General features: G+C 45.0%; 1 protein-coding gene across 1 annotated transcript; it reads right to left on the reverse strand.

Annotated features, from left to right (window-relative positions):
- Positions 1–8,810: 8,810 nt before the first annotated feature.
- Positions 8,811–117,012, reverse strand: Col6a5 (collagen type VI alpha 5 chain). The gene is made up of 41 exons (XM_050139365.1): positions 116,880–117,012; positions 103,118–103,214; positions 100,337–101,014; positions 95,983–96,615; positions 92,283–92,843; positions 89,554–90,108; positions 86,500–87,075; positions 83,715–84,290; positions 81,425–81,765; positions 81,236–81,317; positions 79,028–79,170; positions 76,126–76,218; positions 73,779–73,832; positions 73,552–73,623; positions 73,329–73,355; positions 73,151–73,195; positions 73,008–73,061; positions 69,548–69,610; positions 68,435–68,500; positions 67,976–68,029; positions 64,028–64,063; positions 62,983–63,045; positions 61,474–61,536; positions 60,471–60,533; positions 58,667–58,729; positions 54,948–54,998; positions 54,796–54,831; positions 52,302–52,364; positions 50,462–50,524; positions 46,903–46,938; positions 46,749–46,785; positions 42,711–42,722; positions 41,644–42,131; positions 35,137–35,230; positions 33,983–34,630; positions 32,783–32,873; positions 30,126–30,331; positions 16,625–17,311; positions 15,091–15,187; positions 13,643–13,875; positions 8,811–10,122 (listed from the first exon to the last, which is right to left on the reverse strand). Exons 2-41 carry the CDS (start codon positions 103,182–103,184, stop codon positions 10,103–10,105), a joined length of 7,890 nt encoding a protein of 2,629 aa, XP_049995322.1. The 5' UTR covers positions 103,185–103,214; positions 116,880–117,012; the 3' UTR covers positions 8,811–10,102.
- Between the last annotated feature and the right edge of the window lie 20,189 nt (positions 117,013–137,201).

Consider the following 137,201-nt stretch of genomic DNA (forward strand, 5'->3'; position numbering starts at 1 on the left):
CAGGGAAGCACACATCTTAATTAAGGGAGCCATCTTAGGGTTGGCAAGAGATTTGGTGCTCCCAGGTGCCCAGGGCGATGTCCCCAGTTAGTTCCTGGGGCAGCTGAGGACAGAGAACCTGAAATGACCCTATCCTATAGCCATACTGATTAATATCTTGCATATCACCATAGAACCTTCATCTGGAGATGGATGGAGATAGAGACAGAGACCCACACTGGAGCACTGGACTGAGCTCCCAATGTCCCAAGGAGGGGATTTTCTTGATTAAGTTTACCTGAGATAAGAAGATCCAACCACCATGGGTGGCGCCATTCCCTGGGCTAGCATTTCAGACTGTATAGGGAGGAGAAAGTGAGCTGAGACAAGCATTCACCACTCTTTGTGACCGACCGTGGGTCCAGTATGGCCAGCTGTGTCGAGGTCTTGCTGCCTTGACTTTCCTGCCACGCTGATGGTCTGGACCTTGAGCTGTGAGCCGCCATGAACCCTTTGTTTCTTAAGCTGCTTTTGCCACAGCAAAGGGAACCTAAGCATGAGGGGGTCTGACTAAAGAAAATGTTATAACAATTCTGTTGTAAGTTGTAGGTTTAGTAACGCAGGAAATGCCCGCTTCCACAGGATGGATAATCCCACACAGCTAGCTCTTCTTGAAGTACTTTTAAATGACAGAAAGCATTCATTCACCCAGAGACCATACATCCAGGAATAAGAACTGACGATGGAGAAATCTCTCAGAATGGTGATCTTCTTAGCAGAATGGAGAAAGCTGCAAAGTGTGTGTGTGTGTGTGTGCGCGCGCGCACGCGTGCGTGTGTGTATGTGTGTTTGTGTGTAAAACAAAAATCATTCTTTCTCCAAAACCTTTGGAAATCCTGGTTGTAATGGAAAAATTAAAAACACTGCAGATCTCTGGTGGTGGCAGGCAGCAGAAACGCTGCAGGTCCCCAAGCGGTTGCAGCAGGCTATGTAGCAGCAGGCAGCAGGCCCTGAGAGCAGCCAGTCCCGGGCAGGAACAGCTGCAGGTCCTTGGGGCAGTGGCTGATCCAGAGCAGGGAGACATGTGGTGGAGGGCAAGAGACAGAAACATGGATAGGACACGCCATGCAGAGTGAGGTTGGATTTTTATTCAGTGGGAAGAGGCGGGGAGAAACAGAGGGGGGAAGCGGAGAAGTAGGGAGAGGCAGAAGCTGCCTCTTGGAGAAGGAGATGGAAAAGGGGAGCAACTCAGGCTGGAAGCTAAAGATCAGCCTGCCTCTGCGGACAGAGGAGGGAGTGGGCGTGGCTTGGCTCCTAAAGAGATAGAACAGATCATTATACTGGCATTTAAAGCAACAGGCACCATGAAAGATACGGCATGAAGTGTGGAGCCATTGGGGGGGGGGTGAAAACATTCCTGAAGACTGGTTAAACTCTTAAATTCCCCTCTTTCCTTGAAGCTCCTCCTCCTCCACTCAGTTTCCCATCATCCATTTTCCTCCCTCCTCCTCCTCCTCCACTCATTTCCTGTCAGCCATTTCCCTCCCTGTCAGAGAAATCTCTAGAAGGGAGAACAAAAAGAACAGAAGGTAAGAAACAGAGGACAGAAACTTAGGAAGGTCAATTTGGTAGATAACATCTTCCTCGACAGAGAAGGAAAAAAATCAAAGAAATAGCTCCATCATCCTTTCTTTTCCTAGCGAGTCCATCCAGACCAGGTGGAGAAGGAAACAATAAAGTAGTGGCTCATCCAAGTGCAACAACGAGTTTTGGAAGGGTGGTTTGCAGGACTATGGTGACCCAAAGCCAGCTAGAACACTAAAAAGTCTCACCCTAGCTCGGGAGCAGACTCACAAAACCGGCCTTTCTGGAGCCCAGCTTGCAGGCAGGTACACACGGCAGGGCCTCCTGCCCCTTGGTGACTATCTACTACTTACAGATCCCCCCCTCGGATATGAGACTGTCTGTGACAGGGAGAGAGAGGGCTTGGTTCTGTTCTAGTGTGCTTAAGAAGGCTAGGGTCCTGCAAAGTCAGCAGCCACCAATGCCAGCGGCTGTCAGGCTCTGTGTCATGAGTTCTAAGAATGAAATTCATGGACCACAGAAAGAAATATTTTATAGGGAGCTGGAGCAGAAGGGTCCCTGAGAGTGGAATACCACTGAGCCTCACCGCCTTGGAGACAACAAGCCTTAGGGACTGGAGGCAGAGTAAGCAGATCTGTTCAGTTTCCATTCCGGGGTGCTTGGCAAGTTCCAGTCATGTCCTTGGTGGACTTTCCTGGAAAGGGAAAGATAAGAACAATCCAGACTCCTGGTATCTCCCGCCTCCAACCATGGTGGAACAGGGGACATTTTAGCTTAGATGCTTCTGGCATCTCTTGCCTTCAGCTGCAGAGATGCTGCTAGCAAGCCCAAGGACATTCCTGTCTTTTAGCCAAAAAAAGAAACTGGTCACTCAGGGGTCTTTTTACTCTAAACCATCTCCCCAGTTTCTACCTCCTGTTCTCATCACCTGGGACTGGGAAGTTTCTGAGTCTCCTAAATCTTACGTATATATAAAAAAATGTTTCCTATCTCCCAACCCCACCCCACCAGGAGGGAATATTGAAATCTGCAGGAAACATCTGCACAATTAAATGAAATTTTCTCCAAACCAAAGGACATAGGTTGCCAAATTGGACAAAAATGAAAGAATGTACTAGTTATTTCTCTCTTTGCTGTGACAAGATACTTGATAAGAAGCAATTTAAGAGAGGAAGAGTTGGTTTTGGCTTACAGCTGGGACATGCAGTCCTTCGTGGGAGGGAGGGAGGGGGAAGAGTTGGTCACTTTGTGTCACCAGGCAGGAAGCATGGAGTGATGAATGACAACAGTCAGGCCCCTTTCCCTACATCACCAACCTTCAGGCTGAGTTTTTCCACCTGTTAACCTAAGGCAGAGAGTGCTGAGACCTTGGTTCCCTTTGTGAACCACATTTGTTGAGTGTTTTAGGGCATCACAGAAAAGAAATGACTAATGAGCATATACAATTGTAAACACATATGTTGATACACATACACACATGAACGTGGGTCATATATCCATATACCTACCCAAAGAAGAAGAAAGAGAGAAAGGGAGGGGTGGGGAGAGAGGGGAGAAAGGGAAAGACTGGGAATGTACGAAGCTTCAAGTGTCTGGAAACACCTTCCACACAGGTTCACAGGCACACAGTGAATGCAACCCCTGTGTTTGGCAGAGGCCGAGCCATTTGCTGGGTCCTGAGAGGCACCTTCAAAAAGGAATACCATGGACAGATCACAACCAACATCTTCATGTGCCCCTGATCAGTCAGCCAATCCCAAGAGGCTGACACTGAACACATACCCATAGGAGCAGCACTGAATGGACCCAGCAGGCTGTACACATGCATTGTATACACATGTAATAATAATCAGAGAAGAGGTCAGTAAGCGAAAGGGCGTGGGGCACTGTGATAAGAGCTGGAGGGGGAGAAGGTGGGTGAAATGATGTAAACACAGTACTCCTATAAGAAACTCTCAAAAAATACTAAGACATAAAAAGCAATGATCAAGTGAAATGTGCCTCCGCAATCTGCTAAGGACAGTATGATGATGACGAAACCTACTGTAAAAGTCTGAAGAGCCATGGCCGACCCTCCCCGAAGTTCCTTGACCTGCTGTGAAGCTTATCTGTCATAGCATCACAGAGAGTCGTCTAGGCTGGTTCCCAGCTGCTGCAGACACACGCTGTCCTGAGCCAGATGCCGTAGAAAGCACTGTGGACAAGATGAGTCTCATAAAGTCAATTTCACAGGTGAGAAAAGTGGAGGCTCCAGTAAGTTAAGCTGCAAGTCCGGTATCAGATAACGAACTCAGAGAACAAGTCCCACTCCTTTGGCGGTTCCAAGCTACACCTAGGACGCATCATTAAAGCGTTATAGGGTGTCAACTAACAGAAAAAGATCGCTAGTGCTGAGAACAGAGAGTGATCCATTTATCCCAGTAAATGTGCTCACCAGACAGACACCCTGCTGGCCAGGCAGAGGGACTCTTCCGTGCAGACAGCACAGGATGGAGCATACATAGCTCAGCAGCAGTGGACGGCTGGGGAGCAACTGCTGCTGTTGGGGCAGGGTGGGGGTGTGTAGAAAAGAGAGAGGCCCTTCTTAAGTGAGGACCAAAATAAGATGAAACCACCGGCTGGAGAGTTTCAAAAAGTCGTTAATTTGCCGGGCGGTGGTGGCGCACGCCTTTAATCCCAGCACTTGGGAGGCAGAGGCAGGCGGATCTCTGTGAGTTCGAGACCAGCCTGGTCTACAAAAGCTAGTTCCAGGACAGGCTCCAAAACCACAGAGAAACCCTGTCTCGAAAAACCAAAAAAAAAAAAAAAAAAAAAAAAAAAAGTCGTTAATTCCTAATAGCAGTGTGTGTACATAAGAGGAATTTAGGGGGATTAGTGCAAACCCAACAGTTTACTGATGACGATGAGAAAGAGGTCGCTCCTAAGAGCTCGTATTGTTTGAGAGTCACACTAATTTTATCATTTAAACATGTCCCTTATGTATATTCAACCATTCCTATCCTAAGCATCATTACACGTTCCTGTCTGAATAAATGATAACCCCATGACTAATTCTCATCCTGTACAATTCCCCATCCCTGAAGCAGGCAATGCCAACCTCAAAACAAGTCTAAGCATGCCCCCTCCTATCCTCAGGGGAGCCTCAGTGCTTCCAGAGCAGAATCTGCACAGCCCACAAGGTTCTCACTGACTGACTGCCCTGTGCTTATATCCACGTCTTCCTCTCCCATCCTCCTCCTCACCCCTCCCCTTCAAAACATTATGTTTGTAGTTCAGACAAAATCATTTTGGAGGACAAAGAGCTAGGGGAAAAAAAAACTATTCTCCTTGGATTCCTTTCCAATTTCTGGTTTTCCTGACTCTATCTAGTCATTTTCATTCAGCCTAAAGGATCCCTTCCTGGGTATTCAGGTTGCAGATGACGTTTCCTGCTCTATGGTCCCACAGATGCCACATTCATCATAGCATCACTACGCTAACAGGTAGCCATCCCTTCCCGATTCAATATTCCTGGTTAGCTCATGAATCCTCTGTCCCCGCAGGCTCCATGGTAGATGTGCACACCCCACGCTATGCTGAACTAGAGAGCTGCAGGGTGCCTCTGCTCCTCCACAGAACTTCAACAAATGATGTCTAAGCCGGTGCATCTCAGTCTCACATGGTCACACCAGTTCCTTGGGGACCTGGTTATGTGCAGAGCCTAGTGGAACAGATATGCGGTAGAGTCCACAAGTTTTGGTTTTCTGACAGGCTCCCAAATATGCCGACATGCTGGTCCACTCTGGGTAGTTAGGACCCTGACGGGACATTTGTATGTAAATTCATCTTGTTTTACAGGAATGCTGGTAACTGGTAAGAGTTGAGTTGTGCTGTTTATTAATCTTTTCTCCTACCATCCATCATCCTGGAGCTGAATCTCTTTTTTTGCTCGTTTGTTTAAAAGAGATCATAATCAGTCCACTTGTGAGCCAGTCCCCTGCACAGCTGTGGTCCCATCTGTGCTAATAATAAGCTTGCTGTTCCTGGAATAAATAGCCAAGATAAAGCAACTTAGAATGGTTGGAGGTTTCGGTTTGCCAGCAGTTGGCTGTGTTGCTTTTGACCCCGTGACAAAGCAGGACATCACAACAGGTGCCATGTCAGAGGAAACTGCTTACCCCTTGGCAGCTGGGAGGAAGAGAGGAAGAGGTCAGCACCCCCACATCCCCTCGAGAGGCACCCTAATGTTCCCTTCAAGGACTGGGCTAGCGTTCTCTCAGTAGGCCTCCACTTCCCAAAGCTTCTCTCACTTTTCTGTGGTAACAACTGGGGACTAAGCCTAAAATACATGCCCAAACTACAGCATCATCGAAAACGATGAGAACTTCCTTATCTGCAGCCTGGTGTGAAGGGTTAGGTGTTTAAAAGCAAAACAAAGCAAAAACTTTTCTCAGTGCAGAATCCATATTTCCCATATTCAGTTTGGAACTAGAGTCTTGGAAGAAGAAGAGAGGCCAACGAGACATAATCCGTGAGACAGGGCTCCCCCATTTTGTGCTTTTTGCCTAAAGACGGATTGTTATTAGGTTTCTACTAAGTTTCCAGAAAAGGCAGAGGTTCCTGATGATTAGTGTGGCGTTCTCACAGAGCAACGGAGAGCTACAGAAGAAACGCAGACAACGCCAATGCCAGAGTTCTGGGGTCACATCCCCAGGGTTCCAGCAGCAGGAGAGGGGTGCTGGGGCAGACGGGTTACTCTACAGAGGTGGGAAGGGGCTTCCACTTGGAAAGACTTAGCGGGGCCTGGACAAACCTCCCACTACACCAGCTAGCATTTTGCCCCCGCTGTTCACACTCAGATCAAAGAACTAGGAATTACATTCACCCTGTCGAATGAGGTTTTCCAGAGATATCACAGGACTCTTAGTCATCTGTAATTCTGACCAGCTGTTCTAAGTGCATCATCTCATGTCATGCAAGGTTGTAGGGGCTTCACGGGTCATTTCTGCAAAAGCTTTCTGGTAAAATGGGTGCTTGATACACACACCGTGGTTCCTTTTGAGGGAATTCAAATTGGCCATATATTGTGGAATGTTCAAGATTTTTAAGAATAGTTTGCCCTTGTTAAATATCTAAACAACAAACTGTTTTTCAGCAACTCACCCTACTCTGTGGAGCATCAAAATTCCCAGGCCAGCCGCACTGGCTGACCAGCAAGCCCTGCTCACACGCGCCAGCTTCCCGTCCCTCTGGTACACAGATGCACAGCGCTAACTCCTGGGGCTTTGTCGCCACTCCTGCCAGCTCTCCTCATTGCCACTAAATCATGTTCATCTTTTATGGCGAATCTGTCCTGCCATCCCTTGCCTGGGTTTCTTCTAAGTGCCAGGCGCTGTCCTGAGAATTTAATGAGCCAGTCAGAGATGCCCCGGCAACATCCACAAATGCGTGGACCTTTGTAATACTGGTGAGAACCCGGAGGGAGTGGCCCAGGGACCAAGAACTGAACAGTAGGCAGGGGTTGCTCTGCTGTGATGGCTAATCTTCATCGTCAGCTTCACTGGGTTTAGAGTCACCATGGAAACCCACCGTCAGGTGTGCCTGTATCCATGGAGACCCACTGCCAGGTGTGCCTGTATGTCTCCAGAGAGGCTTAACTGAGGTGGGAAACCCACCCCAAAGGCAGATGGAACCATCACATGGGCTGGGGTCCCAGGCTGAATAAAAAGAGGAATGAGCAACAGTATTGACCTCTCTCTGCTCCATGACTACAGCTTTGGTGTGACAGCTTCAGCTCTTACCAACATGTGTTCCCTCTTGACTTTTTTTTTTTTTTTTTTTTTGGAGACAGGGTTTCTCTGTGTATCTTTACTGCCTTACTGCCTGTCCTGGAACTTGCTCTGTAGACCAGGATGGCATCAAACTCACAGAGATTCACCTGCCTCTACCTCCCAATGCTGGGATTAAATATGAGCACCTCCACCATGCAGCTCTCTCTTGACTCTTAATATGTGTCAAACTGCACTCTGCCCAACCTCAAGAGACTACTCGCTCCTAAAACTTACATAAACGCTAATTTTATATATTGTTTCAAGTTGCTTGTGCCCAGGATTCAGGAAAACTGCCTCTTGAATATTACACACTCCATGACTTTGACTTACTGACAACTCAAGGGGAAGGGAGATGTGGTAGCAAATTTTAATCCCTTCCCAATTCCTGACATGATCTTAGATGTAGAAAAGGCTTTACCCGAGTTTTGCACTTTTTTCATGACTTCATTTATTCTGTTCTAAATTATGTAGTCAGGCATCTAAACATGTATAAAGAATATTTCTCTAATAACCCCTTAAGACATCACAGTGCCAATTTTAGATGCCCCACTTCACCCTTTCCTACTAAACAACCTCTGCTTTCGAGTCTGGCATTTGGCTTAGGGGAAATGAAACAGATTCCTTTCCAAACACCCAGGTCCTGTGCAGATTTCAGGATCTCGTTTATTTAAGTGCCAGGCTGCCGGGGCTGGAAAACTCACTTTCAGTACCTGCGCTGATCCACTTTCCTGGATTCCCAATTTTACCCCTGCAGAGGGAAGACTCCACCCCAGGCCGTGGAGCAAGGAGAGGAATGATGGGATATTCCATTTTCCTAGCACTGACCTCCAGCGTTCTCCATTGTTGTCCCTGCTTTTATTAGCATCCTCGATCACCATAAGGAACACACGGCTTTGTTTCTCTGGCTTTAAAATGTGTAAGTGATGTACAGTGTATCCGTCTGCCACTTGTTCTGGCCCGGTGTTATCTTTGTCACTTACAGATGTTGATGACCGCAGCTCTAGGCTATTGGTCTCACGGCCCTGCCATATTCTGTTACAGGCACCGACACATCAGCAAATATAGGCTGCAGTAACTCTGCTCGACACACACTGCTGTATCTGGTTCCTGTTGCTGAACCAAAGGACACGGTTAGACACATAACAGATATAACAGATACTGCTTCTGTGTTGTCCAGAGTTGTGACGATGCTTCCACCAACGGTGTGAGTGTCTGTGGGCTCACATTCTTGATGTCATTGTCCCTTTCAGTTTTGGGATCTGATGCATATTTCATATTGAGACACACAAAGTTCTTAGAGAAAAACAAAACAATTCAATAAATAGTTTGCTTTAGAACTTTCCAGAGCAACAAATGCCCACTTAAAATTAATTGACTGTATTATTTTTAAATTACGTAAACAACAACAGGCATAGTAAGGAAAATTATGCGGAACAAACACAAAATTATCCACGGTGTTATCCGATCATCACACTCATCTCATTTTTCATGCGATGCACGCTCATTAATTTGGCAATTGCTTAATGCCTTAACCAAATTGAGTGATTTTATTAGTATATATTAACTGTACAAGATAATGGGTTTCATTATTGGCATTTCCACACAGGCGTTCAAAACACTTAGATAAAATTTGCCTCCTCTGTTACTCATTTTTTCCTCTTTTCCCTTAAATCCCCTTGACTTTTGTTTCCTTTCCAACCTCCCAGCCCCCAAATTCCACACGTGAGAGAAAACATACGATCCTTGTCTTTGTGTCCACCTAGCACAAGGGCCTCCAGTCCCATCTGGCTTCCAGCAAATCACAAGACTTTGCTCTTGTTTTCATCTAAGTAGCACCGCACTGCCTGTGTATGCCGCGTTAAACTGAAAGATTTAGTAACTAACTCACTACCGCTTTATCTCAGCCTGTATGTGTATTTCCCAAGTACATTTCTACGTGCTTTCCTGGACGTGTGATCTAAAGGGTGTGAGTTAGACGACAGCTAACAAGAATGCACAGAACAAGTTTCTGGGTCAGACCTGGTTTCTCTTTTAGAAACTGTTTTTGCTGCGTTGTAATTCTTAAGAACAGATCGGTTACCATGTTTGCATGTTGACAGGTTTTCTTTCATAGCAAACCCCAAGTGCACACAAAGCGAAGCACCCTAAAATCGGAAACAAGTGTTCCCAATGTGAGCAAGCCACCCTTCCCTCCCCCTTTCTTCCTATGAATGTGTTACTTTGTAAACGTCCAGGTAAAGAAAACCCACAGAGGACAGGTAATCAACACTGGGTGTAATCTCAGGGTCCTACTAGAACCAAAGCCACTGAGTTTACCACTGTACAAATGGGTAAAAGACAATTGGAGGGCACTCCAATTACAAATTGCTCTTACTCAAGGGTCTAGTTTAAGATGTAGATGTAATGACAACTATGAAAAAAAAAAACTCATCTTTTGGAGGATCATCTTCCAAGCTGATCACAGTGAACAGAGCCGTCACAGCATAGACTGCTACTTCTTCTTGCTCCACGTCCCCAGGCCCCCTGAGAGATGAAGCCCCATTCCTGCTTCCGCACGTCTGCTCCTTGATGTCTTTATTCTGAAGAGTCCTCTCTCTCTCAGGTTTGGGACTGGGAACAAAGTTTAGTTCTAGTTCCTGCCCCTACCCTTCTAATAAATGATTGCCACTTCCAGCTGGAGCCGCGCAGGGACTCCTGTATGCCAGGGGGCACTCTTCTCTCCCGTGTGCTTAGCTTGCATCCTCGCCATCTGCAAAGCATTCAACATGCACTGCTCTTAGTGTCACGACATTGGCTAGTGGTGTTCCCTCCCGAGCCTGTTCCCACAGGTGCCACGCATAAAACAAACGCAATGAGCCTTTGCTAGTTTCAACCCTCAAACCGAACGTCCAACCTAGAGTGATGTGCCCATGCAGAATGAGGTGACCATTGCTAAAACTGAGTAATGCATACGGACTGTGGACACAATTCTCTCTGCTCTACCCATGATCTGAAATTCCCTGCTTAGTGGCTTTAGGAGCTAGGATAATTACCTAGGCATATGAAGGGGGCGATGATTGTCTAGAATATCATCAGGCTCAGCTCAGAATTCCTGTGGCCTTTTTACTACGTTCATTTCCAGGACAACCTTTTTCCTCCCACCCCGCCCTCCTGGCTCCTGACTTCCCCAAGTGAGCTTCTGATGGCTAACACCGGCACCTGCTACCCCTCAGGGGCTGCTGTTGAGCAACGGGGCAGCTTTAACCGCACACTCCGCGAGGATCTGGGGAGTATAGCCTTCCCCTACAGCAGCTCTTGGTCCATCCATCAGGGATGTGGGAGGGAGGAAGACCCAGCTTCTAGCCTTGGATCAGGACAGCTCTGCCTCCTAACTCAGAAGCCCAATTCCCAGGCAGGCCCAGGCTTTGGCTGCTCTCTACGGGACTGTGCTGACACAGCGCCTCCTTCCCTAGGTAATAAATACTTCCCCCATTGCTTGATGGATTTTCCCACTGTTTCATGAACAGATCCCATGAACACTGCTGTCAACTCAGGGAGAGCTTCCGCTGAAGATGGCATGAGGATTTTCGCTGAGCGCCTATCTCCAGGGAGAAATCATGCCCTTTTCAGCTTGCACCTTGGAAAATTAATATCTACTTTTTTTTCTTAAAAATTTGAAAGTATGTAATTGCAATATGCTGTAAAAGCTGACATTTAAAAAACTAAAGCTTCCATGGGGGCTGGAGAGATGACTCAGAAGGGAAAAAGCCAAGTCCCATGACTTGAGGTCAATCCCTGGAATCCACATTTAAAAGCCTGATATGGTAGATATGGTGGCGTGCATTTGGAATCCTAGCATTCCAAAGGTGAAGTGGGAGGCAGAGACAGGAGGATGGCCCAGATGATTGAAGGCAAAGCCAACCTGGAATATGTGCTCCTCCTCAACGCAGGGTGGAAAGAGAGAAGAGGCTAGGTTCTCTGACCTCTACACACTCATATACATCATACAGAGGCAGACATACAACAACAGCACTGTTTAAAATGTTTTAAAGTGACACTTCTTTCTTTTTTCTTTTTCAGACAGGGTTGCATGTACCCTAGGCTGCCCTCGAGCTCCCTACTCCTCCTGCCTAGGCCTCTCGAGTGCTTGGATCACAAACATATGCCACCACTCCTGGCCATGTTTTTCTTCTAGCTTTTCCAACAAAACCCAAATATCATAGTAGTTTGATATCAATTATCCATTATACAAAATATGTTCAAGTCAGATAATTTATAGTGTTCATTTTTCTCCTTAAAGTTCAAGGATTGGGGGGGGGGGAGCTTCTAGTCCAGTTCCAGCACAGAATTTCATACCCAACTGTAAGAGATTTATAAGCTTTAAACTCTAACGACTTGCCTGATTATACTTTCCTGTTGGAAAAAGTGTGTGTGTGTGTGTGTGTGTGTATTTCCTATACAATATGTCTATGCTTTTAGGTATTAATTTTTTTGTCCAGATGGGATAGTATTAAAATTTGTTACAAAATCTTATATATGTAAACTTTGATCATTTTAATGGGAAAAAATAAACATTTTATTGGAAGTGTATTTATTAATTATATGGGTAATTTTATATTATTTTTACTTCTGTCTTGACCATTTCCACCCAATCTGCAAAGCTTCTTAGGAAGATTTTATATCTGGACCAAAGCACCATAATCAGGTGCAGGATGGCTGAGAGACACACCGCTAGCGCATGCACTCGTGTGTGTGTGTGTGTGTGTGTGTGTGTGGTGAGGGTGGGGTCAGAGAATTTATAAGACATGAAAGAGAGAAGGCCTCTATTATCTCTCACACACAAATAGATGCTCTTTATGACCAGCTCTTTAGAGAACCACAGTATGGCAAGTCCCTGCATGTGCCCAGCAGAGAAGCTGGCATCTGCACCCCAGAAGGAAACGCTGGGCTTGCCCAAGCTCCTCATTAGCAGTGGTGGAGGGCCACGGCAGCCACGTGAATTTTAAATCAGAAGTTAGGTCGGCAGCCGAATCCAAGCCGACACCCAGGGCCCCTCATTCCCAGTCTTGTGTGCTGCCCACCACAGCTGTCTGAGTCACTCAGCAGGACTGCAAAGAGCTGGTGCTCATTGGCTTTTCAAGCCAGGTCACATGCTGCTGGAAACCTGTCACATTAGCCTGTGAAGCAAGCTCTGTCACTGTCTTCATTTTGCAGCTGAGGAAATGGTGGCTCAGAGAGGCAAAGAGACAACATTCAGCATCAGATGCTCAGTGACAAGTTAGAGAGAAAAGGATTTTTTTTTACCTTACACTTCCAGGTAATAGGCCATGACTAAGGGGAAACAGAGCAGGGACCTGGGGGCAGGAACTAAATCAGAGGCCATGGGGAAGTACTGCTTACTCGGCCTGTTTTTCTCAGAGCACCAGGTCCACCTGCCCAGGATTGACACTGCCTACAATGGGCTGGGCTCTCCCATATCAATCACTAATTTAAAAAATGCCCACATAGACCTACCTACATGCCAGTCTGGTGGGGGCATTTTCTTAATTGAGGTTCTCTCTTTCCAAGTGAATCTAGCCTATATCAAGTTGAAATTAAAAACTATCCAGTAAAACAATGTAGAAAAAAATTATAGAGTTGTATTACCAGCTTCAGCGTGACTCATTAATATTTAATATAAGATAATTTCTCATGAGGTATTGGAGCAGAGCTAGACTCTGGGTTGCTGTGCTGGAGTCCTCTACAGATCCCTGTTCTCCGTTCCTCATTTCCTGTTAGCCACAGATCCATAACTGCCTCCCACCCCCACCCTGTAAAGAAGCTACCCTTGGCCTTCATGTAGATCTCAGACCCACAACAGCCTGTCCTCTCTAGACATCACTGAGATCATGGCTCAGCAAGGAGGCAACGTCTGAAAGCAGGGGAGCCTGGGCTGCAAAGGCAGACCTGGAGTGTTCAGACTCAGGAGGCTCCTCGCCTACCCGGGGTACAGCTCCTTGTGGTTCTTGCTTGTCCTCCACCCCCTATCCTTAGCTCCCTGTCTCCACACCCAGCCCTCAGGACTACTTCCTTCTCTTGTTGTTCTATACACAATCAACTCCCTTCCTACTTTACTGAGATTTTCTCTCCCTTGCCCTCTTATCTTAGGGGTTCCCTGTATTTCTGCATAAGTAGCACATTTTATCCCTCTATGATCATTTCTCCTTACCCCCATGCTTTTTAACCCCCAGTGAAAAGACCAGCCAGACCAAAATACTTCAAGGTCTTCAACAACGACACACGTAGGTTACCTTGCTTGTTGTTCACAGGAGCAGCAGTTTCTTCCCAGTGTGGTTCTTCCTTGTCATTCACCATCACTTCTTCAGAGGAGAAGAGCATGTACAACTTCTGGATCAAATCAGCAGTGGTCCCCGAATGGTTACCGTGATTGTCCCCTAGTACAAAGAAATGTTGTTCCTGGGAACTGGAGTCTCCAAACTGCTCGCTATCTCTTGTTTCAATTTTGTACACCTCTGGGAAGAGACTAGAGTGAAGGACAAGAAGGATTAAGGTAGTTAGACAAGCCCCTTGTTAGACTGAATGCACATACGGTCATATAAGAGGACGGAAATCCACCTTATGCATGTGATAAGAATATTCCTAATGTGTAGCTAGAATATTTTCTATCCCGCTGGTCGCCCTGGACCTGTTTTTCTCTGCCTTCCTGTTTTCAAAGCTGCTTATTGAAATAATCACTGTGAGGCTTATTATCAGTTACAATTGTCTGGCCAGTATCTTAGGTTTCTTATTGGCTAGCTCTAGCTATTAAATTGACCTATTTCTATTAATCTGTGTAGAGTCACAAGGCTGTGGTTTACCCGTGTGAAATGTTACTCCTTCGGCGGCTACATGACGTCTCCTTTGACTCCGCTTATTCTCTCTATCTCTGTTCAGATTTCCTGCCTGGCTTTACTCTGCTAAGCCATTGGCCAAAAAGGCCTTATTCACTAGCCAATAAAAGCAATACATATACAGAAGGATATCCCACATCATTGTGCGTGAAATTTGATACAGGACAATTTTCTAATATTCTGAAGGAAAATTAAACACACGTTTGTCTCAGAGATTTAGGATTCCAAACTAATGCTGTTCTCAGTACTAAAATTTTATTAGCGATTCATGGTTTTGCTTTGCAAAGTCAGAACTCTCCCTGCAATTCTGACATGTGCTGTCTGAAGGCTGATGCTTTCTTTGTTGTGTTTTTTCTTCCAATCTTTGATATTGTAGGCTTTGCTTCAGTACTAGCCAATGTGAGTTGCATTGTTTAGTTCTTGTTTTTGTTTTGTTTTGTTTTGTTTTGTTTTTTTCAAGATAGGGTTTCTCTGTAGCTTTGGAGACTGTCCTGGAACTAGCTCTTGTAGACCAGGCTGGCCTGGAACTCACAAAGATACGCCTGCCTCTGCCTCCCAAGTGTTGGGATTAAAGGTGTATACCACCAGTGCCCGGTGCATTGTTTAATTCTTAATATCAGATAGCTTTGATAAAAAACAATAGATATGGTTGCCTATAACATAAAATGTGGTTTTATCAGCAACACAACATTCAACCCCCCCCCCCCCCCCCCCCCCCCCCCCCCCCCNCCCGCCACACTTGCACAGCCCAAATTTTGCATCCTGAAAACGAAGATGGTCATTCACTTCACATTCTTGAGGGCTGTTTTCTGGGCTGTCCTCCCCACACCTGAGGTTTCTTAACTCACAAGAAACTGTCTTCTGCGCCAACATTCTCTGGACTGGGGAAGGTGATGTTCGCACACTTGGCTTGCAGCTCTTTGGCGGGGTATTTGTTGATAGCACCTGGAGACAGAGTGGAATTCTTAGTGCGGTCTTTACCTTCCCACATAATGACTACCAGCCAACGCCAGGTCATCTTTTCCTGGAGATGGGAGTCTTTTCATAAACAAATTCATCTTCTCAAGGACTTAGCAAAGTCCGAATGCTGGCATTAAAAGACCTTCTTCTTGCCAAGTCAATGAGATACAGCAGTAATTGAATTAAAGGTTCTCACGCTCTGTGATACAATTCAAGGACATCTCTGAACTCCTTCTGTTATCTATTTCTCCCTCGCCCCCGCACCCTAGAAATGGAGGCTCTTCCTAGCAGGCTTTGTTGGCTGTTTCTCCCTCGCCCCCACACCCCAGAAATGGAGGCTCTTCCTAGCAGGCTTTGTTGGCTCTTTTTTCCTCGCCCCCGCACCCCAGAAATGGAGGCTCTTCCTAGCAGGCTCTGTTGGCTATTGAACTTGTTTTCCATATTTCTATCCTGGGGTTGAGAGAAGACATTGCTTTTGATTCATCAGTATATATCGCCTAATTTCCAGGATTCCTGGCTCTAAGGTGAGTCCTGGGATTGTGTGTGTCCCAGAACCCCTAAAATTCTGGTAAACAATAGCAAGCTCCCAGCCACTGCGGACAACCACGCAGCATGGTTTTTGCTCTCTCCCTGACTCCCAGCACAGTCAAGGACATGTTCAGTGCTCTAAGAATTTGGGCTATTTCATACCTCTGCCTAAAATTACAGTGCTGAGGGTAGAAGCTGAGGCATCTACTCCCAGAGTGCCACAGTGGGGAACACCTTTCAAGTCTCTGTGGAGCTCCACTTAAGCTAGATATCTTGAACAGAGGTTCTAGAAAAACCTGCACCTATGAATCGTAAGAATTCAAGTCAGAACCAAGGATGGGTAATAATGACAAGGTAGACCAGATGTCCTTGGAAAAGGTGGCAGGGTGATGGCAGTGGGGGGGGGGTAGTTTATTGCAGTAGAACACTTAGTTAAAGGTTTAGTGTAGTTTAATAGGAAAGAGCATAGTCCTGGGGCCAGGATGTGTGTGGTGGAGTCTAGAATCTACCAGGCATTAATGCAGAACTTTTGAGCACTTTATTTAATGTATTTGAACCTTAGGTTTTCCTTTATAAAAAAGGAGTCTAAATTCTTCCCTTTGAAGGCTATGCTGAAGGTTAACTGATGTAGTCATTCAGAGAGCTGAACACTTAGTAAATGTTCAGAAGACAGGCTTAGAGGAAACCTTTCACCTATTTGAGGAGCTCCTGTCTGGAACTTTGACCGTAGCAATGCCCAGGATCAACAAGAGTGTTCTCTGAGATTCTTCCACAGACTCCTGCTCATACCCCAGCACTCTCTACTAAAATGAGATGCATTTGACTACACAGGCTGATGACCTGCATGCAGAAACATCAATGAGGCAATAAGGGAGAAAGGCTTGAGGGACTTACGTCTGATCGAATGGACAAATGGCTTCACGAACTTGATGATATAGTCCATATCTGGCTTGTGTATCCGGCCAAGTTGGACTAAGTGATGATCCAGGGGGTGGCTCGCCAATCCTTCTAACTCCATGTCATTGTGTACAGGACCAAAGGAAAATACAAATATGGAGTAGCCTTGGCACTTGGCTCTCAGAGATGCCTTCTGTAAGACCTCTTTGTCTAGAGGGCTGGTTTCACCAGCAGATATTATAAAGATAACTTTGTTTTTCCTCAGATTGGGGGTTCCTACAAAGACATTGTCAATTGTCCACTGGAGAGCATGACCAATGAAAACATCTCCATTGAGCTGCTTAAGAGACTCTTGGAGATGATGTTTCATTTGCTGTACCCTGTTGTAAGTGAGCAAATCAAACTCCAGGTAGACCGGGCACTCTTCAGTGTTTGGCAGATAGCCTGGAGGAGAGTAGGTGAGGACAGCCACTCTGTCTCCTAAGACAGAGGTCAGTGGATCTGGGGCGATGTGAAAGTAATCCAGTACTGAAGTTGTAAGAGCTTTCACATCCCGAAACACATCGTTTCCTACTCTTTGAGAAGCATCGATGAGGAAGGCCACATCCATATAATAGTCTTGAAGAGAAACATCTCCAGGCTCATCAGCAAAACCCAGTTCTTCTCGGCCATGATTTTCATGTTCTGCAACAGAATGGCCTGAGTCACTCAGAGTGAAAGGGTTAACGTGAAACTCTTAGGACATGAATATAAGTACATGGTATGGGGTGTCACTGTTCTTCATTCCCGTACCGTGGCAGACATCACTAATCAGTGCCATAGTAGATCCCACAAATCAACCTCAGCACTTGTTCCCAGATGTCTTCTTCAAATCTGTCTTTACTCAGCACAGAGAATTCTTTCCATTGGATACATGTTTTTGTCAAATGGCTGATTTGATCCCAGATATCTTCATTAGAGCCGTGCGTGCCTATTTTAGTGCTTTGGCATGGTCACTGAGCCTACAGCACACCTTCACATCTACTGAATATTTAATTACAAGGAGCAAGCACAAGAGAAAGTACAGATGGCAAAGTTACAACTTGTATACTTGCATAAATGTGTAGATAAAAGATGTCATAAAGCAACATCATAAGAACAGGTATAAGTCAGTACTGACATTAGAAACTCGCTGCAATGTAAGATATGACATACTCCGAGGCTTGGGTTCTCTGAGTGGCTGTCTGCAATTATCAGCCCATGACAAGATAAGGAGCTTATACCATGATGGAGGGCAAACAGTATCAGTGAATGCTGACTAGTTCAGTTAACATTAATTTCTTTCTAGCAAAACTTTCTCAATGAAGAAAGTAATATCCCAATTTATGCTCTCTCTCTCTCTCTCTCTCTCTCTCTCTCTCTCTCTCTCTCTCTCTCTCTGTGTGTGTGTGTGTGTGTGTGTATGTGTGTGTGTGTGTGTGTGTGTGTGTGTGTGTGTGCGCGCGCGCATGGAAGTGTACTTACTATGTACATGCATGTGTTGAGTCCAGAGAACAGAATCGGGTGTCTTCCTTCCTTACTCTCCACATTGCCTTTTGGAGACAAAGATTCTCATTGAACCTGACTGGCTGGCTGGCTCAAGAGCTCTGGGATCTACCTGTCTCCACCCCCTGCTCCCCCGACCCCTACACCAGCCCTTGTGTTCCATCTGTGTCCTTTCATAGGCTGCTTTTACATGAGTTCTGGGATCGGGATTAGGTCCCAGTGCTTGCACGGCAGGCGTTGTCCACCGCTCCATCTCTCCCTCCCGTCCAGCTTGCATTCTGAGGCAAGCTGTTTTGCTGCAGATTGTCCCTTCCAATGACACTGCTTTAAATTTATGGGATTATGAAAGCTTTCTACACTCCTGGAAAGGAAGGCTGGCTGGGGAGATAATGAGAACCATCAGCTCAAAAGATGGGAAGTAGATGGCCAAGTCCTTTTCCTCTCTGGGAGAAGTGTGTTTGTAAGCATACTCAACCAATAAGTAACTTTCTAACTGGCAAAAGATGTTTTAATCACTATTTCTGCTCAATCTTTCACTAGACGCTTGTACATTTATTGTTTTATTTAATCCTCAATGCAATAAAATTAGATAAATGCTATAAAATTCAATATGAAAACAGAATGAAACAAACACATGTTCACCATGTGTTTATTAATATCAAAAGTGCCTTATTAAACAGTTTTTGAATATTCAATGAACCCTGCATTCCTGGAGAAAATCTGCTACCTTTTTGTCTATTCCTGGGTTTGAACTGATAAATCACTTTTTACAGTATTTTTGTAATCTATATTATAAAAAAAATGGTGGTCTAGAATGGGTGTGGTGGTGTACCCCTTTAATCCCAGCACTCAGGAGGCAACCAGATCTCTGTGAGTTCAAAGGCAGCCTGGTCTACACAGTGAGTCCCAGACCAAGCTACTTAAGGAGACCTTGTCTCAAAGTAAGTAAGTAAGTAAGTAAATAAAAGAACAGAGGTCTGGAGGCCAGAGAAATGGCTCACTATTTAAGAGCACTTGTTCTTACAGAGGACCCAGGTTTAGTCCCAAACATTCACATGATGGCCCACAGCCATCTCTCGAACTCCAATTTCAGGGAATCTGACAACCTCTTCTGACCTCCACAGGTACCAGGCACACACACTGTGCATACACATACATGCAGACAGAAGACCCATACACACAAATAAGTGAGTCCATTTTTTTACATGGTTATATATAGTTTTTCTTTCATTTAATTTCTTTGTCTGGGCTTTAGTATCAAAGTGATCTGATTTCAAAGAATGAGTTGGTAAATAGTATTTCCTCTTTAATTCCCTAGAAAAGTTTGTAAAGAATTTGTCAGTTCATGGCTGGATGATGGTCCCATGCCTTTAATCCCAGCACTGGTGAGGCAGAGGCAGGCAGATCTCTGAGTTCAAGGCCAGCCTGGCCTACAGAGGGAGTTGCAGGACAGCCAGAGCTACAGAGAAACCTTGTCTCAAAAAACAATTATGAGTGAGTACATCCCATGTTCATCTTTTTGGGTCTGGGTTACCTCACTCAGGATAGTGTTTTCTATTTCCACCCATTTGCATGCAAAATTCGAGAAGTCATTGTTTTCAATAAAAAAAAAGATGAAAGAGCTAGCTAAAAATATGTCTGATTCATCAGCCAAACAGTGTTGTGATTAGTATAGTTTCTGTGTTATTATTTGGGTCTAGGTGGCTGGGAAACAAATGAGCAGTTTCTGCCTACATGGATTTCTCTCCTACGCACCAGTTCCCAAATAATCACTCAGAGGCTTACTATTACTTATAAATACTCAGTCAAAAGCTCAGGTTTATTACTAACTAGCTTTTACATTTTAAGTTAATCCATGTTTCTTGTTTACACTCTGCCATGTGGCGGTACCTTTATTAGCATGGCACATTAATCTCTGGATCCCTCTGCATCTGGCTGGTGACTCCAGAGTCCACCCACCCTTCTTTCCATCATTCTCAGTTTGGCTTTGCTACATAACTTCCTGCCAAGCTACTGGCCTTATCAGCCTTTTATTAATCATTGAGAGTAACTCATATTCATAGTGTAGAAAAGGATTGTTCCACAGCAATCCTAAACATTTTCAGCATTCTAAAATGAAGCACTGTACCCACTAAGAAACTAGTCTCCATTCCACCTCCCCCAAGTCCCTAGCAACCACCATTCTCTTTTTAGTTTCTGGATTTAATGTGCAATTTACCAAAAATAAAAAGGACTGTTTTTAGAGCCATTTTAGGTCCACAGAAAAAGAATGGAAAGTACAGAGTGGTCTGCTATCCCATGTCCTCCCCCAACATGCAAACCTCCTACACTATCAACATTCACCATCAGAGTAATACATTTGTTACAAGCCTTTGTTGGCTTTTTAATGAGACATTTTAAAGGTTCTTCAAAGCTGTGTTTTCATAACTGAGGAAGTTTATGTAGGCAGAGTAGCATGGCAAATGTCTACAAAATTGTTCTATAATTCAACTTTTTTAAGGCCATTGTCCATGGCCTCCCAAATGATGTCAATGAACTTTTCCCCTCTAGCTCTCTACTTCATAGCATCCTTCTTCATGACTTTAATACATGACTGTTTGGACATAGTCCAGGTCTGAGCCCTTTATATTCTATCTTTTATGTGGAATATAAAACTTCAGATAGTTGTTTTAATTTTGTTAGTCATTAATATTAAATATGTGTTAATTAATTGATTAATCATTAGTTCATCCACGATTAGTATGAGAGATAATGTTAGTAAAATACATTATATACTATGTACACAGTAGGTGAAATTACTTGAACAGAAACTATGCAATTTACATTGATTTTCTACTATATTTTCCAATTATAAACAAAACTAAACAAAACAAAACAAAAGAACAACAAGGAATTGGTATTCATCATTCCTCAAGTTTTGTTGAATGTCTGGTGAAATCATGGGAAGGTTTCAAGCACAAATTCAATCACTTTGACAAGCTAGTTAGGTTATTTCTTTTTGAATAAACTGTAGTGATTTTTGTATTGTAACAAATTTGTATCTACTTTATATGCAAAATGCCTTATTACATTCCCTTGTTACCGTTTTGATGGCTGGAGAACTTGGAAAATGCCTCCTCTCTCTTTGCTAACACTGGCTACTTGTGTCCACTTTTCCTGGGGAGTCTGATTATAACTTTATCATTTTTATTGATTTCGGAGAGCTGACTCTTGGCTTTATTGATTTTTTTTTCATTTCTTGTTCATTGAGCTCTTAAATGTTATCACTTTCTTCTGCTTACTCTGAGATTGCTTGTCTCTCTGTTTCTGGCTTCTGAAAATGGAAATGGAGGTCACTGATTTGAAGCCATTTTATTTCTTTCTCTCTCTCTCTCTCTCTCTCTCTCTCTCTCTCTCTCTCTTTGTCTTTTTCCCAGCATAAGCATTTGATGTTAGAATTCTCTCATAATCATGCTCTAGGAGAGTCTCGACCATTCTGGGGTATTGATTTCATCTTCATTCCTTCCAAATTGCTTTCTAATCTCTTTATTGATTTCCTCTTTGGCTATAGATTATTTCAAAGAGTATTATTTATTTTACAAAAAAAGTTTAGGAATTTTTTTCAGAGATCTTTCAGCTAATTATTTTTACTTTAGTCTATTTGGGTCAGAAAATACACTTGTTATGACTTGAATCCTTTCAAATTCTTGAGCATTGTTTTATAGCCCACAATATGGTCTGTTTTGGCAAGTATTTCATGAGCACTTAAAAAATAATGTGCATTCCACTCTGGGGTGGAGATGCCAAGTAGGTTACATTAGCTGAGAATGTTGCTAAAAGTGTGCCTGTTTTCTATTTTTTTCCACCAGATATTGGGAGAGAATGTAGGAACTCACTGATTTTTTTCATTATAATTATCTGAGCTCTTTTTCATTTTGAGTAATTTTTATTGCTATATTTCAAGTGAACTGCAATTTTTCTTTCTTCTGTCAAATCCAAACTGCCTACCCTTAATCTCCTATCTGGTACACCGTTCTTCCTAACACCAAGCTGCGGGCCTTTAATCTCCTATCTGGTACACTGTTCTCCTAACACCATGGTTTTCGTCTCCATGGATTCCATTGAGCGCTGGAGAAAAGGTTCCGCGGGTGAGAGCTCCTGGTGTGCTGGCACGGGGATCTGAGTTTGGACCCCAGCACCCAGGTAAAAATTTGGGTGTGGCTGCACCTATAATGCCGGCACTGTGGTGTGCAGAGACAGAAAGATCTCTGGGGCTCACTGGATGCTAAGCCTGGCTCCATCAGTGAGAGACCCTGAAAGGAGTAAGGCAAAGAGTGGTTGTGTAGAACACCAAATGTCCTCCTCTGTGAGCATGGATGTAACCACGCATTGTGGGACAGTGGTTTTACCCTGAAAAGATTTGTTTCTTGTACTTGTTTAATAAAATGCTGATTGGACAGTAGCCAGGAAGGAAGTAGAGGCAGGCCAATGAGAACAGGAGAATTCTGGGAGAGGAAAGCTCAGTCTGCAGTGGTGACCCAGCTGCAGAGGAAGCAAGATGTGACTGCCTTACTGAAAAAGATACCAAGCCACGTGGCTAACACAGACAAGAATTATGAGTTAATATAAGTTATAAGAGTTAATAAGAAGCCTGAGTTACTAGGCCAACCAGTTTATAAATAATGCAGACCTCTGTGTGTTTCTTTGGGACTGAATGACTGCAGGACCAGGTGGGACAGAAACCTCTGTCAACAGAATGGTGCTCAGTCAACACACACACATACCACACATACATGTATATCACACATATATGCATACCACACACACACACACACACACACCACATATATACACACTACACACCACACACACACACACACACACCATCCCATACTCTGGTGAAGAGCACAGGAGAGCATTTAGAGATCTCTGGAGTTCTCTCTGTACAGCTCTCTCCTCTGGCCTGTGAACCTTGGATCTTGGTTTTCCAAGACTCTCAGATCTGTCTCCTCATCTCTGAGAGCTCGCTAGGCTCACATGAAATTCCTTCTACTTCACCATAGCCTAGAAGCTCCCAAGCCAGGAGGCTGGAGTAACTGGGCTGTTCACGTCATATGTTTTTAATCTCCCAGTATCAACGATGTTCACTTCCTAACGTCCATTGTTTAACTATCACTTCGTCTGTGTGGGCATTTTATCCCCCAAGTTGGTTGTTCTGGATTTGGTCCCAGAGAAGGTTCTGATATGAAAAACTGGCGCACATGTACCAGGTTCTTAGAACATTTATACTAACATACTAGCCAGCAGGATTTTGTACTTTGCAAGTTTGTTGGAAATATACCGGCTTCCCATTCCCCACCAAGATCTCAGTTTGAAGATCTCACTGAACTTCTAGTCCAGATAGAAGTCCTGATTAAATTGCTAATTAGCAAAGAAGAAGTGAAGACAATGGCATGTGTTTTGTAATACCCTTCACCGTCTGTGCGCCACAGTGCACATCACTGACAAGTCGCCTCTGAAGTTGTTAGCCACGGCATGATGGACTGTACAGATGTGGGCACCGGTGTTTCTGCCCTTGGGAGTTTACAGTGCTGGACCTGGGTTGTCAGCAGAGGCTCTCTCTGTTTTCCAACCACAGTTTTTCAGTTTTGTAAAAGGGTCAACCAGCACTTTCTTCTAAGCAGAGGACATGATTTCATAGATGCTGTGGTAGAAGGGGAAAGATTGACTGGCTAGGTTTGTAATAAAATGGTTTTCATGCATGCCTAGAAATATTTTGGTTTTAGAGAGTTTTTTTTTAATAAATAAACTAAAATCTCATTTCCCCTCAAATACCTAGCAAAAAATAATTTTCTCAAAGGGCACACACCACCTACCAAAAAAAATCTCTAAAAATAGGTTCCCTCTGTGCTTAAAAGATTTTCATGAATATCAAAGAAACCAAATATAGATGGCTGTGCCTTGAAAATTCTAAAATTTAGTCCAACGCAAAGTATGATTATTCTATTTTTAGTCTAAATTCATGTTATTTGGGGAGACGTGGGCTTCAGAAATATTTCTCCTTTAAGAAAGTCTGGCAGAAGCTTAAGTATAACATGCACACCGCTCTCAGCAATGCTCTATATTCTCGCGAAATGTCAGCAGAACTAAACTCTCGCCTTCGGTTCTGTGGTTAGTTAGTTCTGTGGTTCAGTTAGTTGAAAGGGCAGAGCTGGGAGAGCTGGCTCACCGTCATGCACAAGACTTGGATGAAATGAATAACATAGTCAGATTTCCAAGGAAGAACACCCTGGGGAAATTAGCCTAACTTTACCCAAAGACGTGCACCTAGAGCCAAGTGTCAGGGGGAGTGGGTGTGGAAGGGAAATTTAGGGAGACTCTTGGGTGCATGAGTCCTTTGGACTAAATTGAGTGCACTGTGAGTCAGCACGGCTCTGTCACCATACTTGTAGGGAATCGCAAGACATTTGTGAGTTACTTAGTGGGCTGGCTTGGAATTTAACCAGTGCCAAAATTAGCCATGAGTATATTTATTTGTCTGTTTGCTTGCTTGGACATGGTTCCTCTGTGTAGCCCTGGCTGTCCTGGAACCCACTCTGTAGACCAGGCTGGCCTCACACTCACAGAGATCCGCCTGCCTCTGCCTCCTGAGTGCTGGAATTAAAGGTGTATACCACTGCCCCTCAGCTTTATCATGGGTATTTCATAGGCTATGTATAAAGCTGAGGCTAAGTTACATATGGAGTTCTATTCATGTGAACAATATCTGATATTTCTCTTTTTTAAAAATTCTCTCTCTCTCTCTCTCTCTCTCTGTGTGTGTGTGTGTGTGTGTGTGTGTGTGTGTGTGTGTGTGTGCGTGTGTGTACCATGTGCATACCTGGTGCTCACAGAGGCCAGAAGAGGGTAGAAGAAGGCCTGGAACTGGATGATTGTGAACTGCCACGTGAGTGTTGGTTTGCAAACCCAGGTCCTCTGAAAGAGCAGCAAGTCCCTTTAACCACCTCGCCTGTATAGCTGGAATTTTTCAAGTTCAACATATTCTCAACATTCAACCCATAAGATTAACAATGCTTTCTTTTCTGTTTCAACTTTCTGGTGCTAAAGCAAGTGTTGTAGCCACTTCAGGCCTGGTGTTCAGTTCTACACACGTGTCTTCTCTCATCAAATCTTCCTTTTGACACAAGGATGGGGTTTCCATTACTCCCATTTCACATCTGAGCACACTGAAGCTTGGACATGGCCAATGATTCAGTCAAGAAAGAAAAGCCTATAAGAAGTAGGGCAGGAGCTAATCCAAGATCTGTCTCCATGTCTGACTCCCTCAGAGGAACAAGCCATCCAACAGCAGAATAGGCAGAAAGAATAAGGCATACACTAGCCAAGTCAAGAAAGGCCCAGGGGTCTGATGTGAGGGACGCTGTCTCCCGGCCATTAGTATTCCTTCTTATAGAAGCCACGAGAGAATATTTTCTTCTAAAACTAAGTCATGATATAAATTAAATGAAATTCCCCGTTCTCCTCCCTCAACAGTGGTCATTGTAAAACAGTGGTTATAGAGAACTTCTGAGAATTTGAGTCTTAGCCTGATGGTGGTGGCGCACGCCTTTAACCCCAGCACTTGGGAGGCAGAGGTAAGCAGATCTCTGTGAGTTCAAGGCCAGCCTGGTCTACAGAACAAGTTCCAGGACAGCCAGGGCTACACAGAAAAACGCTGTTTCACAAAAAGAATCTGCGTCTTATTTTTGCCTGCTGTTAACTCAGTGATCCCAGTTCTCCAGGCCTTGGTTTCTCTCTATAAAACACCACGCTAACGACAGTACAATCTCACAAGGTTTCAGACAGAAGGGATGGAATCCTTCCCACAGTTCACAATACACCCACGGCACTACACGGATTTAATCTTTATAGGCAAACAAGAAGAAGAATCCTAGGCTACAAAAATCCTTCTTGTAACAGAAAATTCTGCAGAATTTTGATAAGGAAAAAAAATGCAGCCTGGTGGAACAACTTCCACACAGATGCGCTCCCAGGGGCCCCCAGAAATAACAGCTCGGCTGTGTTTGTGTGTGCTTATCTGCAGAGGGCTTGGCAGCACTTCCTGAACCTCTTCACTTCACGGGCTGGGGCAGCAGCCCAGGCCTGTCCTCCCTTCTGTCTGGTGAGGTCACCGGTGAGGGTTCCAGGGCCGGGAAGGCAGAGGGAACAGCACAGTTCCCCTTGTTTTCCCTGTGAGAACTTCTTGGCTTTTTTTTTTTTTTTTTTTTTTTGCCTAAGTAGAAATAATAGTTTTAAACAGATTTCATCCTTTTCCCCAATGATAGGACAAATGTTTCTTTTGGATTCAAATTTTCTAGGTAGCTCTTAGATGGATGAACACAAAATGGCTCTTCGCTTCTGAGCCATTTTGTGCTCCGGAGCAGGAGTCAGCAGAAAGGACCGGAACACTGAGGAAAAGCACTAGTAGCTCTGGAAATCGCTACCCAAACCGCCTACCATTTTGCCCTTTGGTTTTAATGATGTTACTCTGTGTTTTGTGTTCCTGAGTAGGTTTATTATAAACCATTTTTTAATTAAGTTAAAAAATTTAAATACTAGAATCGTACCACCAAAATTATTTGAAAATATCTCTCCAAAATAATGATGAGGTTTAGTTTATTTTCAAGTTTGGTGAATGATCATAGCTCATCATTTGTAAATGAAGAGATGCCATCAGCACCCACAAGGCACACACTGGTAAAAGTCAGCTCTTTGGTGCAGATAATGAGAGGGTGATACGACAACAGAATGCCAATGAATTAACATTCAAGGAATGGCGCTGAAGCCAACTCTGCAATCAAATGCAGATTTAAGTGTAAGCTCATGTATATTCAAGCTGAAAATGAGACAGCAAAAAATTAAAATCAAACTACATGTTCAAGAAGAGGTCAATAGCTAAATATATTCATTCATTGAAGGGGACATTATGAGAGTGTTTAGGAAAAAAATCAGTATATAGTTTATAGCAATATGGACAATATTAGACGTAACATTACTTGAAAAATAGGATCCGGGATTGAATAAAGCTCTGAAAACAAATATGCCTATGGGAAAGGCAAAGAATGCATCGGCACTGGAGAGAGCTCAGTTTGATAAATTGTTTGAAGTTTTATGTTCAAATTTTATTGTCACTCTATGGTGCCTTTGAGGACTTTTAAAAACTAATATACTGGAGTAATGGTGGGGACAGCTGTAGATGCTGTAGGCCTCTATTCATGCCAGAATCACCCTTCGGCTGCGACAATAAAGATGGGCTCCAGGCACTGCAGTTAAATCCCTAGAACCCACATAGTATAAGAAAACCAACTCCTGCAAGTTGTCCTCTGACTTCCACTTGCACGATGGTTATTGCAACACACACACACACACATGCGCACGCACACACACACACACGCACGCATGCATGCATGCAAACTAAATAATAAACAAACCAAGAATGTACAAAAATTTTAAATCCATTGTTTTGGGGGCTCCACTCAAACTAATGATCAACTAGGTCTAGGTGGAACATTTGCAGGATGCATTTCTAGAGAGTTCCCAGGTGCTGCTGCCATGGGCAGGAAACCTCACTGTGAGAGTCCCTTGGACAGGTGATCTCAAACTCGAAGTCGTGAGGAAATCCATAGAGCCCCATAGAGTGGGATTGAGGATGAACCTGGGGCAAGCCTGGGCAGGTAAAAGCTGCAGAGGGAGAGGTGGCAGGCTAGGCAGTGGTTGGGTGTCTTGTGGAAGAGGGTGCTGGGTGCTATCCAACAGGCAACAGTCCACAGGGAACTCTAGAATTTTTAAATGGCCAAGATCACTGACTCTCCCTCAAGCCTCTCCATTCAAGGACAGAAAGGTCAGCCATCAGCTGCAGGAATTTAATTATAATTGAGTAATAAACATGGCATATGGAGATACTCATCAAAGTTATTAACTAATTTGTGCCATGCATCTGGAACTTATCAAGACTCATCTCTCAGTGACTAAAGGTTTGGAATCACAACTGACTCCGGAAGGACAGCGCATCATACAGAAAGTTCTTAGATTTTTTTTTTTTTTTGCAGCTACACAAGATTTGAGAGGGAGAGAGAGAGAGAGAGAGAGAGAGAGAGAGAGAGAGAGAGAGAGAGAGAGAGAGAGAGAGAGAGAGAGAGAGAGAATGCAAGAGGAGGGGAGAAGAGGGGAGAAGACAGAGATGACGACACAGAGGCAGAGAGACATAGAGAGAGAATATGATTTGAGATTCAAGACTTATTTATGGGATAAAGATGTAAACATATCATCCCCAGGTCTGAGACACTTTCCCCAGGCTACCACAACCTTCACAGTCCTCCACGGGAATTCCCCACATCCCCCACATGCTTCAGAACTTTGGTGGGGTACTATTTCCTTCTGATCCTCCTGCTAGACATGTGAACAGGTATTTCTTCAACCAGACTGAACCTCACAATGGCTGCAAGCGAATGGATTTTTCAGACATCTGGAAAGGCAAATGAAAAAACCTTCCCTCCCTTCTTGAATCGCTGTCATTATGTCAGCAATGATGGCGCAATGAAGCCTCCCTCTCCCTCTCTCGTCTGCGTTCCCTGATCCATTTCCAAGACTAGGAAATGTTCACCTCTAACGAAGCCATCAGGAACAACTCTAACACTCGGCCAAAATGCATTTTATTCTGGTTTATAAGCCAGATGAGAATGGATTCCTATGCCTCGAGAACGACTGTAATCCCCTCACCATTAAATGAACAAACAAAATCAACAATATCCATTAAAAAAGAGCAGGGATCTAATTCTCTTGATCAGGCTATGCCTACATAAGGCTTTAAAACCGCTTTAATGAAATCACAAGCAGGCTTAATGCACAGACAACACAGGATGACACACGCCCACGTTTACTCTGTCTCTTTAAAGCTAACACATCTATGGTTCAACTAATGACTGATTGGCTTTTAAATTCTTCACTGTAAATTTAAAAAAAAAACTAGTTTGGCTATTTTTTTAAAAAAAAAGTTCAAACACTTATATTAAGAGATGCTTACGAGGACATGAGTGTTAAACCCAAGGAAGGGTAGAGCTATCCAAGAAGCCGCTAAGAATCCACATTATAGTGTGAAATTCACCCCTTTTTCTTTTGTGTTTGCATATTCTAGCAACACATATGATGCCCTGTATAAAATACTTCAGTGCCAACATTCTGGCCAAATGATGATTTTGTAAGATTCTAGATGCATAGTATGAGTGGCTGAGTAATCTGTTTGAAATTTCACTTGTTTTTATTTTTAAATATGTCTTGTCTTTTATGTGTATGGGTATTTTGCTTGCTTATGCCCGTACATTACACATGTATGGTGCATGCAGATGCCGGAGAGGGCATCCAGCCCTTTGAAAATGGAATTACAGGTGTTTGTGAGCTGCCGTGCAGGTACTGGGAATCAAGATCAGGTCCTCTGCAAGAGCAACACATGCTCCCTGCCACTGAGTCACCTCTCCAGCCCCTCCCATTTTCAAATGAAACTACAGATATCTGTATATAGTTCATGTGGTTATTATCTTACAAGTCAGTTTTAAACTGTTAAATCTTAACACTAAAATATTAAAAGCCAGCGATGGTGCAGTTGTAAGCGCCTGTCATTTCTAGGTGTCTCAAAAATCAAGCTTAAACCCCTTCACAGAAGCACAAATTCTGGAGCAATAGTCAGGCTGTGTTTACAGGTGTTTTCGCCTATTCGTTGCTCTGATATTCCCTATACTTTCTTGTAATACATCACACAAACTTTCTAAATTGTATATGCTGACGACTTCTTAAATTCCTTTCAGTGCATCATGGATACTTTTGAGAGTTTATGCCCGTTATTCCTTGAGCAGCGCCTGGGCCCAGAATTGCTTCAGATACCAGCCTTCATGTATTTAGTTCCCTACTAGGCAAGCCTCCAGATGACTTCAAATGTTCCATTACCGGTCCATGTTCTTACCAGACGTGAGACTTGCCATTGCTGCCGATCCCTGGTCGTTTTCATAGTGACTCACTAGCGTTTCTGGCTTTAGCTTTTGGTTTGCCATGTAAACCAAACGGTCGCCTCCATGGTCCTCCAACATAAAAGAGTCTTTCCCAGCGCTCAGCTCTTGACCAAGAAGGCTGCTCTTGCTTGCGGAGACCTCATGCAGATTGGCGGCCAATCTGGATGAAGAAAAAGAAAGTTTTAGGCTGAGTCCAGGTAATTTGGAAAGATGCAAATAAATTATCCAAACATTGTACTTTCTTGAATTACTTATTAAAGAAATGGGGGGGGGGTGATATCTCAGTTGGGAAAGTGCTTGGTTTGCAAGCATTAAGACCTGAGTTTGAGCCCCAAGAATACACACAATAAAGCTGACCATAGTGGTGTTTGCTTGGAATCCAAGCACGAGGAGGAAAAGACGAGAGGATCCTGTGGGCTCTCAGCCAGCACAGTGAGCCCTAGGCCAGTGAGAGAGCCTGGCTCAAAACCAAAACCAAAACCAAGGCAGATGACACCTGAGAAACAACACCTAAGGTTGTCTTCTGGCCCTCCACACACACACGTGCATATACATGTGCACCCACAAGTAAACACACATATGCACACACATACATACACAGAAAAATATTGAGTTCTGAAATTTTTCTACTGTAATTTTAATCAAATAATTCATCTCCATTTAGCCTTCCTTTCCTCACGTTCACCTATAAACTATGAAATATTCCTTTGGAATAAGGATTTGCACAGAGCTGTCAATAAATGACAGGGAAGTCATTCATCAATCGGCCACTGGAACAACCTTATTACCCCTCAGACCGATACCAATTACTACAGAAAATGGACATTAAGGACAAAGCCCTGTTCTGAGACGAATAAGGTTACAAGGAGAATCTTGAAATGGGGCCAGCACTTATATTGACAGTTGGAGTTCTTTGTGATATTTTAGAATTATATTTTTATTCAGATGATAACAGAAAACATATATAAGCATATTCTTGATAACGTCATTTTGATTCAGCATTTGTACTTATGTTTAATATTGGTGTTTGGTATCCAGAAGCATTATTTAGCTGTGGGGCAGAATAAATAGATGTAACATATGAAATAATACTGTCACAACCCACAAAGGCCAGATGACATCATGACACACTGCACAGATGATGGTCTGGTGTGTGTGTGTGTGTGTGTGTGTGAAAGCAGGCTTCCATGCAACAACAGAGGCCAGCTGGGCCCAGGTGCATCTGCAGCATCTGCCAAATGACACACCTTTGGTCTTCAAACATTTAGCTTTAGAAAAACAAAATCACGTGCCGCATGAAGTTAGCATGGGACTGTTTATGTCTGATTTTAGACTTGAAGTGTAAAGTTGTTTAGACTCAACGATTGGGTAAGTATCATAAGTGTCATGGTATTTACAGCGAGGCTTGTGTTTGTATATGCCACTTGTCTGCAGCCTATTTAAAAGTCTGCGGCTTGTTCAAGGGGAACCACCCTACTTGACATTCATGTTGTCTTTCATGAAGCGGTTGGCTGTTAGACACAGCCTTGCTAAACTACCAAATAAATGGAATCTGACTTTAAAAGAGCATGCACGTGCATGAGTTCTGGTCATTTCTGGATACCTAGAAGCCATATTGTCTCAAGGAAGCTGCCTTGCTGAAGGTAATCTGAGATAGGGAGTAAGCAACTATGGGCCAAGACCAGCGATAGCGAGGGATCCAAGCTCAGTGGAGCTCCAGCTAAAATCAATCCCTAATTCTCAGTTTTTGAGGGGCTGGATTCAGCCAACGAATTGTTGTATTTTTACTTAAGATACAATATTAAGGAAAATTGTTGGCAGGTGCAAGCATATTGAAGGTCATCTGTGGAATGCTTTGAGGTTGACCATGACTCTGATGCAGATCTAGATATAGTGAGAGGAGGCTCTGGGGCTGGCTATCACAGTGGCATCCAGAGGTATAAAAGGCCCCGGGGGCTGGCCATCACAGTGCCCTCACAGAGGTATAAAAGGTGCATGCAAAGTGGGCGCTATCTGTTGATGTTCTTTAGATGACACGGTCTTTCTTTCTATGTAGCCCCATTGACCTTGAACTCACAATTCTCCTGCCTCTGCTTCCAAAGCACTGGGGTTACAGGAGTGTAATACAATACCCAGATAAGGTTGTGGATGTTGAACAGGTGTGGGGTAAATACCAGTTCCAAAGAAGGGACCACTTTACTCAGGACCACAAAGTGTGAATGGGACCTTACGAGAAGGAATAGGATCCCAGGCCTGATCAGAAATCAGGAAGGGGAAAGCATAGTTCCCACGAGGCACACACCAGCCCAGTACAACTAGAACTCAGAGAGCAGGAGGGAGGCTTTGGGCAGTGAGGTGGAGGAGAATCTGTGAGGTGTTATTGTTTCAGGAGTCAAATAAAGTCATCCCTTTAAAGGCACGATTTAATGGAATTTACGATGGTATTTAAAAATTTCAGACTGGAAAGCGCTCTTGGTGCTTGGTGCTGGGGAAAGTGGAAGCCTTTACCTCAGAGACCTTGATAGCTTCCTCTGCCTAACAACCTGCCCTGGCAGTTCCACACCCACCAGTCAATTAACAAGCACTTGAACGTAGGCACTCTGCTACCCACCGGAGGCTGCCGTGCAGGGCATCTCCCCTCTCTATATTGATGCGCAGGCAATCGCCCTCCAGCATCGGCGGTGGGTACTGATTGAAGCGACCTACGGAAAGAACAAAGAGTTGATTTCAAAACTAGAAATTGGGTTTTCTGGGCAATGAGAACCCCAACAGCAATAAATGTTTGTGACACATTCCAAGAGAATTTGGCTGCGGTGAAGATGGAAAACACCGACAACTTTAGAAATGGCATTCACAACTCGAGCTTCAGTGGCCAGAGAATTACTAGGATCATGGGAAAGTGCTCAAGGTATTCAGGGATGGGTTCATTGTGACGCAGGGACTCGTGAGTGCTGCATGCCCGTGCTAACACAATCTGAGAGGCAATCCATCCTGATTCTCTGAGGTCTTTTCTCCCAGACTTAAAACTACTAGCTCAAACATAGAAAAGACGCTGTCTTATTCCATGATATTATTTCTTTGCTTCTGCTCCAATAAACCCTGATTTCCTATGAGAAAAAGGATTTTAACTTACTGTCAACACAATACATCTCTTTAATCTCTCCGTACCGCCTGCAGGCTGCACAGTGCTGTGGTCTATAATTTTTCCTCTCATTCAGGAAAACAAATTTTAATGAAACAAGGCCCTTGGTTATTGAAGATCTAAGAAAGCATCTCATAGTTTTATTTCTCTGATTCTGGGATACGCTTTCCTTCCTATTTGTCTGAAATGAGACTATGTCTCTGAACGACTCCATTTGCCAATGGCTATTGGCGGAAGGAGGAAGCAGGATACTGCTGTTACCTCTGTATACAGAAAAGCAAAAATGAACAGAACTGGGGCTGGCACTTTAAAGATAAGTTCTCAAAGGACCAGAAGTTGCAAGAGCAACCATTTAACTCCAACAGATGAAATGTGTTCAGGAAGATGGGGAAGGTGGGAGTCAACGTTTATCAGTTTAGCTCAATTGCAACTCACTGCCCAGCCCAGCAGGACCACGTCTGGGGTGTTTTGAGTCTATTCAAATCGCTGCACTGTCAGCCATCTGGAGGACATAAAGGACAGCACTCTGTGGGAAATTATGGCCCTAATCACTACCTAATTTATATATTTGGATTCATTATAGACTTCATGATATTGATCTTAGGTTATGAATACTACTACCAAATACAAATACTATTCCAAAAAGAAAATAACCAAATAATAACTTACGTCTGACAGAGTATACAAATGGCTTCAGAAACCTCACAATATAATTCAGATCTGGCTTGTGCATCCTCCCAAGCTGTATCAGATGGTGATCGCGTGGGTAGCTGGCTAACTGTTCCAACTCATCTCTTTGCGTGGAGCCCAGAGAAACCACAAATATGACATAGCCTTGACATTTGGCCCTCAAAGATACCGTCCTCACAAATTCCTCCTCCTCATGATTCTCTCCAGCTGAAATCACAATGATGACTTTGTGTTTTCTTGGATTGGGGGTTCCTGGGAAGAGATTCTCCATGGCCCACTGCAAGCCAAGACCAACAGTGGCATCTCCATTTAGTTGTCGGATGGAAGTGTGGACGTAGTTCTTCATGATGGCTTGGTTGTCGTAGGCTGTAAACTCAAACTCTGTCTTCACCTTGCTCTTCTTTCTGGAATTCTCTGAGGGAGAATAGCTCAGCAAAGCAATCCTATCCGAGGCTGAAGGGTTTGAAGTGATGTGGAAGTTGTCAATCACTGAGCTCACCAATGTCTTCATGGCTTGGAAGTCATCGTTGGCTATATGACGGGAATTGTCTAAGAGCAACGCTACATCCATGTATGAATTTTCAGGAAAGAAAGTCTCTTCTGCACAAGTATTTGGAAAACATTTGTCTGAAAACACACAGAGACACATCATGGGATCCATGTTAGCATAAAATACTGAGAGCTTCTAAGCATTTATGATCATATCAATACCTCTACTTCACAGCACTTAAATGAATAAGAAGTGCTCAATGTCTGAGTAATGTAGCAACTAGAAGCTAGTATCAGGGGTCTATGGTAAAGACAGATTTAGGCGGCATGTGCCCCTGAAGTTCACAATCATGTCCAAACTCCCGAAGAAAGTATTTTCAGAGGTCTAGAGGCTCTCAGTACAAACTACACACTATCCTAGGAAAGACTACACCAGGCAGGTAGTTCCCAAACCCAGTTCTCACATTCTACAGAAACTCTATAAACATTAGAGATTGGAATTCTGACATAGTGCATTTTCTAAAACTTAAAAATAGAACCAACCATCATAAATAGAAATCTCCCACAAATTCCCAGTTCAATAACTCCCTGGGAAGACATTAAACCTCCTGCACAGTCAACCTAACCTTCCCCAGAGGTCTTACCGTAGCAAAGTGTGCAGCGCCGAAGCCTTTCCAGGGGCTCATAATTCCCAACTGGAGGAACCGGAATCACCTGAAATGTCCCAGTGTCATCAAACTGGGAAAAAAATGAAATTGAAATTGAAAAAACAATAAACAAATGCTGTTTGTACAATTTTAGCCTTTATTGAGAAATTATTATTATGTACTCATCATGAGGAAAGCTTGAAAAATGCTATCACTATTACTTTGCACAATCCTTGATAGGATACACAAATCACCAGCTTATAAAGTTGGGTCCTTCAGAAAATGTTCATGGGTAGGTTTCTATTGGTCACTTCAGGTGATGATACCATTTCTATTGCACACCATCAAAAAGCTCCAACTTCCTGGTGTCACATGAACCTTTTCAATCATAAACTCCAATGAAGTTTATTTCAAACAGCAATAGACTGAAGACGTGGTACTCATCCAAAATTCTTGTTCATAACTTAACTCCTCCATTGTGTCTCCCATGACTGCCTGTAGCTGCTCCCCAAATAACCATACAGAGACTTAATATTAATTATAAAAGCTCAGCCAATAGTTTATGTGTGTCACTATCTAGCTCTTATAACTTAAATTAACCCATATTTCTCATTTACCTTCTGCCACATGGTGGTACCGTCTTTCAGCACGGCATGTCCATCTCCTGCTTTATCTGTGCCTTGCTCACAACTCCCCCAACTCTGCCTTCCTCCTTCCCAGCATCTTTTCTTCTCCCAAAATTCTGCTTAGCCATTGGCCAGTCAGTTTTTTATTAGCAACAAGAGCAACACATTTTCACAGTGTACAGAAGGATTATTCCACAGCAGCTACCCTCATTCTCGTTCTGCTTCTTGATTACTGTTTTTGCTTTAATGTTCATCAAAATGAGCAATATGCGACAGTCATTCATTAATTCACTGAGTCAATACCTAATTTGGGGACGTTTATTTTTATGGTCCCATGCAAGCAGATGCTGTTATCATAATGAAAGGAACATCCAGATGGTGGTGAGGCTAGCCCACAACCCACAGCAAGGCTCAGGATTGCTTTCCCCCTCCCTCAGATCACAGAAGGATTATAAAAGCCACACCCTCTGCCCTTCTTTAAAGTGCTGCGTGTCTGAACATACTTGTAATCATTTCAACCTTAAAATGGAAGTTATATGTTGTTTCTCTCTTATGAACTTGGGTATTTGGGCTTTACTCAACAGTTGACCGTTTTCGGTCCCACATCTAAAAACTACATGCTCACTCGGTGACCCAAGGAAATTGGTTCACAGGAGTGAACCACATGCTCTGCCTTCATTTATTCATGCATCCAACAAATATAGATTGGATTCAGCAAATATGGATTGGATCCAACGAATATGGATTGGATGCCATCAATGTTATAGGTACAGTTTTGATAGTAGGGATATTGAAATAAACAATTATCCCTTGAAAATGGAGTAGGGTAGTGAGGGTGGAAAATACTAGGTACTGTTTAAATGAAATTCACCTAGAAAGTGAGAGAGAAAGAGAAACTGAGAGGGGACAGCCAATGAGGTAAGAGAACAGACAAGAAGAGGAAACCCATGGAAGGCTGAGCTTCAGTGTAACACTCATTGTCATCCTAATCAGAACAGCTGTGACTGCTCACAAAGGACTATCTGCAGGGTTGGACCTCCTGACTTTCCTCATAGGAGCAAGTGGGGGACAGAGGGTCATTAGACCCTCACTGGAGATTCTAGACACTTTTGTCCTCATTACCTACTCCAATTGTATGTAATTCTGTCCAGCCTATGGTTGTGGGATGTGCTAGCTATGTAGGAAGTGAGCCATTAACTGAATAGGGACCTCATCTATGCAGTCATTGGGGAGGGGTCATCCACATCTGGATGAAACTGCTTAGCAATGCAGCGGTTTGGGTGACACCCACACTCCTCTAAGGAATCCTTCACCCGTGCACCTGTAAGCAAGCCTTCACCCACACTCTTGGGCCTAATTCATTGGATTAGTTATGTTTTGTTGCTGTGATAAAAATACCATGACCAAAACCAGCTTAGAGAAGGAAGACAATTCCTCAGCTGGTGGTTCCAGAAGGTGAGAGTCCACAATGGTGAGGAGACGCGGCTGCACGCAGGAGAAAGGCATCAGGAGCAAGAAGCTGAGAGATCGTATCCCAACCCTAAACAAAGGAGACGGAGCAAACTACAGGCGGGGCGAAGGCCTAAGTTCCCAAATCAACCCATTGATAGGCTTCCTTCCAGCAAGGCCGTACCTCCTAAAGGTTTCATAGCCTCCCCAAACGGTGTCACCAGCTGGGGGCTAAGGATTCAAATTCTGACCTATAGTGGACATGTTTTTAATTCATACCACCGCAGCCCTCACGTGTCCACATACCCGTAAGTAAGTCCAATAAACTCATTGGTTCACTATGCTGGACTTGGGTGAGTTGTTACTTCTGTCTGTCACTGGTGTCCTATTTGAGGTGAGTGGACATTTGTTCATGTAAGGTGTCAGTGGGGAAAAGTGTTTCCAAGAAAATGCAGGGTCCACAGTTGTCTTAACATTGCTAATAAATAATGTGGGTGGAGTGTGGGAACCAGCCCCTAAGTACAGAAGTATTGAGAACATTGCTGACTGAAAAGAGCACTCTGGGGGCAGGAGCAGGAATAAAACCGTGAATAGGATTTGCTCAAGAAAGAATGCAAGAGCCAGGCAATGGCCAGGGCATGGACCCAGCCTCCAGCACCGTGAAGAAAGAGCATTTCTAGACTCCATGAATTCAACTTCAGCAACATAGCATGATGTGGAGGGGGAGGGAATGAGTGAGAGACAGACAGACAGACAGACAGACAGACAGACAGACGGAGGGAGAGAGAGAGAGAGAGAGAGAGAGAGAGAGAGAGAGAGAGAGAGAGAGAGAGAGAGAGAGTGCTGTGGTTGGTGCAGCCATTGAGGGCCAGGTGTTGCAGACTTGCAAACCTGGTCTGGCCCTGCCCTTTGAGAGAGCTGACTCCGCCCCTGGCCTGCTTAGCAGGTGGGGGCCTGGATGGCAGAGCTGGCCCCGCCCCCACCCCCCACCAGCTTGACAGGTTCGAGAGTGGGTCCTGCCCCTCATCAGAATTGCTGGAATGAGCCTGCTTGGGTGAGCTGGCCCATCCTTGCCGGCAGTGGGGGTGGTGTGTGAGTGTGGGAGAGTTGACCCTGGTTGTTGCCAGCCACTGCCCAATGGTGCCAGCCACTGCCCAGTGGCGCCAGCCGTGCAGTAGATGCAGGAGAGCTGTCTGTCCCCAGCTGCCACATGGCTCTCCACAGTAGATGGCTTCTGGGTGGTGGAGAAAGACAGCTTCCCTTGGGGAAATGGCCCCTAGGAGTTTGACCATGCTCCGATAAGCGTATGGACAACACAAAATGGACTTAAATTTTTTCTTTTTCCATTCTTTTTTTTTTGGGGGGTGGGGCTCCAGGGGGAGGGAGGGCAAACTGGCTTCTTGATGTGAGATTCCCAAATAACCAGTAAAAAACAAACAAACAAAAACCCCAAAACAACACAACACAACAACAACACCCTCTAAGTTTCTGTTATTGACGTTAACCTACCACCTCAATTTCTAAACATCTTCCTTTCTGTCCTCGTGAACAAAAGCTTTTCCTCTTCTGTGTTCCTTTGTATCCCTTGGATCTTAGAAAGTAATGGCATTCGGTGCATATGCTATAGTACGGCATTTGGGGATCCCATGATTGTCTCCAATCATGTTGTGGGCTGGCTCAGTGGCTCAGTGGGCAAAGGTACTTGTCCCAAGCCCAGTGACTTGCTTTTGACCTCTGAGTCCCAAGGGGTGAAAAGGTAGAACTGAGACGTGCCGCNAGAGAGAGAGAGAGAGAGAGAGAGAGAGAGAGAGAGAGAGAGAGAGAGAGAGAGAGAGAGAGAGAGAGAGAGAGAGAGAGAGAGAGAATGTGAGAAGAGGTGCTGTGGACAGCAAACAGGCAATTTTCCCTGAGAAATCGTTGTATAGGGAGCTAAGAAATAGGGTCATCACTAAAGTGAGCAGCTGGGCCAGGAAAATGACATTTTTCCTCTCTTGATTAGAAGGCTTTGACAGAAGGGAGCGAATGGTCTAGAGCAGACAGAGAGTCTCCAGCGAGAACAAAAAACTGTAACGCATTAGGAGAATGCCTGGGTGCTCAATATCTGTTCTTTCTGCCCAGCTCAGCTCACGGGAGGAAACTCCGCAGAGAAGAACAGATTTCTTGAGGTTCAATCTAAAACTTGCAACGTTTTTATACATTTCCAGAACATCAGGGGGATGCTGCAAATTTAGTTTCCAACTGAGGTAAAGCACAGAGATAAAGATGAGGTAGCGTTTTCCAAAAGATTCGTCAAAAGAAGCGATTTGAAAATGTACGAGTAGTGTGAGGTGGCTCAGAAAAGTGAAACTGCCCAAAACCACACAAAAATGTTTATCTCCATATAAAAATAGTTATAATAATAGGATATTCTTTATCACCTCAGTAAAAATATTTTTATGATGTTAATTATATGTATGGGTGTGTATCTGTGGGGGGGGGGCATGGGGACCTGAGCGCAGATGCCTGTGGGACTCAGAAGCACCTGATACCCTGGAGCTGGAGTAACAGGCGCTTGGGAGCACCTGACACAGATGCCATGGATTAAACTCAGGTCCTCTGTAAGGATATTAAATGCTGTTTACTGCTGAGCCATCTCTCCAGCCTCTCATAATGGCAAACTTTTTAAAACATGCATAGAACTCCAAAGTTACAAAGTACACAGAGAGGGCTTAAGGGAGAGGAGGAAGGCATTCGGGATGGGGAGGCGCACAGAGGCAGGGTATACATGAAGTAACCGGAGGGAGTGCGACTCAAGATGACACGTGGCTAGCATGTTATCTGGTAATAGCAGAGTGCTAAGAAATATCACTGGGGTACTTCTCTATAGGGAGCAGTTGCGAGTGCTTCCAGGTGAGGTCTCCATGGGGTTTGGGCGTGGCCCCATCACGCTATAAATTGAATTTGATATCCTTCAGATTTCTCCTGTTCTACATCTAATTCTAGAACAGGAGAAATCAGAGCAGAGATGTCATTTATTTCTTGCAGAGAGCAAAATTAGGCAGGCAGGAAAACCTAAAAAGATAAACCAGGGGACCTTGACTTCTAAGATACGTTTTATCAGAGACTTTTGTGGCTCCTACTTCCAGAAAATGTGTGTGTGTGTGCGAGCACATGCGTGCATGCATTTGTGCATGTGTGTCTGTGCGTGTGCATGAATGTATGTATTCATGCATGTTTGTGCATGTGTGTGTATGCGTGTGTGCATGCATGTGTGTGTGGAGCAAATTGACTCCCTCTCACTTTTTTTCTGGCCTTGAACTCACAGAGACCCACCTGCCTCTTCCTCCGGAATGCTGAGATTAAAGGTGTGCACCACCACTGCCCAGCAATGCATGCTTGATAGCTTCCTGAGCAATGAGATGGCTTCACCCAGCTCCAGAAGCCTCTTATGGATGTGGGATGGTCTCCACTGGCTCTGTGTTTAAACATATGGTCCCCAGTTGGTGGCGCTGCTTTGCAAGCCTGTTGGACCTTTAGGAGGTGGAACCTTGCTGGAAGAAATCAGTTCTTGGGGGGCAGGTCTTGGTGTTTGCTGCTGGACCCCATTTCCTGTCATCTTTGCTCTTCCTACAGCAGATGCCATGGTGACCTGCTGCCTTATGCTTCCCCACCACACAAACTGCATCCTTACAGATCTGTAAGTCAAAATGAACCCTCTGTCCCTTAAGTCACTTCCTGTCAGGTGCTATGTCAGTTATGAGGATGCTAACACACATGTGTTTCACAAGCGATCAACACACTGAAAGTCACTGGATGATAAACAAAAAGGATCTATAGTTTGGGGTTTTCATAGATTGTTTTGTTTTGGATAAGAAAGCAAGACAGAGGAGCATTGATTGCTTTAACATAGTGAGTCCAAAAATGAAAGAACTACTCTAGAGGGAAATGCTCATATATATTCAACATCCTGTACCATTTTAGGAGCTCAGAGCTCCCCTGAGCTTTCTCCATTACAGGTTAAGCGTCTTTGTCTGGTAGACAACAGTGAGCAGGTGGCTATTCCGAGAAGTACGGGACAACAGGGGGCCAGCAGAATACCACTCCTGCACTTTTATTTCAGAGGGACCTGAGCTAATATCTTGGTTAGGCACGTGGGAGCTGTGCAGAAATGAATCTCTCCCTAGAACTCTCCAGGCCTCCGTTCTCTGAGTTTTAACATGGAGACTGCACATGTGTCCACATCCATGATTTGTGAACACAGGAACATGTACGTGATGCTCTAGCTCCAGGGCCCGGCATGTAGCGGGGTCAGATAGACTGTTGCTCCTGCTGCTGACTCTTTAGAAACTGCAAGGGGGATGAAGAGACCACTCCTCCACCCCGACTCTGTGTCTCCGCCATGCTGCCTGACCTGTGTCACCATCTTAACATGAACAAGGGAGATTCTTACCCCAAAGGCCTCATCAAGGAAAACTCTTTCATTATAAGCAAAGACGGCAAGGCTGATATCCAGGGCACTGAACTCCATGGTGGCCGTGAGAATGGACTCTCTGCTGGCTGCCTGGCCATTGCTGAAGAACACCGCAACTCTCCTGACGTTGGATCCTGAAGATGTCCGCTTGAAAGCGTTGCGGGCCACAAACCTCATCGCGTTGCCAATGTCCCTGGCCTTCTGGGGGACTTGGTATTTTATTTGGGAAAGAAGCTGAAGGAGATGTTTCTTGCTCTGGTAGTCAGACCCACGGATGAGATAGCTGGTGTCTGAGTCATAGGAAACCACAACAACCCGGGCTCCGATAGGACAGTTATTTTCCCTGATGTTGAGGTCACTGACAATGGACGTGATGATGTCTCTTGTTTCATTAAATCTCCTTTCTGTGATTCCAGAGGACTGGTCCAGAGCAAATACCAGCTCTGTTGGATACACGGGACACTTTTCTATGAAAAAGAAAAGGAAAACTATTCAAAGATCTTACTGTCGCAGCTATTCCCACACCATCTACACCAGTAAAGTTGGTTCAGACACGGTAAGTACCAGGCAACAGCGGTGGTTCATACAGGGATCTAAGGACTCAGGCATCTTTACTGCAGTTTAGGTCCTAACAAGACCAGCCCTAGGCAGGGTAAGGTTCATACGTGGCAGCACTTGGTGGAATGACAGGTGGGGATGTGGGTCAGAGGGAAGCAGAACACTGAGCATACCCAAGAAGCTAGCACCGATAGATGAGTTAGAACCCCATTTCCTGATTCTCCAGTCCATCCTGCCTCCTAGAAGGTCAGGAGCTACTCTGTAAAATAATGAGTAGAAAACTGGGATAGGCCCAAGACAGAACAATAGTGAGGGGCAGCAGGGTCACTGCTGACCATGTACACTAACAGGTACAGTCACCAGTAAAAGAGAAAAGTCTGCAATAAAAGATGGAAGTCCTTTCTTCCTGGGAAAGGAGGGCTTTCTTCAAATTGGTCTTATCAAGATCCAAACACTATTTCATCAAGAACAGAACACAGAACACTCACCTTTCCAACAAGCTGTTTTGAAAAAAGGAAAAAGAAGACAAAGAGAGATGAATCAATTATGCTTTTGGAACATGAACCAAAAAAATAATAATCTAAACAATAGTATTCCAACCAAACTGAAGATTTGGGTCCTCACTTGAAATGAGGCTAGTTTTAAGTTTTGGGGAGCCATGGTTAAAAGACCAGGGAGCTACCCACGGAGCTGTGTTGATTTGGGAGCATTTCTGACCATTTGCCCCTGTGAACCAGAGCTGGCTGACTTCAGCAGAATTGCAGCTGAAGTTGAAAGGCTGATGGCTTGTCGTAGAAGCCAACTAGATGAGGCTCTGATTAAATGGCCAGATAGCTGAAATCCAATTTGCTTTGTCTCTCATCTTAGAGCCTTCGGAGACTCATTCAGCAACACAAGGCTAAAATATGGTGTCTTATTTTCTTTCCTGATGAATGTCTTGGGAATCTCTATTTGTAGAACTGTGGGGGCAGGGGTTTTCAGATAAACTTTGCCTCTGATTAAAAATGGCTATTTTTCACTCCCAGAGCTTCCCCCCAGGATTTCTGCAAGCAGGGCAGCATCTGGTCTAACTGTAACTCTCGGGCACATCAAGGGAAGTGCTGGAGGGTCTTTAAGAAATCCCAGACCTGATAGTCTCCTCCTGGGAAGCAAATGAATCATCCCAATGTTCCTCTTTTTTTTGTTGTTTTAAGTTCATTAACACTGGCAACAAACCAACGTCCATGGTACACAAGCCCTCATGGCAACCCTCCTAACACCGAGAGTTTATCTTTACCCTGTGGTCACTGAGATCCCTACAGCCATCAGGCAGCACGTATAACCTACAACCTCCTCCCTATCCCAAGGCTGAAAATATCTTTCCGTGTATTGACTTTGTGAGGCCAGCTAGGTTTGAGTCTACAAAGTGGGGTGACTTTGGGAGAAATCACTTCACTTTTGCTTAGTGTGTTTATTTATTTTCCTCGAATTCTCTTTCTATGGCTCCCTTCAAAGCACTAACCATTTGCAGCCTCCTGTTCTATAATCAAGCATTCCCCTCCCCATATTCCTAAATTAATGTTATCCTCAGGGGAGAGTCCCAGCTGTCCGTTTAGAACATGGTACTAGTCCCTAGGTGAAAGAGCTGGTGCAGGACAGGGGATGCACAGATGTGAGACCAGGGTCCAACCTCAACATAGCCTTGGCGATGCCTTACAGCAGCCCACTAAGGCCTGCCACCCAACTTTGATCTCCATTCATAAGTGGGAGCTCAGTGCTAACCCACTCTCTCTACCAATTATGCAAGCCACCTACCCTTCTCCAGCTAATTACAGGCTGACTCCTTTTAGTCAATGCTGGGAAAACTTCTCTCTCAAAATCTCAGACTCTGTAGGAACAACCCCCTCCTCTCATCCTGGGTCTCCCTGGGGAGCTGGCAATGTCTAGAGAAACTGATCGCCCCGTCACTGCTCTTCTTTGCCTCCTCTCCTGTGCTGAAGAGACTTCTAGCTCTTAAGGTCTTTCATACTAACCCTTCCTCCTGATCTACATGCATGCACACATGCATATGTGCAGGGACACTCACCCATGCACATGCAGAAGCTGATGGGAGAGTCGAGTAGGGAGAACTATTCTCTTATGGCTCTCTACCTTATCATTATTCTTTGGGAATGAGACTTCTTAATGAACCTAGAGCTCACTTTTTTTTTCAGGCTGGTGGCCAGCAGCAAGCTCTTTGATTCTCTTTCTCTAACACCCCCAGTACTGGACTTACAGACGTGCACAACTGTGGTGTGCCCGCTATGTGCACAACAAAGTGCTTAGCTGTGGTTTGTGTGGGTGCCGGGGATCCGAACTCAGGTCCTCATGCTTTTACACGGGTGCTATTACCCAACACCTCGGATCTTCCTCTCTGACAACTTCCTTTTTCAAAGATCTGGGACTCCATTCTGTGCACCTTGACCCTTCTCCATTCTCACCTTCATGAGTTCATCCCTTCAGCTCTGTCTCTAGTTTCACAGCCTCGGGAGCATCATTATCTCTGTGGTGTCAGGGACCACCCACACCTGAGTGGCTCCCATATCTAAATAATTAAGTAATTAATCAACTAAATCTACATCCCAGGGTCCATCCCTTGAGTACTTTGCCCCCCATCATTTTGCTTATTGTTGTCATATCAATAATGGAGCTACTTCATGAGCCCCTGAGCTGGTCTTATCTCCAATATGCATATTGTCTCTTCCTAATTGCATAACACCTTATGAGCCAAAGTCTTTGTAATATGATTGAGAATCTTTGGGGTATATGCCCAGAGTGATATTGCCAGATCCTGAAGTAGGTTGAGTCCCAATTTTCTGAGAAACTGCCATACTGATTTCCAAAGTGTTTGTACAAGTTTGCACTCCTACCAGCAATGGATGAGTATTCCCCTTATTTCATATCCTCTCCAGCATAAGCTATCATTGGTGGTTTTGATCTTAGCCATTCTGACAGATATAAGATGGTATCTTAAAGTTGTCTTGATTTGCATTTCCCTGATGGCTAAAGATGTTGAATATTTCCTTAAGTGTCTTTCAGCCACTTAAGATTCTTCTGTGGAGAATTCTCTGTTTAGTTCTGTACCCGCATTTTTTAATTGGGTTATTTAGAATTTTGACGTCTATTCTATGTTCATAGCAGCATTATTTGCAATAGCCAGAACCTGGAAATAACCTTGATGCCCCTCAACTGAAGAATGGATAAAGAAAATGTGGCACATTTATACATTAGAGTACTACTAAGCCGTAAAAAAAAATGACATCTTGAAATTTGCATGCAAATAAATGGAACTAGAAAACACCATTCTGAGTGAGGTAACCCAGACCCCAAAAGATGAATATGGCATGTACTCACTCATAAGTGGATACTAGCTATAAACAAAGGATAGTTCATGATCCTAGAGAAGCTAAGTAACAAAGTTAACCTTAAGAAAAACATATATAGATACACCTAGAAAGTCAAAATAGACAAGATCACTGCCAAATTGGGAACATAGGGGTGGGGGGAAGGGAGGATGGAAGGGGAAGAGTAGGAGAAAAGGGGAGGGGGCAAGGAGAACTTGAGGGAACAGGATAGTCGAGATGAAGGAAGGACAGAGACAGAGAGCAAGGAAAGAGCTATCTTGATTGAGGGAGCCATTATGGGGCTAGCGAGAAAACTGACTCTAAAGAAATTCCCAGGAATACTTGTAGATGACCCCAGCTAAGACCCTAAGCAACAGAGGAGATGGGGCCCAAACTGGCCTTGCCCTGTAGTCAGACTGATGAATATCTTAAATATCATCATAGAACCTTCATCTAGCAACTGACAGAAATAGAGCCAGAGACCCACAGCAGAGCACTGGGCTGAGCTCCTAAGTCCAGTTGAAAAGTGGGTGGAGTGAGAATATGAGCAAAGAGGTCAAGACCATGATGTTTCAGGTCACCCACTGAAACAGTCTGCCTGAGCTAATGGGAGGTCACCAGCTCCAGCTGGGAAGGAATAAGCATAGAACCAAACTGGTCCCTCTGAATGTAGGTGTCAGTTGCATGGCTAGGGCAGACTGAAGGGCCACTAGCAGTGTTAGCAGGATTTATTCCTACTGCTTGTGCTGGCTTTGGGGGGACCCATTCTCTTTGGATGGATACCTTGCTCAGCCCAGATATAATAGGGAGGGCCTTGGTCTTTCCCCAAAGCATATCCACTCTCTGAGGAGTGGATATGGGTTGAGGAGGAAGGTGGGGAATGGGAGGAGGGGAGGGAGTGGGAACTTGGGTTGGTATGTATAATGAAAAAAGATAGTGTGTTTTCTTTTTAAAAATAAATAAATAAACAAACACCTTAAGAGCCTGTGAGCTTATGCCTTTTCTTCAACTGACTGTGAGAGGTCCCTGCAATACCAAGGCAATCCTACATCAGAGGCTCCTCACCAGAGGTCAGTTTCCTGATTCCACAGATCCACTCCACACTCAGTCCCCAGTGTCCTCACCAACCACTAATGTTCTTGACTGTAATACCCAGATACTCACGACTGTGGCTCCGCAGGAACTGGATCAGATCACAGTGCTGCAAAGTTTAAAAGTGAGAGAGCAAACATGAGTGCAGTGACCCTCTGGTGGACGTGTTTAGTTCCCAGTGAACAGTAATGGTTCTGCTTGTTCGCAAGAATAAAGAGATACGTACAGAATACGCGGGCTGCCCTGCTGTGCCTTTAGGACCCTAAGGGAAAAAAGAGCAAGTTATTATTTGTGAACTATAGTTTTTAATGAGAAAATTTAAAAACTGTAAACACGTCTTCCTTTATTGGAGGTAAAAATGACAGAAGGTGGTTAGGTACCATGCTATCTGGAAGGTCAGTTATTTACTCCACTCCTATCAAGGATGTATATTATTTTTGTTTGTATTAAAACACTGCAATCCTGCTGGGCAGTGGTAGTGTATGTTTTTTATTCCCAGCACTTGGGAGGCAGAGGCAGGCAGATCTCTGTGAGTTCGAGGTCAGCCTGGTCTACCAGAGCTAGTTCCAGGACAGTTAGGGCTGTGACACAGAGAAACCCTGTCTCAAAAAAAAAAAAAAAACTGCAATCCCTAGAAGAGATTTTTCTAAAGGAGTCTTTTTTAATTATATTTTTCCTTTGGTTCCTAATTATACAAGCAGACTTTCTCTACAGGGTAGAACAAAGGAGATGGATGTATTGAGCATGCAGAGCTAGATTATCTTACAAATCAAGATGCTTAAAATGCAAAAGGCAATAAGCCTCAGTATATATAAAAGAACCAAAGGCAATTGCATAGCAGATAAAATTTACGCAAAAGAAGAGCATACATGCAAAATGACACAAGACTGAGGAACAAAGGAATATAAATGAGATTTCTTCTCTATGCAATGCCCAAGTATGATGGAACAAGGGTGAAACAAACAGAATACCAAAGCGAATGGGGTAAAGCCCATGAGGCCTCAACCCGACTAAAGAATCATAAACAACTGAAGAAAGCTGGGAGTGGGAAAGGTGGTTTTCCCCAGGGAAAGAACACTAAATGGCTGTCCAATCTAAATAGTCAGCCCCCAAAACATGCATACAAGTAACATTATACAGACTGAACAGGTTATATTTAAGTATATATGTACATGTATTGCATATATGCATATTGTATGTATATGCATATTGTATGTATTAGGAATATATATTTAATATATGTAATAATATACATTAGGAATATATACATTTATATGTGCAACAATAATTACAGAACATAGAGATCATAAATTTGAAGGAGAATGAGGAGGAATAGATGGGAGTGGTATAGGAAGACCTTCTGTATATGTGTTGCTTTTATTGGTTAATGAATAAAGTTGCTTTAGGCCAATGGCTTAACAGAATATAGCCAGGCTGGAAGAAATATATAGAGAGAGAGAGTAGGCGGAGTCAGGGAGATGCCATGTAGCCACCTGCAGGAGCCTGGAGCCCACTGGAACCTTGCCGGTAAGCCACAGCCATGTGGTGATGCACAGATTAATAGAAATGGGTTAATTTAAGATTTAAATGTTAGCCAGAAATATCCTTAAGCTATTGGCCAAACAGTATTGCAAATAATATAGTTTCTGAGTGGGTCAGGGTGGCGGGAAATGAACAAGCAGCCTTCAACAACATGGGAGGATATAAAGAAAGGAAAAGGAAGAAGAAATGTAATTATAATAGAATATCATAAATAAAAAGAAAGAAACAAGTAGCTTAGGTGAGATCAAGAAGAGGTGGCTTCTGGAAAGACATCAGCCCTGGTTCTCTTCCATTTGAGTTTTTTCTCTTGCTTCTCTTGCTTCTTCTTCCCAGGATCAGGCTCCTCATTGACCATGGTTTTTAATGTATTTACTAGAACGTTCATTTTAGGAAAAAAATGCACTACATACTCAAACTCAAAAATTCCCTTGGGCACTTGCCCCTTCCAGATGCTTAACCAGAAATGTCAGTATAGCCAGATTCTGTTCTAAATGACAACTGAGTTACCTGTCTGACCATCCATGACCTATCCATTACCAATCTATCAACCATCTATTATCTATCCATCACCTATCCATCACCCATCCATCATCTATCCATCAACCATCCATCATCTATCCATCAACCATCCATCATCTATCCATTATCTATCCATCAACCATCCATCATCTATCCATTATCTATCCATCAACCATCCATCATCTATCCATCACCCATCCATCAACCATCCATCATCTCTCCATCATCTATCCACCAACCATCCATCTATCCATCAACCATCCATCATCTATCTATCACCCATCCATCAACCATCTATCATCTATCCATCACCCATCCATCATCTATATATCACCCATCCATCATCTATTTAGCAATACATTTATTTAACCATCCAATAGCAGTTCAATGTCCTATGAATGCTGAGGTAGCCTGTGGTGTGCTTCTGATTTAACCAGAACTATGTGCTGAACTTGATTCTACCCAGTGAAGAAATCACTAAGAGTCTTAGAGTCTTGGCTGCCTTTTAAGTTAGGACAGAAAACAGGAAAGACTGCACAGTCACTCACAAAGAGAAACAGGCTTGGGGTGATATGGAAAGTAGGAGCTACATTTTGCAGGTGGTCAGAAGTAGGAAAAGTTTACCCTAAAAGAGAGAGCTTAAGAGTAACTCCAGGGGCTAGAGAGATGGCACAGAGGTTAGGAGCATTTGCTGCTCTTGCTGAGGACCCAGGTTCAGTTCCCAGTATCCAAGACCTCTTCTGACCTCCACAGTCTCCTGCATGCACATGGTGCACAGACATACACTCACTCAGACAGACACACATGCCTACAAACACACACTAAGATAAATGTTGAGCCAAGCACAAGACGGAAGATGATATGGAACACCTTCATTACAACCTCAGGACTTGGGAAAGAGATGAATCTGGAGTAGAGAAATCTGGCCCACAGATCAGCTGTTCCCCTACATGCAGTAATGCATATAGTGGAGTAACCTTTACAAATAATTATTTTATTCTCCTGTAGAGTCATTTGGCCAAGAAACTGTCTGCAAGTTTTGCTTTGCTAGATCCCAAGTTCAAGAATTCTTCAGTGCCTAAAACAAGACAAGCATTTTATGCATTCTTTACGGTGCTGTCTGGGTTCCCTCCACGTAGCAGGTGCTGGGGTATTTAGTTCTACCCTGGCTCTGCTTGAGAGGGGAGAGACATTGACTCATCAACCACATGAGAAGCAGTGAAGCAGATGTAGGTCTGCGTGGGGAGGAGGCATGCTTGGCTCTGCCTGAAGATGCTTCCAGAGATGACATTTCTCTTGTAAGGGAACCAGTGTGGTAGTTACATTTCCAAATCACTCTAGAGTCCAAATAAAGACTAAAAAGGCAGCAAGAGTGGCTCCAGCAAACTCTATCTGCCAGTCTGCTTTGCATGCTGCAACTCCGTCAAGAGACTTCTATGAAACATAGGCAAGCCCATGCCTATTACAAAGGTTTTGGTGATAAATCGTGCTAACAGTTACTATCTGTGTTGCACTTACAGTTCCCAGTGTTTGCTCTTGGTTGTCTGATCCCCACGGCTACATTTTCAGCTAGGGCAGGGACATGTCATCTTCATCTTAACAATAGACTGAGAAACACAGTGACTGGCTTCTCGAGCCCAGTGCTTCTGTCTTGAAGTTCTGTATCCTTTCCCCTGGGTATACCAGAAACCACTGCACATCGGTCAGATCCCACATATACTCACCCTCGGTCCAGGAGGGCCTTGAGACCCTGGTCTTCCAGTCTCGCCTTTCAAGCCTTGAGAGAGCTGAAAACAGGAACACACAAGTGCAGTTTCTACATTTTCTGTGCATGGAGGCTAATAAAAATAAATTTCTTTTTATTTTACATGTGGCGGCGTTTTGCCTGAATCTGTAGACAGAGACTGTGTTCATATAGCGTCCACAGAGGCAAGATGGCATGGGATCCCCTAGAACTGTAGTTAGAGATGGTTGTGAGCCATCATACAGGCACTGAGAACTGAACCCAGATCCTCTGCAAGAGCAGCCAGTGTTCTTAACCACTGAGCCATCTCTCCAGCACTAAGATTTCTGAGTTTAAATGAGATGTTATACTTCTCAAAAGTTGTTTTTAGAAGAACAACTGGACGGAAGCACGTATCTCTGTCAGAGCGTGTTTGCCTGAAATCTCTGAGTTCCACCCTCAGCAGCATAAATAACAATGGTGATAATGAATAATAATTTAGTTAAAAATAAAAGATAGCAGCTTATTCAAATCAAGTAAATTCCTTGCTATTAACACAAGCCATCCACTCTTAACCATTGGTGAACATCCACTTCCCCTTTGTCCCCTTTATTTAGTGGCATACAGTGCTCTGACGCTGGCTGTAAACTTAAATCTACATTAGTCATAAGCTGGGATTGATGCTTTAAAAAAAGGCACACAGATTGTGCAAAAACTTTTATCAATAAAGATCAAATAATAAGGGCTGGAGAGATGATTCTGAGTTTAAGAGCACCTGCTGTTCTTACAGAGGAGCTGGGTTTCATTCCTAGAAACAACATGGTCTCTCATACCTATCTGTAAACTCCAGTTCTAAAGGATCCAGTGCCCTCTTTGGTCCTCCAAAAACACCAGGCACATACACGACACACATGCACGCATGCATGTAAACACTCATACATGTAAAATAAAAATAAATAAATATATGTGTTTGTTTTGCCATTTTGCAATGTGTTTGGTTTTGATGCATGAGATTATATTATATTCCCTTAGAAGCCTGTTTATTTTCTAATGAAAGCCAGAAAGAGAGTGGATCTGGATGGAGAGCATGTAGGAAGGAACTGGGAGGAGTAGAGGGAGAGGAAAGTGTAATCAGGACATATTATATGAAAAATCTATTTTCAATAAAATAAAAATAAATAAATAGTTCGAAATCAAATAATGAAAATAACTTCTCACATATAAGCTGGTACATGAGTGAACTATGTTTAGTCCCCAAATGCAAAGGATGGAGATGTATTAGCAAACTATATGCAGCCTAACGCCAAGGGCCTGCTGAACTACATCTCTTCCACACTCAGAGTGACAGGGACCTTGCACTCAGACTTTAAAAGGATGCTGGTCTCAGCCATTTGTACACAGTCTTCTACTCTGCATTACTAATCAGAACACTTCAGTATCTCCCTCCCCTCCTTAAAAGAATACTCTATCTGGCCACCTTGTGGATAATGGCATCATCAGGCAGCCCTCTAGGACACAGGGAAGATATCAGTTTCAATCCTAAAAGGCTGCAATGCACCTGTATTTCTCCAACAACCAACCACCTTAGGATCCATGTAGAGCTAAAAATCAAAGAATCATAGACTTGCAAAGCCAGAAGTGACCCTGTGTACCACTAGGTTCAGTTCTGATATTCTGGAAATAGAGGCACTAACAGGGTGTTCCAAAAGTCACAGGCTAGCTAGTGGCTTTCAAGATGCTCTTGGAATGAATCAACAATCCCCATTTACTATCACAGTAAGAAAGCTGGGGTCTATAAAAGAAAAAAACATTTATTCCATCTGGAATGATAGGCCACTTACGGTCAGTCCCTTGAATCCTTTGGGTCCAGGTCCCCCAGGACTTCCAGGCTCTCCAGAGTCACCCTGGTTCAGATAGATCAAGATATTAAAATCTTTGCTATGAAAGAATGGAAAAATTCTCTTCGATCAATATTTAAACTGATCTTGTAATCATTATATAATGAAGGCTAATACGGCAATAAATGAATCTTGACATTAACTCAGATCTAAACATTGGTCAGATATAATTGGTCAGTTAGATATTCTCAAGACTATTTTCAATACTCTAATAACTCAAGTATTTATACATAAATACCAATTTAATAATCATCCAGTTGCTAAAAACAACCAGAGAATATACTAGAAAACATGAAGTATTGGCTAACGTATTAGGGAATAAATAACTTCCTAGTTCTATGAGCTACTCCTAAAAAAGTTAAAGGTTAAAAACAAATTAATCTTGGAGAAAGGAGATGTCACAGCTGGTAAAAGTGCTACTGGCAAAAGACTGAGGACCTGAGCACACTCCCCAGAATCCACGTTAAAATAGACAGATGTAGTGGTGCACATCTGTAATGCTACCCCTCCTGTGACACCCTTCCCTCTGCATACACTACATGTTTTAAGTTTAAGAATGTATTTAACAGTTGTGACAGCATGCACTAGACTTGCTCAAACTCACACCAGGACAGAAACCCAGCATAGAGTAGACAGGAAGTCCCTCCCCTAGCTGAGGAGCTATTGGCAATCAATAGCTTTTGAGAGGTGGAGGGTCCATTTTCTCTACTGATGTCACTGGAGGTAGGCTGACCCTGCTCCACTGGAAGGCCACCATCCAAGTTATACTTTTACACATATTATATTCTTCTACATAGTATACAGTTATATGTATATACTGGGCAGCACAGACTGTACTTGATGGGATTCTTAAATGGGGGAGAGGGCAAAGTCTGGTGGGTATGAAAGGGGAATGGATTTATAAGACATTGGGGGAGGGATAAATATTATCAAGATATACTATAAAAAATTCTCCAAGAACTAACAAAAAAGAAAAAAGAACTTAAAATGTAAAAATAAATCAAAACCACAAAGGTTCATTTAAAGAAAATCAATCTGACTTTGGTAGTAGTTATTTATTAATATGTTCATTTCATATCAATCAATAAGTTGTTATATTTCTCCCTTTGTTAATAAATCAGAAAATTGATCCTCTGTAATGAGAACTCTTCTTCTGAGAGTTATTTGTGTCATCTCTTCCTAAACTCTCATCGTCCCAGGTAGTCCATCAGCGAAGAACACTTTCAGATGTTCTGAACGTTGCCTGTTCTCCTGGAGTTGGCTCATTAGATATTCTACTTTAGACCCAGACTTCTTATCTTGATTGGGGCAGAGCCAGTCTAGGGTTTGGGAAATCAGAGTACAGAGTACAGATGTACAGAGGGAGGCTCCTGTTGAATTACAGGCATGTCTGGCTCTACAGCACACAGACAGATTATCTAATAGACAATGAGGAATTTGAAAGATGTTAAATCAAAAAGACACTATAATTAGTGAGAGCACCAAGCAGACACCATAACAGGCTGCTCGGTCCTCTCTCAGAGATCAGGCCTGTTTTGGTTTCTAACCAGGCAGTTACCAAAAGAGTCATGAACAAAGAATAATCCCCAACAGCCCCAACAAGGAGGAGGCCTGGCACATGCAGTACCAGGTAGGCTTGAGCCACAGACAGCAGCTCAAAGACAAGGCCTGGGACTTGTCCAAGCCTGTTCCAAATTGGAAAACTGTAGTCCTGACCAGCCTCTGGCTAGCCCTGGCCAATTAGAATGCAATAATATGATTGACACTTGCTTAAGCCAATCATATCTAAAATGACTTAACTGCCCTAGGACCACCCCTTCTGCTGTGCTTAAAAGGAGCCCACCTGTCCTTCTTAGGGTCTTTTACCATCTTGTCTCTGTATGTGGCAACACCCTAGCATGCTGGGATAAAAAACGCTCTTACTGACTGCATACGTATATGGTGCTCTTTTGTGGGACTTCTCCAGGACCCTAACAATTAGACTATACTTTGGGGGTAAAATATCTTGTGGGCATGATATTTGGGGTCGACTGACAGAAGATGGAAACAGGAGACCACAGAGGAGAACAGTGGGATTCTCATGTGAGAGGAACCAAAATCAAAATAATGTTGCATTAATAACAATAACTAAGGTGGTGAATGAGATCACCAAGCCAGAGAATGAATCCAGAGAGGCTGCCAGGAAGTTAAAGGTTCAAGGTAGAGATAGGAGCGTTGGGATGGAAGTAGGTGGGACACCAGGCAACAAAGGGTAGGATGTGATCTTTTCCAACATAAAGACTCACGGGGTTAAGCCATCCTTTCCTAGTGAAGCCCAGAGGAAGCCACCGACCAGCATCCCACTCCTCCCAACTCCCCTACACTCTGACCAGTGGTTCATCTCATTTCTCGAGAAGACCACAGCAATGGCAAACGAAGAAATTCTTATGTATCTCACCTTCTGCCCTGGATCCCCAGGGAATCCCGTTGGGCCCTGTAATTGTCAGCAGAGAACATAGTAAGTCAACAGACCACTCCCCTACACCATCACTTTTCAGTGTACGTAAGTTTGATTTATCAATTGAGAAAATAATTGTTTTGCATAGCTACCTTAACTCCTTTTCGTCCTGTCTGGCCATAGCCCGGGATGCCATGATCTCCCTGTAAGCAATAGGTAATTTTCAGTTTCTCCAAAGTCGTCTCGATGGGAAGATGTGGTGTTAGGAAAGAAGAGCTATGGATGGCGGGGAGGAAGGGGTTTCACTTCCTGTTATCTTTTTCTTCCCCTGTACTGGGGATTGAACCCAGAGCCTCGGGTATGCTAGGCAAAGGTCCTACCTCTGAGCTTCAGCCCAGCCCTCTCACTTCCCGCTGCGAACCCTCTTACTTTTTGGCCAGCTCCACTCTACAGCCACTGCAGGAGGCAGAAGCACAGCCACGCTGAATCTGGACATTCGCCAGCTTCTTACTTGAAAAATTAAGAGTTGATCTCAAAGAAATAGGACTAGGGAATCTACTTATAAATAAGGGCTAGAAAAGTGGCTCAGTGGTTAAGAGCACTGGCTGCTCTTGCAAAGGACCTGGGTTTGATTCCCAGCACTCATATGGTGGCTCACAACCATCTTTAACTCCACCTCCAGTGATCGGATGCCTTCTGGCCTCCGCAGGTACCAGGCGTGCACGTGGTATGCAGACATACATGCAGACACTCACACTAATATATAAAATTTAAATAAATCTTTTTAAAAAAAGAGTTACAAATGGCCAATAGATGTTGGCATGGACCGCGTGGTAACCATGGCTGCTTGACAAAGTTCCAGCATTTTGACATTGCAGATCACAATTCTCCAGCATCCTTTTACTTTCATTTTTAATGATTCTCTCTGTGTGTTATGGGAGTTCCCTTACGCCTTTTCCTTTGGAAATTTTGTGCAGCCTTCTGTGGAGGATGAGGATTTACACAACAGCAGGCTCTTTAAGCAAAATCATTCTTTGGAAAAAGTCCCCGCCACCATGGACCCACACAGCATGATAACCACACACAAGAATCCCCGTTGGGTACATACACTCCTGCCCCACGCTAACCCTTCCCCTCACACCTCAACCCCTCTGACCCTCCATTCCCCTTTACCCCCCAGTACACCAAGAATAGAGAAGTTAAAGATTTGCTGATTGGACACACCCGGTCCCTGAGGAGGCCTGCACACTAGCAAGGGAAACAATGGGCCCAAATCCAGAGCCTGAGGCCAGTAAGGGCAACAGTTTAGTTAACAAGTATAGGGGAATCAGAATGGCATGGTATAAGGGAAAAAGAGTGAGCTATCAGGACCCTCCCTTTCGGGAGCCTGAGGGGAGCAGGCCGTATAGTAAGACCAAGACACAGAGGCGGCAACTAGGGAACAGCTCAGAGCTGATGATGCTACATGGGGCAAGCGCTGCATCATGTCCCCTGAGGAATGAAAACTGCTCTTAGGAATTGTTTTTCAGGACTTGGTGTCTGATAGCTCCTGACCAGGGAGGCTGAGACTGTGCAGGAGGAAATGGAAGAGGGTGCCTGGTGGGGTTACTGCACTTTGGACGACAATAGGCATTTAGATTCTTGTTGGCCTTACAGCTCTTTTGCCTCAGGAAAAATACTGTGGTAAAGTCTGTGCCTTCAGTCTTGCTGCGGCTAAACTACTATGCGGTTACAGAGTATTGAAAGATGCAGCCTTTTCTCAGTTAGGCAGCAGCCATCCTGATCCATCCTCAGGTCACCCCAGTCTTCTTCCTCCAACAGCTCCACACCTCCTCTCTGGGACCTGAACCCCTACTGGAGCCAGACTCCAGCAAGATCCCAGTGGGAAAATAAGTTCATTCTCATTGGTAACCAAAAAAAACTCAATTTGAAACAATTAATGAGTTACCATTTTTAGCGATGGTAAAGAGGAAAAAGAAAAGGTCACAATAGCCATTGTTGGTGTGGAGTCTCTAAAACAGCCAGGCTCCTACACATAACTCATGGGTCCATATAGTGTTTGAATCTTTCTAAGAGTGTTTGACAATATATTTTAGAGCCCCAATTAAATATGTACTTATCTGACCTAGCTATGAAAATTCTAGAACTTTATATACAGATATTAATTATGGCACTAGGAATGTAGCTCAGTGGTAGAGCCCTGAGCACACATGAAAACCAGGATTCTATCCCCAGACCCCAGACCCCATACTCTTCCAAAAGAAATCATTGGTGTGTTATTTACAACAGCAAAGAAAACAGAAACAAATTTAATATTTAATAATAAGAGATCTGTCGAAAGCACAGCCTGTGCTCTAGCCGAGTTCCGTGACTGGTCCTCGACAAGCCAATTAAAAGAGACAGATTAATAGCGAGAAGCACAGGAGACTTATTCACTGAGGCTACACTGGGAAGGGGGGGTGAAAGCGGCCCCTTTCATGGGATATTTTGAAACTGCTGAAGTGCCGTTGAGAGAACACAGTGGCCTGGGAAAGAGTTGCTGGCAGGAGGGGAAACTGAGCCATGCAGTTTTTCTCTGTGCTCATCTAGGATGCTAAAGGTGAACATCTCAAAATACCCAAATGTGGCAAAGCGTCCTTCCAGGCTTCCCATCTTCAAGCCTACAAAACTTAAATTCCCCCCTTTTCTTTTGTAAATCCCACCAATCAAGAATAAGACCACTGTTTAAAGTCAAATTTGAAGCAAGCTTTAATTAAATACTGGCCAGCTGGATGGACTCTGGCCAGGTCCGTACCCAGGTTCTCAGGAAATGGCCCAGAATTAAGTACGGCAAGGGCTTAAGAAAGAAAATCCACAATTCACTCAATTTCCATCAGGTCCAATCAGGGACAAGCACACACCCTGACGTACTTCCTGCCTGTGTACCTCCTGCCCACATGTGATCAAAGCCCAACCAGGGCAGAAGAGTCAGACAAACTTGTTTAGGGGATTGAAGGCCTCCCAGAAACAACAGCCTCCAGCACTGCAGGAACTGTCTGCCCTCAGGCAAGGAGCTTGTAGCCCAGAGGCATTCTTGTTTCACGGATCTCTAAGGCATAGTAATTAAAACTTAAAAATGCAACTTTGACTCTCACACTTTCTATTTTTGAGTATTTGTGTTTTCAAACCAAATCACAAACAGATGGGCCCTTTTTTGTTTTGAAACAGGGTCTCATGTAGCCTTTTAGTTTATGTATCTTACATGTTCAATCGTGTTATCATTTATAGCAGGATTTCCTTTTTATTTTTAAGCCTGACTAGTATTCCATCCGATAGATACCCCACAGTGTTTTTACCCATTCATCCACAGATGGGCACTTGGGTTGACCTAATTTCTTGGCTATACTTGGTACATTTTCTTCCATTTAATATCTACATACAATTTCATAACTAACATAAAATAACTCTCCCTCTATTGGCCGTTACCATTCTCGGATTTTGGCTCAGTAGAGCAGCTAGTCCTGAGTGCCAGCCTTTACAACCAGTGGCTGTTTCTTGGCCTGTTCCTCTGCTTCTTGTCACCCTAGGGTTTTACAAGGGGAGAAAGATGGGCTGTTTTGTTTCTTAACTAAAATGGACAGACCAGCCATGCTGGTTGTTAAAGTCCCTGTTCTCACTCACCTGATACTCCCTCTGCCTTCACCTCATCTCCTCTAACCATCTACACACAAACACACGCATAGACATATACACACCAACGCAACAAAAAGGCCAGGTGCACAGCAAGGCAGCCACAGATGGAGAACAGCCTAACATCTTCCTACCCCAGGTGCTACAGCCCATGCTGCCCCCATTTCCCCTTGCTCCAGAGCCAAGTCCAGAAAGCTCATACCTGTTCTCCTCGCTGTCCAGGGGGCCCAGCTGGTCCGGGGCCTCCAGGAACTCCAAGCTCCCCCTAGGAAAAGGGGAGAGAAAACATTCAGGAAGGTGAGTCAAACAAGCCCCAGGTAGTTCTATCCACTAAGTAAAGGGACACAAGGTCCTCAGTGAGCAGCCAGCACTCAGAAGACATACTCCAGTCTACCCAGAGGATAGCGGAACATACCCAGCACTGCCCAGGGCTGAGCTCTGAGGACTTTTTAAGGCTGTAGAGTATTCCAGTGTATATACACACCACAATGTTCCCTGCTTTCTTAGTCAAAAGAGTGAAGAGAAAGGAAGGACAGGACACTCACTCCAGAGAAGCTGACTCATTTGCTGTTGTGTTTACTCACACGATAATTGCTTATTACGCTGGCACAATGAGTGACCCCATACGACAAGGGAAGTCCTGCCCTCACTAAGCACGGTGTGGTTAGAAAGAGAAAGAACAAGACGGACAATTGTAACCCTGTGTGTTGAAGCACAGAAGAGCAGCAGAGAGACCTGAGGGTCCGGGGAGGCTTCCTGACGAGAGACAAAGAAGCTGGGCCCAAAGAACATTGTGTGGACTGAGGAAGGAGCAAGGGATCCTAAGAGTGACTGGGGAGGGGAAAGGGATCAACTCTGGAGAGGGGGAAGGGGTGGAGGGGACTGGAAAGACCTGAGCCAAGGAACCTTGGAATGGAATAGGGAAAAGGTACAACAGGCTTTGTAAGCGTCTTCCCCTGGCCCAGGGTTGACGGCCAAATAACACTGTAAGTAAGCTGAAGGTGTACAATAAGACAGCATGTGTACAAGCATATATACATATATCGAAATGACTGCCACAATCACGTCGGCTAACACTTCTCACACCACTGCTTGTTAGCACTCTTCCATTTGAGTTTGGATTTTTTTTTCTTGTTGATGTGTATGTGTACGGTTCAGAACTGTCTGTGTGCACATGTGTGTGCATGTGTGTGAGCACTGAGGTCAGCATCAGGGCCTTTCCCAGCTGTTCTCCACTTTATTTTGTGAGACAGACTCTCTCAGGGAACCTGGAAAACACCAATTCAGCCAGATTGGCTGGACAGCATCTCTGTGCCAGCGTTGGCAGGATTTTTTTTTTTTTTTTTTGCAGTATTCTAGATGATCAGACTCAGGTCCCATGTTATACAGCAAGCGCCCTTTACCAATTGAGCTACCGCCCCCACCCTGCCTTGTTAGCAGGAAAGCTTGAAGAGCTGACCAATGGAAAAATGACTCCATAGAAAAAGAAACCTTAGGTCCTGGGCTCAAATATGAAAGTATTTTGAGGCCTTGACAAGAGGGCTCCTCTGTAGCCACACAGACCCCAGGGCCTGAAGGACGAAAGCAGAAGAGTGGGGTGCACATGAGGCCAGCTGTTGACTCTTGTCCATCTCCACCACAGCTACCTTAGCCATGGTGAGCCTTGGGGAGACCGAAAGAGGACGCGAAAATAAGTTCAGATCAATCCACTCGTCTCAGCCAACAAACGCATTACTGCTCAGGGAATATGGGAACTGAAGAGATTCTCAGCAGTGCTTTGTGAAAGGCAGGTAGCTCTCTCCTTGTAATAGGGGCAGCTTCCTAGAGACAGGTGAACGGTAAGGAAGTCTACACCCAGAGATGGGAGAGAACCCACTGGCAGCATGCAGGTGGTTGAGCATGGTGCTTGGGTTAAGTCACCACGTGAAAAATTTTCATACAGTTAGGGAGGAAATGTAGCTGCCTTCGGTTCCTCTCATTTGAAACCAATGAGAAATAATGTTTACCTTTCTCCCCCAAAATCCAGGTCTTCCAATGCTCCCTCTAGGTCCTGCTGGCCCAGGGGAACCCTGAAAGTAAAGAGAAAGAGAGCTGCAAAAGCCTCCGCTGCGGCAATTCCTGGAAACCCGGTAGGAACAAGGCACTCATATCATTCCCATCGTCCCTGAAGGTCTCCTAACAGAAAAGGCTACGAGCCAGGGGAGGGAGGGTAACCTAAGGAATGGGCCATGGCTCTGCATCCACCAGGGATTCACTGGTCCACGGGGGACCTTAGGAGGTGGGGGAGGGGACTAATGGCTTCTTTGACTCAGTGGGCCCTCTTTCCAAGTGAGGGGAAATTCCCTGTAACATGTCTCTGCCACATGCACATCACACAGAACTACGGACACGCCCATCATGGAGTACAGGGCACATTTCATTTCTCAATCTAAAACAGGCCCTGAGCATCCTTCACCAGCCTGCTAGGAAGATACAGTTGAGCACACAGGGGCATCCTGAGCTCTTCCTGGCAGTTCTGAAGAACTGATAAAATCAAGTGCTCCATACAACCCCCCTCCCACCATCCAAACTCTCATTCCTCACGGGGAAGCTCATTCAAATGCTGAATTCGAAAACTGGGCTTAAGAACCAAACATTGTGTAAGCACAGATCTCTGTGCAGTCAAATGTCCGTAGAGACAGATACGAGGCAGAGAGAAAATCTTAAAGTGCGGGAAGAATGTTCATTTGGAGTGGACATGCTCAGCATGTGGTAGCATTTTTAAGTCTACCAAATCTTCCTTGAGCCGAGGGAGTGAATCTGTGCTTTCAGAGTTAAAAAATCAACAAAGGAGAAAGAAAAGTGAGCCAGTGAGGTATAAAGGATCTGAGCTGGGCTAAAAATGTATCTGTAGTAGCTCAGAAAATGAAACAAACCTTCCACGGATGACATAAAACAGGCAACGCACTAAGGCATTTTTCAGTAAGAGCAAACTAAAGATCAGGAGTCATTGTCCCGAGAGTCACTCACCTGAGGTCCCAGGTACCCTTGACTTCCTTTTTCTCCTTTCTCACCTCGGTTTCCACTGGACCCCTTTTTGTGGTGACAACAAACACACGCAATGTCAATGAAACTCGCTCTCACAGTGACCCCCGTGGAGGCAGAGCGATGGTCTGCCCTCCAAGAAGCCTTACTGATTTGAGAGAAGGCTTTTTTAGGAGAATAACTGGGAACAGGTCCAGACACAGTGGCACAGATCTTATTAAGGGATCCCCTGCCTGGGCATAAGAGTCTCATCCTTCTTCTACAGGGAGAAATAAAAATAGATCAAAAGGGGAATAAATAAACCTATAGAGATCTACACAACCAAACATATCTATTTGATGGTTCACTGGACCAAAGTGCTTTCTCAATGTGTAAAATACAGGCCTGGTTGTTTCAAGTTGGCACTAAAGAACACCTGGTGTCAAGCTTCTGCTAGCTGAACCAAAGTTTCTCTCTCTGCCATGTTTTATCTGTAGGTCTCACAGAGTCTCTTATGTAGTCTCTTATGTATTAGAAGTAAAATGGCCCTTGCCTACCAGGAAGTCACTGAGTGAGCCTCAAGTCACTAGTGTCAAAGGATCCCAGAGCCCCTGAAATGACTGCCATCCACACCCAGCCCCCAAAACACCTGGGCAAATCTAGATTGATCCCATGGTTACTCAACCTGGAGAACGTACTAGACCTCAGAATTACTCAAGAAAATCTAAATTAGTTTAGTTTTAACCTGGAACTTTCTAGAAGAAAAATGAGACCCTTGAAAAGCCTTAAAATAGGCATTTCTACACAGACTCTTTCAGACAAGTCTGCATTTAAAATAAGCTCAACACAGAGTGTGCTCCACAGGGACTCAGTACGCAGGTGTGGCAAAACCATCCTCGGGGTATGATGTGACTTCTTCCGGGCAGCCAGGAGGACAAGGGAGAAGCCTAATGGCATTTGGGGTGCTGATGGCAACTCAGTGTATAATAATAACAATAGTAACAATATCTTATCGAGCTGTTAATTACTCATTCTTACTAGTACCTGGGCACAATGAAGGTGAGCACAGGCCGCAAGTTTCCCCTCCAGGCTCATATTAATGAGCTGCAAGTGGTGGAGCAAATTTGATGGAACAAAATAAGAAATCAGAACCATCTTGCACAATGGGAAATGCACAAGGTGATGGCTGCAGATTGAACTTTTACCAGTTGAATATATTTATTTTTAATTGTGTGTGTGTGTGTGTGTGTGTGTGTGCGCGCAGTGAGTACAGGTGCTCGGGGAGCCCAGAAGAGGGTATCAGATTCCTTGGAACTGCAGTTATAGGCTGTTGTGAGCCACTCCAACTGGGTGCTGGACATTAAACTCCAGTCTTTGGCAAGGTATTATGTGCTCTTAACCACAGAGCCGTCTTCTCTCCCCGTCTGTTGTGTGTTTTTATACTGAACTATCTTCCCCTTTCCCACCAGAATGTCTCCACACCATTTGCCCACATTTATGAAATACCCAGCATACCTGTGGGCCTTGTAGTCCTTCCGGTCCCAGTGCACCTTGAGGCCCCAGGTCTCCTGCTTCCCCCTAATGAAAAAGCGTTTTCAGTGTTAAGATTTTCTCTGCAGGTTCCCCATAGATCATGTGGTTGGTCTGCCCTCACACTGCCTGGGATCTAATTTTCCCAACTGTCAGGAATAAACTCAATCCTGTGCCTAATTTTCATAAAGATGGGGTAGAAAGGACAATTGACTCAAAGAAACTGTAGTAGGTAGTTTCAATGAGAATGACCCACATATGCTCATATATTTGAATGCTTGGTTCCCATGTTATGGAACTGTTTGGGAAGGATTAGGAGGTGTGGCCTTGTTGGAAGAGGTGTGTCACTGGGGGTGGGCTTTGAGGTATGGGTCTCACTTTCTCTCCGCCTGCCACCTTAGGATCAGGATGACACTCTTAGCTACTGCTCAAACACCATGCTCCATGCCACAATGGTCATGGACCAACCTCATAAAACTGTAAGACTTGCTTACAAGTCTCCAATTAAACGATTCCTTCCATAAGCTGCGTTGATTACGGTGCCTCTTCATAGCAATAGAACAGTAACTGAGACATAAATTTTCTTTGAAAATGCCATAGGGATACCAAATACTTTGCATACTAATTAAAAACAAGTTTAAAGGAAGAAAAACATGGAAGGAATGCCTGGAATATGTAGCTAATAATAATAGGTGGATAAAAGATAAGAAGTAGTGAGAATTTCACTTTCTGCCTGTTGCTTCCCAATGTGCATGACTGTGAATCAAAGGTGGGACTCTAGGATTGTGTGTGCTCTGCTTGATTGTCACAAGGTGTTTTATGAGGGAGGCTGTGCCTTAGTCAGGCCCGTCTCCTCTCAGGAAGCTGACTGGATAGCTGCTTGTGCTTCCCACTTGTCACTGGGGGCTGTGGCCAGGGCTGGACAACCTTACAACATCCTGTCAAATGCTAGTTAGCCAGTACCATCTACACAGAAGGAATGTCCTCAGGCCCCTAACACTGAGGACAGGAAGTAAAGAAGAAAACTTACCGAGGGACCCTGGAGTCCCCTCCGGCCTTCCATTCCCTGGAACACCAAAGACAAGGCATCAGTCAGTATCCAGACAGACAAAGGGTCCCTGAGGTAAACCCATCTCTCCCATACCCGATCATAGAGGTTTTCCTGGGGACCTTGGCAGGGCATTTAGGGGATAGATGGTAAGCCACTGTAAATGTCACTGCAGCCTCGCCCTGGTCTATCGGCCTCTGACGATTACCAAGTGGACTATTTGGAGGTCTGGATCACCCTGAAGAGACTGTTCTCTCTCCCTGCAAAACCATGAAATGCTGTGTGCTGAGCACAGGACAGGGTGGAATTTCTAGACACACTGGTGTGTGTGTCACATGAAGTCTGACTCTGGAGGATTCCTCAAGGAGGAAATGGCTGCTGGTGGCTGCTCCTTTGTATGATCTAGATGCCACTGATTAGGTTTCTCAGGAAAAGCAAGGCTGTTTCCTCAGCTTTGTCTGTACCTCTCTGGGAGGGAGTTCGTGTCACTAATGCAGGTGACAGGGATAGAGAAGAGCCAAGTGGGACAATGCCTCAGGCCCCAGACCCTAACGTATTTTCCCCAGTCTACAGCAGTAAAATCTGCTGACATTACTCTCACTGAAAAAGCCACGAAACACTCTCAACTACCAATCCACATTGTATGTGGTAACCAACTCCAACTGTTTTAAATCACATTTATTCACTTATTATGTACGAATTATTTTCAAACTGCCACTTTCTCTCAGCTCCTTAAGATCATAAATCAGCCAAGCAAACATCAGCTCCACCAGGAATTAGACTTTTAAAATACTCTCTGGGAGAAGTTACTCATGGTAACTTGTCAGCTCTTTGTCTCTAGCTATGACTAGTTGATGCTCTTGACATAGGAAAATAGAGCCGATAAAAATCAGCCATGGAGCCGGGCGATGGTGGTGCACGCCTTTAATCCCAGCACTCGGGAGGCAGAGGCAGGCGGATCTCTGTGAGTTTGAGACCAGCCTGGTCTACAGAGCTAGTTCCAGGACAGGTTCCAAAGCCACAGAGAAACCCTGTCTCGAAAAACAAAACAAAACAAAAAAACAAACAAACAAACAAAAAAAACCAAAAAACAAAACAAAAAAAAATCAGCCATGGTGGAGGATACTGTTGCTATGACTTCATGGTCTGTTTCTATGAAAAAGCCAGGAAAGGGGCTAGAGAGGTGTTCTCCCAGCTGAGTGTGCACAGCTCTTGCAGAAGACACACACCAGGTGGTTCACAGCTACCTGTAACTCCAACATCCCTTTCTTGCCTCCATGGGCATCTGGATGCCAGTGAACATACACATTAACACGGAAATAAAAATAAAATAATAAAAATGAAAGCAACGATAAGCTGGTCACAGTGGTACATGCCTATAATCGCAGCCTCGGAGACACCAAGGCGCAAAGACCTTGAGTTCAAGGTCTACATAGTAAGTTCAAGGCCAGCCTGAGCTACACGTTAAGAGAGACCCTCTCTCAAAAAGAAAGGAAAAGAGGTAGGTAGAGAAGAAAGGCTGGAAGGAAGAATAATGTTTATTCTGTATAATAGCTTTGCACAACGTTGGCCTTACACGCAGGGCCTCAGAAACAGCACATTCTCAGTTGGCATTGGTGGCACACACCTTTAATCCCAGCACTTAGGAGGCAGAGGCTCTGTGAGTTCAAGGCCAGCCTGGTCTACAGAGCTAGTTCCAGGACAGGCTCCAAAGCGACACAGAGAAAGCCTGTCTTAAAAAAAAAATAGAAATAAAGTAAGGAGTAAAAAAAAAAGAATGAACGAACAAATGAACAAAGAAAGGAAGGAAGGAAGGAAGGAAGGAAGGAAGGAAGGAAGGAAGGAAGGGGGAGAGAGAGAGAAATAGCCCACTCTCTTGCCTTCAGCTCCATAGCTTTGTACCTGGATGTCACAAAGCAATCACACATTAAACCTCACATAGTGGTTGGGAGCATAGACTCTGACGTGAGATGGTCTGAGCTCAAATCCCAGCTCAGTCACTTATGAGCTATTGTGGCCTAGGGCAAGTTCCCCAAGCCGCCTTGATCTGCTTGTGTATAATGTGGATAGGATGATAATAATCCACCTGGTGGGGAGCTTATGAGACTTCTCTAAATGAGTATTTGGGAGTGATTGAATCAGGAGCTGCTAAAAACGGATGACATATTAGAAACAAAAGCCATAAGGACTCTTTGCAAGGGGGTCAGCAGGAGGCCACGGTCCAGGCCCCTTGGATGGCTGTCAGTGCGCTGAGCCATTGTTTTAGTGACAGCTGGTGTGATGGTTAGCTTATGCAGGCTGAAGTCACACGGGGAGCCCATGCCTGCATCTGAGCTGTTTACCCTCCGGTATCCACTTAAGATGCTCTGAGTCTCATGACAGAATTCTGGCCTGCAGTGGAAATGTGGGGGAGAGAGTAGAAAAGCCCCAGATTGCTTAACTCTGAACATGAATATGAACGTTGCCTTATTTAATTGCAAAGAAAAGAAGTTACAAGGCTGGAAAATGGGGAAAGGGCTGAGGCCCTTCTGTCCTTATAATGATTTAAAAGGCATTGACTAGTGTGTCGAAGAAGTAATCTCAATCCTGCTCCCCAACATCTCTGTTTGTAAAGCGCATGATTTATGGGTCAGTTATAAACCTATTTCAAACTAAAATCCCTTTGCTCTTGAGCCAACAGATATAATTTATCTCTAAACTGTAACAATTAGCTCATCTCGCTGCTCGGCTGCTTCCCCCAATTACATCTTAATCTTCTTGAGTTAGGAAGGCGCGGTCCCCAGGGAATGGTCCCAGAAGCATGGGAAGCCCAGGCCCTCTGGCTTGGGATCTTTGCCATTCAAGATAAACGAAGGCAAGATGGGCTAGAAGGTAACCTCCCAGGGAAAAGGGCAGCAGACTGATGCCTTCAAGGGATGAGAAGACTCCAACACTCAGAAAAGGAAGCCAAGGATTTTCACACCCTCTGAACAAGCCCAGGGCTCTCAACATTCTCCTCTGGTATCACATTCATGCCGAGTGTGAGCTAGAGGAGCTTTTAATACAAACGCCATCTCTAGCTAGGTGTGGTGGGGTACACCTGCAATCCCAACACACAAGAGGCAGGGACAGGGGGATTTCCTGCCAGTCGGAGGCCAGCCTCATCTACATAGTGAGTTCCAGGCCAGTCCGGAGTACATAGCAGGGCTCTTCCCCTTCCCCTGAGAAAAATAAATAAATACCATCTCTAAATTCAATAATTCCTAAAGAGTAATGCAACGGTTTCATGGTTGATCCTTAAAATTTGAAGGGAATCAGATATTCTTTTTTTTTGGGGGGGGGGATAAGCTTGATATTACATGATGCTGTAAGCTACCCCAGGGCTCCAGACTGCCCATGACTTGGCTCTACTAGCCAGTGTCTGTGAGTCCATTCAGGGAGAAGCCATTTGTGCCCTAACTCCCTGTAAATGTGCAAAGAGCATGAGATTACGTCTACCCAGTCCATAATAGTCTGGCATAGCTGCCAGATGCTAAGTTGGGAGAGGAGAGTGTGTGTGTTCAAGTCATTGGCCCTCTTCAAAGGCATCTGAAAACACCTTGAAGATGGAGAGGCAAAGGCAGATGGCAGCACAGCGTTTCTCAGCCAGGGATGATGTTTGCCTCCCACACCCACCCGCTAGAGACATTGGCAGAATCTGAAAAGACATTTTTGGATGTCACAAGTGGGTAAGCCGAAGAGCAGAGTTTGGGGGTGTTGCTAATCATCTTATGAGGTGCAGAACAGTCCTTTGTAAGAAAGACTTCTCAGGTCCAAAAAGTCAGCAGTGTTGAGATTCAAGATGCCCGCAAATATACCAGCCACAGGTCTGCTGGCTCAGCAGCCACAGATAACCCCATGCCTCTGCGTCCATCACAAGGGTTAAGGAGGGGAAAAGTATGTGATACTCACCCTGCTTCCTTCAGAGCTAGGACTGCCTTGTGTTCCTTTCCACCCAGTTCTCCCCTAGAAACACAATAATTCCCCAAAATTGTAAGTCAAAAATAGGTTATAAGTCCTCAGTACATAATAAAGCCATCAACACAAAACATCAAATGCTGTCAAGACAGTAGAATCAGGGAGTCGTGCCGGAGCCATTCTGCAGAGTGACATGGTCGGTGGGATGGCCACAGAAGGACAGGGCTGACAAACCAGGGTGGGGTAGCAATGCGCCATAGTCAAGGGTGACAAATGAAGAATAATGCCACTTCCTTGAAAATTAATAATCCCCCCAAAGTATAGCCCACTCCAGACACGCCTTATCCTCTTAACTGTAGTGACTTGGACGGTGATTGTTCACACACCATGTTAAACTTATTTAGCTCGAAAACGGAATTAGTCAACGTCTCTATGTAACATAGACCCAATTACTTGGCTTCCTCGGTCTCCTTTGGCGCCCTTCTGGCCTTTGATGGTGCTGTCTCGTCCTGGGTTACCCTAGGGGATGATTTCAGAAATGTTTTAGAATCCAGAAACATCAGAGTGAGGGAGTTCATTCCTCGGTTTGAACACAGACCTTTGCTTTAGAGCCCAGGCTGGCCTTGAACTCAAACCGATCCCCTTGCCTCGGCCTTCTGAGTTCTAGGATGACAGGTGTGTGCCCCACTCAGCTTCCTTTTTCTCTTCCTTCCTTGTGTGGTACATGGAACTAAACCTAGGGCTTTGAACCCATCAGGTAAATCTCATATCACACACAGAAGATTTTTGAGATGGGTTCAGGCTGTCTGAGATCCTCCTATCTTAGCAACCTGAGTAACTGGAATTACAGCCTTGCTACCAGGTGTGTTCTCTCTCTCTCTCTCTCTCTCTCTCTCTCTCTCTCTCTCTCTCTCTCTCTCTCTATGGTATAATATTTAAGTGTTAGAATTCACCTGGTGGCAAGGCTCTAATTCAAGCTAAGAGATGAAGTGTAAGAAAAATCTCCAACTTGAACTCTTAAAAGTAACATTTGCCCAGTTTGAAGGCGATTTGGTGACTAAAACAGGATTCTGAGAATACCAGCCATGCCGTAACCTCCCCTGAAGTACGGCTTCACTGAGGTACGGGCCATTCCCTCAGGCTGGAATGAAAGCCTCCTGCAGTTGAGTCTGAGAGGGAGAGACTCTCATGGGGTCGCAGCTCAGTGGCAGAGCGCTTGCCTAGCAGGCACAGGGGCCCCGGTTTGAGTCCTGATGCAGTTAAACCAACCAACAAGCATGCAAGAAAGAAATCAAGGTCTGGGCTTCCCAGTGAGAAATCTGACCATTAAAATGAAGGAAGCGTTCAACATAGGAAGTCGGAAGTCTCAACACACTGTGAGAACGCCTCTTTCTGGGCCTTTCAGAGTTGAACAGATTTCCCCCAAATACAAAAGCCCTGGGTAACAAACACCTACTGCCCCAGCTCCCGAGGTCCTTGCCTGTACTTGAGTGGAGGTCACTTAGCAGAATGAGAGCAGACTGTGCTAAGATGAAACTCAGAGCTGAGTAGGGTCTAATAACTTACGGGATCCCCGGGGAAGCCCTTCGCTCCATCTTCCCCAGGGGCACCTCTGGAACCTGGGCTGCCCTGAAAATAGATAGAGAGAAAGACAGACAGACAGACATATGAATAATCAATAAATAAACAAACAAGCAAATAAATAAATAAAATGAGCCTCCATGTTACCCTGTGGGTGGTTTTTATAATGGCATTAAATACCAAGCAGTGGACTGCCAATCAGATAAACTATTTCACATTTTCCTGCCTCCTCAGGTGCCCTTGGACTTTCCAAGGTCGAGGGTAAACCATGATCAGGCTAAGAAACAGGAAGCCCTCTCATGGTCTAGCATAGGGTTGTCCAATGGGACTTTATGGCACCTGGGAAAAGCTCCAGGGCAGTGGAGAAAAACTCCGTGGTGGCCACTGCTAGAATGCAGGCATCTGTACTGGCCACTGCTAGAATGCAGGCATCTGTACTGGCCACTGCTAGTATGCAGGCATCTGTACTGGCCTGCTCCTTGGGGTCCCAACAGGATACATCCTCAGCTGCAGCCACTAAGAGTACCCCCTATGCAACCTTTGCCAAGTTCCCTCTTAAAAGGAGGGCCTTGCCCACCTCTCCTCTCTTTCTCTCTCTGCCCACCTTTCCTCTCCTTCTCTCTGCCCACCTCTCCTCTTTCTTCCTCTCTCTCTGCCCACCTCTCCTCTCTCTTTCTCTCTCTCTCCCACTCTCCCTCTTTTGTCACTCTTGTTCCCAGGGCCCGGTCTCTGCCCCACTCTCTGCTTCCTTCTCTGTCCCTTTTCTCTCCTCGTCCAATAAACCTCCTGTGTGAGCCTTGTTGCATGGTGTGACTTCCCTTTGCAATGTTTTTAAATGAATTACAACAGCCATGAACCATCTTTGGCAATGCAATACTTGGAGTGTGTCTGATGAAATGGAGGGGTGGAATTTTTTACTACAGTGAATTTAAATTTAAGCACTCGCACATGGACACCGGCTGTCCTAACTGGACGTTCTAGACAACTTATCACACATGGACACCAGCTGCCCTAATTGGACGTTCTAGACAGTTTAGCCCTTCTGATGCCCATCAGAAACCTCCCCAGTGGTTTTCTTTTTATTTATTTATTTATTAAAGATTTCTGTCTCTTCCCCGCCACCGCCTCCCATTTCCCTCCCCCTCCCCCAACCAAGTACCCCTCCCTCGTCAGCCCAAAGATCAGTCAGGTTCCCTGCCCTGTGGGAAGTCCGAGGGCCACCCGCCCCCAGTGGTTTTCTACTGTCACCCCAAACAACTTTCCAGTGAAATTTTCCCAGGCCATGGTCCCTGGAGGCATTTTAACTCATTTTCATTTCCTGTTTTCCTACATTGGAGCCAGGGTTGCAATGGGGCTAGAAGGATTTCTAGGAAACACTAAGGCAGGCTTCACTTCGTATAACATGAGGGTGACTTCTTATACCCACGTGCCCACTTGTCCCACCCCAGGCTGCCCCTACATACCCTTAATATGCCACGTGTCTGCTCTCTTTGTGACTGCCTTATTTGAGGTTTCATCCCATCTCACCTCGATTACTATGGAATCTTCATCCTTCCTTTTATCCATGACAACTCCAACAGCCTCTGCACTACTTCCATATCATATTTCTAAAACACAAATTTAACTGCCTTCTGCTTAAACCCTTCCCAAGGCCCCACACACACATACACATACTCACACACACACATACACACGCACACAGAGTCTAATGGTTCACTGGAGCTATCCTAGCCTCTTATTGAAATCCATCTTCTTCCACCTGAACTCTGTTCCTTCCATGTGGGACACCTGACATTGCTCCTCATGCCCATACCCACTTCATGTGCTTGCTTACCCTCTCTCTAGAATGTTCTTCCTCTACAGCTGCCTGCACTTTGCTAACTGCAATGCATGATTGGCTTCAGGAAGACTCCCTAGACACCCCCACCTCGAAGCTGAGTAGGGTCAGAAGGACCCCAAGTGACCTCAGCCATTTCTGTGTACTGTGGAGTCCTTGAGGATGAGGATTACTGTGGTCCAACCCAATCTCTGACTCCTTGACAAATAATTCAGTGTCTGGAATATTACAGATATTAAAAAACATTTGATAAATAAATAAGTAGACCAGTTGGGATACATTACAATTAGCAAAATATTTCACTGTGATTTGTAAGTCCAGGGCACCCAAATCAACTTTTTCATTCTTTTTGTTTTTGATATCAGGAAAGAAAACAAAGGCCAAGCCTGTTTGTTTACAGACTTCTGAAAAACATAACCACAGAAAGACGTCACACAGTGAATTTTCTAGCTGAATATTCTTGAAAGCTACATAGTAGTTATGGTGGTTTGAATGAGAAACTCAGTGCCCCTGAGGATCATATGTTTGAACTCTTGCCCTGCCCCAGTTGGCGGGACTGTTAGGGAAAGTTACAGCACCTTTAAGAGGGGGAGCCCTTCTGGAGGAAGCATGTCACTGGAGCCTGGCTTTGGGGGTTATAGTCACTCTCTTGTTCCTGCTCCAGCTGCCATGCCATGTCTTCCCACCATGAAGACTCTATCCTTTTGGACCCATCAGCTAAACAAAGACTTTCTTCTTTAAGTTGCTTTTGGTCGAGGAATTTTGTCACAACAAGAAAGAAGGAGCTAATACAGTAGTCTGTGTGCCCAACACCAAAGAGTGGCATCTGTTTGTTGGCCACGGACTTTCATTGCATGACTGGGATAATTAATTTTATCAACCTGAGTTGAAGAAACACTTAGGACACTAATGAGACACGCCTCTGGGAGTATCTGGGAGGTTACACCCAATCCCAAAAAGTTTATGCTAAGTAGGGAAGATCCGCCCTGACTGTGGGTAACTCCATCCTAGGGTCTGAAGTCCCAGGCTGAATAAAAAGGAAACAGGAAGAAAGAGCTGAGCACTGGTCATCCCCATCTCTGTTTCCAGGCCAGGGCCATGGACCAAGACTCTCCAAATACCATGTTTTCCCCACCAAAACAGCATTCTTCTGAACTTTAAGTAGAAATGAATACTCTCTCTTAAGGTGCTTTTATAGGTGTGCAGGTAGTTTTGGAGGTATCTGGATGCTTTTTTAGGGATGTCTGTAAGGTGTCTTTTGGGGTGTTCAGTAGGTATCTTTTGGGGGTTCTGAAAGGTATCTTTTGGGGGTTCTGGAAGGTATCTTTTGGGGGGTGTTCAAAAGGTATCTTTTGGGGGATGTCTGGAAGGTGTTTTTTGGAGATGTTCAGTACGTGTCTTTTGGGGGGGGTCTGGAAGGAATCTTTTGGGTATGTCCAGAAGATGTCTTTTTGGAGGTATCTGGAAGGGTCAGGCATTTGACCACGGTCAGAAAAATGCTAAGTAAGTTGGTGGTGAAATCAGCTGACAATTTTATCCTCAACTGCGAGCCCAGCAAACAGGGCTGGATCTGCCACCAGGGACTATTTGATTACTGAAAAGAGTTACCTGAGAGCCAGTGTCACCTTTTTCTCCCTTTCCCCCACGAAGTCCATAAAATCCCTAAACAAACATAAAACAAAACGACAGTTGGAAAAATCAACCTCATAATGGCTTCATGATAACTCAAAAAGAGGAGACAAATGGCTTACATCTTCTCCGTCTAGTCCATCAAGCCCATCTTCTCCATGTTCTCCCTGAGGGACAATAGACAGTGGTCAGGTTCGCTGGTGACAAGACCGAAGCAGTCAGGAGGGGCTCTGACATGTGCATGTCAAGGACTGAATCCATGCTAGGAGATAAAACTCGACCGAGAAGCAAATACCATACCTGGGCTCCAGAAAATCCTTTGACGCCCTGCAAAAGATTAAATATCTGTCACTGCAGGGCCAAAGGCAGAACAGGGATTCTAATTCTGCAGCCAGAAAGAGACTTGGCTTTCATTATCTCTTTAATTGCTTCTGGCTACACAGTCATATAAAGGTTATGGGTGTCACATGGGGACAGGAAGGTGTCACAGAAGACTGAGCACAATGAGCCAGGAGAAGCTTACCTTTTGGCCTCGAGTCCCCTGACATCCTATGATCCCTCTGTCTCCTTGAGGTCCAGTTTCTCCTCGTCTTCCCTAAAGGGTGAATCCAGACATGTATTCAAAGAGATACTTTTACAGGAAACTGTCAGCAGTGAGCTTTTGGAGCACTGAGCACAGCTTATGTATGATACCCCCAACTTTAGGCAAAGCAATTCCTCCAATGGACATTGAGAGGGGTCTTAACTTACAGGGTCTCCATCCTCTCCCCTGTGACCTCGGCTGCCTTTCAGTCCTGAAGAGCCCTAGGAGGCAAAGAGAGGGGAACATTTAACATCCTCCAGCAGATCAGCTCATAAAGTCATTGGGCATTCCTATCCGGGACTTCCTTTGACTGCTGGGTAGACTTTGTGCCAATAGAGCCATGAGTTGGGGAGTATCCAGCATCTTTTTCCTTGGACTCATCTCTGAAGCCCCTCTGCAGAAGCACACCCTCCTAGTGACCCAGGAGACTTATCCTAAGAACCCTCTCCTGGATGAGAAGCCACTCCCATAACTAAGGGATTCACAAGGAGCTATGACCACCAGTTTTTAATATGTATTTTTTGTTTTAATTATGTGTATTGTTGTCTGGGTTTGTATCAACTTGACACAAGCTGGAGTCTTCAGAGAGGAAGGAGCTCCAGTTGAGAAGATGCCTCCGTAAGAGTGGGCTGAAGGCAAGCATGGAGGGTCTTTTCTTAATTAATGATTGATAAGGGAGAGAACTGAGAGCCCACTGTGGCTGCTGCCACCCTGGGCAGGGAGTCCTGGGTTTTACAAGCAAGCCATGAGAAGCAAGCCCGTAAGCAGCACCCCTCTATGGCCTCTGCAGAAGCTCCTGCCTCCAGGTTGCTGCCCTGACTTCCTTCAGTGATGAACAGTGATGTGGAAGATAAGCCAAACAAACTCTTTCTTCCCCTAAGTTGCTTTTCATCATGTTCATCACAGTGATGAGAACCATAAGATTGTCTGTATGTGTGTGTAAGATTGCAGATGCGTGTGAAGTCCAGAGCAGGGTGTGTGATCCCTTGCAGCTGGAATTACCAATAGATGATGTTAGCATCTTGATGTGGGTGCCGGCAACTGAGCTCAGACACTCTGGCAAGCCCTGAGCCGTCTCTCCAGCTCCATCGTTGACAAATCATAAACACCTCCAAAGGGCCTATTCGGCTTTCCTCTGCTTTTCTGAGAGCATTATTTAAACTACGTCACTTTTCTCTGAGCCTTAGGTTAGCTGCTTCTGCTTTGTAACTTAACTTGTAACAAAGATCGCATCGAGGTTTGTTGCCCCTCCCCCACAACACAGATCCTTGCTGCGCCCCGCCCCCCCCCCAGCACAGTCCAGTTGACATGCAGGAGGAGAGTTCACAGACGGAAAATGACAGTTCAGCAAAACATTCTGTATAAATTATCCTTCAACAGTGACAGACAAATAGAAATTATCAGCAAGTGTTCTCATCGATCTGTTTTGGACGGAGGAGAAGACTCAGCGGGTAAACACATCGGTTGCCAAGCCTGATCCGTGTTCGATCCCCGGAACGCACAAAGTGAAAGGAGAACGCTGACTCTTGCAAGTTGTCCTCTGACCTCCACAGGTGCACCATGGCACAGTCATGCCCACCCCAAGTCAATAATTTAAGCCCTTTTGAAATATTGAGGGAGGAAAACACAGGCTAGAATCATTAAGATGAAAATAAATACGTTTATCGCAAAAAGTCCTTTTGCCGTGAGACCTAAACCCATCTGAAAATGCATATAAACTGAATACAATAGAAAGGCACAGTTCATTGCTACAACATGAGCTTGGTGCAGCATTTATATGTGACATCTCTACAGTCAGCACCTAGGGCCAAGAACTGGAACATTGCCAGTCGCAGACACTGGGCCACCCCATCGCATGTACCCAGAACCCACTACCGCAGCCCCCCTCGGGAGTGCACTGTTAACACGTAGGACAATACTTCCTGGACTTTGAAGATATCTCACTGCTTGAATTCTCAGACAGTGAAGCTTCATTTTAATAAATGGAATCCAACCTATATATGCCCGTGCTTTGTCTTATCGGCTTTCTCTGGTAATTACTGCGTGGGTAGACATTCATTCATGGTTTTTAATGAATGTAGGTCATTTGTTTGCATTGACACAGTCTTTCATTGGAAATGCCATCATGCATTTTCCATTCTATTGCTGTATAATTGATCTTGGATAATTTGCTCTTTTATTTTGCAGCTCAATCTCATTTATCGTTGAGAAAACCCAGCTCTCTCCACCATTTTAACACCTCTCAGACCATCTAAAACAGATTTAGAAAGTGTAAATTGCAAACCCAAAAAGCAACCTCACCAAGGACACGGAAGAAAAGGGGGAACTGTTCTCAGTGGCAGCGTCAGAAGCGAGCCCTTCTGAGCCCATTCCTACGCTGTGGAAGTTACACAAGATACCCAAGGCAATTACATTTTTCTGGAGCAAAGGTCAAAATGTCAACTATTCAATTTCAGCCTCACTCACGACAAAGCAAGGCATGCTAGAGAAAAGAGGATCACGATCAAATGGCACCTTGGAGGCCTGGAGTCCCCGGGTCCCTTGAGGTCCTGGAATCCCTGGACATTTACAAAATGTACAGCAACAAGCCCTCTCTGCGATGTTTCCCTAGAGAGAGGGGGAAAAAATAGCCAAGGGGGTGAGTGACAATCACCAGTGATTTTCTTACATAAGAACCCTATTCAGACATATCATAAACCACCCACAAACCCAGGCTCTGTCTTTGGGGGGGGGGGGCTGTGATGGGGCAAGCAATAAGAGGGCTTTGTGACTTAAACTGCAGAGAGGGCACCTAGCCAACAGATTGTGTGGGCAATGTCTCTTCTCAACAGAAAACAACTTCAGTTAATAGGAAGGGCACCAAGAGCATGCATGGCCACAGGCCAAGTTGACTTGAGACATATTGATTCCTAGTTGACAATCTCCTGGAATTTCTGTTGCATAAATTATTGGGGCTTTTCAATAACATTAGGGACTGATTGATCTTTTGGTTCCCTATACGTCAATTCTGTGATATGACAATGACTGGAAGGACAGAAAAGAAATTATTGAATGCAAATCGAAACTTTAATACGACAGGATGTTCAGGTGACAAAGGCAGGCAGATCACTCTTGAGTTGAGGTCAGCCTGATCTACATAGAGCGTTCCAGGCCAGTCAGGGATACACAGTGAGAGTTTGTCTCAGACAGGTAGGTAGGTAGACAGACAGACAGACAAAAGTCTCTAATGTTATATTATCTCATATGTAGTAGGATGGCTAATATCCAAGAAAGGAAGGAGTGAGGGAGTGAGCAAAGGAAAGAAGGAAAGAAGTAGAGGGGAAAAAAGAAAGTAGGAAAGAAGGGAGGTGTGGTATTTGGAATATATTTGGCTCTCAAAATCTCATTAGAAAGTGTGACTTTTGCTGGGCAGAGGTGGTGCATGCCTTTAATCCCAGCTCTCAGGAGGCAGAGGCAGATGGGATCTCTATGAGTTTGAGGCCAGCCTGGTCTACAAGAGCTAGTTCCAGGAAAGGCTCCAAAGCTACAGAATAACCCTGTCTCAAAAAGCCAAAAAGAAGAAGAAAACAAAACAAAAAAAAAGAAGAAGAAGAAGGAGGAGGAGGAGGAGGAGGAGGAGGAGGAGGAGGAGGAGGAGGAGGAGAAGGTGTGGCTTTGTTTGAGTGGGTATAGCCTTGTTAGAGAAAGTATGTCACTGTAAGGGTGGACTTCGAAGTTTCTTGTGCTCAGAATACCACCCAGTGAGTCGGTTGATTTCTTGTTACCTATCTATGAAGATATAAGGACTCTCAGCTCCAGCATCACATTTGCCTGCATGCCACCATGTTCCCCACCATGCTCCCTGTCATGCTGATAATCTACTGAACCTCTGAAACTGTAAGTGAGCCCCCTTAATTAAATGTTTTCCTTATAAGAGTTGCCATGATCATGGTGTCTCTTCACAGCAATTAAAAAAAAAAAAAAAACCTAAGCAGGAGGAAATAAAATACACCAAGTGTCCAGAAAGATGTGGAGAAAACAGAATTTGAATGACATGGGAAATATTAGCTGTGTTCCTCAAAGCACTAAAAACAGAATTATCATATTCCATAACCCACACCAAAGAACTGGATACAGAATTGTAAAGAGATGTTTGTTCATATGTGTTCATCACAGTATTATTCGTGGTAGTTGAGAGGTAGAAAGAAGCAACCTAAAATGTCAGTTGAGAAACAAAAAGATAAAGGCAGTGAAGCAAAGAAGGGAATGCTGTCACATGCTACAATGTGGACGAGCCTTGAGCCATTACACTAAGCCAGTCTCAAGTTGAAAACATGTATGAACAGGAAGTCAAGCTGGGGGTGCCAGGTTCTGTAGGGGTAGGGATACAAAGAGATCACATTGTCAATTGTGGGTTTGCAGAGTTTCTCATAAAATAAAAACTCTATTGGACAGCAATGTGCACATTAGCTACTGTAGTGGTCATCCTTGATTGTCAACTCGATAAGATTTATCAGCACCATGGAAACAAACCTCTGGCATGTCTGAGGGATTTTCTAGGTTAAGCTAATTAAGGTGGGATGCTGTGGAATAATCATTCTGTACACTGTGTAAATTATGCTGTGACTGGTTTAATAAAGAAGCTGACTGGCCAATAGCTGGACAGAATAAAGTTAGTTGAGAAAAACAGACTAAGGACCCTGGGAAGAAGGGCAGAGTCAGAGGAGTTGCCAGTAAGATATGGAGAAGAAACAGGAGGCGCAAGATGAAAGAGAGGTAACGCCATGTGGCAGAATGTAGATGAATAAAATGGGTTAAATTGTAAGAACTAGACAGTAATAATCCTGAGCTATTGGTCAAGCATTTATAATTAATATTGAATCTTCCTGTCAGTGGGTGGGAAAGAAAAGTCTGCCCACAGTGGGAAGACCCACACTAAACATATGCTGCTGCAGCACCATTCTACAAGCTGGATAAAGAAGGAATTGATTACAGCAGCAACCCACCCTCTGCCCCCTGGCTGTAGATGTGGTGTGACCAGCTGCCTCAAGCTCCTGCTGCCTGGCTTCCCCATCATGATGGACTGTACCCTCCAATTGCAGGTGCAAACAAACCCTTTTGGCCTTAAGCTGCTTTTGTCAGACAAGTGACTAATACAACCATACGCTGTATACTTCAAATTGTTGAGATGGTAAATATTACATTCTAACCATAATAATAAAACCCAAATATAGTTTTTTTTTTTAAAAAAAAAGACAATTTAGCTTTACTAATAACCTAAGACATGTCAGGTACAATGCTTGAGAACACTGGGGGAAATATTATGTTAAGGTCTTTTGCATATTTTAACATCCAAAATTGGTGTATTTAAGTTAGTGACACAAACAACAGCATTCCAACTGGATTCTTGCAGCACTTGAGATAACTGACAACTCACCAGATACCGGGAAAGTGTCTTGCCCAGGTCTGTCATTCCAATGGTCAGGTGAGTCCTATAGTCAAATCCTTTTCCAAATTCAAAGCTGGAAAACTCATCCTGAGCCAGTGCGTCAAGGGACACCACCAACAGAGCATCCAGTCCTGTTTAGTAAAAACAGCACGTGTGAAACCAGAGGGTTCACCCAATAGAAGAAATTCCACCTAGTAAATGTCATTAAAAGAACCAGAAACAGCAAAAGGAGAACATCAGAGGAAGCCAGATTCTCAACATACAAAACCCCAACAGCAGACTCCCCTGGATTTCTAAGAACACGTTAAACTCAGGTCTCTGGCTTTAGTATAAATTTCCCCAAGGAAAAACATCCCAGAGAAACTATTGACAAATCAACTGAAAAGGGCTGTGGAATATTAGTTTAAGATGTGTTACATTCATTTATCCTGTGGAATATTTGTTTAATGATGCAAAGATGTGTGGCATTCTTTTACGTTGCATTTGTTTAACTCTGTGTAGCTGTGCTACTTTGCCTGCCTAAAGCACCTGATTGGTCTAATAAGAGCTGAATGGCCAATAGCAAGGCAGGAGAGAGGAATAGGTGGGGCTTGTGGGCAGAGAAAAATAGGAGGAGAAATCTAGAGTAAGAGTGAGGAGCAAGAAAAGGAGAAGAGGAAGATGCCAGGGGCCAACCACAGAGTAAGAAGGTAAGAAAGTATATAGAATAAAAAAAAAGGTAAAAAGCCCAGAGGCAAATGTAGTTAAAGAGAAATGGGATAATTTAGTTAGAAAAGCTGGCTAGAGCCAGGCGGCAATGGTGCATGCCTTTAATGCCAGCACTCAGGAGGCAGAGGCAGGCAGATCTCTGTGAGTTGAGGTCAGTCTGCTCTACAAGAGCTAGTTCCAGGACAGGTTCTAAAGCTACAGAGAAACCCTATCTGGGAAAGAGAGAGAGAGAGAGAGAGAGAGAGAGAGAGAGAGAGAGAGAGAGAGAGAGAGAGACTAGAAATAAGCCTTGCTAAGCCAGGCATTCATACATAAGAATAGGTCTCAGTGTATTTATTTGGGAACTAGCTGGGTGGTGGACCCCCTCCCAAAGAGTTAAAAAAAAAAAAACAGCTACAGGAAAGAAAGCACCAGTGGAAAGCAGTGTTCGGTATCTCACACCCACTCTGATGCAACTCTCGGGTATTCAAATGTGATTCTTAAGAAATGTATTATCTTTGTGGGGGGGTCAGAATTTTCTGGAATACCTATTATCAATAGTTACCCTCCAGGAACCCAGACTCTGGGTGATTCCTATCTTAGCATATTATTTCAGTCACTCATTCTCTCACTCGTTAATTCATCCACTTGCCGGTTGATTTATCCATCCTGCCATTAAGCATTTGTTTCTTAGGAGCTTGTTGTGTACCAGTTGTTGTACTGGTACGACAAGATGAGGGGCTCAGGCACATTCTTCCTGTGTCAGAGTTCATGGTGTGATGGATAAGATGGACAGAATCAGAAAAATCTGAGCTCTCTGGAAGGGACCATTAGGGAGCAATGGAAGCCTTGCTTGAGGTGATGCTTCTGGCAGTCTTGGGAGACTATGGGAGGACAGTCTCAGGGACTATGGGAGGACAGTCTCGGGGACTATGGGAGGACAGTCTCAGGGACTATGGGAGGACAGTCTCGGGGACTATGGGAGAACAGTCTCAGGGGACTATGGAAGGACAGTCTCGGGGACTATGGGAGAACAGTCTCAGGGACTATGGGAGGACAGTCTCGGGGACTATGGGAGGACAGTCTCGGGGACTATGGGAGGACAGTCTCAGGGACTATGGGAGGATAGTCTCAGGGGACTATGGGAAGACAGTCTCGGGGGACTATGGGAGGACATGCCACCATGAAACTGCCTCCACCTTCCCCATCATGATGGACTGTATCCCCCCAAACATGAGCCAGAATAAACTTCTCCCTGTTCAGCTACTTCACATCAGCAAACCAGCCTCAGTGCAAGCAGCAGGATGCGTGTCTACGGGGGTCACAGGTATAAACGCTTGACTACAGGATCGCAGTATTAAAGGAAGAAGAGTGGGGATCAAAGGACTTCACACACGTCACCAACATCATCTTCTGCAAATGGCTACACCGGCCCCAAGATCTAGAACACGTGTGGCAGAAACCTGTTCCCACGCTCCATCTCCAGCGTCTGCATTTTCAACTCAATACCTGCTTCTCTGAGCCTGTCCGACTGCTGCTCCAGCACGGTGATGCTTTCGCCCTGGAGACCATCTGAGAAGATGAGCATCACCTACAGAAAGAGAGAAGGAAAGAGGATGGAAGCAAAGCCAGAGATGCAACTGGGCAAGGAGGAATGGGTGCGGGAAGGGGAATGGGAACAGACGGTGGTGAGAATACCTGGCCCCTGGAGGCAGATTTCTCCTCAAACACGTCCCAGAGAGACTGCAAGAACTGGGCGTTCAGATGAGTTGGGCCACGGACGGTGACTTGCAGCAAGTTGTCAAACACTGATTTCTGGTAGATTTGGAACTTGGCTGGAAACTCTTGGTCACTGTTCACCGTAAAGGCCAGGCTCACCTGTGCCTCTGCGCCTGCTCCACAGCTCACCCCTCTGATGGAGGTGATGTCCGCTAAGATGTTTGGGAGGTATGATTCTAAGCGGGGATGGCCCTGGAACAAAGGCTGGCCCTGGAGGTGACTGGAAAGGTCGAACCCAATCACTACATCCACAAAGCAATCTGGTAACCAAAGAAACAAAGCCATGTTAATTAGTAAACAGGCATAAGGGGGGAGGGGGATCAGAGAAGGGATTCTGTCATGCTATAGAGTTGGAGTCCCGGGGGGGTCTAGTACCCAGAGTATGTTCCAAAACAAAGGTACTGGCTACTCTACCAATATAGACCACAGGTCCTCCTTCTGTCCCCTTTCATATGCAATAAGTTCCAGTAGTTATCTGCGGTTCAAACCATGGTTCAGGTTCATTGCTAACAGCTTTATATGTGGGGTGAATTCTCCTGCTTTTAATGATGACATATTCTGATTCGTAGGATCATAGCATGTTACGCATTTGAACCGTCCTGGGGATTTCTCTATGCCTAGCAGTCACAAATGCAAAATTCTGCAAAGGTTAGGTGGATAATATAGAGACGTCAAATGGCCAGGGAGTGAAGACAGTTATCTGGAGAGCAGCCCGAACCCCATGTCTGTCATGGCCAGCAACAGCTGAGAGCAGCCAAGCGGCAAATGAGGCCCCAAGTTGTTAAATCCCGTTTTTAAATCTATATTTTTAATGCAAAGTCTCCAGCTAGTAAGCGCTGTCAACTAATTTAACACGTTCCCCCAGCTAGACAGAACGAGCAAGTTGCATGTTGGATCCCCACTGATTCTTGCCAGTTGTCCCTTTTCAGACTAAGGGACTGTGACTCATGAATATTGTGGCACTGTTCCAGAGTTAGAACTCTGGCTTTCTAATTCCAGAGCCAGGGCCCTCCCTCCCTTCCTCTGTCACTTCCCTCCACACAAGTACCCAAACAGGGCAGGAAAGATCTGGAGCCCTTAGAGAGACTGATTCAGGCTGTATGGGGGGAAGCAGGCTTGGGCATCACAGCTCTGAAGTGGCAGGATGGGGGCGTTACTGCCCATGCACAAATTCCACACAGGGAGGAACGCATGCTGCCATGTGGCCTTTCCAAATCCCAGTGCCAAATGCACAGAACCTGAGTCTTCTGTGGCTACTACCAGCTCCGCTGATCAGTGGCATCCCTGTTGGATGAATCACTGTTTTGTTGACCTCACACCCCTGCCAACCTGATTCCTCTACAATATCCAAGAGGCCTTTGCAGCCATTTGTGTTTGTGGACTGGATAATCTGTAAAGACAACTGAAATTTTTACTCTGTTACAATCATATAGGTGTTATTCTTCAAAACAAAATAGGGCCGGACAGATGGCTCAGGAATTAAGAGCACTTGTTGCTCTTGTAAGGGACCCAAGTTCAGCTTCCAGCACCCACAGCAGGAAGCTCACAACTATTTGTAATTTCAGTTTCAGGGGATCTGATACCCTCTTTTGACGTCTGTGGGCACTGTACCCACATGGTGCACACACATACATGCGGAAGAGTTCCAGAGGAGTTGATGCCCTTTTCTAGCTTCTAAAGCCACTGCAGGCATTCCACAGACATGCATGCAAAAAAAGCCCACCCATATACAAAATTAAAAAATAATAAAAACATAAAAAATTTAAAGAAAACATCTGCTGTATACACACACATAAATGTATACACATATACACATACACACTCAGTCCTTTACTAGTTTAGCAATGTTGAAACAAAATTTCAATAGTGAATGTTCATTTTCTTACATCCTACTGGACGAAGGACATTGTCCAGGGGACTTGTAACTATAGAAGACTGAGCTCCAGTACTGAGAGGAGCGTAAACTCTGGATGGTCGTGAGGGGACAGGGATCCCTACAGGACACAGCTCTACCCTGCCCCCTCATGTTCTATACCCAGTTCTGTCACTGAGGAAGGCTGGCTCATCACAAGCTTGCAGGGAGAAGCAGCGATTGGTGTCTCATCTCATTACATACTGTCCTAAATGGATTCCACAGGGTCTAGCACATGAGACAGCCTGGGAAATGGAGGCACAGGAAGCCACCCATCAAATAACACCAGACACTCACTGGATTTCCCGCAGCTCTGGCAGATCTCGCGGACCATTCTTTTCTTCACGTCCACACTCTTCAATTTATTAAAGTCTTGGAAAGTAATTATTTTTTCTGAATTGCCTGTGATGGGCAGAAGTTGTTCCTTATAAACATGTCCGATACCCAGAGCCAGGACACAGATGCCAAGGTCTTTCAGGGCTTTTACTGCATCTGCCACATCATAGCGGGGATAACCAGACGTGATGACAACCAAAGTCTGAGGAACACCAGCATTTCTCCTCCCTCCGACGGAGGGATGAAACATGTCGCTCACGTGCTTCAGAGCAAAGTCGATTCGCGGAAAGCCCTGGCTCTTGGCCACAGCTTGGACCCGAGACTTCCACTGAGTCTTGTTCAGGGAGCTCTCCAACTCAATGATTTCCTGATACCGGCTCCCGTACTGAGCCATCCCGATTTTCATTCTTTGAGACTGAATGTCAAAATTATCAATTAAGTCTGACAAGAAAGTTGTCATGGTAACAAACTCCGAATCAGACACCATGTCAGAGCCATCACAAAGGAAGATCACATCAGCTTCCTGAAGGTTACAGGCTGGAACAGAAAAGAAAATAAAGAATAAATTATTTTCCACATGCATCATTCTAAATTGTTCTTTTACTGGGGTGCTTAAATTGCTTTGCTAAATACTTCAATTGTTTTGCATTAGCAGCAAATTGAGATAAATTAATGGAAGAGAGGCACACTGATTGAACCTCAAAGAGAAGGAGAAAAACAGCGGGAAAGGGGAGGATAATAGACATTTTTTCAAAGTGTAATTATATTTGCCTGAGTTATTGGAAAAGATCTTGCAGGCTGTTCAGAAAGGAAGTAGGTAATTTGGATAGATTGAATATTCTCATGAAGAGATATTTTACAAGCCTGGAAGTCTCTTCAATGCCTGCAGACCGAAACAGTCTAGGTAGCAATTATACTGTGTTTCATTGAAACTCCTGTTGTTAGCTGATGTTGCCAGATTACACATGTGTCGAGCAGTATCATTTCCAAAAGCTTTGGGCATGCAATAACTCAGTAAACAGTCCCAACCAGCTTATGACACAGTACTCTAATTTTGTAAGTGTAGAAATGGAATTCTGGTAATTCATAAGAGCGCATAGTTACTATGGAGGAAGGAGTGTATCTGGACTTGTAGAAACTCAAATATACTCCTTTTTTTCTACTGCAGTTTTTTTATGTCATGACCTCAATATTAGAAGTGTATGGGACAAGTGTGTATTGTTTAGAAATAGAGCATGGGACCATCTCCCTGAAGTTCAATGTGAAATATTGTAGAGCCAAGGGGTAACTTTCTCCAAGTTCCAGCCAGACTCCCTGGTTCGGGTAGGAACAGCAGAAGGGAAGTCACAAATGGTAAGCACTGGCTGCCCAGTGTCATACAATTCCTTGAAAAGCAGAGGGGCAGACACAGAGTTGAGCTGCCCAGACCAGCCTTCAAGGAAGATAGAGCTTCCTCTGTCCATGGAGGCTCCAGCTCCCAGTTCCTTCGGGGTCTGCCTCCTTACAGAGATGCCTTGCCAATGACATGCCTATCCCCGGGCAGTCAGCACTCCCTTTTCACCCCATCCTGGCCATCTTGGTGGGATGCTGGACAACTCTCCTGAAAAGTGCTTGTTCTGGAGCATCTAGGTTTAAAGCGTCATTGGATACGCCTTACTGTCTGACTTCTGCCTACCCTGCCTTCCTTTTTATTTCTCAAGTGTGGCTCCTTAATAAACACTGTGCATCCCAAAATCTATCTCAGCATCCACTTCTAAAAGGTACCATGGGAAATAAGAGTAAAGTAACATCCTTACTCCTAAGACAAGGGCAGTCTTAGAGACATACTAGATTTGGCAGGAATACAATAATGAGCCCAGGGAACTCAGTCTTTTGATTGATAAAGATGAGAAAACATCAAAATAAGCACTAAGTGCTAACACCATGAGAAACAGAGGTTCTGGAGTAAGAGGACATGGAGCAAACAAATGTTTAAACTTGTGAGATGTTTGAAATGCAGGCAAGTAAGTGATGGGCCGAGTATTTGCAGTGTGTAGAATGACGTGAACCAAGATGTGGAAAATTTTCAGGATATTAAGGAAGAAATGAAAAGGACAGGGGCAATAGATGAGATGGGGGAAATGCATAACCGTTGGATAGAGTTCGAAAGCTTCCAAAATACTGTGCACAGGGTGTGATATAGTCCAGTATGGGTAAGAAAGTTGAGAGTGACCTGCATGGCAACTGGCTGGATGGTGGGGGGGCACACACACATGAATATGTACACATGTATGTATCACCCGCTGCAAAGCTCAGATACCATCATGGAATGGGGGTGGAAATATTGTAAGAGCCAGAGGTTGAAGAACACCATAGAAAGCAGTGTCTTAGAGACATGAGAGAACCTCCATACTCATGAACTCATGGTAGCCATGACTGTATGAGTCTTGCAGAAGATCAATCAGGTATCATTCTGTTGTGGAGGTGAGAGGGAATCACAAGCCTCCACCCTTAACTGGGGGGCTATTAGCAGTAGAGAGCTTTTGGGAGTGGTGGAGTCAGTTTCCTTTAAGGATGTAGCCCTAGTAGTTGGTCCCACATCCATAAGTATGTGGGCAACCCAAACGTGAAGACATGAAGCTGGGGGGTGAATGTAGGGGGATGAGGGCCTGGGAGGAGTTAGTTGATGTCAATATGACCAAAACACATAATGATGCAATTCTCAAAAAAATAAACTATTATATTAGTAATGGTGATAGCAGCTTACTCTCTTGTGAACTATTGCACAGAGTTTCTTGCAGAGGCATGTAAATGTCTCTCAGTTTGTCAAAATTGTCTACATGGATAGTATTTTCCTTCTTCCCTGCCATGGTCTCCAGTTCATCTTTGTTGGCATCTCCTACACCAACTGCAAAGATAGTGATGCCTTTGTCCCTTAGTCCCCATGCTGTGGCGTTGAGTTTATCTCGGTCATGGGACTCGCCATCCGTGATGACAATCATAAGCTGCCTCACGTTCTGCTTCAGGCGGCTGCCGTGCTCTTCTGTGAACAGGATGTTGGCATGCTGGAGAGCCTTGGCAGTGTAGGTTCCCCCTCCGGTGTCCCTGCGTTGTCTCAGGTGCTCGACGATGTCCGATTTGCTTGAGTATGTGTTAAGATAGAAAAGAATCTCGGGATCATTGGAATATCTGAGAGCTCCAAACTGGACTCGGTCCCTGCCAACATCTGCCTTCTTCACCAAGTGGATGGTGAGGTTAATCATGCTTTCTTGTTGTTGTGAATTTATGCTGCCTGAATGGTCCAGCACAAACACGATATCTAAGAGTTCGATCCTCTTGCAATCTGAAAAAGTAAACAACAGGCAGTCACGAGCTCCATCACTCATTCTACACACAAGAGGGAAAGCGGTTGACCTCTCGTGTGAGTGATCTAGGTACATGACACCCCCCACCCCATCCCCGTCCCTCACTTAGTATCCTACCATTTTGCATGTGTGTGTGTTCATATGTGTGCATATATATGTGCACAGGTACGTGCATATGGAAGGCAACATTCAACCACAGATTTCATTCCTCAGAACATCATCTCTCTTGGTTTTTGAAACAAGGTCTCTCACTGGCCTGGAGCCCACCAAGTGTGAGGTTGGCTGACTCTGCCTGTCCCCACCCCCTCCGCACTGGCAGGCACGTGGCCAAATCTGGCTTTTTCAAATGGGTGCTGGAGATCAAACTCTGATCTTCATATTTTTGTGGCAAGCACTTAGCCAATTGAGCATTTTCACTTGGCTCTTCTAGGTAGTTGTTGTTGAGAAAGAACACAAAGCTTATTCAAGGGCAAGCTGCCAGAGCAGGATTCTGAGGGCATGTGTACCCTTCCTTCCCAAGGGGCCTGAGGACTGGCGGTCCTTGTGCCACACCACTCTGTTCTGCTGTGTCTCGGGCCCTATGGCACCTTTGCTAACCAACTTTCAGCAGAAAAGCAATGTCAGAAACCAGTTCAAGGACAATGGACAGTGAGACATGCTAGCGCTTGCAGAATGGGCTGCTGTCTAGAAGAGTACGGGAGCTCGTTGTGTAGGTTGGGGGTTGCTTGCCACTCTCTCTGGCTCCAGCTGTCTTCTGTGCCCCCAGTTCCCAAACCTTCCCATGTGCATCATGGAACTCCCCACCTATGTGCACTCCATCCTGGCCTCCAGAATTCAAACTCAGTAAAGGAAGGGACACAAGTAGGGAAGAGTGGAAGCTCTCATTTCATCTTCCCTGGTCTCAAGTCCTCTTCCATCTTCAAAGCCAATAGACCATTCTCTGGGGGTCTGAAAGTCTAGACTCTAGTGATCTTTCTTTGCCTTTCCTTCATGACCTAGGACTTCCACAATTCCCTTTCTCTTTCATATTCCACCATCCTGTTTTACCTCCAGTCTTTATTTCTGCCCATGAGGTTCTCAAGTTTTCAAGTCCCAGACACCATGGATAAGCTCAGGCTATCCCCGAGAAAGCCTGGGCCAAAGGCTTCACTGAGACCTGGTGACTGGGCATAACTTGAAAAAAATATTTATGAGTTGGTTACTCCATGAGGCAGCTGAAGTTTCGCCCTCTGCTCTAGACAGGACTCTGCCAATGTCAGTATTTATCAAAAGGAAGATTCTAACGTTGAAGGTCTGACCCCTTAGTATACCTCAACACTATTGAGTCTAGAAAGCATCACCACGATAGAGGAGAAAAGACTCCAGTCAGGTTGCTATTTGGAAAGTCCTGGGATAGCACCTAAAGCTCATTTGCAATGAGGTCTTTCATTTGTTAGCTTTCTAAAATATCTAAACACATGATTTTAAAGAATGAGAACAATGACTGTTTCTTTGCTGCCAGGAGAACACACAACACACTAACTGAAGTTTTAGCTGTGTCCAAATGGATAACAGTGCATGGCAGATTTCAAGGTGTGGGTCTTCAGCCCTTGTGCAGATTGATAGCAAGTTCTAGCTCAAGAGAGGTTGAACTTGATAGGACCAGGGCTGGGGGTGCAGCTCAGTGGTAGAGCACCCACCTAGCACCTGTGAGGCACTGGGCTCAATTCCCAGCACTGCAAAAAAAAAAAAAAAATTGCTCCAACTGAAGATTGCTCAATACTTTTAGAAAAGAATTCTGAGTTATGAGATAGAAGTCAGAGCCACAAACAATCAGGTAGAAAGTCTCAGAACAAAAATTCACAAGTGATAGTGCGTGAGCGGACAAATGCCTCGTTACCAGAAGAAGAAAATCAATTCTGAAAAACAGACTGCATATTTAAATATGAGCAATGTTTTAGTAGATCAGGTTTGTTTGGGAAACCATTTAATATGGCTAAAAGGCAGATTCATTTATGCTTCTAATTACTTTTTGCCCAACAATGGCTACAGATAGCCATGAAACGGTCCTTTAACCAATCATTTGAGAGGCAGCTACTCTTCCCTCTTCCCACCTCGGGTGGCCAGCCCACTTGACTAAATCTCTCGCTCGCTTGCTCGCTCGCTCTCTCTCTCCTACCTCCCTCCATCCTATATCTCACCTTTCCTCCATAAATTTCTCCCTAAACTGATTTTTAAAAATCATTTAGTATTAAAAACTGACCATGTAAAAATCCAGGTGTGTAAGGATTAAAGCCGGAAGTAGTGCGATATTTGGAGACCTTGTCAAAATAGATTTGAATTCACCGGAAGCAAGACTAATTCGTAGCAAACTAGCTACAGAATTGTTCCTGAACTGCCGTGTGAGTTTGAATATGACCAATATAGATAAGAACTTAGGGAACCACTGGAGTCTTGAAGGGGGCAGAGACACCTACCATGCAGAGCACACACGCGGAAGATGAGTTTATTCTCTATCGCCTTCAGATGGTCAAAGTTCTCAACATGGAAAACCAGGCTGCCATCCCCACTGATTTCCTCCAGCTCAGCCCTATTGGCACCATACACACCCACAGAAAAGATGGTCACACTCTTGTTCCTGAGAGCCATCGCAGGACCCCCTACTTCATCTTGGGCTTGTCCATCTGTGAGGAGGATGAGAAACTTTCTGACCTGGGGACGGCCCCCCTTGGAAAGGTCAAAGTATTCATTTACAAAGGTTAGGGCGCTTCCGGTCAAAGTGTTTCTGTTGATAGGCGACATCCTGTCTATGGCGGCATAAATTTCTTTGTGTGTGAAGAACGTATTCAGCTGGAATTCTTCCTTATTGTAATCGCTGAACTGAACAACACCAACTTGCGTTTCGTTGGCACCAATCTGGATCTTCCCCACCAGGTTTTTCATAAAGGTTTTCATTGTCTCAAAATTTGCATCCCCTATGCTTCCAGAACTGTCCACCAAAAACATGATGTCAGACTTCATGTCTTCACACCCTGTGTGGTAGAAAAAAAAATCAGAAATTGATATGCTTCTCGGGGTACATGGAAGCAGTTAGTAATCATAAATGCATTTATGAGAAAACGTTCAAAATCAACTCAGGGAATTGCTGTTTTGTTTGGAATTTTTATTTGCAGCTTTGGGAGAAGAAGCTCGCTGACAAGAGCCTGCAGGCCGCAGAATTTCACTGAGATGATCCAAGAAATTTACAAAAGGCAATGACACTTCTGAAGCTTACATTCAGTGCTGCGTACACACAATCACTCCTTCACCGTTCTTGCATCATTCATACACGATTCCATTTATCCAGCCATCCTCCGTCCATTCATCACGCTTCCGTGCATAACTTTTAAGTGTATATAAACATCAAGCCTCAAGATGAGAATTAAAGATGCAGCTAACCAGAGCCAAAGTGACCAAGTCTCAACATTGATGGGACTAATATTTCAGTATTTAAACATAGTCTTGAAAAACATAATTCTAAGTAACCTTAAAGCAGCGTCATTTTTGGGGATGATTTTAAATGGCTTGATAAGTAAGTCATTTAATACATAGAAATTGTAGAGAAAAGCTTTTAGAGGTGATAATACATGCACTAGTACACACACATGTATCAATTCATCATGGACTATTTCTTTACTTACACATCAAAACTGTAGATGGCCCTTACTGGAATTAGGTATACATACATATACATACACATATACATATATGCATGTACATATATATATGACCAACTTCTATAAACTATTGAAAATAGATGTTATTGGGACTGAAGAGATGGCTCAGTGGTTTAGATTACTTGTTCTTGCAAAGGACCCAGGCTCAATTCCCAGCACCCACACAGTAGCTCACAACCATTGATAACTTCAGCCCCATTGATTCTGACGCCCTCTTCTGACCTCTGTAGGCACTACACCCACATGGTACATACATATACATGCAGATAAAACACTCATACACATAAAAATAGATAAAATCTTTTAAAATTAAAAATATGAATATGGAAAAAATATGAATATGGCCTTAACAAAGCCGCAAGGTAAAGTGAAGTGTTAGTACCACTTCTTTGTATGACATATATAAAGGAATAGACATTTTATATACATTTACCATTCACGGGGGCTGTCCCTTTATTTCTACAGGTGATGGGGACCACTTCTAGTATGCTAATGTTTTCCCATTTGTGCCTATTAATCAAGTTCCATCCAGGAAGATGGTTGCCCAGAAGAAGAATCTTGTCTCAGTCTTCCTTGCAACCAGACATGAGCCCTTGGTTATGTGAGCCCATAGTTGAGCAGCAGTGCCCCAGCCTTTTCCGGATCCTGCCATCAAAAGACCTGAGTGCTGCAAGCTCCCTTCAGATGCCTCTCCACAGAGGGAGTACAGATTCAGCTCCTGCCTAGAGGAGGAAACAGCTGCCTGCCCACTAGACCTGAACTGCTCAGCCTGACCAGCACATGAGAGAGAAATGATCAGTAACGTTCGGTCCCCTGAGCCTGGAGTGTTTGTGTCCAAGTGCATTAGTCCCCACACAGACACACTGCCTCGTCCCTTCAGTACCTGCTCTGACGCATGTTACCATTCTCTGGCCTCTAGGCTTAGGCTTCTTAACATCCCTCTCTGCCCTCTTTTAAGACTCATTTCCTTGTCCGTGACTGGATACCTGAACTACAAAAGATGTGCTTGCCACCTCACACCAGTCTGGAACCTTCCCCTCTAAGGAAGATCCAAGGCACACTCTATATTATGTTTCTTAAAGCTCCTGCAACACTTCTCTTCCTTGGCGTCAACCACAGAAAACACTGGGGACCGGTCCTTCTCATCAGCAGGCTTATAGACTCCAGCTGTATACACAACTGGATTACTGTTAGCGACATGGGGGGAAGGAAGATGGAGTTCATGATGTGGGATTCTGCCCTCAGTACCACTCATTTGCTTATTGGATTTAATCCCCGGTAACTCAGAAAAGTCACACATATTTTGCATCTTTTTCTTTCCCCTCCAGTGAGAACCTCAGCCACCTTCTGCAACGCCTGACTTTGGTTTTGCTTTGCTTTGCAGGGCTGGGGCTCATCCATTTTAGACAAGCGTTCTACCACTGAGCTACATTCCCGTTCTCGTGTGACGTTTATGCATCCCTTTCTGAGTTTCATTTTGGTTTTCTTACCTTTTTCAGAGCAGATGCGGTAGACAATTTCATTTTTTATGTTCTTTAGGGAATCAAAATTCTGCCCAAAGTTGACCCTTTCATCGTTCCCGGCAATTTGTTGGAGCTGTGTCTTATTCGCCTCACCAATCCCAACTGCGTGAATGGTGACATGTTCAGCCCTGAGTCTGTTGGCAGGTTCTAGAACACCGTCTTCTGACTTCCCATCAGTTAGTACGATGAGGTAACAGGGGGTGTCATCTGCCCGCTCTGATTTCCCCTTCTTTATTATTGGCAGTATGAAATCCAAGGCTTTCCCAGTGAATGTGCGACCCTTGAGTTGCTTGATGTTAAAAACAGCCTTCTTCAAGGCTGTGCCATCCATGTAGAGAGAGACGGGAAATTCCTCTTCGTTCTTATGAGAATACTGCACGACTCCTACTCGGACTTTGTCGGGACCAATGGGAAACATGTCTATCACAGAGGACATAAATATCTGGATTTGCTCAAACTGTTTCTTAAGGATGCTGGATGAGCCATCAATGAGGAAGTAGATATCTGCTTCCTTTGTATCCACACAGCCTAAAAAGGAAACGGGCATAGAGAGTGGGAAGTAAGTGTGTTCTCTGCCAATCAAAGAGCATCTTGAGGGAACTTTGTTCCAGGCTTTGAGTGGAGCATGAGTCTGTGCAGGGTCTAAAGAACAGGACCCGTGTGTCTGTGTGGAGCCTGGGCTCTTTCTCGGAACCTTTCTAACCATTTTAACCTCTGAAATGTGTCGCCACCTTGGGAAAACACTGAAGCACAGCAAAGCATAGTGGTTTATCTAAGACCACACAGCCAGTAAAGGAAGAGCAAGAACCAGATTTCCCAGGCCTCCGGGCGATAAGCAAAATCATCTGATGAGCTTTGACAAACACCTCTTTAGAGTCTATGTCTTAATGGCTTCCTGGGGAAAAGTATGGGATCAGAAACCATGTGTTCTGGGTGCTTTGGTTTGGTTTGGTTTGTTTATAGCCAGAATCTCTGTCATCCAGCCTAACCTTGAGCTCATGATCCTCCTGCCACTGCCTCCCAGGTACAGGCAGGCACCCCTGGGACTACTTCTTCCCTGAACAACTACTACAGCAAAGCCCAAATCAGAGCAGTGATTTTATCATTCGCTTATAATTGTAAATTAAATATCAGCCTTAGCTCCCGCCTCCCTCTCTGTCCCTAATCCCAGCAACTCTGCACTACACTCATTTGGTTTTAATCACATTGGGCTTTCGATTCTTTTTTTTTTAATGTGTGCATGGGTGTTTTGTCTGCACATGTGCCTGTGCATCACATGTGTGTGGTGCCTGCGGAGATCAGAACCAGATTCTCTGGAACTGGAATTACAGGTGTTTTGAGCTCCCAGGTGGGTGCTGGGAATCAAACCTGGGTCCTCTGATGATCTTAATGGCTGAGCCATCTCTCAAGGCCCAGACTTTCTAGTCTTTAAATGTATCCTGGGACCTTTGCACTAATCCTTTTTCCTTGAAATATTTCTCACTGTAGATACACCAAGTCACATGCCAATTCAGAAAATAAACCTTCACTTCCCTTCTAGCTGAGACGTTAGCCATTCTCTATCCTATCGCTCTATTTTCTTCTATCACCTGTCTGTCTATTTATCTAGATAGATAGATAGATAGATAGATAGATAGATAGATAGATAGACAGACAGATAAAGAGATATAGATAGATAGATAGATAGATAGATAGATAGATAGATAGATACATAGATACATAGATACATAGATACATAGATACATAGATACATAGATAGATAGATAGATAGATCTTTCCTTCTTACCCTCCATCTCTATCTCTCTCTTTTTTTTTTCAAGACAGGATTTCTCTGTGTAGCCCTGGCTGTCCTGGAACTGTTATGTAGACCAGGCTGACCTCAAACTCAGAGATCCAGCTGCCTCTGCCTCCCAAGCGCTGGGGTTAGAGGTGTGCACCACCACACATGGCTCTATCTCTGTATTTTCATTGTGGCATTTTCCAGAATTGATTTCTTCATGAACATAACCTGTTTCCTACAGCAGAAAATTTCTTCCAGACAGATTAGTCTAAGCCTTGCTTCTGTTCCATAGGCCTGGCACCTCATAGAAATTTGACAATTATTTTAAACAAAACCTCTCAATGCCCTGTTGCAGAATAGAATGCTTGTTTAACTATGTAAAGATGTGTGGCATGTGTTTATGCTGCATTTGTCTAACTATGTAAAGTGTTGCTCTTTCACTTGCCTGCCTAAGGCACCTGATTAATCTAATAAAAATACTAAATGGCCAATAGCTAGGCAGAGGAGGGATAGGCAGGGTTAGTGGACAGAGAAAGAAGGGGGGCCCCCGATACCCACTGGGGGCAGCCATATAGACATGGGGGAAGCCGGGAAGTATGAGAGCACAGCATGAAAGAAAGGTAAAAAACCCCAAGGCAAAATGTAAATGAATAAAACAAATGAAAGGAAGTTAAACTAGCTAGGGGGCCGAGTCTAAGCTAAAACTGAACAATCAGAATTAGTAATAAGTCTCTGTGTCATGATTTGGGGACTGGTAGCCCAAGAAAGTCTGCTATAAAGCCCCTTCCTTTGTCACACTGAATCAAAGTGGGGGTGTTCTTTTCTTCTTCTTTTTGTCTCATGTAGCTCAGGCTAGCTCAGGACTATCTATGTAGCTGAGGATGACCCCCAAGTGCTGGGATTATAGGTTCTTGCTACCATGCCCGGCTAATTTTAACTTTCTCAACAGGCAATCACTTCTCTTTGCAGTCATTCATGGGAAACCGGTAGCACATGTTGACACTGTCAATGTCATATCCCATTATCTAGTTAAATAAACAGCCCAATCTTTCAAACACAGGGCCACTTGGCCATTTGAGAATTCTTCCTACATTGGAAGTTTTGGGGCAACTGATGATCCCCGACACTGCTATAGGCTTTGTGCCGACATTCCCTAAGAAATAAATGATACAGGAAATAAGTCAGACGCAGAGGGCTAAAGCTATGACGTCATTACTGAAAGCTCTGAGGCTGAGATCACAACCATCTGTAGAGCACAGACTGATCTGCAAACCCGAAAAGCGAGCACCGTGAACTGACGCTTAATCTAATAAAGAAGTAAGCATTGGCCAGGAGGAAGGAGGCGGTGGCCGGTGACGGTGAAGAGAGGAGGACATGCATCACAGCACGTCGCAATGATGACCTAGTCCACCCTGCACCTCTGCCCTCACACACTTAGCATCACTAGTCATCAGTCACTGCTGCTCTTATTACACTAACTTAGAGCCCAGCCAGGAAAGTGCTTGCTGCGTACGGTGAGGGCCCGCCTTTGAACCTCAGCACCGGCATTAAAGCCAGAAAACAGGCAGAGTGGAGTGTTACCTGAGGATAGGACTACCAGCTTATTGTTTCTTCTTCATGTCCATCTACGCTATAAAAATGTTGTATGCATCATGGGTATGGCTTTATTCCATATTATTGAGGCACAGTTTGCACATTATAAAGTCAATCCATTGTAAGTACATTGTTCAATGGATTTTGTGCAACCATTACCCCCAAGTTCAGCTCCTCAGCATTCTCTCATCCCTTATAAGCCCCCTGACTAAATTTTGGTCAATGCCTGCTCCAGCACTAACACTGGGAAACTATTCCCATTAGTCCATAATAACAAGAGTCGTCTAGACATACCAGTTTTATCGAGTTCTATTTGTTCAGCATGGGTAGAAACTTGGGTCCAGATTTCATTGTGGATCTTCTTTAGGAAGTTGCCACTGTATGATTCCAAGTGACTGTAGGAGCTGTGTGTGGAAATGCTCTGCCTGGAAGGGTAGGACACTATGTCCTCCAACTGCGTGCTGTTGGCCCCTTCAATGCCCAGAGCAAACATAGTTACACCGTCCAAGCGAAGGTCCAGCGCAGCCTCGCGCACTGCGTCATCCGATGGCCTGTGGGTGACCAGCACAGCAATCTGAGGGACACCCTGTGCCTTCCTGCTGCCACCGGACTCCGAGAAGCCTTCTCTCCTCATCTTCTCGATGGCGGCCCCCACATTCGACCCCCCAGCCCGGAGGGAGAGTTTCTGGATTTGCTGCTGGAATTCAGACTGGTTGGCACTTGACTTCAGGGAAGCAATAGTCTGAACCCTGTCGCTGTAGCTCATCAGTCCAAGCCGCATGCACTTGTCCTTCACATCCACAGAGCTGGTGACATTCTCCAGGAAGCTCTGCAGGTCCCTCAGATTCTGTGTGGTCCCCACTGACTCATCCACCAAGAATATAATGTCAGCCAGGGAGTCTCTCTGGCAGGATATGGGAACAGGAACTGTGGAGACAGAAACGTTGTGAGGTTAGAAGAAGCCACTGGCCTAGAGAGAAGGGTACTTTAAAGGATTGCTAAGGCACTAAGGGAAACGGAGTTACCACAGACCCAGTTAGAATTGCTTCCTCTCAGCAAGGCCATTGAATTCAGAGGCTTTGTGCGTACTCTTTCTTCTATACTTAGCAATTTTCCTGCCACATGCTACAGCCACCGCAACCGCTGCCATCTCTGGCAATGTCTTCATTGCCAGTATACTTCCCACCACCAGTGTGACCACAGCCACCAGTGCAACTATCATCACTACCAGCACATGAAGCTCAACTCCATTACCACCACCAGTATGACCACCTCCACCATGGTCCCCACACCCATCTTTTACCATCATGGCTGCCACTACCTTCATCGCTACTACGCTCACATTCTGACATGTGGGGAGGAACTGGCCGACGTATTTCTGACCTCAACAAGCTCACACTCCATGGTGGCCAAATTATTTTCTTCCAAGTGGTGACAGTTACTACAAAGTAAGCAAAGCAGGTGGCTCGGCTGCCTCTGCTGCTGGCATGGTCAGGAGAGACTCTGACCTGTGTGAGCTGAGATGTGAAGTCAGGGTAGGCCTCTCTGAAAGGACCACACTGGAGGAAATGTGGGATTCAATGGTAGGAAATCCAGAAGAAAGAGAAACTCTAGTAGAATAGCAAAAGGTGGGGACAAGCAAGCAATACTTAGTGGCTCAAGCCAGTGGGAGAAGGGAACAATAGTGATGAGGTCAGAGGGAAGCAGGTCGAGGTCACCTGGATGTCACATGACCTGTTCTAAATTTCTTAAGCATCACTCCAGGTGCTAAAGGAAAATAATGAATTCAAGGTTACTACAAGCAATTGCCCTGGCCCAGGAAGATAATGCTGGTTCTAAACAGGATAACAACACACGAAGGAGCAAAAAGATTAGTTCTGATACATGACTAGGTATAGCAGACTTCATGATTGGATACAAAAGAAGAAACGGGAAACTCCTGGGCTCAGGGTTTGCACATCTGAATGGGTGGTGGCAGTGTGTCCTTCTGAGACAGAGTGGGAATGAGTTACAGGAAAGATCTGAGAGTTCCATCTCAGACATGCTAGATTGAGCATCCAAGAAGAGATGTCACGTGAGCAGTTGTTCGGAAGAATCTGGAGTCTAAGGCAAAGTAGACTATATTCGCAGCTAACAACTATCCCAAACACGGGTGACTGAATCGTGTCTGTGCAGAGTACAGACAAGAGACAAGCTTAATCTTGCCAAGAGCTACCCCTTAGCTTCTCTGACCCCAGAAGACAGAGAACATGTCTTACTTATCGCTAGCCCTCCAGTGTCGGGCACCTGGTGTGAGAACAAGGCTATTTGTAGAGAATTAATTAAAACTAATTCTCCTAAGCCTCACTCAGAATCCCACCTCTGGCTAAGTCAAACTCCCAGCATGATCTCCTCAAGCCAGCGTTTTGCTGTTACTATCAATAGCAATAAACAAAAGTCAGACAGGTTCTTTCACCATTGTTAGAAGACAGATGCCATTTTCCTCCCTGTACAAGGAAGGGAATGGAAGCTCCCAAGTTAAGAAAACTACCCAAGGTCCTAAGCAGCCCAGCCATACTTCAAACTCAGACTTCACTGATGACAGCCCTTGCTTTAACTTCTGAAGGGAAGGACAGGATCCTTCCAGGCAGTACCCTGTCTTGTACTATAAGGAGTAAGAGAAATGGGATCAGTACATGGGGCCCCCTAAATGGTGACAAAGCTCCATTGTCCATGAGAGACCAGACTAAGAGTCAGAGAGTAGCCAGGAAAGTCCACTCAGCTGAGGATTCTCCCACCATACTCTGGAAACATGGCCAGGCTTCTCACCAAGGCAGCATCCTTGCTATGCACCTGCCTGGAGCTGATTGGCCCATTTGCTTCATTACCAGTACTGCATGGGCAGCCTCCTATTTTTCTTGTTTATTACTGATGCTTTCAAGGACCACCTCTCCAGGGATAAGAGACTCAAGGGTATTCTGCTTTAAAATTGTCATAGAAGACTCAGCTAAGACACAAGTATAGCATCCTTCAATAAGAAGGTGAGAGCTAGTGGGGCATTAGCATTCCATCTTTGGGCCGAGGGAATCAATAATAAAAGTAAATGAACAGAAGGCTCTGTGTGTGTGTGTGTGTGTGTGTGTGTGTGTGTAATACCAGGGTTTCCCGGGAGCTGAGGAAAAGGCAGAGCAGGCACCTGCTAAGTGGAAGCAAGAAGGTAATAGAGATGGCTTCTGGAATGGAAATCAGAACTCGCCTAAGGACCTGCTGCAATGGCCGGGGTCATCACCCCACCCTGAGGTCACACTTTCACAGCTGGGGTAAATGCTAATCCTGAGTAGCCCCTAGTGCAGTAGACATCAGATCAGCAAGGATGGTGGGGGTCTTAGAGGAAGGAACAGTCTCATGAGATAAGTTTAGAGGTCAGCATGGGTGATGGGATCTTAGAGGAAGGAGTGGTCCCATGGGATGAGCTTGAGGGTCAGCATGGATGGTGGGGTCTTAGAGAAAAAAAGCAGTCCCATGAGCTATGCTTGGGGGTCCTCAGAAAAATAAATGGGAGAATTTCACACAGGAGGGGTAACAGCTGAGGTCTTGAATTACGTAAGTGAGGGAGATACTGAGTCAATTCTATTGGAGCTGCTTCCAGTTGGCTCTCACTCATACCCATAGGCCTTTGATAAAATCCCCGGTATTTCTTCACACTTTAAAGATATATTCTGCTGGGAGAGACATCATTACTTAATAGCAGCGCTTCGGAGTCTCCTAAAAGCGCTACTGATGCACTGCAGAAACACATCCTCATGTTAAAAACATGAAAATATGAAATATTTAGTCCTAAATGTGAAAGCTTTCACCGTAAAATGACTGACAACATGGCTGGAGAGGAAGCAAGTGCCTTTTGTCCGGAGCAGGCGCTGGTACGCTCACTAGAGACGTGCTCGAAAGAAATGGTACAGGAAGGGGTAAGCTTAGGCAGACACAAGCCCAAGACTGCAGCCCGCCACACTCCTGACCAGCAGGATCACCCCTGTGCTGCGTGTGCGGCACAATGCATGAACATGTGGCGACAAGCCCTTTGTCCCTCGGTCCTCACTCCCATTGCGTGGGATAAGCTAGTCTTGATGTGATCCTTGGCTGGTACTGCCCATCAGGCTCCATTGCCAGAAAGATGAAGGAAAAGGAACCATCCAGAAGGGTTTCTGGTGTCTATGACAGTCAGACTTTGATCTATTCTTAGTAAGAAACAGAACACCCGCTCACTCGCTTAGGTTCCAAAGATACAGAAATTAACATAAGCTGCCCATTCTGCCCTTGTGACACTCCCCAGTCATGGTTATAGGACGGGGACAAAGATGGAAAATTATGGGAAATGTTGCTGTCATAAGATGTGCCCACGGGATGCTGGGACCTAATCTGAAAGCATCCCAAGAGAGGAAGCATGCAGGGTTGAGATTTCAATGATGGAGCTGTTCTGCCAAAAGGAGGCAAAGGAAAACAACAGGACTGGTGTCGGAGATATGGCACAGACAGAGGCAGAGGAAAGGCAGATGTGTGGAAATGCCCAGCAGCTCAATACAGTCGTGAATACCAGGCGAGAGCTGCCATGGGCAAGGGTGGGCAGGTACCGTGCCCATGAGGGCTGGGTTCCTCTTCAAGGGTTTCCTACCTGTCTTTGCGGCATCAGTTGCAGCTGTGGTTAGGGTCACAGGTGTAATTGGGGCTGCAGGTGTGGCTGGGGCTGGAGGCGTGATCAGGGCCACAGCCGTTCCTTCCGTGTACTTAGTTACGTCCTTGATGATCTGCGTCATGTTTGCGGCAAACGCACTGAGGTCTCTGACCGTCCTGAGGTTGAAATGGAACTGGGATGTGGCCATGGCCTTCAGGTTTTCCTCAGAAGCCTTTTGCACCCCCACTGAGATGATCTTCACCCCATCTTCCCTCAGGGCCTCCGAAGCCTCTTCCACATCATCCTCAGACTCGGATGAAGCCAGCACCACCAGGATCGGGGGGAACAGTTTCTTGTCCCTTCCATTTGTGGGGGCAGAGAAATAGGTCCTGCGGGCCTCTTGCAGGGCGTTCCCTATCTTCAGGGACCCACCGATGAACTGGAAGTTCTTCTTCAGGTGGTTCAGCATGGGGTTCCTGTTCTTGAAGGTGCCCAGCTGGAACTCGTTGTGGAGAGCATCGCTGTACTGGGCCAGGGCCACACGGTACTTGTTGGCCTCTATGGGGAGGCTGCTGATCAGCTTGGTAAGGAAAGTTCTCACAAATGGGAAGGACTTACTCCCCAGGTCATCAGAGCTGTCCACTAGAAACACCACATCTGCATACTCGGGACCCGGTCCTGCACAATAAAGACAGCAAGCACAGTTTTATTGCCACCGTCACCGTTTAGGCCTCGCTATTCACTTGGGACCGTGGCCTTGTGCCTTTATCACAATTCCAAAGATGGTTTTCCCCCTGGAAGTCAACCAGAAGAAACCACTTGTTTTGCCTGACACATCAAGGGGACATTAGACCTTAGTAAAGCTAGCCAACAGATTCTTCTTTCTCAAATCTACTTCTGAAGGCTACTGACATTCTTCTTTATTTCTGGAGCCCCAAATTATGACATTGCGCTACAGAACTGATAACATGGTAGCACCGCAGACGTTCCCGATATGGTCTGAGGGTCCTGATGTAGTCTGAGGATTAATGACTATTTTTGGAAACAGTACATAATAAGCAGTTGCCTGGGGCTGGAGAACTTAGGAGCAGAGTGAAGGAGGATTTTAGGTGCAAGGAATCTTCTGAGAACCACAGAATAAGAGAATGGGGGTCAGACATGTGCGTGAAGCAAAGCGGGGTCACCGGTGTGTCACCAACAGTGTGTCCTCACTACAGCAGCTGCAGTGGAGCTGCGTCTCCTGGCAGTCTGGGGCTCAAATAGTTTGAGATCGTGAGCCATTACAGATTGGGGATGTGCAGGTTAGAAATACCCATCATGCATAGTTCATATCGTAAAGGCGGAAAGAGGCAATGGCTTAGTCACAAAAACACTTGGATTATGTTTTTTGTGTGGGATTCTTTGTCTTCCACATATAAAGGGGAAGGATAGATATGTGATAGATGGATAGATTGTACCTGTATATATGCACCTAACAAAACCAAACTAATACTTTGTAATATGATAGCCCCATTATAATCCTTGCCTAATGTGCTAGCTAGTTTTTGTTTGTTATTTTGGGTTTGGGGGGAGTTTTTTGGTTTTGTTGTGTTTTGTTTCATTTTGGTTTGGTTTTTGTCAACATCACACTACACAAGTCAGAGTGAATTGAGAACAGTGAATCTCAATTGGAAAAAAAAAATCCCCACCAGATCAACCTATGGGCAAGCCTACGGGACAATTGCTGTGGGAAGAACCAACTCACTGCGGGCAGCGCGTTACTCTCAGGCTGGTGGTGGGCCTGAGTGCAGGAAGAACGGGCTGGGCAGGCTGTGAGAAGCATCTAAGCAGCTCTCTGCCTTGATCTCTACATCAGCTCCTGTGTCCAGGATCCTGTCCTGTGTCCCTTCCCCGACTTCTCTCCATTGAAGCACTGGGCTGTGCAACTGTAAATTTAAATAAACCCTTTCCTCCCTGAAGTGATGTTGGCCCATGGGATTTTATCACAGGAACAGAAGAGCCCTAGAAACGATAGAATAAGGAAGGAATAGTGGCGATTGCTGTCTACTTCTAAAATAGTTTTAGTGTGTTGAGTTCTGTAAGCTTGTCGGAGCCCCTTCCTCTTTGGAAGGCAAACGCTTACGGTAAGAAACGATTGCCACAGCTGTCTGCTCACACCACAGGCCCAGCTTGCGGAGGAAGGCATGTTTTAACTTCTCCCTGCAGTGTTCGTGCCTGTGATCATGTGTGACTAGGATGGAGATTCCCCTTGGTGGAGATCGGCCTCACAGACCACCCTCAGATGCTCACATCATCGGGAATTTCAACACTCTTGTCCCACCTACACAAGCTGTGAGGAACTGAGTGGAGGATGGACCTTACAAAGCATCAGCTTCGGTCCAAGCCCATGCAAATAAAGCTGAGTTCTTCTATTCTCTTCCAAGTGCCTGCTAGGTTGTTCCCTGGTCAGCATTTCCGCAACATTTCTAAAGAAAAGGCTCCAGCTACTCAATACACAAGGGGACTTCCTGTATTCACAGAGATATGAGATGTCAAGAGTTATACAAATCAATGAATAAAGATTTTCTAGTCAGGGCTACAAAACATGATTTTTTTTCATCTATAGCTTTTCCCATCTTTAAGGGATGAAATCTGTTCAATGTTATGATCTGTGGCTACTACTAATTGTTGTGTACTTTGATCTGTTAGTAAATAAAGTATCCTTTTTATTAAAGTTTGATAAAACATAAAAATATTTATTTTCCCCAAATAATATGAACCAAAAAAAAAATATACTGGTACCTGGACTCTGATATGCCAGCGTTTCAGTCCGGAGGATTAGGACGAATGCAATTAGTTGGAGCTTCATTCTGTTAATGGGGGTTTCTTAACTTTTATTCTGAAAAAAAAAATGCAATATGAATTATATGTGTGTTAGTCAAGGTTTTTATTGCTGTGAAGAGACAACATGACCATAGCAACTACTATAAAGAAAATCTTTACTCGGGGTGGCTCGCTTACAGTTTCAGAGGTTCAATCCACTATCATCATGACAGGGAGCATGGAGGCGTGCAGGCAGACGTGGTGCTGGACTAGCTGACAGTCCTACATCTTGCAGGCAACAGGAAGTCGACTGACTGTGTCACTGAGCAAAGCTTAAGCAAAAGCCCGCCCCCACAGTAATGCACTTCCTCTAACAAGGTCACACACACACAAAGCCACGCCTCCTCCTAAGAGTGCCACCTTCACCCGTGACAGATAGTACCTTAGAGACAAGACCCCTCCACTCCCTCCCTCTTCCCTTCTGCCATTTTCTCTCTCTTCTTTTTCTTCCCCTCTCTCATTCTCTCTTTGCATCTCTCTGTCTCTCTCCCGTCCTCTCTTCCCTTCCCCCTTTGATCTCAATAAAACTTAAGCTCTGTCAAGCTCATTCACCTCCCGCCCAGGGTGCTCACCTGCCCCGAGACCCACTAAGGGTCCCAACTCTGTAATCCTAACACTGATGAGTCCCACATTTCACCATTTGTCCTTTCATCTTCACTTGTCTGACCTGAGGCCTCTGTCCTTCGTCACAGCATCAACAATAAGCTCTCACCAGGGCTCTGGCTCCCCAGGCTCCCCGCTCTACTCCCACTTCCTGCCTTTGTCCTGCGTCATAGAGATCCTGCAGTTTGGGATCTGCAGATTCGTGCCCTTCTCTGGCTCTAACAGTTCATAGATGAGGTGGATGCTGGGGTGGGCCATCTCACCGCTCTTAGTCCTGGCCCCGGAAGGGCAGCTAGACTGATCTCCTACTGTCACCACCAGGACTCCAGCCAACCCACATACCACAGACTGCAGCAAAGGGTGGGGCCAGTTCTCCTGCTCTCGGGTCCGAGCTGGCTCACCTGTGCCTGGGACAATCGGATCAGCTCCAGCGTGCTGCCCAGGTGGGGTAGAGGGTCTGCCTGCCTGTGTGCTGCAGCTGGTGAGGGGCAGGACTAGTTCTCCACTCTCATGACCCCTGCTGGGGCCAGCTCTGCTCTCTCATGCCCTCAGGACTGGCTTACAACAGGGCGAGCTCTAGTGTACTACCCAAGTGAGGCACAAGCCCGTGGTGAGGGGTGGGACACCTTTACCTGAGGGCAGGGGCCAGCTCTTCTGCAGCAGTATCCCTTAAGGGGCAGAGCCAGCTACCGCAGGGCCAGTGAGGGGCATGGGCAGCTCAGTACGGCTCTCAGATTTTAACATACAGCTGCTGCAGCAGGCCCATGCACCCAAATGTGGCCCTCAACAGCAGCTCAGGCCCAGACATCACCATGGCCCCAGCAGCAGCACAGGCCACCTAGATCAGTATGGCCCTGGCAGCAGCATGACCCATGGGCATCAACACAGTCTGAGGTGGCTGACCAGACCCTGAACGTCCACAGTGCTCTCAATGGTAACAGGAGCCATGACTTCACCCCAGACCTTGGCTGCTGCAGGGCCACAGAGCCAGACATGGCCCTCAGCAGCAGCCCTGGCCAGAACAACCCCATGGACCTAGGTGACAGTACAGGCCATTCAAATCCGCTTGGCCCTGGGGGCAGCATAGTCTGCAGACACTCACGGAACCACGGGTTGGCAGCCTAGCCTCCCGGGCATCTGTGTGGCCTTTGGTGGCAACAACAGGAGTCATGGACATCAATACAAGCCCTGGCTTTGGTAGGACTACAGACCCAGATACGATCCTAGGAAGCAGCCAGGGCTCAGATGTCACCATGGCCCCAGGTGGCAGCGCAGGTCACTCAGATCAGCATGGCCCGTGGCAGTGTGGCCCTCAGACACCAACATGGCCCTAGGGGGCAGACCAGACTAATGGCCTCTGCAAGGCCCTCAGTGGTGACAGGAGCCTCAGACATCATCTCAGGCCTTCTCAGTACCAAGACTTGGCTCTTAGCTATAGCTAAGGCCTGGACATCAACCCTTGGCAAACAGCCCATTCATGCCGGCCTATTTCCCAGCAACCGCTGTTAGGATTCTGGTATTATGCTGGCCCCTGACACCTGACAAGTACCGGGCAGAACCCTGACCAACCCAGACTCCTATAGTTGCTACCGTCACTATGTAGTCTGTACTGAGTCTTTCCGCAGATACAAAGGTCCCTTTAAGAGATAAGCCCCGCCCACTCCCGATCTTGCATCTCTGCTGCTCTTCTGAAGAGGCAGGCTGGTACTTGCCTCTTCAGCTTCCTCTCTGTATTTCTCCCTCCAGCTTCCCTCCCCTTTACCCTTCTCTCGACATAAGCTCTGCCTGCACTGTGGCCCGCATATTTGTCTCCCCTCTCATCTGCCAAGGTCTCTCTCTGGCCGTTTTACAACACCCTCACCTCTTCAGGTACTCTGCCTCTGTCTCGTTTCCACCTCCCACCCTGTACTCGACAAGCATGATGGTGCCCAACTGCCCGATGCCAGAGGCTGTTTGTTGTTGCAGTTTCTGGCGGCCAGAAACCACGCTTGGTTGAGTCCCGCTCTCCCTAGTCACGTGACACTGCGCAGAGCTGTTGCTGTTGTCCTCTCTAGTTCATTGTTTTATCGCTGCAACCAAACAAGAACTTAGTGGAAGGAGAGTGTATTTGAACTCACGGTTTGAGGTGATATAAGGTATCATAGCCGGGCAGGCATGTGTAAAATTGCTCACATCTCAGTGAACCAGGAGGAAGACGGAACGGAAAGTAGAGTGGAGCTACAGACATTACACTTCCTCTAGCTAAGCCCCATTTCTCAAAGGTTCCACAACCTTCCAGAACAGCTGCTGACCAAGCTTGCAAAGGTGAGCCTTGAGGATGTTGCCGAAACTCCTTCACTCGGGGGAGACAGGAACAGTGACTGCCTCCTCCTATGGTTCCAGCAACAAACCTAGCTGAGGTCCTGTCAAAGTCGTCACTGGGAAAGCAATGACTATATTACCTACAGATCAATGGGCGAGGGGATACAGGTGGGAGCAGCCACACTGGACAGTCTGAACCCCGCGTGGATGGAGATGATCCCCACGGCTGTGTGGAGGGCTCCTCATCTTTCTATACCTGTAATCTCTTGCCCCTTCCCGGAGACCCCAAGGCTCCCTGCAATTAGGGCAGAATTGCATACAGCTGGTTGGCAAACACGGCTAGATTCAGGTGAGGGTCCAATGATCCTTCCCACTCCTCCTAAGAAGGAAAATCAACAGTCAACAAGCCCAGCTGTAATGATCTTTGGGGGGGGGGGAAATGGCGGCAGTTTGGCTCAAAGGTTAGTCCTGTACAAGTTTCATATCCAAACCATCCCATAGCAAAGGTTAAAGTTCATCATTTCTCTCTACCTGTTCACAATCAGAAATCTTAATGAGGAATTTAAATCTCACAGAAATCCCTGCAAATTAGAGTTGTTTATTTTAAAAAAAAAATGTCGAAACAGTCAATCAATGCTTTCAAATAGGCATGCCTTCAAGAAGATACTAAAGGTGGAAGTAATGGGTTTTGTTCATGTCTCTTTATGCAAAAGGAAAGTGACAGTCCCAGGTAGCAACTTAGTGTGTGTAAACAGCGACCTTGAAATCTACACTCTTTGTCCTCTAATATAGCACACATTTTACTTATTTGATTTTTTGTTATTGATATACAATCACACATTGTATATGTGTATATATTGATATATAGTCGCACGCTATATATGTGTATACATTGATATACAATTCACATGAGGTATATGTGTATACATTGATATGCAGTCACACACTGTATATGTGTATATATTGATATACAGTCACATGCTGTATATATGTTTACATTGATATACAGTTCACACTCTGTATATGTGTATATATTGATATACAGTCACATGCTGTATATGTGAATAAAATGATATAAAGTCACAAGCTATATATGTGTATACATTGATATACAATTCACACACCGTGTATGTGTATACATTGATATGCAGTCATACACTGTATATGTGTATATATTGATATGCAGTCACACACTGTATATGTTATATATTGATATGCAGTCACACACTGTATATGAATATATATTGAAATACAGTCACACGCTATATATGTGCATATATTGATAGGCAGTCACATGCTGTATATGTGTATATATTGATATGTAGTCACATGCTATATATGTGCACACATTGATATACACACACTGTAATGTGCTGAATACTCTACCCTTTAAAGTGTACACATCAAGAGGATGGGGAAATGTGCAGAAAAAGAAGTTCCCTTCTGGACATGGTAGCTGTGCACGTGTGAACTCTCTGCAGCTATGGTCATCTACACAGAGCCTGCACAGGGCTGGGCCTGTCAACACCTCTGAGAGGGGTGGCCTTCATCACATTTTGAAGACTCCCCCTACTCTAAAATTGTATAATTTTTAACGATATGTTGGAAAGAATTTAGTGGTGTAAACTAATTATATTTTAGAGATTTCAGTCTCTAGAGTAGATACAACCCAAAGTAGACTGGGGACTTAAGAAAATGACAAGTTCAAATAGCTTCCAAGAGAACCAAATCATCCTCACGCTTTCCAGCTCAGAGAAGCTGGTGGGAATTTCAGCTAGCATCACCTCTGAGAGGGGGGGGGGCCAAGTCACTTGAGGAGGGAGAGTTAAACCACCCATCTAGAAAGTAGAATCCACACATTTGATACTGGGCAGCATCACTCGTTCTGACAGCTATTACTTCCCGCTGTTACCAAGGAAACCAATGTTTCCTTTGGGGTTCCCTGTGTCTCATTAATAAAGGAATCTACAAACCTACTCAGAAGGAAGCTTGAGGACAATTCTATTGGGGTTTATAAAAATAAAAATAAAAAAGCAACAGGCCACACAGCAAATCTTGACAAGCTTCCTGGAGGAGAGAAGAGATGGAGAAGGGAGAGAGAGGAAAAACAAATGGCCAAAGGAGTGGCAATTCTTCAGAGAAAGAATGAGAAAAGCCAGAGTACCAGGGAAAGTGTGCTTAGGATTTCAGCCAGTATCTGAAGATTTCAAGAAAGGAAAAAGAAAAACATGCTTAGAGCCGGCTGAGGGTCGGGGTTCAGAGGACGCCAAGTCTAGGAACTTGGGCTCCAAGAATAGCACCAGGGAAGTAGGGGAGAAACAGAGATGAAAAACACTCCCAAAGCTGGGAGTGGGCTAGTGGGGGAGGAAGGGTCCAGAAGGCATGGATCATAAGGCAGACGATATCTTACAGGACTTTACACAGTACCTGTCTCTCTAGTTTGTACCTAGCTTTCTCAAGCATGCTCGGTTCATTAAATGAAGCCCAGGTGAGGACAAGCTCCCAGCATCCTCTTCATACTGACAGAACATGTTCCATGTAATACATGAAGCCCAGGTGGGGAAGGGCCTCCAACCTGTTCCCTGCCGGCTGGCTTCCCTCATACGTTAATCCTAGTGGTTCCTGATCCAGCCCCAATTCTCTTGTCACACTATGGGATAGTCTTTTTAGTTACAAGCACGCAATTGAGGTCTCAAGGAGACTTGGTGAATCGGGATGAGAAAACCTTAACAAAGACTTTTTTTTAATGGAATACATTTTATGTCCATATATAATGTTCTCACATATACAGAGAAGAGGAGACAGTTTTCTGAAGCAATAATGTTAGCATTCATTTGTGGCTCACAAGATGTTCCGAAGGCAGTTAGCAAAGGGGATCGCTCAAGGATTTTTTCAATAGTGCCACTGTAATAAGTGTTTAGTCTCTCCAAGTGACTATTTGAAAGGACAAATATAATTTAGACAGATATCTACCATGCCTGAGGACAAAGTCCCATTAGTCACAATGCTTTCTCTCTCCTTCCCTCCCCTAGCCCACTACCCCACCCCACCCCCACTTCTGTCTTCCTGCATTGCCTAGGATTGTACTTAGAAAGGCTTAAGGAGCAAATCTTCTGCCCTTTCCTACCTCCCGGCCTCCTCCAACACTGAGACAAAAACATTGGTTTTGCACTGGTGGTATTTCCCCTATATTAGATCTTTCCTCTCTCAGCCCTTGGGGTTTTTTTTTGTTTTTATTGAGCTATACATTTTTGTCTGCTCCCCTCCCTTCCTCTCCTTCCCCTTCTACCCCCTCCCATGACCCCCATGCTCCCAGTTTACACAGGAGATCTTGTCTTTTTTTCTCCTTCCTCTGTAGATCCATGCATGTCTCTCTTAAGGTCCTCTTTGTTGTCTAGGTTCTCTGGGGTTGAGAATCTTAACAAAGATTTTTAAAGCTCATGGTAAGACTTGTGATTTTCTGGCAGTCAGACACTAAAGAAGCCAGAGATTAATTAATAAGTTATAACACAACAAAGGCATTGGGGTGTCTTAAATCCTCTGGGTTTCCACTGCTTGTGTAAACAGTTTATCAGAAGTTTACACAGCTAAATCCTAGCTCTAAAGCAGCTTATTAAATAACATCCTGGAACCACCACGCTTAATTTGTTCTTCTTCCTTTCCTTTGGCAGCTAAAGGAACAAGAAGAAATGAATGAGAGTAGAAAATTAGTCAGGCTGTCCCTTCTGTCCTCCACTGAGCCTCCTTTCCCCTGGTATCTACCCTCCTCTCTGCCTAGTTCACATTCCTCATGTGGGGCAAATGCCCCAGTGCAGACCAGGGCCAAGCTTGCACCAGAGTAAGGAGCTCAAGCGAAAGGGAAAAGGTCATGACTATGGGAACCACAGTCCAGCTGGTGACAGCCCCAGACCACACAGGCTTGTCTTTCCAGCTGGGGATCCGAGGTCTATTGAAGGTGAAGGGCAAATCCAAGGTCATGTTGCTGCTGGTGCTTTGGCCTATCTCTGAGAGCATCTGGAATACATATTTGGTTTTCTCATCACTAGGAATAGTGAGGGGCCGAGCTTTATTTTCCTGTCGTCCTGTGGGTGCTATATGGCTCTGCTGACTTTGGCTTTCATGGTTTTCTTATTTCTTCCCTGGCTCCATTCCTCAGAGAATGTGAGATCTTCCCCACACCCCTGAGTCCATCAACACACCCAGTGCCCACCCAAGTTTCCTGGATGACCAAATCTATCCTCCTACCAGTCACGCAGTACATTTTACCATATGCTCCTGATGGGATTTTCTCAATGCATCTCCTCTTCCATCCTGGACAGCTGCTGACGGCAAAACCTCTCCTCTCCCCACTGATGGCAGGACTGGGTACCTCATCTTTCACCACTGAAAGTCTCAATTGTCTAGCTCAGTGACTGCTCAAAAGGGCAGGGAACCCTGACTGCTCTTTGGGCTGATGAGGGAGGGAGACTTGATTGGGGGAGGGGGAGGGAAAGGGGAGGCGGCGGTGGGGAAGAGACAGAAATCTTTAATAAATAAATAAATAAAAATTAAAAAAAAAAAAGAAAAATGTGTTGAATTGGGTTAATTATTCAGAAAATGATCAGAGGCTCCAGCCAGTCGTTGCCACTCACTGGCCTATCAAACGTCCCACTGCAGCAATGCCAGGCACTTTTAGAACAAGAGGCCTTGTTTTGAGTGTCTTGAGATTGACAAAGTAGTGTGCTACGCATGAGAAGCAAACTCTCCAATTTAAGCACCCCATACCAAGCCCATATGTGCTATTCAAACCTTATTGTCAACTTGATTGGATTAAAATCACTAAAGAATACATCTTTGTGCCTGGCTTTGAGGGTGTTTCTGAGAGGTTTAAAAAAGGTGGGAAGACCACCTGGATGTAGATGATGGGCTGGGATCCCAGGCCAAATAAGAGGGGGAGTGGAGCTGCAGGACGGCTCAGTTGCTAAAGTGCAGGCTTTGCTGTTGCGGGAGGTCCTTCTGCCCCTCCAACCAATAGCTGCTGTGATACCAGCCCATTGGGGCGTGGTCTCTCTCCCTTTAAAAAAGCGGCTATTTCCTCTGCTCGCTCTCTTCACTTCCTGCTCCGCCGGAGACTAGACTCCCTTCCTGGTTGTACAGATGGCTGTTGTCTGGGACGGTGATCTGTAAGTTTTCCCCTTTAAATAAATAACACCCTATTAATCATAACTCCAAACTGGTGTGGCCTTGTTCGTGACTTACGCCTTCACTTTGCAATCATGAGAACCTTAGTTCAATTCCCACCATCCATGTACCTGTAATCCCATCACTGGAGAGGCAGAGGCAGGAAGATCCCGGGGATCTACTGGACAGCAAGCCTACTCTCATTGGTAAGCTCCAGGCCAATGAGAGATCCTGTCTCAAAGGAAGTGGGCAATGTGGCTGAAGAGGTTGTCCTCCAGCTCCACGCTTGCACACGTGCACGCATGCGTGCATGCACACACACACGGGGGGGGGGGGACACTTTTAAAAATGGAATATAGTATAGCCAGGTGTGGTGGCACACGCCTTTAATCCCAGCACTCAAGAGGTAGAGGTGGGTGGATTTCTGTGAGTTCAAGGCCAGTCTGGTCTATATAGTGAGTTCCAGGACAGAGCTGTGTAGAAAGACCCTATCTAAAAGAAAAACACAAAATATAGAGCAATGTGGTCTGAGCACACATCCTCTCTGCTTTGCCTTCTGCCACTGTGCATTTCCCACCCCAACTGTGAATAAAACTAAGCCCTCCCTTGCTTCCTTAAGCCGGCTCTTGTCAGGTGTTTGTCACGTGAACAAATGGAGTACATAACACTCTACCCTACCATATCAGACCGTTCTTGACCCACTCCTGGGGGACGGAGTGACTCCCCAGGGCTGGCTCAGGGTGTATGAAATCAGAAAGGAGTTTAGCCTGCAACATAGGACCAAAAATTTGAGACCTTGTCTTTTCATGAAACAAAAACAGTGCATTTCCCAAGTCAAGTCCAACTCAGGCTTCCCGCTCAACCGTCTTTCCTGTTCTGTGGTTTCACTGGACTTTATATGATCTGTATATATTTACATACATGAGCATACATGTATATGTACATATGTGCACTCACACAACACACACATGCATACTTTACCTACTTAGAAAACTTATCTTGAGTGCCAACTATACTCTTGGAACTGTTGAAGGTGGTTGAAATTTAGCAAGAGGAAAACAGACAAAAAGCTTACTTGAAGATTTCAGTTCTTTTTGTTTGCCCTTCTGAGTGGCAAGAGCAGAGATCAAGCCTATCTTTTACCCCGCCCTCTTAAGTGCTTGGAGCAAAGTGAGTGCTAAGTGACAAAGGAAGGAAGGAAATGAGGAAGGTAGACAGGGAATACTCGTGTAAGGAGGAGGAAAAAGGAGGCATCGTCTCAAATGAAGGCCTCAGCAAAACATTTGGCAAACAGTACAGAATTTGGGAAAGGCTTGATGAAAAGGGTGGCATCTGGAATGGATTTGTAAGACTCCTGGAGTAGAAAAGGCAAAGTGATGACAATCAAACTGTTCTGGTACCTGATGAATGAGTGACAGCAAATGTTGTAGGCAGAAATAAGCAGTAGAGTGTGTGTGTGTGTGTGTGTGTCTGTATCTGTGTGTGTGTGTCTGTGTGTGTGTCTACTGTGTATCTGTGTGTCTACAGTGTGTCTACTGTGTATCTGTGTGTCTACTGTGTATCTGTGTGTCTACTGTGTGTGTGTCTACTGTGTATCTGTGTGTCTACTGTGTGTCTGTGTGTCTACTGTGTGTCTGTGTGTCTACTGTGTGTCTACTGAGTGTCTGAGTGTTTTGGAGACTGGAGGCTTCTGTGTAGGCTGTGCCCATGATATAGAGACGGCTTGGACGACAATGTAGGAAAGACAGGGTTGAAAAGGCACAGTGGTGGAAGCTTTAGATGCCCTAGAGAGCTTTGCAGGAACTTTACTTTTCCCTGTTGGCAACTGTGAGCAAGTTATTGGCTTTGGCTGGGAGAAGAGTGGGTACTGAGATGCGTGGGACGCATGGGAAGGATGGTTTTTTTGCATCACAGAGACACGCATGTAGGCAAAACATTCACACACAAAGTATAAATAAATATTTAGAAAAAAGGGAAAGGAAAAAGGAAAAAACCTTATATTGCTAGACAGGGCACTATGCTAGGCTATCAAAATGCATCGCAAACCTCCCCTGTAACTAAGGCTATCTTACAAATAGATGAAGTAGGCCTATGACTCAGCAGGAAAGTGGAACTGTCCTCAGTTGTTAGCTCTCTGGTCACTGTGAGAAAATATTGGTAGTGTGCACATGAGTAGATAGTTAAGTTTTTAGCAATGCTCATATATAAATAATTGGCATATAATTATAAATTATGCTTACCTATTAATCAAGAAGTCTGGCCAGACCTTTGACAATACTTTTAAATTTCATTAAATTACTATATTACAACTTACCCAAATTTATGTTTTAGTTCCTGGTTGTTAAAAAAGACAAGTAGCCTAAAATTAGCTATACAATGATAATGTTAATGAAGGTTAGCATCCATTCACTATATCCACTGTGTGGCAAACAGTATTTATATGTACTGTCTATTTCACTTCAGTTCTCTCTCTGGTTGTGTGAAGTAAAGATAATTATGCCCATTCTACAGAGAGACAGGGCCTCCAGCAGTTATCATGGCTTGTCCAAAGGCTTGCAGTCTCTTGACTACAAAGATATTTTCCAATGCAATACTTCATCTTTCTAATGTTCTTATTCTATCATTCTGGTCTCTTCGTATCCTTCCAAGATAGAAATTAGCCTAACACATCACTCCATACTAAGAGAACGGGCTTAAGGTATCAACTGGAACCACCAAATAATGTAAAACGTAAAGGCAGCCTTTCAGAGACCAGACCTTGAATCAGTTATGACCCCCAAAGAGTAGTGTGAAGGGTAAAAATTCACATAGGTCAGAGGAAGTAGGTACCACAGAGTACCCGGGGCTAGAGAGGTAACAAAACAGTGGCAGTTGGCACACACATAGCCTGTCCTCAGGAAGCAGATATCACTGCTCTTGTATATTGAGACCAGTGTTGCCCAGCACACCCTTCCTCAGCCTTTGTGTCTGCCCACAAACCTGAATCTGAAATCCTAAGTGATGGGGATTCATCAAAGCCAAAGCACTGCCCAGAAAGTATACCACCCTAGTGAGCATAGGCCCTCCACTATGAGAAATGCAGAAAGATCTGGGTACATGGTCCACCCTGAGAACTCATTCCCTTCAGACAGTGATTTGAAGAAGAGAAAAGCAATATCAGAAATACCATGAAAACAAAACACATTCTGAGGGCGGAGGAGATGGCTCAATCTGTAAAGGGCTTGCCACCCAGACACAGGGACCCGAGTTCAACCCCAGAACCACATAAAAAGCCAAGCTTGCTGCTGCACTCTTGTAACCCCAGCACCCAACACCACATAAGCTAGGCTAGGCATGGGAGTGCATACCTGGCATCCTAGAATTTAGAAAGGAGACAAGAGAATTGGAAGTCTAAAGTCATCCTTATCTTCATGGTTCAAGGACAGCCTGGACTAAGAAAAACTTCCTTAAACTTTTCCTTTCTCTTTGAAGGGAGACTCTGGGTAGATGTCCTAGTGAAATTTCTGAACCTCAGAGCCAAGGGCAGGTGGCAGTCTGCCAAGGGCCCAAACCACCCAAAATGCCTGGCAAGACAGGCATGGTGGTACCTAAACTGTCATTCTGCAACACTAGGGAGACTGAGGTAGGAGGCTCTCAGTGAGTTCAAAACCACCATGAGCTACAGATTTTAAAATAAAAACTAAAACACTAAGTACATGATTGTGGCTGAAGGATGGATTTCCTTTCCCTGGTGGCAGCTGCGATTGCATCTCTTCGCCAAGCTGTGGCCCCTCCTGAGTGTGAGAAGCCAAGTCATCGAACAGGCTGAGCGGCATCCTTGAGGCTTGCTGGCCAGTCAGCTCAATCTCATTGGTGAACTCCAGATCTAGTAAGAGACCCTCATCTCGATAAACAAGGCAGGCATGGGAAGAACAGCCCCTGAGGCTGACCTCTGGCCTCCACACACGTGTGCACCCACACACACGTGTGCACAGACACACATCGCAAAACTTCACACTGCGTTACAGAAAGTGCTGCGCACATGCTCACTGAAACAGACTTGATTCAGAAAACTGGCAGCTGCAAACCGTCCTTGCAGGCTTACGACACTCTTAGCAAAGCCTCCGGATTTTACTGACATTACTAGAACTGTTTTTCCAGCCACTTTGATATGTTGAGTTTTATTTCTCTGTTTTATCTAATAGGCGAATGGTCACTCGGTGTATTCATAAGCCTATGACCAGTAGGGAACATCAGGGAAATACTTTAGAATAAAACTGGCAAGTGCTGAACCAAAGCACCACACACTTATTGCATCTGTTGAAGAGAGGGGAATCTGAGAAAGATCTGCAAAGAAAATTGGTACCCAAAAGATTCAGGCTTAAGGCAAAACCACCAAAAGAAAAAGCATGAAAAGCCACAACTGACCACAAACTGTATTTGTGCCTTCATTATCAAGTATTTAACGAGCTGAGCTCTCGGCAAAAATGAAGAGCCAGTTCATCTGAAGGGATGATTCAGAACCATGGGGAATTGTGCTTTTCACATCAATTCTTTAGAAGTCTTGGGATGCCCTAGGGGCTAGGCTAACAAGATGGCTCAGCCAGTAAAGGTGCTTGCTGCCAAGACTGGAGACGTGAGTTCAATCCCCAGAATCCACGTAGTGAAAGGAGAGAACTAACTCCCTCTACTTGTCCTCTGACCTCCAAAAGTACATCAGTGGAACGTGTGGACACACACAGAAAAATTAGTATCCTATTTATTCTATTTGTAAACTGTAGCACAATAAACTTAAGTATACCGTACCAAGAAGTCTATCTTGCCAATGTGGATTTTTCTTAAAGATTTTGTTTGGAATTCATAAAATAAATTACATCTCTTCCGAAATTTCTAACCACTCATCCTAGATTGACAACAATAGCAATGAAAATTAACTTCAGAAGGGACAGCCGAGTGCTGAAAACCAGACTCCACACGGCCTGTGAAACACAGTGGGGACCTCCGAAGGCTCCCCCAGGAGACATCGCAGGCCTCCAAGTGGAGATTCTGAGAGCAGGTAATTCCCTCAGCACAGGGAAGAACCTCCGCTGGGGTTCCACACACACCAGAAACTCCATAGCGTTTGTGGAAGCCTTGGGTGCTGCTTTGAGGAAACCTCACAGACCAGTTTAGAGCTTGAGGCCAAATACCAATCGCCACAGTGTGAGTATATCAGAACATTCTGGAATCCACCCACAGCATCTGCCGTCTTGTGTCTCAAGGTCTGAACAACTACCACTGGATCCGAGGGCGCTCTGCACGAGCATTAGTCCCCAAAAGTTAGACTGAATGGCCTGGCCAAGAGCATGGGGAACCGGTTAAAACCTCTCAGATTCAGGTTCAACAGGTCTGAGATCCTCAGCCCCACCCCCCACTGCCGCCTCCCATCCCATCCCCACCCCCCGCGGCCAGGCATTTCTAAGAGATTCCTAACACTTGGAAACCACACTCGCTGAGATCCCCTTCTATTCTAAGCTTCTAACTTTTAGGGACCTCAGTTTCTTCTGAGCCTCGAACCTGAAGAACAAGCAAAATCTGCAGAGGAAAAGTCTCTTCAGACCCTGAGGTTCAGGTCCGGAACCCTGCACGCCATACTCACCCGGGCTTCCTGGTGTTCCCAAGGGTCCTGGGGCGCCCCGCGCTGCAGCCCTGTGCGCCCTGAAGTGCGCGCCTAGCCTCCGGGTTCAGGCTGAGTCGCGGCAGGTGCTGCGGAGTACCGAGGGCTCTTTTATGTCATTGCTGACTCGTGCCTTGGCCGGGCTCCCTCAGGGACTAATGCTTTGCAGAACTCCAGCGGGCAGAGGTCTCCAGCTGTTCATTGGCGTGACCTACTGCGGGGTCTTAAGGCAGCCACATGAACTTGGCAAGGCAAAGTTTCTCAGAAATCCACAACCATTTCAGCTGGCTGAGGTCACTACAGCTACTGGGGCTGAGAAATCTTGCAGTTTTTCAAAGCTAGCCAACAGGGAACCAGAGAACAACTCCTAGGAGGCTAGACCCTAAGGGGGGGGAAGTGCATAATAAAGACAAACCGCTAACTTCAGCAGCGCAGAGTTTGACCTGGCGTTTCTAAAAAGGGTGGCGGGGGCGCGCGGGGGTGGGTGTAAGGAAAGTACAGGTGTGATTCGTACATATGTCTCAGATTCAGCAGACCTGAAAGCATCGAGTACCCTTGCATATTGTCAACATTTGCCTTTCGTTTGCCTTTCATGGACTTGTATTCCGGCTTGAGATTTCACTATAACACCCACAAACACCAAGCTGCCTGTGAAGACACCTGCTGAAGGTACTTGCAAAGTTCAGACTAATCGCAAGAGCCCTGGGGCTCCCCGTTTCTGAGCAAGCACCTGAAGAGCACCAGGCTCCCCCATACTGCATTGCTTCTGAGGAACCTCAGTTATTTTTCCTAACTTGGGTTGCACTTTGTATTTTCTCTGCAAAGAGGTAAAGCATTGAGTGAAGGGAAAGAAACCCTGCATCTTCGAGTGGAGAAAGGTTTTTTAAATTTTCCTCAGACTTTATCATTACTTATAATTGCTGTTCATTAACCCAGCGTGCACGTGCATGTCTTCTGCAAATGTTTTAAACTGAGAGCTCTATCACAGTGAGATACCGCGTTCCACTCTGTGCGCCGTGGTCCCCATTGGGAAACACCAGTGAAATCTAAAATCCATCTTATCAGAAATATGCACGATGATTTGGGTTGCAGATAGCATGCCTGGAATATGACTTTCTCTATGATGCAATCAGAGCTCTTAAAAGAAACAAAAAGAGGAGACACTTTCTCAGTGTCACTTGGTCACGCCTGTGATAAATTAGATGCACTAATAATGGCCTAGGAACATGGCTCTGCTCGAAAGGCTCTTGCCATTGAAAACTGACCGCCTGAGTTCAGATGCCCAGAACCCACGTGAAACAGGCTGCATGTGTCTTTAATCTCAGCACAACCCTGTTGAGAGATGGGAGGTGGAGGCAGGAGAATCTCCAAAGGCTTGCAGGCCAGTTAGTCTGGCAAAGGCTCCAGGAAATGAGCTGGAGAATCCAGCCTCAAACATGGTGGTAGGCAAAGACCAAACCCAAAATTATCCTTAGACAATAAAAATCATATCAAGCACTAGGTGTGATGGCGCACACCTTTTATCTCCAGCAATGTAGAAACAGGGACAGATGGATCTCTGTGAGTTCCAGGTCAGCCAGGACTATACAGTAAGACCCTCAAACAGAAAGAAAAACAAAACACCCCAAACCAAGAAACCCCCAAATCATAGAAGAGGTATTTGTAAAGTACTTGGAAACTTTCCTGGAAGGTATTTATTTAAATAAACACAAGCCACGTGGGTTTAGCTTTGTCCAAGCTGCACATCCCACTGTCTGCTTTCAGATTATCTCTGCCCAATGTACATGCACGCACGCACACATACACACACACACACACACACACACACACACACACACACACTTTTAAATTAATAACAAAAGTTTGCTACTAACTGAATCCAAGCCACGTTGCTCTCATTATTAAATATTGTTGGGGTCTGATTTGCTTTCCTCTCTTCTCTCTCTGAACAAATGAAAGTGATTTGATGACTTTACTCCAGGAAATCCTTGCTCCTAAAGGACAAGGCTGCGACTAGCCGAAACAGCTAGCTTGTCAGTATCAACCAATTTACCCAAAAGACTTCCTTCAACTCCTTCATCTCCCCATCCCCAACAACCCAAAGCTTCATGAATTCTACCCAAATGCAACCCTTTATCTGACTGCAAGCCCCACCATCCAGGGGGTTAATGCCAGGACCATAACCCTGCACACATACCTGACTCGCTCTGTGGGGGGGATGCTGAAGGCTCTGTCTCTGAGGAGCCCATCTTTATTATATTATGATCAGTGGGCAATGTTTTTGTTTGAGCCAGGGTCTTACTGTACAGCCCTGGATGGCCTGGAACTCACAGAGAACCACCTGCCTCTGCCTCTCTGTTACGGAATATTAAAAGTGTGAGCCACCACACCTAGCACTTATATGATTTTTAATAAACCTCTTGCCAGTCCTATATATCTCTACACCCTTATATTTTTATATAAACTCCCCAACCTTTTGCCCTCTGATTGCCAGTTCATTTACTCAACAATTTATTAAAAACCTACTGTGTGCCAGCCTCTGTTTTAGGATTAGACACGGGATTGACTGATAAACCAGATCCCTGGTCTTGGAGAGTGGCGGGAAGAAGCAAATGAGGATTCCTGTGCTTCGGAGGAGGCCGTAAGCATAGAATTCTCTGGCACAGATATCGGGGGTGAGGAGAGGTTTTGGGACTCTGAAGCAGTGAACTTGAAGTTTGGCTAAAGCGGCCAAGCTCAAGAACGCCGAGTACAAAGGCTGTGGAACAAGATAGACCTCGGCCTTTCCTAGGAAACGATAGGGCCCAGTATCACGACAGAGTGTGGGCGAGAAATCGGCATGCAGGGGGAAAAAAAAGATGGGGCTGCATCCGACTGGGCTTTGCCAATTACAATAAGATGGTGGGTTTAATAAGGATTACGGTGGGGGTATCTATTAAAGAATTTATTGAAAGCATTGAAAGGCAGAGCGCGGCTTGACAGGTGATAATTTAAAGCTTACTTGAACTGCGGGACACCAGGGTGGGGAAAGGAGGACAGCGTGCGGTCAGGACATCGGTTATCATTATGTTAGGTATCCAGCACATGATAGCCAGATGGATGCCACTGGGGTTGTGATTTAGTGAGACTGGTTTGGGCTGATCCTTGCTTGCCTCTGCCTTTTGTGGGGGAGTAGCTAGCAGTATGTAGTGTGTCACCGTGCATCCAAGTTGGACGAGTTTCCCTACATCCATCCATCCATCCATCAGTCCCTCGGGAGTGCCTCTGGGAATCAGAGACACAGCCTTGTGTTCTCCAGAATCTCCCGGTTCCTGGAATCCGTAGGGCTGCACGATGAACTTCATCACTCGAATTAGCCCATAGGCATTTTCCCCAGAACATTTGGACTTTTACATATCTTCATCCAGGACTCTTTTTCCCTTTATCTCTAAACTGAGCCTCAAACTAGACAATAAGCTAGCAGGATCAATTTCATATTCAGTCATAATTCCAGTCATTTTAATTGTAATATTAGCATGCTCTCAATTAAAAACAATATGTGCTCTCCTTACTAATTAGACTGGGAGGGTAATTAGTCTACCCCTTCTCCACAGAGATGGACTATTGTATGAGAGCTGCTTAAGCTGTATTAATTACAACACTGCTTGGCCTATTAGCTTATGCATATTTCTAACTCACTCTTATCTCTTAAATTAACTCATTTCTATTATTTATATTTTACCTGGAGGCTCATGGCCTACCGGCAAGGTTCTGCTCATCTACAGCTACATGGCATCCCTCTGACTCCGCCTTCTTTCTCCCAGCATTCAGTTTAGTTCCCCCCATCCCCATCTAGCTCTGTTCTGCTCTGCTATAGGCTCAAAGCAGTTTCTTTATTCATTAACCAATAAAAGCAACACATATACAGAAGGACTTCCCACACCAATGGACAATATGATTTGAGTTCGAACATCTGTTTTCACTGGCCAGACCCATCATTCCTTTAGCCTATAAAACTGGTGGTATCAGGAAAAAGAAGTATGGATTTGCTGCCAAGGTAAGCAAGGCAGGTCCTCATTGCCACAGTAGCCTCCTTGGCAAGTCTAGACAAACCCTGGCAAGTCTGAGTTTCCATAGGAAGAGCTCAAGGGCCACAATATTGCATTGTCTCTGAATCTATCTTACTTAGTGGCATGTGAATGAGCGAGGCCAAACCTCAAAGGGGAAACAATACAGGAAAGGAAAAACAGTTTGAAGGACCCCAGGTGATGATTTTGGAACTCACAGTGTCCATTATGTAACATCCACTTTTCTTTGATGTACTGGAACCAGCGCTTTAAATCTTTAAGTGGCCTTTTCTTGCTAGATACCCTAAACCCAACCCTTGGCCCCACCACAGCACTAGAGAGAGAAGTCCTGCTGGCCTTCAGGAAAATCAGACAAAAGAACGGCGTGTGTCCCTCCTGAAGCACACGCCATACCTTTCACAATGGTAGTGGGGTACAGAAGTGTCAAGAGCACAGTGGGAGGCATGCTGAGCTAGACTGAGCACAGCACCGCTGGCCAACCGGAGGCGAAGTTCAAGGGTGCCTCACAATCTTCCTGTAAAGGAAGTCTGACTTTAAACTCACCTAACTGTGCGTGGGCATGGCGGGTGTGAGCGTGGGTGTGCAGGTGTACAGTGGTCAGAAGACAATGTGTGGGAACAGGGTCTCACCTTCCACTGTGAAGCTCCGGAAGTTTGAACTCGGGACCTGGGGCTTAGCTGTAAGCACTTTCACCTGCTGAACCATCGCATCAACCCAAAACGTGGTTCTAAATAACAAAGGGATGAAGTTCACCTGAGAGCCAGGAACGTAAATGGGAGTGATTTAGATGCAAGCCGACTTTCCTAACTTACATGAAAAACAAATCTAGCTTGCTATTGCCCATGTTGGCATATACCTTCATTCTTTTGGTAAAATTTTATACATATGTGTGTCTGCTAACACTCCCCTTACAAACTCACTCAAACGTTCCTCTATGAATTCTCTTCCCTATCATCAGGCCCACTCAAGCAATGGTCACTCCAGTCTGTATAGTACACGTGCTCGCTCGCTCGCTCTCCCTCTCTCTCTCCTGCTCTCCATCCTTCCTTCTCCCTCTCCCTCTCTCTTCTACTTTCTCACAACATAATATCAAGCTACAACATTGTACTGTGACATTTTATTCTTTTGGCTTCTTGAGGGGGTTCACTACCCAGCTCCCAAATAAACCTCATACATGGAGGCTTATTCTTAATTATAAATGCCTGGCCTTAGCTTGGCTTGTTTCTAGCCAGCTTTTCTTATCTTATACTAACCCAGCTACCTTTTCTCTCTGGACTTTTATCTTTCTTAGTTCTGTATGTCTTACTTTCCTTCTTACTCCATGGCTGACTGAGTAGCTGGTTGGCTGACCCCTGAAATCCTCCTCTCTTTGTTCTCTTGCTGTTCTTTCTTGTTCTCCTTTCTCCTTCTATTTATGCTCTTGCCTGCCAGCCCCACCTATCCTTGCTCCTGCCTTGCTATTGGTTATTTATCTCTTTATTAGGCAATCAGGTGTTTTAGGCAGGCACAGTAACACAGCTTCACAGAGCTAAACAAATGTAAACTAAAGCCACACACCTGAAAATAATATCCCCCAACACCTCATAATATAATTTATATTTTAATTTTCATTGTACATATTAGCCATACATGACACTGTTTAAAAAGACATTTTCCTGTAATTATATACAAATATAATTTTAGCAGGTTCCTCTTATGTGTGTACTGAGTCCCTATTTTATTTTGAATTCCTAGATTTTTCTTTCTCTATCTTAGAAAACCTTTTTCTAGCAATATTACTGCAGAGAGATGTCACTTGGTGGTAATAGGGGACCCATATTATTAGCCACAGTTCTTGATTTAGGGAAAGCTCTTGTCCAAGTTTGTTCCATCCATCCAAGGGTCCTGAGTCCAAGGAGGCTGGAGGCTGGTTTTCTGGTGTGAGTCTAAAGTGACAGAAGCCACATGCCAGTCACCCTGAAGGATCTTTCAGATATTAGTGTTGGCATGTGAAGATGAGAGGGAGACTTTGGGGGTATCAGAACCCTGTGTTCTAGTAAGCTTTGAGACTTTACCCTTCCCATAAATACACTGGACAGGAAATAGCTTGCCTTGGCCTACATAAGCCATGTTGCGTTCAATAAAAGAAGCCTGGCTAAAAGAATGGCTATTTCTCCTAATCTTGGTTACATTTGATTACTGAAGTCATGTCTTAGTCATTTTGGCATGTTAGACCTGTCCTAAATGAACTTACAAGTAGGACGACAGTGAAAGAATAAACAGTGGCATTCTCTGTCCTCGTTCGAAAGAGAAAGCCAAGCATAGAAAAGTCCATCTCCATCTCACTCGAGCCAAATACCAGGCACGCTCAGATCCAGGGCTCAGCTTCCCCGGGAAGATGGGAAGTTCTCAGAAGGTCCAGTCATCAAAGCGGGCTTTAGAGTTAGCTCAGTCTGATAAACAAAACATGTTGCTGGGCAACAACAACTTGTACTAAATGGTTAAGGGAATTGACTGGCACAAGACAGACTTCAAAGAGCTGTTGTTCTGGATGGGTTCTTGGCTTTCCTTTTCCTGCTTCCCTTCTATTAAATTGGAAGATTAAGGCATGTGCAGTGGGCAGTGGGTAATGCAGAGACTCGAGCTGCTCAGTACTTGATAACCAGTGATTGTGAGTACGCAGCCACAGATGAGTCACCTAGGCCCCTCTCCTCCCATGCAAGCACAAGAAAATTGCAGAAGAATGGGCAGGAAGAATCTAAGAGTCAGAGGATTCAGAGGAGATCTATGAAATGCTGTCTTCTGGGCACAACATGGCCGATGCACACATTAATTCAAAGTAGTTATACAAGATCAAGCCAATCAAAATTCCAGCTAGGCTAGAGGACAGGGCTCCTGATGCCCCACCCCTAGCTGAGGAGCTGTTGGCAGTTGATGGCTGCTGGGGGAAGTGGTGTGGGAAGTCCTTCTGTATATGTGTTGCTTTTATTGGTTAATGAATAAAGAAACTGCCTTGGCCTGTTGATAAGGCAGAGTAGAACTAGGTGGAGAAAACTATACCAAGTGCTGGGAGAAAGAAGGCAGAGTCAGTGAGAAGACATGTAGCCCCACGAGAGACAGATGCTGGAACTTTACCCGGTAAGCCACAGCCTCGTGGCAATACACAGATTAATGGAGATGGGTTAATTTGAGATATGAGTTAGCCAGAAATATGCTTAAGCTATTGGCCAAAGAGTATTGCAAATAATATGGTTTCTGTGTGATTATTTTGGAGCTGAGCAGCTGGGAACAAACAAGTGGCCTCTTACTACAGGGAAGAGTCACTTTTCTTTGGAGATGGGACCACTGGTAGGTTGCCATACTCCAGCAGATGGCACACCACCTGAGGTTGACTCAATCAGAGTTCTTAGGGAATGGTGCCAGGAACTTGGATATGATAAGACACCAAGGAAGACTCCTTAGATAGAAACCTTACTGGCAAAGATGAGCAGTACAAGACCAAAGAACTGAGCCATGCAGTCAAATGCACAGAATCCTGACCCACTGTCTTAGTTAAGGTTTCTATTGCTGTGAAGAGACACCATGACCAAGGCAACTCCTATAAAGAAAAACATTGAACTTGGGGTGGCTCGCTTACAGTTCTGAGGTTTAGTCCATTAACATTTGACAGGAAACAAGGCAGCATGCAGGCAGACACTGTGCTGGAGAAGGAGCAAAGAGTTCTCACATCTCAACCTAAAGGCAACAGGAAGTGGTCTGAGACACTAGATGTGACTTGAGCATATATGAGATCTCAAAGCCTGCCTCCACAGTGACACACTTCCTCCAGCAAAGCCACCTAATAGTGCCATTCTCTTTGGAGGCCATTTTCTTTAAAAAACCACCACACCCACACACTGCCATATACTTATTTTGCCTTTTTTATTGTTCTAAATTTACACAGCTTCCATCTGCTCTAACAACCAGGTTTAAGGAGTTAAATGACTAAACATGGTTACTATCTGAAGAAAGCAAGGACAAATGAAGATATCCTGTGGGCTTTGCAGTAAGACCGAATCCTTGTGCAACTAATGCCCCAGGAACACACTATAGGGCATGGAGAGAGCCTTGTCTGAATGTGCAAAGAGGAAATGAAGTCCTAGGTGAGTATGCATTGTTGACATGGCAATAGCCATGTCACAGACCCAATGACTCAGATCCACTGGAGTGACAAAGCCTTCCCCTGGAGTTAGGCTCAGAGGGATGCCGGTGCCGCGCCCCACCTTGACCAGCAAGGAAAAACGCAACACCCGGAGCTCTTCTTGCAGCAGTTTTCAGGACTTTATTTACAGCAATTTATCTCCTCCTCCTTCTCTTTCTCTCTCTCTCTCCTCTCTCTCCGGGCAAACCTCTCCCAGCCCTTAAGTAGGCATGGGCTGCCAACTCCGAACTGCCAGGTGGGCACTGCCCATAGGTTCACGCATATGCAGGCAGCTGATAATCATTGCGTGATCATAGCATAGGTCAGGCCTTAGCCATCTCAGGAGTTGATTATACATCTCCATCAGGTGTGACACCACGCAACTCGCTACATGCCGGCGCCTTCCTCTGGTCCAAATTTGATGTTGACAGTGTACACAAGTACAAGTGTTTATGAATAATTGATCAGTGTGTACAAAACCCAGCAGCTACAGCATCTTCTCCCAGTGTTTACAGCCTGAGGCAGCTGAGCTACAGAGGCCTCCTTCTGAGACTAGCTAACCCTCTGCACTGCGGTGCACATAATAAACACACTGAGTTTCTAGGGAGTTGTGGAGTTTGTCCAACTCCATCAGAGTACACACAGGCTACCCAATTCGACCACTTCTGTACGTGTGTGTCTCTGTGTGTGTGTGTGTGTGTGTGTGTGCACATGTGTGTGTGTGTTCTTTATTCCCTCGCTGCCCTAGTCATGGCTCCAGGACCTGCTCCATGCTGGAGGTGGGAACACATGATTTAGGGAAGAAAGGGGTGGGGAGTACATTATCTAAGCAGTCACGAGACACTGTGAGTCAGCCTGAGGGAGCACACGCCAAAATTCTAACAAGACTATAGTGAAAGGTGCTGTTCAAGCCACTGAAGGAGTTCACAGTGGAAGAAAGACTAAGTGGGAATTCAGGTAGAGAAAGAGTCAGGCATCTCTGAAGTTGATGGTAAATTAGATGGGATTATTCTTTTACTCTGCTGGGAATCAGTTGATGATGCTGAGACTGGGCAGGGCTAGGTAATGATGGAGTTCACATCTCTGGGTCCTTATTTCTCTACCTACTTGACTTCCTTGAATTCAGATTCCCCATTTCTTTTTGAATGAATCCTTTCCATGTGATACTGAGTTTATGTAACTATTGGATCCTTTTCCACTGTGAGGTTATCTTTGAGTTGAGATTCCCTGCTGTCAGCCCCCTTGGTGAGGAAAAAAAAAAACAGTACTTTTTTGGTCCACCACATTGGTTTTGGTGAAGTTTGGGAAGGCATGGTGTTGTAATTTTAAAAAATGCCACAAAGAGAAGTCACGCTAAGCAAAAAGGTGCGCATAGGTTTATTTTAAGAGGAGAGAAAAGGAGCAGAGAAAGGGGCAGAGTAGGGGGCAGAGACCAGTTCCTGAAGACAAGGGTGGCAGAAGAGAAAGAGAGAGGGAGCGAGAGAGAAAGGGAACGAGGAAGAAAGAGAAAACGAGAAAGAGTTGGGAGGTGGGCAGGCCCACCTTTTAAAAGGGAACATGGCGAATGTGTACAGGCGGTTCTCTCAGTGAGTGCAGCTGAGGATGTATCTGCCAGGACCACTCCCCCAGTCTATTTAAACTACTTCCTCCAAAGGTTCCCTCATGGTCTCTTTTCCTCCCTCCCCTCCCTCCACGGATTGTGTTTTTAATTTGGCTTGTTGTGATTTGACTTTATTAGAATTTTTCCATCGGCAGAGAGCTGGTGTTAGGAAAATTTCTTAACACTAAGTTCAAGTGAAATAATAATCAATAAGTGACATACAGATAGGTACATGGATACATTCATAGATAGATAGACAGGTAGACGATAGATGATAGATAGATAGATAGATAGATAGATAGATAGATAGATAGATAGACAGACAGACAGACAGACAGGCATCATTAAACCAAATATTTAGAACATCCAGTAGACATCAACTGGGGAAACTGAGGCAGCTGGTTAGAGTTCCCGACTGGGCTTTCTCTCCAAGAATGAGCATCCCACAGCCAACCTCCCAGCCCCTCCTTTTCACTCTAGACATTTTTAATAGATAAACATGATCTTAGATGGGTAAGGTACTCTGCTGTTTTTAAGGCATGATGTTTTTATTGGGGTCTGTTTTGCTATTCCCACCCCTGTTAAGGGGACAGCCCTTCCCCAGACAAGAAGATATTTTGATGCTACTGGAGCTCCTTCGGCTCCTTCAGCCAAGCCTTGAAGATACCAGCCTTCTTGGGCGTGGTCTCTTTTGCTTTAAAAAGCAGCGGTAGTCCTGCGCTCGCTCTCTCTCTCTCTCTCTCTCTCTCTCTCTCTCTCGCTTCCAGATGCACTTCCGGCTACTAGACTTTGTTCCTGGTCGCACAGAGGGCTGTTGTCTAGGACAGTGATCTGTACGTTTTCCCCTTAAATAACACTTTTATTAATCATAATTCCAAACTAGTGTGGGATTATTTAGTGACTTATGTCTACATTTTGAGACAAGTGTGCTTGAGTCTGACAGAGGGAAAGAGGGTGTCCCACTTCTAGAACCAGCTTTCCAGTGAACTCAAATAGCACATGGCAATTTATGAGATAATATACATTATATAAGTTGAAAATTTAAAGAAACAAGTACACATTAAGTGGTCCATACATATTCAAGCAAATGAAAACACTTAAAAGAAATACCCAAAACTCGAGTCTTTTCTGCTTCTTTCTCTTGGTTCTCTTGGGAAACTTGTTCTCTGTGTGACTTATTGAGTAACTCTGTGTTTGCATATTTGTGCCATTGTTTATTCCTGAATCAACGACCATCTGTCAAGCATAATCATAATTGTGTAAAGATGTCTTTAAAGGATATTAAAAGAGAGGACTCTCAAGTTTTCCCTGCTAATTCCACTCAATGAGCAAGTCATACATTATCAGGATGCCCTATATCAGTGCTCACTGTGGTTGTCCCAGCTGCATACACCTGACATTGGGCTGTTGCATCCTTTGTTCCCTAAAAGGAAACTAGTTCAACTAATTGAGGCAAGAAATAATTCAGGAAAACTGCATAGGCATTTTATAATGAGACTAAGAACCCAAAGAGCAATCCTGGATTCCCTGGTCAAAGCCTCTGTTACCCTCAACTCTTGTCTTTTGCCTACCAGTCCAACAGTAGCATGCAATGACACCAAAGCCTACTAACAGCTTAAGCATATCCTGGACTCTTTAGATCATGACTGTATGTGTGTATAACTGTGTGAGCTGGGCCAGAGCCGTGGGATACCTGCTAAGGAGAGTGCAAAAGGCAGTGGAACCAGCCCAAGAGAAAGAGCACATCACAGTCAACAAGGCTGAAAGGAGTTGGAGATCTGAAGAGCATTTTGACATCAGACATGGAGATGCAGCGCTTGGAGCTTGACCTGCTGGTTTTCGGTCTCGCTTTGGTCATGTATTTCCTCACTGTGCTCCCTTCCCGCCCTTTAGGAATAGTAGTGTATATCCTGTGCCTTTATATGTTGTATCTAATCTGGTCTTGGTTTGATTTAGTAGACATTACAGTAAGAGACTGTCGTGGGTCTCATAAAAGACTTCGGACTTTGGACTTTTACAGGATTGAGACTGTTACACAACCTGGGGACTTTTTAAAGTTGGACTTAATGCATCTCTGCATTCTCGTGTGGCTACAAGCCTATGGGGGCCAGGGAGTGGAATGTAGTGGTTTTGAAGAAAATGGCTCCTATAGGTTCATAGGAAGAGGCACTATTAGGAGGTACATCCTTGTTGGAGTAGGTGTGGCATTGTTGAAGGAAGTGTGTCACTGGGGCAGGCTTTGAGGTCTCAGATGCTCAAGCCAGGCCCAGAGTGGTATTCGCCCTTCCTGCTGCCTGTTGATCCGGCACCATGTTTGCCAGCATGCCACCATGCTTCCTGCCGTGATGACAATGGGATAAACCTCTGAACTGTAAGCCAGTCCTGACTAAATGTTTTCCTTTATAAGAGTTGCTGTGGTCATGGAGTCTCTTCACAGCAAGAGAATTCCTAACTAAGACGGAAGAGCCACATGTGTTCACTTCTGTAAACAAGGCTGGGTGCCCCACCTGCTTTTATGAGTAATTCAGAAAAGTGGGCAGGCTCAGGTAAGCTGCGTGGTGTCAGTTCTTGATGTGGGAGTGCCATATATCAATCTGTTGATTTCATTGGTTAATTAATAAAGAAACTGCTTGGCCTGATAGGTTAGAACATAGGTGGGTGGAATAAACAGAACAGAATGCTGGGAAGAAGGGAAGTGAGACAGACACCATGCCGCTCCACTCCAGGGCAGACGCGATGAAGCTCCTGCCCAATATGGACATAGGCTAGAATCTTTCCCGGTAAGCTACTGCCTCGTGATGCTGCACAGATTATTAGAAATGGGTTAGTCGAGATGTGAGAGTTAGCCAAGAAGAGTCTAGATATAATGGGCCAAGCAGTGTTTATATGAATACAGTTTGTGTGTTGTTATTTCGGGGCATAAGCTAGCCAGGTGGCCAGAAGTCAGGCAGCAGGAACGCAACCCGCAGCTCCTTCCACAAGTTCTGAAAGCAACATCACCAAGGGCAGGATTTCTGGGTAGGAAGAGTTCATTATCTCATTAAAAAGATAATTATGTTCTCCCATCTTCTTAGCATGGCTTAAGGTAAACTGGCCTTGCTGAAGGATAGTCTCTTGATCAGGTGACTGACAGGCCCAGCTGGATTTTCCTAATTGAATAAACAGTGGTACATAATGTAGTCTTCAATGCAGATCAGAATGTCATGTCTCCACGAAGGACCAGGATACTTTTCATTATTTTGACCAGGAGGAAAGTTGTCCCTTAATGAACCTCAGCTGAGACCTAATCAAGGCTAGTATAATAATCCTTCTTCTGAGGAAGTAACCCAAGAATAACTTATGAGATAGGCTGGAATTGGGAAGCAGAGATAATTCATTTTTACCATGAACCTCCAGAGATGCAGTTCCAAAGCCGTCCATTCAGCAGAAAGGGCTCAAATCTGGACAGGAGTTTTAGCATGACCCCCACACGACCCTCACTTAGGAGGTAAGATGGAGCCTCTCCCTTCTGGCATTCCACAACAAGAATCAAGGAAACTCCCTGCCTCTGGCCAAGAATGAAAATGCAGCTCTTCCCAGATCCCTGCCCCAAACAACCTAGCCAACTTCTACCTCCTGTCCTCGCGAGCAGGGTCAGGTTCCTGGCAGGGAGCCCCCAAAAGGATAAGAGATGAAGTTAAAGTTCCAAAGAAGACCCCAGACAGTGGAAGATGCTAAGACTGTGGAACATCCACTGAGGAAGGCTGCAGGCAATACGTGGAGTCAGCCAGAAGAGAGGTGCCATGTGGCAATGTCAGCCAGAAGAGAGGCGCCATGTGGCCTGCAAATGGAAAGGCCAGAGATGTAGGGCTACCCAAGGCTGTTGGGGCTCACATCAGGACGCCATGTGTTCTAATGTCTGGTACAGAGCTGAAGATTGTTTTCGGTGCTGGATTTCAGTCTATTCTCCCTCACCTTCCTTTTAGGATGGGTATGCCTACACTGTGCTATTAAATGTCAGGAGTATGTACATTTTAAAGGGTCTCACAGCTAAGGGTTTGCCTGGAATCTTGGGTGGGAACTTGAATTTGGACTTTTGATCAACATTTGAACTATTAAGATTATGACTAGTTGGTCCCTAGATAGAGGTGCTCTTTGAGGAGGTTCTGGGAGCTTTGGGAGGTAGGACCCAAATGGAGGAAGATCAGCGGGAGGCGGTTGGGTTATATGGCCCCTTGCTGACTCCTGCCTGCCTTGTCACTCATCAAGTACACAAATCTCCTCTGCGGCACACTCCTGCTGCCATGTCCACCTGCCCCATGCACAGAGCCAGGTCACCGCAGGTTAAACCCTCTGGAACCTTCAGCCCTCTTCCCTTCAGTAAGTTGCTCTCTATATTTCTGTCAGTGTTGAGTGAGCAACGCACACAGCATCTAACATTCCTGATAGTGACTTTCTCCTGCGCAGATAACACATGTGAGCCTTTACATAAAGAAAGAGCCTGGGCTGTCACGATCAACTTGATATTTGTGCTTCAGATTTCCTTCATTCCATGACATTGAAGCCCCTTATGCTTCACTTTTTTTTCTAATTTTAGCCACAGAAGCCAGTTTTAATTTTCTACTGTCTCCTCTCTGATCCTTTTATGATCGTTTCTAACTTTGGCTACATTTTTATGATGACTTTTTTCTCTTTCTGCTTCTAACATATAATGGTTTCAATCTTCCCTTTCACCCCAGCCCTAAGTTCTTCCAGCTCATCTTTATTTCTTCCTCGCATTCTTTGTTTTTTTTTTCATTGACATACATTTATTTTAAAGCAATTCTTTGGTGTTACAAGTAATTTTACCATTTATTAAGAATGAAAGCAAATTTTCCTACTAATGAGATGGATATATTTGTTCACTTTACATGAAAAGGAAACAAATCTTGGTTGAATATTTGGCACTGATGACTGATACTTTGATTTTATAACCCCAAGTACTGAGAATGGGACGTGTATGAATTTGCTGGACAAAATGACAGAAGTATGCTTAGGGTCACTTTGGAAACTGTTGGACTTCCTGATCTAATCCCAAACCCAACTTCATTGAATGGTTTTTCTTAAAATAAATACAACTCAGATCAGCAACTCAAGCGGCAATTATTATAGTGTTTCTTTTTTCTTTTTTAAAAATTGCGTGTGTTGTATTGTGTGTGTTGTATTGTGTGTGTTGTATTGTGTGTGTTGCCCCCGTCCAGTGAGTTTAGCGTTCTTCCCTTCCACCCTGCGGTTCTCACAGAAGAGACTTGGGTGTCAGGCTTGGCGTCAGGGGCTGGTATTCACAGTCAGCCTGCCTGCTCTTTTTCTCTCCTTTCCTTTTCTGTTTCCAGGTGAGGTCTTTAGCCCAGGCTAGCAGACCGGTCAGACTTGCTATGTAGCCTAGGATGGTCTTGAATTCCTGCACCTCTTGCTTCCACTTCCAGTGCTGGTATTATAGGCTTTGACAATGTGTTTGGTTCTCAAAGGTCAATTTTTAAACATCTTTTAGTTTTTCTTTGACAATTTCTTAATGTATACAATGTATCTTGATCCTGTCTACCCCCAGACCCCTCCCCCTCTTACTTTTTCTGGATGCTCCCCAACAGGTCCCTTTCCTACAATCATATCTATCCTAGTCACTGTTGAAACACCATGACCCAGGCAACTTAGAAAATAAAGCATTTAGTTGGAAGCTTGCTTAAAGTTTCAGAGGGTTAGGCAATGACCATCATGGCAGGTTGTAGGGCAGTAGGCAGGCAGGCATGGGTCTGGAGCAGTAGCTGAGAGCTTACATGTTATTCACAAGCAGGAGACAGAGAGAGTGGTCCTGGATTGGGCTTTTGAAACCTGAAAGCCCACCACCAGTGACATACCTCTTTCAACAAGGCCACACCTCCTAATCCTTCCTTAACACTCCACCAATGAAAAACTGAGCATTCAAACACTAACCTATGGGGCCATTCTCATGCAAACCACCACCACATCCTCTTCTTCTTTGTTGTTGTTCTTATGTTTGTTTTCATCTTTGCTTCCCTAAGCCAGGAGTCTAACTAGTGCTGCCTGCTGGGATGTTGACTGATCTTGTTGGCCTGATCTGTTTAAGTCTTTTGTGGGTACCCACAGCTGCTATGAGCTCACGGCTGCAATGCTGGTATTGAAGTGTTTCAAGAATTGTCCTGGCTCCACAAGTGGCATCTCTTCTCTTCCACTATCATTTGTAGGCAGAGACCTCTTGTTCGTTTCCCCGCTGCTCAGACCTTCCTGTATTCAGCCCCATCATTGGGCTTCTTCCTAGCATTCTAAAAGGGGATCTTCTTTGCATCCTAGGGTCTATTCTTTGAACTCTTGTTGCAAAAAAATAAAAAATTAAAAAATTTAAAAAAAAAGCTTTTGAGTTTTTTTTTTTCTTTTCCCCTATTTACTTTATTTGTTCCATATTTTCTTATTCTTGGCAACATCATCTTTCTCGGGAATTTTTTGTTTTTGCTTGTTTTGTTTTGCTGTTTGGTTATTTCTTTGTTTTCATTTTTGAGGCTGGGACCTCACTATATAGCTCTGCTGCCCTATAAGTTAGTATGAAGATCAGGCTGGCCCAAACTCACAGAGATCTGCCCCTCTCGGCCTCCTACATGCTGGAATTGAAGGTGTGTGCCACCATGCCCTGTTTTTCTCAGGTTCCTGACACAGGAAGCTTTTCCATTTTGCTCTCTTGATATTTTTTTGTTTTCTGTGTCATTGGTGCTCATCTTTTTCATGGAAGCCAGTCCTGCTTGGCCAGCTACTTGCTGAAGAATACAGTGCGGTAGGAGGCATGAGTCCAAGTGTTCAGGGCTAGCTGGCAGGCAGAGTCTGTATCTATTACTAGGAAATGCTCCCCCTCCAGGTTCCTACTCTTGGCTCAGCAATCAAGAACTGCACATGGCACTCAATGAAGCCAAGAGCATCAATTCTTCTTGGGTTTTGTACTTATTCTAAGTCATCTTACCTCTCAACGTATCTCCTCTAGCCCACCATCCAACAATTTGTTCCTCATCAGACAATTTGTCCACTAGTCTTTGAGTTTGTGCTTTCTTATTTTGTAATGAAATGGAGCTCGGGAACTTCCCAGGCAGCTGTCTGTTCAAAGGCCTGAGACCAACTGCTTGTTCTCCTCACTAACACCTACTGATGGAGAGGTCTGTGTGCTGGTGGGGTGTGCAGAAGCAACTCCATTTATTCCAAGATATTTATTGAGTAATCTCCAAATTCTAGGAACTATTTTAAGCTTTTGAACTCTAACAGCCCCCCTTTATCCATGGAGAAGCATTCCAAGCCTACCCCTAATAGATGACGGAAACCAGATATAGAACCAAATCTTACATATACTATTTTTGCTCCCCATGTGCGTAGCTGTAGTATAATTTATAAATTCAGTATAGTGAAATATTAGAAATTATAACTAATAATAAAAAGAACAGTTGTGATAATACACAGTAAGAAGAGTATGTGATCTCTCTCTCTCTCTCTCTCTCTCTCTCTCTCTGAATATCTTCCTACCCTATACTTACATTTTTCGTGATACTATGAAATGATACAATGATTGCATGAAATGAAGGGACATGCGAGACAGACCCTCACCACACTGTTAGCTTCTACTGACCTTCTCACTCAGACATGCGCATTGCAGTGTCCCCTGGTTACTCCAATGACTACTCAGACACATTGGACCAAGGGGAAATTCCCATTCTGGGCACAATGGGGCAAGATGGTACAGGAGTTCACCATGCTACTCAGAACAATGGGCTTTACTTATATTGCTTCTTTCTGGGATTTTTCCATTTACTATTTTGTTTTGTGATTTTTTTTGTCATCTTTTGAGACAGGGTTTCCTCTGTGTAGCCCTGGCTATCCTAGAACTACATCAACCAGGCTGACCTTGAACTTGAATCTGCCTGTCTCTGTCTCCCCAGTGATGCCACCAGCCAACCATTTACTTTTTTTTTTCTTTTTTTGCATCACCACCAGCCAAAGACAACTGAATTCAGAGCCATCAGAACTGTAGGTAAAGCCCGCTCCACATCAGTGACTCAAAACAGCGTCCACATCTGCCTTTGTGAGACTCGCACTATTGGGGCCTGAGCGAAGGGTAGGTGAAAATAACACACAAATACCAGAAATGATACAGTATGCTCAAGAGTGATGAGCACCTGCGGAGGGAGACAGAGAGAGGGATGGGGAGGGGGGAGTAGACTAACATGCTACAGGTGAGTGGGGAGAGACAGAGCGAGGGATCAGGAGTCGGAGCAAACTAACATGCTACAGGTGAAAACAGATTCTCTGGATTCCACAGCGTTAGCAGCGACATCCCATGGATGGGGATTTGAGATTTTCCCTTTGTGCCAATCAATCCTCTGCTTGTTTTCCTGGGGCTTCGGTGAGAACAGAGTTAGTTTTTCTTGATTCTACTGTACTTAAGTAGACATCTTCCACCGCCTCATTTTGTGTTAAAGCACTCATCTTGTGAGTTATGGCAGCCTGGAGTGGGACATTCCTTTGTATTTCTCCTTGGGCCTCATTTTTTTTTTGGGGGGGGGGCTCATTTTGTATATATGAATGTGGGAAGCTGTTTAAAGCCCAACCATTTTTCCCCATCCTCGCTCAAATCCGAATCCAAAAACCGCATTCTCTGGCCAGTTCTGTTGTGTGTTAGCCAGTTTATGAAAAATGGTTTCATTTTTCCTTCTCGGTTTTCCCTAGGAAAGGTCGTTCTTGCAACATCTGGAGCAGGGTAGTAGGAGCAGCACTTACGAGAAGATATGGCTGCATATAGGCACATAAGATACACTCCTAATATGTCGATATCTAAGCCACCCTGTCAGTATCAATCAGAAAGTGGAAGTCTTTCTGACAGGAAAACAGAACTGGGGATGGGCAACAAGGCAGCAAGCTTTCTATTGCTCAAGTCCGGGTATCAAGAAGCCGCTCTTTAGTGGGAGTGCTCTAGGAGGAAGTGCCCAGCCCTCCGACTCTTATTTCAATGGTTTAGTGGGAAAGTGTTTGTTCAAGACTCTTGAAGATGACTGGTCCGAAAAACTGAAACTAACCCACTAAGAGAAACAGAACTAAAGGTAAAAACGTGGAGGACTGGAAAAGCAGCTCAGCAATTAAGAGCACTGGCTGCTCCTCCAGAGGACCAGAGTTCAATCCCCGGCAATCATGTTCATCAATTCACAGCTGCCTGTAACTCCAGCTCCAAGGGATCCAACACACTCTTCTGGTCTACACGGGTGCCTGCACTCATGTGACATGTCCTCAGACACACATACATAGAGATAATGGGCTTTCCTCCATGTGAACTGGATGTTAGAGGAGTTGGGGATCCTGTGAATAAGCTGGAGTCTGTGAATAAGCTGGAGTCCTGGCTGGTTTCTAGCGTGGGCTACAGGAGACTTTAGTTTAAAAATGTTTGTGGTCATACAATGTGTGTGACGGGGAGATTTATACCACTGTGATGGCTCATCTGGGTTTGGAGTCACCTGGGAGACACACCCCGAGTGTCGGTTCTCACACTGAATGAAAAGAGAGAATGAGCGTATGAGATGAGCACCAGCACCCATCTCTCTTTGCTCCCTGACTGTGAACACAGCATAGCCAGCCACCTCCTGTTCCATGCTTTCCCTGACATGAGTGACTGTATCCTATCAAACCACACCCAACTTGCCTCCTTCCAGCCCTTAGTGTAGTAGAAATAGTCCGACGATATGAAACAGGAAGAAAGAACTGGTCTCCTCCAGCCACAGCTGGTAACTGAAATATACATCTCATGTGTTCCATCTGTAAGTCCAGCACTTCTACACAGTGCAATGTGGAGACAAAAGAATCCCCAGAATCTCACAGGCCAGCTAGCCTTGAGTGGGCAGCAGTAAACAGGGCAGAAGTCAAGGACTGGTACCCAAGGTTAGCTCCTGACTTCCACAAGTGCCCCATGGCACACGAGTGCCTGCACCCCCACATATAAATGCACTCAAGTACACACACACACACACACACACACACACACACACACGGGGTGGGGGGTATCTGTGTACCAGAAAGAAAAAAGGGTTTGTTTGTTTGTTTGTTTGTTTACAAACCTATTAAGAGCCAGACAATTTGTTACATAGCAATATATAAAACAGGTAACTGATAGGCCATATTCAGTATGGCCATTTTATTAGTTACTTTCCTGGGTATCGTGGCAAAACACCTAGCAAAAGCAAATTAAGGAAGGAAGGAAGGAAGGAAGGAAGGAAGGAAGGAAGGAAGGAAGGAAGGAAGGAAGGAAGGAAGGAAGGGTGCCTTTGGCTCAGGGTTGAATACAGTTGATCACAGGAGGGACAGCATGCAGCAGGAGCGGGAGGAGGGTGGTCACAGGGAGGAGGAGGAGGGTGGTCACAGGGAGGAGGAGGAGGGGGGGGAGGGGGGGCGCGGGGAGGGGGCGGAGGGGGGGGGGGGGGGGG

This window comes from Alexandromys fortis, unplaced genomic scaffold, assembly GCF_014885135.2.
Source record: "Alexandromys fortis isolate MF-2015 unplaced genomic scaffold, M_Fortis_MF-2015_v1.1 scaffold_36, whole genome shotgun sequence".
Lineage (NCBI taxonomy): Eukaryota > Metazoa > Chordata > Mammalia > Rodentia > Cricetidae > Alexandromys > Alexandromys fortis.

Coding starts and splice junctions, on each gene's coding strand:
- Col6a5 (XM_050139365.1), bottom strand. CDS start 103,184: ATGAAGCTCCAACTAATTGCATTCGTCCTAATCCTCCGGACTGAAACG. Junction 73,062..73,150: donor ATGGACTAGACGGAGAAGAT/GTAAGCCATTTG, acceptor ATGTTTGTTTAG/GGATTTTATGGACTTCGTGG. Junction 68,501..69,547: donor AGGGCTTCCCCGGGGATCCC/GTAAGTTATTAG, acceptor ATCATCCCCTAG/GGTAACCCAGGACGAGACAG.